The 142348-nt window shown below is 46.9% G+C and overlaps 4 protein-coding genes across 5 annotated transcripts; 2 read left to right on the top strand and 2 right to left on the bottom strand.

Moving 5' to 3' along the window:
• Window positions 1-28071: 28071 nt before the first annotated feature.
• Window positions 28072-40016, bottom strand: HIF1AN (hypoxia inducible factor 1 subunit alpha inhibitor). The gene is made up of 8 exons (XM_006259647.4): window positions 39769-40016; window positions 38138-38388; window positions 36213-36361; window positions 34358-34503; window positions 33073-33179; window positions 32542-32605; window positions 32120-32230; window positions 28072-30537 (listed from the first exon to the last, which is right to left on the bottom strand). Exons 1-8 carry the CDS (start codon window positions 39964-39966, stop codon window positions 30493-30495), a joined length of 1071 nt encoding a protein of 356 aa, XP_006259709.2. The 5' UTR covers window positions 39967-40016; the 3' UTR covers window positions 28072-30492.
• Window positions 40017-45630: 5614 nt separating this feature from the next.
• Window positions 45631-52220, top strand: NDUFB8 (NADH:ubiquinone oxidoreductase subunit B8). Its single transcript, XM_006259646.3, has 5 exons — window positions 45631-45744; window positions 45846-45972; window positions 46660-46759; window positions 49647-49802; window positions 52001-52220. Exons 1-5 carry the CDS (start codon window positions 45666-45668, stop codon window positions 52091-52093), a joined length of 555 nt encoding a protein of 184 aa, XP_006259708.1. The 5' UTR covers window positions 45631-45665; the 3' UTR covers window positions 52094-52220.
• A 3038-nt stretch (window positions 52221-55258) lies between these two features.
• SEC31B (SEC31 homolog B, COPII coat complex component) lies at window positions 55259-113592 on the top strand. 2 transcript variants are annotated; one of them, XM_014605094.3, is made up of 26 exons: window positions 55259-55364; window positions 61347-61435; window positions 70741-70864; window positions 71902-72097; window positions 73246-73341; window positions 74418-74558; window positions 75693-75835; window positions 76052-76151; window positions 79006-79167; window positions 82664-82816; window positions 83184-83414; window positions 85482-85556; window positions 86822-86908; window positions 96916-97024; window positions 97413-97591; window positions 98328-98454; window positions 99608-99753; window positions 101079-101249; window positions 101872-102054; window positions 102387-102606; window positions 102866-103201; window positions 107298-107353; window positions 108313-108459; window positions 108842-108958; window positions 110758-110829; window positions 111647-113592. In XM_014605094.3, exons 2-26 carry the CDS (start codon window positions 61357-61359, stop codon window positions 111824-111826), a joined length of 3630 nt encoding a protein of 1209 aa, XP_014460580.2. In that variant the 5' UTR covers window positions 55259-55364; window positions 61347-61356; the 3' UTR covers window positions 111827-113592. The 2 variants fall into 2 exon arrangements, with proteins under 2 accessions (XP_014460580.2, XP_059585666.1); XM_059729683.1 differs by lacking the exon at window positions 55259-55364 and adding an exon at window positions 55569-55659.
• Window positions 113593-119053: 5461 nt separating this feature from the next.
• Window positions 119054-134413, bottom strand: WNT8B (Wnt family member 8B). Its single transcript, XM_019499435.2, has 5 exons — window positions 133952-134413; window positions 131659-131797; window positions 130022-130147; window positions 125673-125815; window positions 119054-120643 (listed from the first exon to the last, which is right to left on the bottom strand). The coding sequence occupies exons 1-5, from the start codon at window positions 134006-134008 to the stop codon at window positions 120086-120088; spliced, it is 1023 nt and encodes a 340-aa protein (XP_019354980.1). The 5' UTR covers window positions 134009-134413; the 3' UTR covers window positions 119054-120085.
• Between the last annotated feature and the right edge of the window lie 7935 nt (window positions 134414-142348).

The following is a 142348-nucleotide window of genomic DNA, read 5'->3' on the forward strand; positions in this document are numbered from 1 at the left end:
GAAGGTCCCAGGCTTTTTCTCTTTGGCTGAGCTGAAGTCAAGAAGCTTGGACTCATTAGGATGTTCTCTCTGTTGTCTTTCACAGTGTTGCAAACTCTCATGATTTTTGGCATTATTCTTTAAGTCTGTGCTTTGGGAATGTGAAAAACTTAGCTCTTTCATATACATATATATAAGAAAGACCTTTTATAGTTATCTATCTATCCATCTATAAAAGAAAGGGCTAAGTTTTTCACATTCCCAAAGCAAAGACTGTAAGAACAATGCCAAAAATCATGAGATTTGGCAATCCTGCTCATTTCTTCATTAGTCTCTTCTCCCACTTGCTGGGTCCTCAAGTCCACAGGAAGCAGACAGCAATGTGGCAGGGAAAAGATCAAGGCTTGGATCAACTCTAGCAGGTGTTTAGATACTGCCAGGGCATGGGTACCCTGTCAGGCAGTTTTCATTATTCCCATCAGTGGAAGAAGAGCGAGAGGAAGGGGACAAAACTAGAGTCCTCAGAGAACGTCTATGTGACTGCATAGTGGTCTCAGGCATGCTTATTGGCACCTGCTCAACCCCACTCTGCATTCCTCATATCCAGGATTGGGCACATGCAAGCAGGAGTGAGTGGGGGAGTGGTGGGGAGAGATTCAAAGCAGTGATCTGGGGAACTGGCATAGAGGAAGTGTAAACATGCCCACTCCATCAGGGGAACCGAGTTAGATAGCAACTTCTTAAGGAAGTCAGGAAGTAAGATGAGGGTCTTGAAAGCAGAATGATTGCAATGGAACCCAGAGCCACTCATCCCTAGCCCAGGAAAGCATGGGCAAGTAGAGTTACCATACAGTGACTTCTCCAGGGCCCCATAAAACATGGGCAGGTCACTGTCCTAGTTCCTGGTGCACAAGGTAAACCAACAGAACCACATTGGCTACCCTGCAAGAGGCCAAGTGAAGTGGGTCAGGGAGGTGAAAGGAAGCTTGTTCTGTTCTCCTGGCTCCCTAAGAGCTGCTTATATGAACATGCACATCCTCTACATACTCACAGCAGTGTCCAGGAAATTGGGCTCAAGTTGCCCACAGCAGACATACTGGAAGATCCCTCTGCAACTAACCCCCAAAAAGCTAGAAGGAATGCCCATACACTGTCCAGCTACCTATGGGGCACAGCATGTCTCCAGCAGCTACAGTACCATAACAGCAATACTTGGGGACAGGCACGGAGCATACTGGGAGTCCCCTCACAGCCATGCAGAGTCCATCCAGGGATCTTTGTGGTACTTACATATCAGGACAGAGGAAGGGACCTCCTAATGCCTCATAGGAAATCCATCTTCAAGCTATGGGAACTAGCCTCTCCTTGGTAATCCCTAGAAAAACACACCCTTACCACTTAACATATAAAAGTCCTGCCACAGCAGTCCACAGGAACCCAAATGCACATGGAAACTCCTAAAGTGATCCTGGAAATCTCATATACACATGCCTCTTTACCTCACCCTGCACAAACTGCTCAGAGAGACCACACTCATTTACCCCTGGGAACGTGCAGCTGGAGGATGCCTCTGACCATCTGAGAATCCCATGCAGACACATGTGGAGCCCTCCTACTTACGAACCCTAGCAGTACCGTGTATATGGCCCTTGCATCTCCTCCTAATGTTTCCATGTGCACAGGCCATGCCACTACACACATGATCCACACAAACAGATGCCTCAGGGAAAAAATCCTCAATATTTGCTCATGTAGATAATAACTACATTTATATAATCTGTGTTTGCATCACAGCTCTCTCCTTATGTTGCCTCTCCACCAGTGTTTAGACCAGCATGGGGACAACTCCAGTAGCATATTTTACACTCCAATGCACAACTGAAAATTTCCCCTATTGTTGGTTTGTCAACAGGAGCAGAAATAATCCCATGTGACTCTCATGCAACTAACTGGCATAGTCCAAATTCTGAATATTCATAAATGAGCTAGTCACAGGAGAAAGCTACTGGCTGCCCTGAATGAGGAAGGAATATAGAAATTTCACCATCTATGGCCAGATGATTTGTAGACAAGCAAAAACCACCCAAGTAAGTTATTCATTACTGAATATTCATCCAGGTCTCACAGGATGCAAAAGACTCTTTCTACAGTGCCCCTCCCTGAGAATCCACAACAGTAGGCTCATGGAAAAAGATGCCCCTTTATATCACACACAAACACATGCCTAGCACCCACAGGGGACACCTCCAGAGCCCCAGGGAGAGGGGGCAGTACTAAAAGGCAGTGCTGATAACAGCAATGTCATGGCAACAGCCAATCAGAACTGACCTAGGATGTGATTCCAGAGCTTTGGAAATGGTGCTGTCATTCTCAAAACAGTGAAATGGGGGTGGAATACCCCAGAATTTTGTACTCAATCAATTATAGATGAGTAATGTAGCTACATTAATGTATTTATATTGTAAATAGCGATTATATGGATTTGGAAGGATTTCTGAGGTGACTTTGCTGGACTCTTTGAAAGGCTCTTGGTTGGACTTTTTGAAGGGCTCTTGGTTGGACTTTTTGAAGGGGTCTTGGCTGGAGTTTTCTCAGGACTCTTGGCTGCAGGTTTTTCTGGAGTCTTGGCTGCTTTCTTAAAGAAAGTGTCCAAGGAAGTTTGGACAAATGTTCTCCAGGGAGATGGGTGACACAGCAAACTTGCTTGCTGGCACGGTGTCACATCGGATCAAGCGTTGTAAAGTCGAAACTGACGTCATCAAGTTGAAAAAGGGTGTCAATTTATAAACGTTGTAAGTGTGAAACATTGTGACTTGAAACGTTGTAAGTCAAGGACTGTCTGTACATAAGTGTGAATGCAGGAACATGTACCAAAGTTTCATGTGTTTTCAGATCCCTTTGTAGTTGAGACTACCTGTCCCCTGCCTATGAGTGTTGGCAGGGATGGGGCACTAAAAAATGGACAAAAGATATGTCTGCACTGCAGCAGTGACATGCTCTGGCTAGGATGGCCCTGGACACCCCCTCCCAGGCCTCACGTATACTCCAAACTCAGAAACCCTGTAAGTACTCTCAAGACCTTTGTTTCTGGTGTACGGGACAGCACCAGAACAACATTGCTGGTTTATCTCCCAGTTTAGAGGGTGTGAGTGGAAGTGAGATGTGAGCATGGCTCTCCCAGCTAGGATATCCTGCTGCCATGGTGTAGATATACCCTAAAATTCTGACAGAGAAAGGTAAGAAGCAGCATGACCTAGTACAAAGCTGTCTAGCTCACTATGGGCTGCATGTGGCCTTTAACAGGTTAAATTGCAGACCCTGGAGCTTGTCAGTCATGCTGCCAGAGCCACTGCATTGGCAATTTGGCAGGGCTCTGGAATCCAGGGGCTTAATACCGATATTTCCTCCCCCCCCCCCCCCTTCCCTGCCATGAAATTCAGGTTATCTGATTTTCATTGGTGATTAAAATCAGCAGCAAGGAAAAAGGGGAAGGGGGAGCAGTGTCAGCATTCACACCCTGGATTCTGGAGCTGCACTAACAAGCCTCTGCCTCACCACCAAAACTGGGCTGTTTGGTCTAAAAGAAGTCCCATGGTCCATGTCCAGCTCATGAGGCAAAATGAGTTGGATACCCCTGACCTAGTGGGCTGAGTACTCCTGGCCTTGCTTTCAGGCTCCATCCTGAACTACTGTGTGACCTCGGGCAAGTCACTTCATCTCTCTGGTCAACTTTGGGCTATGCTGAGTGTGCACTCTTTGGAGCAGAATCATCTCTTATTGCATGTACATGCAGCACATAGCACAATGAAATCCTGGTCTCAGAGAGGGTTTCAGTGTAGTAATGGTGTGTTATTACACATGCGTGATTCAGCCAGTGACCACAAGTAATAATCTTCCTAATTTAATGTGATTCAAAGTTAAAAGCACTTAGGATATTTATTAAGTAAATTGAAAATAGAAAAAGTTATTAAAAGCTTCCATTAGTATTATTACCATTTATGGCATGCACTGGTGAGAATAAATGCTTGATACAATCCAAATCTAGAGGAAGACAGGCAAAATACTTATCCCAAGAGTTTCAGGGTTGATCTATATGGTTCTAGGGAGCACCAAGCAGAGACACTTTGCACTATCTCTGCAAACAGCTCCAGAACTAGAGGCAATATGGGTGCATTAGCATGGCATTGCACCAGAGTTAATGAACATTTAGTAAGGGTATCTCCACACAACACTGCCTTGCATAGTGTAGACCAGCAGTGACAAACTTCCCTCAGGGTCCAGGCTGGGCCTGGACTGTGAGGCCCCACGCAGGCCAAATCCAGCCTCAGGCACTGGGGTGGTCACTCATGGCTGTAGCAGCAGTGGTGGCAGGTCTGACAGTGGTGAGGAATCCAGAGGTGGCAAGAGGTCTGACAGACGCATTGGGTCTGGGGGAAGGGTCCAGGGGTGGTAGCACTGAGCCAAGGTTGCCACCAATGGCCATGGCCAGCAGGCCCAAAGGGCCCTGAATTCTACAGCATGCATGCCCCACAATTTCCAGTGGCCAGCCAGTATCCTGGTGGGTTGGACAGAGGCCAGTCAGTATCCCGAAGGCTCCACAGGTTGGATCCAGCCCATGGGCCATATGTTTGATACCCTGGTGTAGACCTGCCTGTAAGGGCTAAAGCCCTAATCCTGCAAAGTATTTAGTGCAGGCTGGCAGGCAGTCCTATTGAAATTACATGGTTTTAATGGTCCAGTCACGTGGATATGTGTGTCTAAGTCCTGGATCAGAGGCTACCAGAAAAGACACATTTTACAGAGGAGTACATTCTCCTTCATGTAAACTAAGGCTCTGCAACCAAGAGGTGCTGTACACCTACATGCATCAGAAACAAGAACCATATCTATGGCCTTCAGCTCCTGGCAAGCAGCCATGCATGTGGCCCTGAGCATTGCAAAGCTTTTGCAATATTACAGCTTTGGGTTAGTATGTGTCCTGTCTGAAGAATTTAGTTTACTGCACAGGACAAAGCTTGTTCCCAAGGAGGATCAGAACCAACTATGACTCAAATCAGCTACATGGAGCCTTCAAGCTGCCAGCTCCAGGACACCAGAATGTCCTATTCTTCATTTTTTGGTGTATGCATGTGAGAGTCATTCTTCATCAACAACAGAGTCTTCACCCAAAAATGATCCAGGAATTAGGGTTCAGCACTAGCAGAACCTCCAAGAAAAGCTCCACATCTCCCTGTCTCTTTTGAGTTATAGAAGAGGTACAGCCCAGGCAGCAGCAACACCAGGGTGTACTTCCCCACATAAGCCTGACAACCTGCTTCAGTCCAGACCTAGGGAAGGTACCAGTAGATATAAGAGGAGAGATGCACCTTTATGGTAGAATCCGACCCTGACTTCTATCAGCCTAGATCCTTGTCACATACTGGCCCAATATGTATTTGTTCCCCTAGAAGCAGGTGGATTGCAGGAAAAGACTCATAAACCTGAAACTATCTTCAAAATATTAGACACAGCCCTTTAGTCAAGGTCTAGGATTTAGAGATAGAAGAGCTTTGATCCCTACAGATAACCTAGTTTGGTGTAGTGTTACAAGATACAGCCATAGTGAGTATCAGCTGCTGTGGTCCTCCTCCTGGCTGAGCTGCATTTACCGAACAATGAAAGCTGAAGGTGCTCTGAGGGATAGAAACTGAGCTAGAACTACCGTGCTAAATCATCCATTAACATGCAGTTACTCAGATGCTACCTAGCAGAGGCAGGCCTAATCCAGGGAACCCATTCTTCCATTTAGGTTGGCTTTTGAGCCAGTGATGACATGCATCCTTTTACAATGCGTAAGTAAATGGCTGGGCTCCTTGAAATGAGGATGGAGCAGCAGTGTGCAGGCCACTTCTGGCTCTCTCCTCCCCAAACACAGACACCTTGTCATGTGACTGGAACCTTTGGCAGCTGTCTAGTGCTGGAAGACAAGGCTTGTTGAGCGTGGCTGAGTAATCCCAGCCGCTCCTGTCATCACAGCTGCATGAATCCTCGTTCTCCCAAAGCAAGGATCGCTGCCTCTCTGAATCACCCCATTAAATTGCTAATATCTTATTGTTCTTTAAGATTTTGAAACTTGCTGGGAAATGTTTACAGATAATTTTTTTTTGCCTGCAGTCACTGTGCCTAATGCCCAGTCATTGAGTGCCATATGTGTTTATATGCACTGCAATTTTCCACTTGATTACATTTTACCACAAACACTTTCATCCACTCCGCAAAGACAGCAGCAACACATCCATAACACTGAGAGCAGCCCACAGAGCTGGAGCATCCCAGACAGACAGAGCCCAGACAGAGACACTGCCAATGGCTAGAGAATCTCAGACAGATTTAGCCCAAACAGCCAGATTAACCTGATGCCCAGAGGTCTCCAACATCAGAATCTCTGATGTCATGACACATATCTGGAGCATGGAAAATTAACCTGAGATCCCTGGCTTTCACACCGAATGCCTGATGCTGCTCAGACATCTAGAACAGCTGCAGTACCCAGGAAGCTCAAATCATCCATGAGACAGACTCTGCATATAGTTAAGGACCTGAGACCTTGACAGTTCTTGGAGAAGGTAACTGTACTGCATGTTAAAAGGATTTTGTTCATTCTGCTTTGTCTGTGTCATGGAAAGGTGCTGGTGGAAGGAATGTCAAGAAGCCATCTAGTCCAACTATCAGCACTGAGTCAGCATCTAGAACTTCTCCATGTGCTCTGCATGCCTGGGTCCTGGAGACAGCTGTTCTTTATCCTCTATGTAATCTGTATAGACGGTACATTTTCCCCAAGCATGTACATTCTAGACCAGGGATATCATACTGTTCCACAGTATGAATCACATCTCTCAGACCTACTTTCTCTCCATTTGCAATTGGGCCAGCCATTCCACTCAGGAGCACACAATACCCTAGCAGCAGCAAGTCCAACAATTGCTTATCTGTAAAAAAACCCATACTGAATGTGATGGACTTTGAATCAGGTCCATTATGATACTTAATTATACCAGACCGTGCCAGTGCATGGTGAACTGTGTCAACAGCTGAGGGAAGGTGGTATACAGCTGCCCCTCAAATACTAGGAACTTCCCATCTAATATAAGACTGTACCATGGCTCCACAACCAGAGACCTCTTTAGGGAAATAATTGGGCTGTTCTCTTCCCTTCAGTGTGTCCTCTGCCCTGTGGGAAATAGAGGATGTAACACAGGACTTCCATCTACAAACACATCTCTATAAACATGTAAATTAATTCATATAGGCATTATTCCAAATAATCCATTTCCATCCATATATCGTGGGTTACCTAGAATCCAGGGAAATGATTAGGCCAACAAGTGCTTAGAGGTCTGAATTTACTAGTTCTAACCTGTTTTGTCCTTCCTAAACTGGGGGAGAACCCAAGAAATTCTACCCCTAGCACTAGAGAACTTGTATCACAACAGCTTCTGGGCTGGTTCTTCCTATGCTTCTATCCCTATATCAGAGCTAGGCAGGATCCAGTCTGAGCAAAAACTGCAGCATCGGGTGACCCTGGATTCATGGCCAAGGTTCATTATGCTATTACATTAATAGGTTTCTAGATCTAATTCATTTCAACACAGACTGGTCTACATAGGGCTGGTTTTACTCTCCCACTGGCAACTGTGGTCGACTATAGAAATGAATGGTGGGAGTCCAGCACAAAAGGAGAACACGGTCATGTCCAACTGAGTTCTAGCTACCTTTGGAAACTCTTTCTTGTAACAAAGCATAATCTTCAAAAGTGGCTCATGATTTTGATCATCTCAGTTTTGGTTTATCATAAGTACCTGCCCCCTCAAAGTCAAGACCTTTAAGACAACTTCTTGAGAGCTGATGGGTAAGGGGGAATGGGATGATGTTAAGGCATCTTGCTATGGCTGCAGTAGCATGCTACTCTAAACTCTTGTCAAAAACAGCCATAGTCAACCCACCCTGTCATTCAGACTGCAAAGTTAAAGTCAGCTGGATATAATGCTGGTCACAAAACTTCCTGTGAGTTGTTGGCTATAACAACTAGCTTGCCTTAACCAGGCTAGTCCAATGGACTTCTAGGCTCAGGCTGGCCTTCATCTTTTTAAGGACACTTCTGCTTGGGCTCTCAAAATCACTAGTCCCTTTAAAAAGCTTGGGTTCTGGGTGATTAGGGAGCTAAATTTACTATTTCCTTTTTCCAGCTGGTTTTCACGTTGCTGTTTCATGATGTTGTAACTTTCCATTAGTAGGCGGTAAAGAGAACAATGCCAGTTTTTAAAAAACATAATAATAAAAACAAAGCCTGAATCTGCAGATAAAATGAACAGCGAAATCCAAATGCACTGTTGGATATATTCAGCCTATTCCTTCCTATGTTAACAAACTTCTTTGGCATCTGAAGGAGAGAGGAATAACACTGCAATGAACAGTTTAATGTGCGTGTCACCACTGTCCTCTACTGGGTGCAGCAAGAACTATTCAACTGCACATCATAGGTGCTATGCTGCAAACAGCTCAAGAGAATCTCCCTTCAACTCAGGTGGCAGTGGCCTTGGAGAAGGAGAATTTTATTCTCACATAGCCAGAACGTTCTTAGTTGTGAGAATGTGCGATTTTGTAACAAGATATCATTTGTTACAAAATGTATTAGCAAACAAAGTTTACCAGTGCCCCTTCACTAAAAACATCTTAAACTGAATTTTCTCATCAATCCTGCATATTCTCTATGTCACTTGGAAGATGGCATAGAGTGCACCCTCAGCAAGTCTGCAGATAACAACAAGCTGGCGGGGAGTAGTAGATAAGCTGGAGGGTAGAGCTAGCACTCAGGGTGACCTAGACAAATTGGAGGATTGGGCCAAAAGAAATCTCATGAGGTTCAACAAGGACAAGTTGAACCTAAAAAACTAGGGAACTGTGGTGTCAACACCTACAGTCAAATGGGTCACTAATTGGCTGGAGGGCTGCACCCAGAGAGTGGTGGTGGACAGGTCATTTTCAACCTGGAGGGATGTGGGCAGTGGGGTCTCCCAGGGCTCAGTCCTCGGGCCTGCACTGTTCAACATCTTCATCAACGACTTGGACGAGGGGGTAAAAAGCACCCTGTTCAAATTTGCAGACAACACTAAGATGGGGGAAGAAGTGGGCAAGCTAGAAGTGAGGAATAGGCTGCAATCGGACATAGACAGGTTACAGGGGTACGTGGATAAGAACACGATGGGTTTCAACACTGACAAGTGCAAGGTACTACACCTGGGGGGGGGAAGAACCAGCAGCAGACCTACAGGCTGGGGAATTCCCTTCTCATCAGAGCAGAGGCAGAAAAGGATCTTGGAGTCATTATTGATGCCAAAATGAACATGGGCCGACAGTGTGGGGATGCGGTCAGGAAGGCCAACCACACCTTGTCATGCATCCACAGATGTATCTCGAGCAGGTCCAAGGAGGTGATCCTCCCACTCTATGCAACACTGGTTAGGCTGCAGTTGGAGTACTGCGTCCAGTTCTGGGCGCTGCACTTTAGGAGGGATGTCGACAACATGGAGAGGGTCCAGAGGAGGGCCACTCGCAGGATCAGGGGGCAGCAGGGCAGGCCCTACAAGGAGAGGTTAAGGGACCTGAACCTGTTCAGCTTCCACAAGAGAAAACTGAGGGGGGATCTAGTGGCCATTTACAAACTAGTCAGAGGGGACCAGCAGGCATTGGGGGAGTCCCTGTTCCCCCGAGCACTACCAGGAGTGACAAGAAATAACGGTCACAAGCTGGCAGGGGGTAGATTCAGACTAGACATCAGGAGGCGCTACTTCATGATCAGGGCAGCTAGGATCTGGAACCAACTTCCAAGAGAAGTGGTGCTGGCTCTGACCCTGGGGGTCTTTAAGAGGAGGCTAGAGGAACACCTTGCTGGGGTCATTTGACCCCAGTACACTTTTCTGCCATGGCAGGGGGTCAGACTTGATGATCTGCTCGGGTCCCTTCCGACCCTACCAACTATGAAACTATGAAATGCAAAGTCCTGCACTTAGGACAGAACAATCCCATGCAGTAGTACGGGCTGGGGACCAAATGGCTGGGCAGCAGCTCTGCAGAAAAGGACGTTGGGGTTACAGTGGACATTAACCTGAATATAAGCCAGTAGTGTGCCACTGTTCCAAAGAAGGCTAATGGTATCCGCATGGGCGACTGGTGCCACCTTAGTCAGGGGGGGCACATGCCCCCTCAATGACAAGTCAGCAATTGGGGGGGGGGGGGCGTCCCCCGCAGCCAATCTCTCTGACGGATGTCCCACTCCCCAGCCGTGCTCACAGGGGGGCAATGGCGCTCCTGCCTGCCCCCGTCCCCCATCACTTAAGTGGCAAGTGCAGCAGGTGTACTGGCGCCCTCAGGGGGTGCATGTGCACCCCTGTGCACCCCCTACATGTCACCACTGGACATCCTGGGCTGCATTGGTAGGTGTGTTGCCAGCAGGTCAAGAGATGTGCATGTTCCCCTCTATTCACCACTGGTGAGACTACATCTGGAGTACTGAGTTCAGTTTTGGGTCCCCCACTACAGAAAGGATGTGAACAAATTGGAGAGAGTCCAGCAGAGAGCAACAAAAATGGTGAGAGGACTGGGGGACATGACTTCTGAGGAGAGGCTGAGGGAACTGAGCTTATTTAGTTTGGAGAAGAGAATACTGAGAGAGTATTTAATAGCATCCTTCAACCACCTGATGGGAGGTTCGAAGGAGGATGGAGCTAAGCTATTCTCAGTGGTGGCAGATAGCAAAACAAGGAGCAACGGTCTTAAGTTGCAGCAAGGGAAGTTTAGGTTAGATATTAGGAAAGAATTTTTTCACTAGGAGGCTAGTAAAACAATGGAAAATGTTACCCAGAGAGGTGGTGGAATCTCCATCCTTGGAGGTTTTTAAGACCTGGCTAGACAAAGCCTTGGCTGTGATGGTTTAGTTTGGGATGGTCCTCCTTTGAGCAGGGGACTAGATGACCTCCTGAGGTCCCTTCCAACCCTAATTTTCTATGATTTTATGATTCTTCATGAAGGTTATCAATATTATGATAAACTGCCAAAGGGACTTAGAACCTTTCACTTCCTATGCATTTTTATAAAGGACATTTGAAAACCAGATCCCTGGTGATGAGAACAGATACCAAAGTCATTGGTCACAACATCACATGCTGAGCCAGTTACAGAGTTAAGAGGAGAACTCAGGCTTCCTACTGGCTAGTCCTATGCCAGAGAGCTGCAAGACCAACCTTCCTTCCCATTGCAGCCTGTGATAGTGAGAAGTACACATGGGATGACATGATGCCACAGAAAAGGCCTTCTTGGAAACGAGCAAGATGAGCCGTTTCAAAATGAGCTGTTTGGGCCCCAAAAGGGAACCACTGCTGCTCTATGAAGCATCTACAACCTTCTCTTTAAACTCTGCTGTTTAGTGTCTCAGGCACAAAATCAATATTCCCTTTAAAGAAACATCAGTGTGGAACAATGTAATGATGACCTCAGTACCACGCTCTTTCACCACTGCCTGCCACTGTGGAAGTCAGCTGTATGCTTTGGACTGACTGGGAGGCCCACACAACCATTTGTCAACAAGGATGCCATGGAGTCTCTGTGCCTTTCGCTAGAGTATTACTGCTGAGTAGCAATACCTGCCTGCTTTGTACCATCATAGTTCTGGAGACACAATTCACATCTGACATCAACAGATAAGGGAGACAACTTGGGGGTCCTGGATCAGCCTCTCTAATAGCCAGTGGCCAAGGCGCTTTGAACTGTGACCATTTCAGCTCTCACAAGCCAAGTGGCTTTGCAACTGACCTGTGTTTAGATGGGGAACATGCTTGGAAAATCCCAGGGTACTGCAGAAAGAAAGTTTGGTGTAGATGCCACTATATTCCAGAATGCTGCTAGGGAGCCCTTATGCCACTACAGATTCTGCCTCTCAGGTAGGATCTTGTGTGTACACCAGAGCAGAGGTGTGAGCTTCTGCTTGAATCTGGGTAATTATAATCTACCTGTCTAAATTCTTCTTAAAGTTGCATCTAACTATAGATCTTCCTACCCAGAAGTTTGCCATAGCTTTGACTTGCTACATTCCAACTCAAAGTGGAAGTATTCATTCCCTTCCACCTACTCTTGCCATTGTCATTGCTGAAGAAGTGGCACATTTCACATTTGTATTTCTACACTGTACATTCTTCAGCTAGAAGAATTCTGTTGCCATTCTTTGGCTCAGCAAGAGGTTTTTTCTACTTATGTCAAAGAACACTGGACTGGAAGGACCCTTTGGGGTCTGCAAGTCCAGTCCCTTGTTATTACAGATCACATCATAATCACTTTCATAATCAAGCTGCAACCCATCTTTGATCACTTGGAATTCCCTTTTGTCTTTTACCATCTTTTCTTCTTCCTTTTTATTTCATCATTTATATTTACCAGTATGCTGTCTCTTCTGACTCCCCAGAGAAAAGGGTAAGTCCTGAAATGGTGGAGTGCATGGAGGTAGAGTAGATTTCTCTTAAAGCATATAAAGACACTAGCGTAGAAAGCACAGCCCGGTTACAAAGTCCATCTCAAATCACAGCAGCCCTCATGCTATGCTGAAGTTTTTGGATTTGGAACATTCATGTTATAAAGAAAGAGCACTTTTTGCAGCATGGCACCCCCTGGGCCCCCGAGTGAGGTGGTAGAAGATGCTGCGTGGAGAGAGTTAGACTAGACCTCTTGAGGTTTCTTCCAGTTATATATTTCTGTGATTCTATGAAATCACTTCTAGAAGTATGGCATATCTTGCTACCCATAGAGATTCTAATTAGGAAGGACACGACCCAGGGCAGCACACTGTACCCTAACAACCTCTGTTTGTGAGAGGATGTGGTCAATTCACATTACAACACAGGGTTGTCCATATCAGCTGAATGAAATCAGCTGAATAGGAAATTTGGACCAATACTTTCCCAGAACAGCCTCCACCCAGGTACTGTAATCACAGCTGCATGCATTATTCCATAATAGTTTGGGTTTGACGGGACAGAGCTGGAAAGGGCAGAAGAGAAGAATAAGCAATTAATTGATTTTAAAGTTAGAAAGGACAATGATGATCTCCAAAGACACCCACATTCCTCTCCCCTCTGTGATTCCAGCCTGCTTTCTCCATTCTACTTGTTCCTCAGGACTTCCCCTCCCCTCCCAATCCTTTCCCTCCAGTGGCCTTTATTTTTTCCAAGCAGCCTGTTTTCTTCCCATCTGACTTTGCAGTGAAACTGTGATTAGAAAAAAATGACACATTCAAGTTGCAGTGAAACGACAGATTCATCACAGCTAATGGCGGCCCACATGGTGCCTGTACTGGACACTGTTCCTGCTGCCCATTCCCCAGCTGGCAGTGACAAGGGTCCACCATTTGTGATGGTGTCACTCCAACAGAACCGCCTGGGCTGATTGGCGAGAGAACACAAGGGTGTCAGAAAGGTGCTCTCAGACATTTCTTGGCTGCCTTGAGGAAATAAAGGCCATCGCTGAGCCTGTCAAAATGATTAATAGCTTACAGGGTATGAGGGGGAGGAGGGAAAGTGAATGGGAGGAAGGAGGAGAGAAAGACAGATGGGATAGGGAGATCTATAAACAAACAGCAAAAGCAGAAGATTTAAATAAACGCAGCGTTACCTCTGTGCTGAGAGCCAGCAAGCAGCCTTCAGGGCTCTTATTTGGGTGCCCAGAGAGACAGCAGATGGGGAGAAAAGGTGGCATATGAGTGTGGGCAGAAAATGGGACCATAACACACCAGAATGGCATGCATCAGCACCATGAGCTCCAGGCCTGGGCCTAGGCCTATGAAGCAGTCACCTAAGCAGCCTCTGAATGCCAGTGCCTGCCAAGCTCTACACCTGCCACCCTCAAAATGAAGGCTTGCCAATGCTCCTAGCTGCCCTGAGAGAGTGGTTCCAGGATTGACAGGCCTGTGAATGCTGCCCTATAACCCATGTCCGTGGTCCATAAAAAAGGCAGGTTGACAAATATAGCCCCACTCAATGACAGGATCACCTGAATGAGCCTGTGAATATTAGCCTGTATGCCCATCCCCACAACCAGAGGTTCATTAACTCCATGTCCTCTACCTCCATCTGCAACTTGTTGCCAGCATTTATTTACAAATCCCATCATCCACAGGTGGCAGTCTTGCCAGTAAACATTACATGTGTTGTGCTGACTGGCTGTTGCAAGTGGCTTTCTTTCCCACTGGCACAGGGAAAATGAATGCAGCTCAAGAGAAGACTTAGGACATGGACTGGGCAGTCCTCAGGAAGGAATTCAAAGCAGCCAAGGTTCAAGAGAATTCAGTTCATAACTCGGGAGTGTTCCTGGATTCTGCATTGCTGCTAAGCTGTTGTATAGCAGCATTAACAATAATCCTTTCCATTGTCTCCATGTAGTTAGGAGACTTGATCCCATATGCATGAGTCATGACCAGGCCTCAGTTGCTCCCTCCACCTTCGTCACCTCTTGCCTGAAGTATAGCAATAAAAAATGTACTGGTCTTCAGTGCTGGAGGTACAGATTGTGGCCACAGTTTCCCCCACCAACAATGAGGAGTGCTGTGACTCTTAACCAGGGTTCAGCAAGCTCCTTTAAAGGGTGACACAGGAAGTGTGAGGGGATAAACAAATTGTGTGATGAGATACAGATAAGGAGAGACTCAGGCTCTCTCTGTCTGACCTCTCTCCCACCCCCACTGTCTGGCCCTTCTGCAAGGAAGGAAGCACTACACAATACAGATCTTGTACTGGGGGTTGCTCAGTTCACAAAAATTATGAAGGGGCATCTTGAATCTAACAAGGGGTATGTTGCATGTAAAAAGGTTGAGAACCACTGGACTACTGCAAGCAAATCACACCTGTTCTCCCCTCCCTATACTAGTTTCCCTTACAATTTAAAATCAGGTTTCAGATGTTAACTTCAAGGCCTGGATGTTGGGTATCTAAAAAAGAAAAAAACAAAACCAAAAAAATCCCCTTAAAGCTCTGCATTGAAGACCATGGTCAACATCTTTCTTCTGGATCAATGCAAAAGGTAATGCTTATCTGTTTATAGATTCATAGATGTTTGGGTCAGAAGGGACCTTAATAGATCGAGTCCGACCCCCTGCATAGGCAGGAAAGAGTGCTGGGTCTAGATGACCCCAGCTAGATGGTTATCTAACCTCCTCTTGAAGACCCCCCGGGTAGGGGAGAGCACCACCTCCCTTGGGAGCCCGTTCCAGACCTTGGCCACTCGAACTGTGAAGAAGTTCTTCCTAATGTCCAGTCTAAATCTGCTCTCTGCTAGCTTGTGGCCATTATTTCTTGTAACCCCCGGGGGCGCCCTGGTGAATAAATACTCACCAATTCCCTTCTGTGCCCCTGTGATGAACTTATAGGCAGCCACAAGGTCGCCTCTCAACCTTCTCTTGTGGAGGCTGAAAAGGTCCAGGTTCTCTAGTCTCTTGTCGTAGGGCTTGGTCTGTAGGCCCTTAACCATACGAGTGGCCCTTCTCTGGACTCTCTCCAGGTTATCCGCATCCCTCTTGAAGTGCGGCACCCAGAATTGCACGCAGTACTCCAACTGCGGTCTGACCAGCGCCCGATAGAGGGTCACCTCCTTGGACCTATTCGTCATGCATCTGCTGATGCACGATAAAGTGCCATTGGCTTTTCTGATGGCTTCGTCACACTGCCGACTCATGTTCATCTTAAAGTCCACTAGGACTCCAAGATCCCTTTCCACTTCTGTGCCACCCAGCAGGTCATTCCCTAGGCTGTAGGTATGCTGGATATTTTTCCTCCCTAGGTGCAGCGGTATGCTGGACATTTTTCCTCCCTAGGTGCAGGTGTTCTTAGGGGCCAGTCTGTGACTATGGAATGAACTCCCTAAAAAACTAAAGGGGCATTGCAAAATCACCAGCTTACAAGCACATTTCTTTGACCTGTCTTCATTAATAGATAGATAGCAACATTATATATTTAAAAAACTTCAAATCAAATTGCATATACTTCTTGCCAGGGAAAAAGATAAAGAAAAAAACCAAAAACCATGAGAGATGTTAGTCATGCTGTTTAATAAATGACCAGAAGTCACTCAGCAGCTAGGACGATGAGCACAATGTACAGTGAAGATCCTGTCTAGCAATGAACAGATGGTTCAGGGTGACTTGGTTTCATTTTGAGTTCCTCTGGTGAATGAGGCCATACTTCAGAAGTGACTTAAGTTCTAACCCACTATAACTTGTCTGGTCTGTTTTGGAACCAGAATAGGGACTGAACATGCTTTTTCCTCTGGAAGTGTCCAGCTCAGTGTCTAGTCACAAACAAAATAATGACCATCATACTAACCTGACAAATGAGCCATCTAACTTTTGAAGGCTGTTGTCCCCATTAGGTATGATAGACAGTCAAGGTGCTGAGGGAAGTAGCCCCTCACACCCACTCACATTCTACAACTATCAAACCCAGAAATGAGGTGATGTTGACACCCTGGGGATACCCCAAGCCACTAGTCTTGACTATGTTATAAACCCATATCTGAATGCTGCTAGGGGCATCCCCACCACCTTATTTCCAAGGGGGAGTGAATGTGATTATGAAGTAATGATAGGGAACCCCATTTAAATCCATCTGTAGCAGCAGACTGAAGGTCAACCAACAGCTCTGCCTGAAGGTCTGCAGTGAGCAGGCCTGTCCAGACTGTTGCTGGGAGGGGTGAGAGAGGATCCCCAAGTGACTGCAGTGAGGAGTGATGCAGGAGTGATAGTAGCAAATTCATTGTCTGGATTTGCACCTGCCTTGGGGATGAACAGATCCAGTGGTTTTACATGTGGAAGTGGCTTCAATCCCGGCAGACAGAGGACAAGAAATAGTAGTAGAAAACCCTGAAATGGTGAATGAGTGTGAAAGTCTTATTTTCTTAGTGACATAACTGGGCACTCTGGCACCACAGTGTACACATATCCAATGAAACCAAATACATCCAGTTAGCATGGATTCTGCATCAAGTCCAGAAGAGTCTTTAAATAAAATATATCATTCGTGAAAACTGCCAGCATACTACACTTGATTTCACTTGAACTTTCTGCACAAAAACATTTCCTGATGAACAAGAGATTTCAAACAGAAGGAACTTGTTTGTGTTAAGCAGCCAAACTTGTGATTTTTCTGGAGAACTGGTTCAAGATTGAGTGCTAGCAATTGTAGCTCTATAATGTGTTTTGTCTGTTCATGGATTCTAAAGCCATTAGGCTGCAGGGTGACCTTGGACAAGTCAATTCAGTTCTCTGTCCCTCCCTTTCCCCATCTGTAGAATAGGGATAGTGATCTCTGTAGAGCGCTTTGAGATATATAATAGCTCTTATTTATAAACTTAACCTGATATCAGAAGACCAGAGTTATGACTCACATGGCCACCCTCAAACATCTGGATTGGTAATGAACTCCACTCTGCAAGGAGTCATGTAACAGAGTTTAGATTCTGGTTCTGTGGGTTTAGGATCCTTCATCACAATGAGGGGTATAGCTGAATCTATCTTGAGCTCCACAGACTTTACCACAGGCCTTTGTGGCTGTTGGAACTGCTAGGGAATTGTTGTCTGAGAGACTTCATTGGGTTGTAGCTGTCTCAATAGTTTCTGTGATAAAGAAAATGTGACCAGCAAGTGCTAGTTTATACTATTTTAGGATCCTCATCATCAAGGGAAAGCCCAGAGGCACAGGATCCTCTTGCCAGTTGGATATCAGTAGGACTGAGCTCTGGCTAGGTCGTTAAAATTGTCTGTCTGGATGTACAATCCATTTTGGAAACAGACTGGATTAGGTCTCTAACAGTAACCACCACCAAACTTTAAGAAAGTGCTGAAGTCTCTGCAGTTGGTGGTTGTGGGAATAATTTGCCTCTAAGGAAAATTTAATCTTGACCTGTCAACAGGTTGTCTTATACCCTGAGGCAAAAGGGTTTATATCAAAGGTGATCAGAACTATTTTTAAGTAGCACTGGAATTTGCATTTTCAATGAAGAATGGGTGAAATAATGAGATTTACCTAATCCCCACCCTATTTTTTTAATTAGTTCCAATTGTTATTGCTTTCAAGATGTGGGAGGGAAGCAGACTTGGAAGGCGCGGCTACTATTGCTGGGGGATTTTTTTTTAAAGAAGTACCAGACATCGGTACAATTCAAATAATTTTGAATTGGGGGGGGAGGGGGGGGCGGCTGAAGGAAGCATTTGCAGGTGTGCAAAAATGGAAACACATTGCTTTTCTGAAGTGAAGAGTAAAAATTATCAAGAATAGTTAAGCAGGAAGCAAGAAAGGATTCCTGCTTGCATTCAACAGAGCAGAAATAATTTTTTGATTCTTCAAGAGCACTTGAATTAAACTTTGAAGTGAACATGCACTGTTTTGTGCCTAAGCTGCTGTAAACATCCATCACAAGATTCAGGAAAAAATATGGCAAGGAAGTTCTAAGAGACCAGCTAAATTATTTTTACTGTTTACCTAGTAAACCTCCTAGGTGCAGCTATTCTATCAGTTTGATACACTGGCATTGACACTATTTAAAACTTGCTGGGAAAGAAGGAAATCCTAATACAGTCAAAACACAGTTTCATGGTAGATAGGGTCAGGAGGGACCTGAACAGATCATCTAGCCTGACCCCCTGCCACAGGCAGGAATGAATTTACAAGGCCCCAGACAGGTGATCATCCAACCTCCTCTTGAATTTGCCCAAGGTAGGGGCGAGGACCACTTCCTTGGGAAGTTAGTTCCAGATTTTGGCCAACCTAACTGTAAAATATTGCGTTCTGATCGCTAACCTAAACCTATAGTAGCAGTCAAAAAGGTCTAAAGCTGCCATTATATGTATAACTGTCATGTTTATGAAGTCTAGTCATGTACCAGAACTCTGTTGTGCCAGGTGCTGGGCAAACGCACAATAAGAGACCACACCTATCTTGAATAATTTGCAATGGGAATAAATACGATAAAGGATGATGGAAAGGGATGTAAGGTGCAGTCATAATGATCAGCAAGGCATTCTGCAAATATCTTCAGAATGGCAGAATTTCTCTTTTTAATGAGGAATTTAATTCAACAGAAACATCAAGAAAGGGAGAACAGTATAGGGGAAATAAAAAGAAGGGAATTGTAGAATACAGGTAGTGAAAATGGAATGAAGACACAGAGGAAGGGGATTGGATCCAACCACCAGAGGAGGAAGTGTCCAGTGTATCCAGGCTTTATAAAACCCTGGGTTCTCCACTGCAACTGCTAGCCTTTGGTTCTCCTACCAGGGTTTTGGAGTGGCCCCTCTCAACAGTTCCTTTCCTCACAGAGATCACCTGGGCCTCAAATGATTAATCAGTTTGAAAAGGGATAATGGGAGACCCAGGTTCCCAATGACATTAGGGAATTCTGGAAGATTAGAAAAAAGGTGCAATTTCCAATGATAAGCCTAATTAACCACCTGGAACAACATACTAGGAAATATTGTAGATTTAAAATCAAGATGGGATGTCCCTTTCTAGCAAATGAGCTCTAGCTCAACCTCAAGGTTGAGGAATGAAGGAATACCTGGCAGAAGTCCTCTGGCCTGTGTTATGAATATGTCACTAAAGGTGTGCCTCGCTATCATAAGTTAAAATTTACATTCATCACTCAGAGGACTTCAATCAAAACATAACACTTCCCCCAACAAGGGACTCTCCCTAAAGAAACTAAATTTACTAAAGCAATTGCACAAGGCTTCAGAGGGGCTTGACAGATTACAGATTGATGAGGATGCTACTATTGTAGTCTCAGTGGAAATCTGGCTTGATCTAATTAACAAAACTAGAACCACACAAAGACAAAAATCAAAGCACTAGTCAAAGAACCTGAAAACCATTCCGTTACATGGCCAATATACCCAAGATCAGAGATGATGCTCAGGTTCAAGTAAGGGTGACACCCCCTGTTTTGCTAGCACATCTTTGAAGTAAGCAACCTGAATTTAAAAAAAAAACAACAATTTATCAAGGATTATGATGGATCCTCCATCACTGGGATCTTTAAAATCAAAATCAGATTGTTTTCCTTTAAAAAAAATCTACTCCATTCCAAGCAGGAATTAATTCAGGGAAGTTTGCCCTCTGTAAGACACTACCATGAAGCTAGATGATCACAATGGTCCAGTCTAGCCTTATGATGTATGGAGCAAGGAACTGAGCCTTCAGCCTTGGAATGGGTGTCAAAAGCAGATTTAGAAAGACATGACCCCTTTCCTTTTCTTCATGGCTAGAAAGGCAGGCCAGTCCTCTTTTATAACATGGAGTCATGATATGGAAAAGGCTGGGAACCCCTGGATTAGAGGAAGAGGCTGAGCCAGAAAGTTTGTCTTATTCCTAGCCTTTCTATAGAGTTGCTGTGTGACTTAGTAACTTGCTTACACCCTCTGTACCCCATTTCTTGCACATATAAAAAAGCAAGTACTATTTATGAATGTTGAAGGCTTACTAAGTGGCTCCAATATCTAGAGATCATCTGCTGGTGGTTTCTATGGAAGTAGATGTTATGCCCAGCCACACAGCTAGGAATCAGATAACTAGAAACGGGCAGAGGTGGTCCTTGGAACCTACCTAATCTGATGCATAGAAAAAGACCAGTTCCCATTGTTCCACACAAAGGACAAGCTGATTATTGCACTGCTACTCTTTCCCATGGTGGAAGCTAGAGAGTGAGTAGGGGAATGGCAGTCACACACATTGAGGCAATTCCAGGGCCCATGGTAAACTGGATGATACAAACAGACAGGCAGTTCCAGGGAGAACTTTTTTATAGCCATCCCAATTAATATTTATATGACAATAGCACTGGCATGCTTCAGTGTGCTAGGGGCTGTTCATATACATCATAGTAAGACAATCCAGAGCCCAAGCGGTTTACAACCTAAGTACACAAGACAGACAAACCATAAGAGAAAATGACCCATGACTTCCATTGTATAGATGGGAATCTGCAGCACAGGGAGACCAAGTGACTCGCTGAAGGTCACACAGGAAGTACATGGAAGAGCTAGGAAACAATTCCAGATCGCTTGGATAAGCCTGTGAAATACCAGGTATGTCCTTCCTTCCTCCAGACTGACATTTAAGTAGGGTGCTTGTACTGTAAATCTAGGAAGAAGGGGAGCCATATTTTACTACAGCAGTGTGGAGGACACGGTCAAGAGTAGTTCAAGTTGTGTTTGCTGGGGATTAAACTGGTTTTGATGGCCTACATGTAAGCATCTTACTCTACGGACTCTTTTTATCACCACATAAGATTAGAAAAGCATGTTCAGAGGATGTCCCCAGATTTAAAACAAGGTCCTAATAGCCCTTCACACATTGTCTTCTTTTCAATGTCTGTCTAGCACCCAGCAGAATACGATCATAATCCTGACTGGGGTCTTTGGAAGCAACACACACACGCACACACTCTTTGCTATACTTTTTCAAAATATATTTTACCAGTCACAGTTTAGATTCCTAGGATTAAAAAAACCCTAGCATCTTCAGCTTGTGAGTTGTTTATTTTTCCCCACAGTCAATCAGGAGGGTCCAGAAGAGGGCCACTTGTATGGTCAGGGGCTTACAGGACAAGCCCTATGAGCAGAGACTGAGGGACCTGAACCTCTTCAGCCTCTGCAAGAGAAGGCTGAGAAGTGATCTTGTGGCCGCCTACAAATTCATTCGGGGGACGCAGCAAGGGATCGGAGATGCTCTGTTCACCAGGGTGCCTCTTGGGGTAACAAGAAACAATGGTCACAAACTGGCAGAGAGTAGATTTAGGCTAGATACCAGGAAAAACTTCATGGTGAGGGTGGCCAAAATTTGGAATGGGCTTCCAAGGGAGGTGGTGCTCTCCCCTACCTTGGGGGTCTTTAAGAGAAAGCTGGATAGGCACCTGGCTGGGGTCATCTGACCCCAGCGCTCTTTCCTGCCTAGGCAGGGGGTCAGACTCCATGATCTGTTGAGGTCCCTTCCAACCCTAGCATCTATGAATTACACATCTTTGAGAGTCTATTCTACAATAAGGGAGAGGAAAGTGAGTCTACAGATCTCCCCCCTCACCCCTGGTCTCAACCAAAAAAAAAAAAAAGAAAAAGAAAAAGATTGACCAGGGAACTGGAGGCCAAATATGAAACATGAAACTCAGTTCTGGAGACTGACTAGATCAGAAGCAGATAATCCCCACATGTATATTTAAGGAGACACTTGTTTCCAGACATCCTATGAACACTCAAAGGAGATCATCTAGACCATATTGCCAGCAGCTTTAAATATACTAGTTCACTACATTCTAGTTCAATCTACTGGAGTTATATCACAGCATTGACCTATCAAGGCAGTCCAGTACCCTGCTCTTGCCAGTAGCAAGGAAGGTACCCATCCCTGACCTGGCTCAGCTGTGTACTAATGGAGAGACTTTCCATCTGCTGACAAAGCATGAGTAGAATTGATTGGGAATTCCTTTTTATGACAACTTTGTCAAAATGCTGATTCATCAAAAGCTTGGGGTGGAAAGGAGGATTCATAACACTTTTGATAAAATTTGTGTGATAAATGACCTTTCAGCTTAGGGGTTGAGTTTTTGGTGAAAGACAGGGTAAAAGTGACCTCAGAATAGCAATAGTAAATAATCTGAGTATCAGGCTACTGGCACCTCCATTTCCATAAAGAACTTTAAGGGATTTTGGTTTTCCTCTGATGAAAAAATGAAGATTTTTTAATTGTCCAAGTTTCAATGGGAAACTGGCTTCTCACCCAGTTCCAATCACGAGCTTCAGGAGCCTTTAATTTCTCAGGACACATAACATGTACATACGTATTGGTAGTACAGACACTCTGACAAACTTGGTCTCTAAAGAAGGGGAAGATGATGAAAATCCAAGGGCAGCAGCAGCATACAAAGGAGAAAATACAACCTTTTTTATAATAGGTACACATTAACTGTATCTAAATATCATTCAATCTATTAGTGAATGATAGCTAGGGAGCTTTTTCTGGGAACTGCTGAAGAAATGAGTGCAAAGAGAGATGAAGTAGTATTACAGCCTTATGGATCCAATTCAGTAAGAAAGTTGCACCTGAAGCAGATGAATGGGCAGTTCAGTCACTATTGCTCATTTGATCCAATACAAAAAACCCCCCCAAAACTCAGTGATGCTCTGCGCCTGGAAAATGATTGGTGCTAGTGACTGACAGAGGCAGGCTACAGGCAGTCAAAGAAACTACCACAGCTGCTTTTATTGACCCTGTCATGTACTCCATCAGTTGCATCCTTACTCTCAAGGGATGTGACATAACTAGAAGAGTCTGGACAGCTTTTCTTTGCCCATCCACCTTTTTACATATGCCACTCAAGGTCCTTCTAACCCTTCTCTGCTTGGGAACTGCAGGTGTCTTTGTAAAAGGATCTAGGAAAATTCTCTGCAAGGCTTAGCAAAGTGGTGGTGCTGGTGGTCATCTTTAACAGGACACTGAAGGGATGGGTCAGAATGGGGTAAGGAGAGGGATCTGAGAGATGATCTCACCCCTTACGAAGCAGTTGGCTGAAAAGCACTAATTACAGGGGAAAATTTGGCATAGGAAAGTTTCCCTGAAAGCTTATTTTGGCTAAGCAGAGCCAGGACCATAGCTCACCTTGGAGATCCTTATGTTGCGTCTCACTTAGGCAGAGAGGACGCTGTAGAGCAATGCTGGCACTACCAATTGTGTGGCTGAAGGCCACCTTGCTGTGGAACATGTGGGGTTGTGATAGCCAGGGTGGCTGCTTCTATTGTTTGTGGGGCCTTCCCCCCCTTCTCTCATTCTAACAAAGATTCTGATTAATGATTGCTCATTCCTAATTGTCAAATTTCTTTTCCTTCATCCTGTGTCTAATCACCAGTGACAGAAGCCATTACGCAAATGAGAGCAGACGACTTCCCACAACTGTTCTCGTTGGTAAAAGCCTTGTAATTTAAAGCTCTGATTTGTAGAGGAAAGCTGCGTTTCCCCAAGGCGTCCGGGCATCTGTTCCACTTACACTCTGAGAGCCTTCACTTCCGCTCCCTCCCCCGCCAATTAATCTTCCGCTCACACAAATATTTGACTTTGCAAGGCAGTAATTAGAACTTACTTTGCATGTGCTCATCCTGGCGAAAGCCTCTTCTCCTCTTTCCTTGTCTGAAGACCTGCTCAATGTAAAACAATGCGTGATGGAGGTGGCGACCCTTAACCTGCTTGAAGATGTGATGCTGAACTCAAACCTCCCAACAGAGGTGGGCCCACCCAGATCCACAGTCTCTGACTGGAACAGAGATGAGCTGAGGTCCAATAGCAACTAGATATTGCTAGAATTGAATTGGGAATTGAAAAGGGAATTGAAGATACAAGGAAATGGAGTTTAAGGGAAGTATTGTGAAAGATAACTATTTACAATAGATTTTTGCCACTGGGAGTAACAGACTAATCTGTGAAACAGAAGGCAGCAACATTAGGGCCTGGGAAAAAAAATTGCATGATCATGGACCAAACACCAAAGCATCTTTTGGTGCCATCAGACCTCCCAGCTAGATGCTGGTCACAAAGGGAGGTCATTTGTACAAATCCAGCAGCCTGCCAATCTTCTGTTTTTACAGGTCTCCATTCAGCCATAAAAACAGACATAGCCTGGAAGCCCATGGCCACAGACTTTCCTTCTCCTTCAGAGAATCACCTCTTCAAGAAATCAAGGGACAGAAGACAAAAGGCAAATGGGAGCTAGCAAAGGAGGCAAAAGGCAAAGAAGAGAAAATAAAATGCAAAGTAGGCATATAAAGGGAAGAAAAAAACATGAGTCAGATATGGGTTATCTTCTGCAGAGTTCACCTGAATCTGCCTGAATGATGGTGAGTAGTGTTGGAGTGATGTTATAGTCATGATGGTGCAGGAATTACATTTTTTTGTGGGTGTTACTTTTCATTGGAACAACTGCATGGTTAAGATACAGTCAAGGTAAGTTTTCAAATGCAAGGCATTCTTTATCAGGTACAAAAGCATACTCCCTGTATGAATCACTTCACTGCGGTGCCTCAGTTTTCCCACCTAGAAAAACAAATGGGCTAATCCCGTTGTCACTCACAGGCCTATTGCAAGGCTTGTTGTAAAGGGTCTTGTGTTCAGGGATGATTGCTGCAAAAGGGCAAAGGTTAGACATGTCTACCCTATGTACTACCATCAAGGTAAGTTACTCATACACAAGGCATGCAACAGCATAGGTATCATAGAAAGCTGAGGCAGCCACTCTCACAAATGATGTGTCACATTGTGCAGATCTAGAAGTAAATGCATATTTCAAAGGGACATGATACCATGAAGATACAGGTCATAACCTGTGCAGGAACAAAGATAAGAACAGGAAACAGAGACCAGCAGTGTTGGATCATGACATCGCCTCTACCCAAATCCTAACTGCCTAATGCTGGAGTTCCTAGACACTATGCAATCACTGATACCCCATCCTCCTCTGCTTATCTGCCATTCACTGTTCACCGAGCAATTCACCTCTTCCCTTGTCCATTTTCCCTCCTCCACTCCCAAACCATGAATGTGCCTTTAATCCAATGAATCAAATGGAGACACCGTTAATCATAGAGCAGTCACATGCTCCCCAGCCCAATCACTAGCTGCATTTGACAAATTAAGAAAAAAAAAATCCAACCAGTGCACTGTTTCGGAACTACCCAAGGATGCCTCTATGAAACGCCCAGATCTTGTCCAACCGAGTGCTCCCCACCTTGCTACACAAACACAAAAGTATTCTAAATAATTTCCACCCAGCTGAAATGAATGTGTAGATTACACAAAATGGTTCCCACTGAGCTATCAGGCACATATAAATTAACTCCCTTAAAGTTTAATAGACATGAGGCATCATAATCAACACACATTGTAATGCATACCAGAGCTGTGTGTATGTAGAATCTCACAAGAATACACTGGCCTTTATGCTTAGGGGCAGATCTGCTTACAAAAAAGTGAGATGTTTGATCATAGGAAAATAGGGCTGACAGGGACCTTATGAGACCATCTAGTCTAGCTCCCTGCTTAAGGCAGGATCATCTCTGACTTAAACCATCCCACTCAAGTGTCTGTCTAATCTGTTCTTGAAAATTTTCAGGGGTGGAGATTCCACAGCTTTTCAAAGTAGCCTGTTCCAACCTCAGTAAGATCCTCCTAATCTCCAAACTGAATTTCCTCTGCTGTAGTTTGAAGCCATTGTTTTAGTCCTGTTCCCTAAAGCCATAAAGAATTGTCTATCTCCATCCTTTCCATAATCACCCTTCAGGTATTTGAAGACTATTACCAAATCCCCCTGTCATCCCTTCTCCAGAATAAGTTCACCTAGTTCTTTTTTCCCCATAAATCATGCTTTCTAGGCCTATAATCATTTTGGTTGCTCTCCACTGTTCTCTTTCCAATCTGTCCATATCTTTCTTGAAGTGTGGTGCCCAAAACTGGACACAATACAGCAGATAAAGCCTCACCAGCACTGAAGCATGGAAGAATCACTTCCTTTCATTTGCAAGAGAGACTCTTAACAAATGCACAGAGGACACAGGATGGCTCTGGGGACTGGTTTTGACAAAGGTTTTTCAGCTCTCACTCATGGCCTCACATCTAACCCATGCTCATACCAGCTGACAGTGGCTGGGTGGGCTGGCATGCGTGAAGTTTTATCAGTCCTATGGTTGGTGTGCAAGTGTCCCTATAGGCAATTCCTTATTGCTCCAAGAAGCCCAGAATACACTGATAACACCATGTAGACAGGACTCTTCTTTTACCCCAAGGAATGTTGTCATCTCAGAGGAATAGGGGTAAGACATTGCCAAGAAGCTGCATGTAACAGGGAACATAAACCCTGTTACTAGGAAGCACAATGGCTCCTTCAAGAACAGTACTTTCAGGGCTGGTCGGGTGACCGGAAGATAGCTCAGACTAGAGCTATATAAACTCTGGTCTGAGCTAGCCAGGCGGGACCAGGCTGAGGGTAGACTCCGGAGAACTCCCAGAGAAGCTGCAGCAGCTCTTGGAGAGAGAGCAGCAGACACTGGGATGCAGAGACGAGCCACGGCACTGCAAGCAGGCAAACTGCCTTTTTACCTTTATTTTTGCTATAGCCCAGGGGCTTACTGCTTATGCTGCATTTTGTAAACTGGTGGTTTGTGGCTGAGGCTGTAGGGGTGGAGACCTCATTAGCGCTCACAGGGTGCAGCTACAGAGGGGCTAGAGAGCCCAGCACCAGAGGGTACAGCAGACAAGGGCCAGAGGCCCAGTGGGGGGCTAGGGCCTTAAAGCCAGGCCTGAGATAATAGGTATGGGCAAAAGGGCTTAGCCATATACAAGGGGATGAGGCCGGATAGGCTGGAGTCCCAAAACAGTTGGAGAACAGCGTATAGGACCATGTACCCACAGCATACTAAGGAGCTAGAGCCTATCTAGTGCATCTAGGCTGGTGGGCCTAGCTAGAAAGGTGCAGAAGCCAAGTAGGCTGAAGTCCCAAGACACGCATACAACTAACCTCTGCGGGGTATGACGCATGCTAAGGGAAAGTTGGAACATGCACTTAGCCTCTAAGGCAAAAGGCCCTCACCTTTGGTGAGTGGCAGCGTAGATATTGCTTTGGAAGCCCTGGGGCAGCTTCATCAAGAACCAAGGAACATCAAGCCATGGCAGGTGAGTGGAGTTTGTTCCCAGAGGAAAACTGAGCTATCAAACGACTTTGGGTACCTTCGTAGGCTTAAAAATGCCACTGAAGGTGTTACCCTGTTACACTGCACCACTGGCACTATCCATATTTGTTAAAAGATTAAAGGGCCAGCAATAGGGCACCCTTGACCTGTAGTGACTTCTTTAAAGAATTTAAAAGCTGAAGAATTCCAAGCACTGGATTATGGATGCTTTGCTGATGTCCTCTTTCCCACAAAAATGAATGCCTTAACTTGGTATATTCTGCTTTAGGAACCAGCACTCACAGAGAATAAAAGCCACACACTTCTGTTGTTCAACATTGGTTGTATTTAAGAACTACACTTCAGAAGGTACCATGTGTTTCTCTCTCACACCCCTATTGTAAAACACACACAGCTTCCCGATACCATTGCAGGGGCATTGAAAGCACAAATGGAAAGGGGGGTGGAGGGATGGAAAACGTCAGTCCATCAGTGCATTGTAAATGAGCTTTCATGACAGTCAAGTGCAGCAAGAACTGCTCAGACACTTAAAAAGTTAGACCTTTGGCAATAAAAAAAAATCCCATAGTTTCCATATGTACCATCCTCTCTGTGAGGCACTTGGACCTCACATCGTGGGATTCAAAAATGGAGGCGCCAGCTAGCAGCTCATATGACTGCTGTGCTCTGAACAATGTCATGTAGATAAGGTCCACATCGGCCATCCGCTAAGTAAGGCAAGAGGACTTGCCCACACTCCAACAACTTTTGGGAAGACTTCAGTTTTAGCCAGAGACAGAAGACGTTGATTGTTTCTCCTTTTCTCCATCTCCAAGGTGGAGGGTTGAAAAATACTTGCCGAGTGACCTTGGTTCTGATCTAGACAGAGCTCTGGAGAGGAAGTTTGTCTCCTGCTGCCCCCTCACCTGGGGTTTCATTTTACTAAATCAGTGGCATGGGGATCTTCTGTAACGAGATGTCTGTTGTTGCCCACTGTGCCACTCTTGACACCAGACCTGTAACCAGCCTTTGAGAACAATTCAAAAAACTGAAAGAACCCACTAGATATTGTCAGACAATTCAGTTAAGTATTTCTTCTGTTTCTATGTGAGGAAAGTTCACTGTAAATGTTATAAGAACTGTCCCAGCACAAGGTAGCACAGAACTAGATAAAGATACAATGGGATTTCCCTAGTGTTGTCTCCTGCCTGGACTGTAAACTTCACAGAAACCTGCATGTCAAGATAGGCCCCAAAGAGAAAAGGAGATAAAGCACTAGGAAATAAAGTTAAAGGAACTAGCTCTCACTGGTCACTGGGGTGCATTAAATGGGACCCAGTACAGCTTATACCACCTCTAATTTCTATGATCACTTACAGCCATATTCAATAGACCGCCTAGGAATAGCATAGCAATGCATGATGAGAAACTAGAGCATGTCCCCATGTGAATTGGAAGCCTCTGCAAGGAAAAACAACTAGGAAGAGGTTGATGGCTCTTCTGGTAGGTTGCTGGGACTCTAAAAAGGAAGCTCTGCTGCTTCCAAGTCCTTGCCTTTCCATTTCTGAGGCTACCGTGCTAAGTCCAAAGGATTCAAACAAATTTAACACACTTAAACAAAAACCTTCCCCCCACTTCTCCCACACGGTTGTACAAGAAAAAGTGCAACACAACAGCACAAGCCAAACTGGTACACTGAGCACCTGACAGCTTCACACACACACACTACTTGCTGAGCTTACCAGTAAAGGGCACTTTCTGTTTTGTCCAAGGAACTGGCACCCCCTGGTGGAGAAAAGGGAAGCTGTGTGCGTCTCATTCTGAACTGGTCATTCAACAGTCTCTCAGTTCAGGACCCCTGAAAATCAGTTTTCATGCGGCTTAATCATAGGAGACTTGGTCAGTGTCCTGGCGTGTCTATGGCCCTTTACCATACTACACCCACTTTTAATCATACTGTGACTTTAGAAAGAGAGGAATGAAACCTTCACTCCTGAAAGAAATCTGTCAACAGGAGAAAAAAGGTTCCCCACCAGCTTCATACAAGAAGCAAGACTCAGAAAGGGTGGGATTTTGCGTGCACATACTATATGGATTCAATCATTCTACTCCGTACCCAGCTCCAATGCCCTGAGCATAAATGTCTTGGGGGTAGGGGGATCCAAATCATCTGCCCAGTTGCTCCTCATACCAAAGTCATCACATGCTTATTCCCACCATCTACAAGTGCCAGGATTCAGCAGGGACAAGACCTAACACAAGAGGGTCACGAAAAGCTAAGGCTTTCCATACCAGTTTTCAGATACCATGCGTCACTGCAAGCACCACAGAAACCCAGCTAATGGGCTTGAACTCCAAGAGGCTGAGGGAACAAGATCACAACTGGCTCCCTCCCAAACTGTCCTTTATACACTTTAAACCCCAGAAGGAACACATCTGAGTGCCTGAAGCCACACTTCTCGTCTTAGCACACAGGGAAAACACAGTTACTGGAAGATGGATTCTTGCCCATTAAGTGCAGATTCGTTCTTGGGAGGTGGAAGGTTCAGTTGGATGACAGTGGGGAAAGAAGAGGGGGGCTAATGGTTTTGCAGTTCCAGTAGTCCCCTTAAATTGTTGTGAGGCGGGACAGGGATGGGCCAAGAACCCATCAATCTGTTAAGTGCTGCGTGCAATACTAGCGCTCAGTATCTTCCATTGCTTGTGAACAAAGCAGCTCCAACAGTCGCCCAGGTAGCTAGGGCTTAGTCATACCGACCCTTAATCATCATGTTCAACAAGGGACCCACCTGTTCAAGACAAAGAGAGATTGTTAGCCACAGAACATGCACCACAACAGAGGTTGCAAAAGTCCATTCCCTTACTATCTCTGGCTGTAATATTATCAGCTCCTACAAACTAAGTAAGGTGAAGAAAACAGAAGATTGGCAACACTGGAGTTTGTTATTTATACTCCAGAAAACACATTTGGCCCAATTCATAGTGAACCACGACAATGCCATGAGAGGACTGTACCATCTTTCAGATGAAATACAAGACCAATCTCAAAGATACTTCATATCTTTCCACAAAAGAAAGGCTTGGTGTCCTGGTCAAATCCCAGCTCAGGTATACTAAATACAACTTCTGTATGCAAAAAAAATCCCACCTGTAATTTCAGTTGTAACCCATTTAATTCACTTCTTGTCCTAAACTTGTTCTATATTGCTGGACACTACGTATTAAATGAACTACCAAATTCAGAGGCTATTTCGGAGCAAAGCAATGTTCTCCTTGTATAATCTGCGTGATATTTTGAGATCATTTGAAATGAAAAACTTGACAGAGATGTTTACCATGGCTTGACCTATCAGTAAACATTGCCTTGGAATAGCCAGGAAATGCCTTTTACATCTTGGTTAAAAAAAAAAGAAAAAGAAAAAAGGCACCTCCCTTGGGGGATCACCTAGATACCAGATGCTTGTGCTAGAAAACACCACTAAATATTTTCAGACACCAACATGTTCTTGAACTGATCGACAGTTCAGGATCAGTGCTTGGAAAAATGTGTTTGTCATGAAGATGTTTGTATTTAGCACCCAGTACTTCCACTTCAGCAGAAGAGTGGATTTTCAGAGAGAAACTACATTCCAAATATTAGTTTCATCCTTCAGTTTATGAGGTACTAGCTCAGGGGTGGGCAATTATTTCAGGTGGAGGGACACTTACTGAGTTTTGGCAAGCCATCGTGGGCCGCATGACAAGCAGCCAGGGGTAGATAAATAGTAATTTTCTAAATTTTTTTATGGGGTCCGCAGGCCGGATAGAATGGCCTGGCGGGCCACATCTGGCCCGTAGGCCGTATTTTGCCCACCTCTGTACTAGTTGTTAAAAGTCATATCAGAAACCAGGCTTGGGGAGAGGGGGCAGAGAAGGAAGCAAGAGTGTTATCAGAATGAGGTGGCTCTCAGCCTGGGACAGCTAGACAAAACAATACTGTATTCCAGTGAGAAGCTAGTTACGGACCTTGCCCTAACTGCCCTGAAACATTACCCCCTTGATACTGTCATTCATCCTCTGTTTATCTTCTGACCAGCAATGTTTGTCCGGCAATATCCAGAATACAGCATAACAAGTCTTGGTGAAGAGTCTGGTTTCCAATGATACAACATACTGTGGTATGCACAAATGATCCCAAGCTTTATAATTTGAGGGATTCATCATTTTGTAATCCCAAGGCACTGTGAGGTCAGAGTGTTAAGACTTGCCACTAACAATACTGCTGCACTGCCCCTTCTCCCTCAAGGCCACACAATTTGCTGGAGGCTGAAGTTCTGCAGACCATACTCATCTATTTCAATGGCAATGGCAGCATTTCTTTTTAAACTGTACCTCTTGTGGGTTTCCCAGGGCCTCTCCCAGCATCTTCTCAATGTTCCTCATTATCGCCACTTTCTGATGAGCCTTTAATGGATATTCAATTCTCTTTGGAGTAGGGGCACCCTGAAAATAAAGAATAGCTCATTGTGTTCTTACTGAAATGTCTGCCTTCTCCCAGCATCACCTGTGTTGATAGGAAATACTCAACCAAGCATCACAGATAATTAGCAACAATGTTCTCTCATGCCAAACCATGGACAGAACAAAATTCAGGTCTTTTCTAGTGACAAATCCTACATGCAAAATTATTGCTGTAATGTTAAGCCACACTTGACAAAGACTGTTTTGTCTTCATGCTGCAGCACCAGAGAAGTTGGGAAAAGTCCTATGAAATAACGAACCACCACAAAGAAGTTTGAAGGAGATGTTCTTACCTTGTACCAGAAATTCACAGTGATAGTAATTCCCCCATTCAGCAGAGACTCGATGTGATGCCACCTGCATAGAAACGGCACAAGATGGAGAGAGAAACTCCTGCAAAGTGAGACATCCCTAGATACTGCAGAGGGCCATATTACTGAAGAGTGACCTTGTCTTGTCCCTCTGCCATCAACAAAACCCCCCATCTGACCTTTGTACAACTCCCCTTAGTTACTGAAATCTAACCATTTTTGTGGCACATATGACTATAGCATCTGAAAACCCCACACACCTCAAAACTCCAGGGTAGGAAGTAGTTTTTCTCTCATTTACAGACAAGGACTGGAAGCAAAGAGTGGTAAAGATCTGCTTAAGACCTCACAGCAAGTATGCAGTTCAGCCTGAAATAACACCAAGATCTCCTGAAGCCCAGCACTGTTCCAACAAAAAGATTATCTTTTCCCTTTAAACTTCCATGTGCTCCACATCCCTTTTAACCTCTCATCCCAGCCCTGTCATGTGCCAGCTCATTGCATGCTCCTTACCAGTACATAGGGATGTAGAGAACATCACCCGGGCCCACCACTGTCTCATAGCCAACCACGTTTTGGAAATTAGGGAATTTCTCATAATCAGGATTGTCAAAGTCCACCTGGAGGATCAGAAAAGATAAGAACATAGAACTGATGAACAAAACATATGGAACTAAGCAGAGTATCTTTTTCATAGACAGTCTCTATTTCAGGCTCTCCCAGTCCTGCATCCTTCTGTTGATCTGTCCTTTGCAGGTCACTTCTGTACAACAAATACCTGCAAAAATGCTTCCAACTACTGTGGTGTTAAGTCTGAATGACAGCTACATCAAAAAGATTTCTTGGACTCTGTCTCTCTCAAGTTGGGGATAGATAAAAGAATCTTACCCCTTTTAAAAGGAAGGGGCTTAACAGCTGAATCCACCTTAACTGTTTTGTCTGCTGTTAGCCCACAGCAAATGGAAGCTAAACTGCAATAATTTCCCACTAGGTTAATTAATTCAGGAGTAAATTACTGCGATTCAATTTCACTTACTGCTGAATAGGAGTGGAGAGATAAAACAGTTGCAGTGGATTCAGCTGATGTGCATGCATGAGCATGAATTCCCTCCTCAACTCACCCTCCCTCCCTAATGCAGTATAGTTGCCTGCCCCAACTCTCCATGAATAATTAATGAAACAGGAAGAAGAAGAGTAAAGAGAAAGGATATAGTCCCCCAGCTATTTTATTGCAAAACAAGATGTTTATATTCCTAGAATGTATGATTCAAGACTGAAAGAAAACTTATTTGGATCAAAGCAAACAAGAGGAAGACAAGAAACATTTCCAAAAAAGTTATGCTCTTCAGCTAACAAATTAGCACTCAAGAGCCCAGAAGACAATGCTTTGCACATCTATCACTTCTCAAAGTATCTGCAACATGAAGTTTTACATCATTACTATAGTAGACAGCAGATGGGGAAACTGAACACCTGAGGAATTAAATGACTTGTTCAGCTCACGGCTAGTAGCCAAACTCAAGAATTCTGTCCACTCTATTACAAGAACACATTTGCCTCGAAGTGATGCTGATGTGTAACCTACTGCATAACCGAGGCACAGCAGAGTCCAATTTTACAATACAGAGACCAAATATAACTGATCTGATGCAGACATTCTAGTGGCTCAGCTGCAAGGTAGGAATCAGTTCACAATACAGATCCAGCATATCTTCCACATAGCTACAACTTTCCCAAATGTACTCCTTTCTGTGTGTAATAGAGAACAGATCCAATTCACCACAGTCATTATTCTCACCTGGCTCTGCCTGTCACATGGATGGTGCACAGGGTAGGGGTAGAGGCACTCAAACTGATCTGGAGGGAACAGGATACACCGCTTGTAGCCCTTGATCTGAGCAAAGAAGTTCTGCTGCTCATCATAGTGAGCTGGTGTCACGTTCCCTGCACAAAGAAAGAGGCTGATAGTCACCAGACAGAAACACTCTCATCTCTATTTTAAAGGCTGGGGCAAAGTAGCAGAGATAAGGAAAGCTAGGATTGGCTGTTTGAGTAAAAAAGGGGAGGAGCTTTTAAAAAACATAAAAGCTCTTAGCATGGGGGGGAGGAGATAAATATACTCTATAGGGCTTTAAGGGGCTGATTAGAAAGTGGCAGTATTTTTGCAAGCTTTGTTTAAAAAAAAAAAAGTGACATCCACTTCCTTGAGATGCCAGACCACCCCTCAGAGTAGGTCTCTATAACATGATCATTAGAGAAAGGACCGGAATACTGTCCAGTGAAGAAGCAGTTAACGATCAACACTTATCAGACTTCAATGGTAAGAAAAACCTTAGAAAAGGAACTGGGATTCTGAGCCACTGTCAGGCAATCTGCAAACTCAACAGCACTGCACTGGTTCAGACTTCATCTATGTGTTAAGGTATCTCAGAAACTACAATGGTCAAATGCTAAATGTGGTTAAGAGAATAAGACTGCAAGACAGCAAACTCCAGAAAGATGTTCCTTTTCACCTCTGCAAACTGGCCCCAAAGACATACCTCAATGATTTTGAGTGACTCTTAATAACTGGATGTTGTTTGACCAAGTTACAAGCCTTTGGCAAGAGTCTATGTAGTGCATTTATATGGAGTTTTTCCTTTAAATTAGTAAAGCATACAGTGAAGGTAGGAGCTTTACTACGTGTGTTTGATTAGCTTACTTAGCTGCACAGTGAAAGTAACAGCCAGAGCTCAGACAGCCATCAATTTCTAAGGAGCTTAAGACTGGTAATTCAAGTGTGACAGGCAGTTTGATTAAATCTCATCCCCATGTCCCTAAGAACTGCTTAAATTCACAAACCAGATGAGAGATTAAAGAAATATTCGCCTTCCACCAAAATGTCCTGCATGAAGATGATGAAGTAAAGCACATGTTTTCTGAAACTTCAGCCTACATTTCAGTTCCCAAATTGATTTCCAATTCTACACTTATCAGGTGCCTACCTTCAAAATCCTAAGGGCACTATATGATGTTGCAATATCAAACTGAAGTAATTTGAAAGACAGTTCTTTCCTCCAATATGCTGCTCACTAACACCATGTTATGGCATTGGCTTGATATTGATTCAGAAAGATTAATTCCAACATCTCCTGACATTCTGAACAGGCTTACTCCTGCTTAGCTCACAACAGGTTGCATTCTGACCTTAACCAACATATTGCATGCTTGTTCTTGCAGTATTCAGAGACTGGAAAAAGAATGTAACATTCTGTGCACTTAAAAACCAGAAACCAATACAGGAATGTATAGGATCAGTTCACCCATCACTGATAAAGACCAGGGGCAGCTACATTAACATGACTATTGTTAATTCAAAATGCACTCCACAACTCTGATACGATGGCAGAGAGCTGAAACTACAGTGAGCAATTAAACCATGGAAACTTCTCCAAACAACTACAGCATTCTTTGGTCGCTATCAACAACTTGGATTACAGAAAAAGTGTACGCACAAATGAAACTCCCTGTAAGTTATCAGTGCTGCTTCTGAGACGACGAGAGGTCAGTTAATTCTGGAGAGAAGTGGTCAGAACAGCTGAAAATGACCCCCAGAATTCAAGTTCACCAATGACCCTCCTGGAGAGCAGTGTTATAATCAGTCAGTTGCTTACCTTCCATGCCAATAAGCAGTAAATTGGAGGTCAACTGCCCCCACCCACGCTTCCCCTGCTGCTTGTTAATCCAGTTCCAATTAAAGCCTAAGAAATCCATCACAATCTTCCTTCCAACTGTATCATTCAGTGTCTGCTGCAAATACAACCTGCATTTTCCAGAGAGAAAAGTTAAAGAGTGAGCATTAAGTATCTGTTCATACAAAAAGGCATCTTCTCATTACCGTCAAAAATATTTCCCTTTCACTCCACATGCACACATATATACTGCCCCCCTTTTACTATTACAAACAGGTAGATTTGAAGATAAGTCTCACATAAACACTGAAAAATCACCTTCTCTCAAAAAGAGGGAGACACCTACTATTTTTAGAAATTCTACCATCACCATCCAGCCCCAGGGGCAGGAAAGTCAGCTGGGGTCATAGGATCCTAGCAAGATAAAACATCCAAATTTCTCTTGAAGGTGTTCAAAGTAGGCGCCTGAACCACCTCTGATGGCAGGCTATTCCAGACTTTGGGGACTCGGACAGTAAAGAAGTTCTTCCTTATGTCCAGCCTGAAACAGTCTTGGAGGAGTTTATAACCGTTCAACCTTGTCATTCCTTGGGGTGCAAGAAATTCATGTCTATGGAAGGGAAGAGTTCTGAAAACCTGAGTCAAACTTCACCCTACAGAAATTCTGACAAAGGAAATTGATTCAAATTTGGTTCAAATAATAATATATTGAAAGAAGGACTTTTAGTGTTAGGCTTTGGAGCAAGGAGAAATTAACCAGCAAGTTCATTAAAAGGGAGGTTTAAAAAGCCCAATGTATCAGACAGCCATTGTCTATAGCCAAGTCAAATTAATCTGTACCCTTAAACTTAGCCCTTCTTCTTAAATTAAGACACTAAAATCCTTGAGGAACCTTTCCAATAAAGAGCTTGTTTGGGCAGGATGAGGTTGAAAGAGCCTTAACATAACTATTAGATCTCAGCTCGCCAAGCTCAATGGCACATCCGAACATTGGTTCTTGCTCTGTAGCCACACAAGAGACAGAGAGAACCTCATTCACTGCACATGAGTAGTGCATATTAATACTCCAATACCCAGGTTCAGCAGTCAAATACAAGTAAAGCTGCTCCTGAGCAGTGTGCTGAATCTTGACATGCCATCTGAAAGGGAAAAGCCACAGAAGCAACAAAGGCTCAGGGGCCCAATATGGGGACACACAACTACTCTGTTCTCTATAGCCGATTCAAATCCAGCCAATGTTCATAGTATCCAGGAGTTGGTCCTATCTGATGGCTGCATGGTGAATTAGGTGAAATGAGTAGGTGGTTTAACTTAGCTGCTAACAGATGAACATCACAATCAAATCACGGACACAGCATTAATTTACACCTTTGCTAGTAGCATGGGAAGATACACCAACCAGCCTACACCAGAGACTAACCCCCCTTCCTGTCTACCCCATCACCCACCTGAGGAAAAGGTAACATGCATACGTGGAGCACTGACAGGGGGAAGGCTGACTGTTAGTGCTTGGGCCTCTCCTAGGGATTGGGGCCTTTATTCTCCAAGGCTGCCAAGTTAAGCTCTTTCCACCAGAAGCGGGAAATAAGGTAAAGAATCAGATAAGAAAGTGAAGGAGTATGGAGCCTTTCCTGCCTATTCCTGCCAACCACTGAAAGAAAGCCAGGTCATAACTGAAGACATACAACTTTGAAACTTATTAAGGCTTGGACATAGCAAAGATAAACCTGAAAAACACCCTTTTCAAACACCAAGCTTGAGGAACAAAACACCTCAGGAAAAGGAAAAAAAGGCTACATGCTCCTTCCATACTCATAATCCCTAAACCTCAACTTATCATACAACGGATGGATGGATAACCATCCAAGAAGCATGGATAACCAGAGACCTCTCCAAGGCTCACTTACCTCTCACCACTCCCTTTCTGCTGAACTTCCTTGAGTCTTTCAACAAACTCAGTGAACTTCATCTCTTCCCTGCTTGACTTGGGCTTGAAGTTCTTGAAATTGGCCATTTTCTTCTCATCATAATACAAAAACTTGTGTGTGCTGGCACTATACACTGAGAAGTCTCCATTGCCAATGTTCTCCTGGAGGTAATCCAGGTCCCACTTCAGGGCGGGATATACCAGGTTCGTGTCAGTCAGCACCACTGGCTCCTAGATAAAGAAAAAAAAAACCAAGAAGTGCATTGGTTCAAGAAACTCTGGAGAAACCAGATGAGTAACTGATTACCACTATCAAGTTTCCTTTTTGAAGCAAGAGGAGGACAATCAGCTGACATGGTCTGAGAAGGAGGGGAGGAAAGTCCCAAATATATAACCATAAGATGAGAAGTTTTAAGACAAGCTCATGGAGGAGTGTCAGGTTCTATCAACCAACCCTGTAAACCAGTCAAAGAAGCATCTCAAGGAACAATATAGGAATTGCCCAACTGGGTTATACAACGTGGTCCTTCTATCCTAACAGCAACCTGTATCCAGGTGCCTTAGAAGATAGTACAAAATACCCATAACTCTACAATACGGAATATGTAATACTACTCTGTGTAGCCTTGTGATAGAGCCCAGGTTTGATTCCTGGATTAGCAGGTAAAAAAAACCATACTACAGCAAAGTGCTCTGTTATGAAGGCAGTCAATACAAATACTTGCATTGATCTTTAGTGGTCCCTTTGACAAGAGCTCAGCACTGTTTCACACTCCCCACCCACTGGAAAATGAGGCCAAGCAACAGGCCACACATGCCCCACAACCCTCCCTAGGGAAGGATCTAGCCATGTGCTCTGCCCCATAAATGGATTACAGACACACAGTCTCGGCACTAATACTTTCCCTGTACTCAGCAGAAGAGACCACATATGTTTCTGAAACCTACATGTCCACCTTCTTTTTAATAGCTTTGCAGTTACAGGTAGTACATTCATTTCACTGAGCTAAAGGTACAAAAGACTTTAGTTTGACCCATGAAATCCACTGCATGACCAGCCGCTGCGGTGTATCCCCCAAATTTCTCACCCAGTTCAAATCTGACAGCACATTTAAGCTTTGTAAAAGGCATGTTTCCACATAAGGAAGTATCCCCGATTCCCTGCAAGTTTCACAACCCAAACATTGCAGCAGGAAAGAGACATCCCCTGCAAGCAAGAGGAAACTGACATCACTGAGCCTCACTGTACAAACAGAGAGAAAAGGGAAACAGGCACCCAAAAACAAATGGCAGTCTAACTGCTTGCAGGACTAACGACCCAGTGGGCTGCTCCCTGGGCCAGAGAAGAAGCCTGCTTTTGCTCTTCCGTGAATTGGGTCTGGGCTGCCCAACTGGTGGCCCACGGGCCACCTGCCTCCCACGAGGGGTTCACATGCACCCAGCCCAGAGCTCCCACCTGCTGACCCTACTGCTCCAGCAGCAGCAGCAGCAGCAGCAGCAGCAGCAGGGTCTCGCCCCCCGCTTCCCTCCCTCCCCCCCGAGCCGGGCCTGCAGCTGAGAGGCGCGGGGACGAGGCAGGCGGCGCCCCGGGCGCTCCCCCGCGGGAGGCACCTCGTTCTCGATGAGCTCCTCGGCGCGTGGGTCGCCGTGACTGAGGCGCGGGATGGGCCGCGTCCCGAACGTGTAGGGCCGGAACTGCGCCTCGCTCCAGCCGGGGCCCGCGGGCAGCGCCGCCACGTCCTCCGGCTCCGCCCGGCACCCGGAGCCCCCCGCCGCCGCCGAGGAGGAAGAAGAGGAGGCCGCCGCCATCACCGCCCGAACTGGGGAACCCGGAACCGGAAGCGCCCTCCGTCCCCGCCCAGAGCGATGCCGGAAACGGGGCAGACCATAGAGACGGGGAGCCAGAGAGGCCTCTTCCGGGGAACAAGGGGCATCAGCGGCGCTGCGGGCGCTAAGGCGGGGAAGTGCCGGGGGGGCATGGAGGGCCCCTAGTGGCGGCTCAGCGGAGCGAGTCTTTGGTCTCCCTGCGCCAAGGCAGCACCCGGGGCTGGGGCGGGAGGGCTGGGAGAACACGCGGGCATCGGCTCACGGAGAAGTGGGGGTGGACGTGACAGCACGGGGCCAGCCCTGCTCCGCTGCAGCTGCGACGTACCTGAGGGCCAGAAGCAGGCCTCAGCTCGGAGTATCTTTCTTCCAGTTTCATCCTTGATGGACCTTCCCGGGATGAGGGGGTCTCGACCTGATGGAGCCCAAGATGCAGGGTGCAGGCAGGACCCTCAGTGGCTGCTGTGGTGTCGAGCACAAGGCAGGACAGCTCACGTCACTTGTAGAGTCTTGCCCATCCCTGGGATTCAGATATTGAGTCTGAGTAGGGAGTCACGGACATTTAAACACGTTCCACTTTGGGTTCGTTTGATTTGTCTTTTGTTCTGAGCACCTAGACTTCCTCCAGTCAACTCTTCCACAGCCCACAGGCTGGAAACTTGCTTTAAAAGAAACAAGATTGAAAGCTGAGATACCCACGTAATCACAGATCTTCAGGAACAGAGGAGATGAAACACCAGCATCACAAAGCTTATGATAAAATCCCCTGATCTGGTACACACCATGGGGAATTGTCAGAGACGACCGTCGCAAGGTGCAGGGCCTGAGGCAAATCAGCCTGTGGGGTGCCCGGACGTGGTGAGGAGGGGATGGCGAGCAGCTGGACGCAAAGCCAACCGGGCTCCATGGGCCCCCCCAAAGTGCAGGCCTGGGGCAGTTGCCCTGATTTGCACCCCCTGCCCCTCCAGGGACAGACCTGGGAACTATACGCTCAGCTGCACTTCCCATCAAGACAGCACTGAGACTACTTAAAGTATCAGGCACAGATGGGTTTCCTACCAAAACAGAGACATTTTCACCAGGCCTTTTTTTGTTTTTTGCCCATGTTTTAATTTCTCAACAAAATCATTTATGCTAATGTCACTAATAGTGGCATTCCAAAGTTATTGTGTTAAGGTTCATCCCTTCCCTTGTGTTTGGGTGGTCTTTCCAGAGGACACTAGGATTCAAAACCATTTACTATAAATTAATATTTTAGTTGATAGCTTCTCGCCACTGATTTTAAGTAACAGTAACGCAAGGCACAAACAGCACAATGTCTCTTAATTAATGGAAATACTTTGGGATTGTGTCAGTTTTGATGCCAGTAATGGCTTGGGAAATGTTGCCAGTTACAAATTGGCCAAGATGCCCCCCCCATATTAAAAGTATATTTTTACTTATTTGCTTGATGCAAGAATAATGACTGTATTTCCATTCAGAATCACCTGTAGCTTCAGATCACAAATGAAATGAAAACTGAAAACCTGGGTGCATGCGGGGCCTGTAGCCTTGGCTAGGATAATATCAGTTAGGGATAGTCCTGCTTTGAGCAGCAGGTTGAACTTGAATAGATGACCTCTTGAGGTCCCTTCCAACCCTACTTTTCTATGATTCTATGACTCCTCTTGAAGCTAAGCCACTATACCTTGTATTTAACACTCATTGGATAAAAGAGACAGAAAGTACAGTGGGGAAGTCCCTGCATAATTGGGAGCAAAATTCCAAGCTAAAAACCAGGACCAGTTTCTTTGCAGAGTAGCAGCCATCTTAGAGCACACAGCATATGTACACACAACCTGTGGCCTCTTCTATTTTCCTGCTCCCACCTCTCACCTTCTCTTAGCTGCCCAAGAGAACATCTTCAAAATGAGGGCTGGAGAAACATCTGAATAATGCCTAACCTGTAGCCTGTGGTTGGCACACTAGAGTGAGAAGTCAGAGAGATGATAAAATCAAATTGCCTGTGGGTGAGGGGGCCTAGCACCTATGTCTACTGCTTCCCAGGTAAGTATCCCAGCTATTGGGACTAAAATATGGGAGGGCCTTCCTAGTCGTGGTAGCCTGACCCATTTCTGTGGAAGACTTGGAAAATCAAGTGAGAACATAGCTCAGCAGCAAGCAAGCAAAGGTTTAGGATCCAACCAGCTAGGAAGTTTGAATCCAGATACAAGGAAGTAAGTGAAGGTTCTGTTTTGCAAATATGTGGACCTAGCAACAGAAAGCACTACACTTCATAGCATTTTCAGGACTGGGATTGATGCTGCTCCACTTGGAGTCAAAGGTAAAACCTGAGGTGTCTCTTATGATGCAGGGTTGGGCCCTAAGTCAGTAGCTTTATTTAATAACTGAGATAGTAACTTCACCAAATATTTGTTTCTTTAAATAAACATTATCTAAAAATAAGACATTTTTTAAAAGTTCAAATCCCAACGCTTCACCCCATGACACACATTATACTTCAGGTACACCTTTGTGGTTCATCACTGTATTCATTAAATTAGTAGGTTCATAATTAATGTTGTTATTAGAACAAATGAGTTTAATGACACATTATCCAGGGCAGTTTTTGATCTGCAAAGGTTTATAATGTAGATCGTTATAGAGACATTACCCATTATGGCTGATGTGAATAACTGAAGGAAAATGAGTTCAACTACCACAGAGTTTACATAATGAAGTAAACTGTAGAATCCGTAATGTTAATATCGATCTTATCTACGATAACATATTGCCTACATTTGAAAAATAACATCACTAAATTAACATGCCATTTCAGCTGTTCATATTTTCCTAGCTCCACCAAGATAAGACAATTACATTCCAGTATTAACTTTAATAATATTGATACCAAATACAAAAAAGGCAATTTGCATAATGGAACTAGCTACAGAATTGATCTTATTTAGTATTGATCCTACTTTTCCATAAGATGCTGCCCTGTATTTGAAAGATAATATCCGTAATAAATTCTTATTACCCTGTTTCAGATGATGACATCTAGAGTGAAATATCACATCAATGCCCTTTTCATGTATTAGCTTTTAAGTCAATATTATAATAACAATGTCTGATTAAATCATATTTTTAGATGGAAGATTTTGCTTCTTGAATGTAGGGTTTTGACTGGTAGGCATAAACTGAAAATGAAAATCTCTCATGTTGCTTTAGTGCAGTGGTTCTCAACCTTTTTTGTACCAGGATTCATTTATAAACATTGACAGCCAGTCCCGACCTGCTGCCCCTGCCCAGCCCCTCAGTGTGTGGGGCAGGGTTTGGGTGTGTGGGGCAGGCAGGGCCCCAAGCAGTTTCTCGCAGGCTGGGCCTCTGCTAGCCTGCAAGGGAAAAGCCATGGCTTCCCACGTTTTTCCCCTTTAAAGGAGAATCCATTTTTAAAGTTTGCTTGCAACCCTTTCATATATTCTTGCAACACACTTCTGGGTTGCGACCCATGGGTTGAGAAACACTTCTTTAATGTATAAGCTACCCTTGAACAACAGAGTAAGAAGGCTTCACCTTAGAAATAAAGGAATTGACACCTCGTTTTCTCTTTGTCATATGTGTTGAAGGAGACTTTAAGGCAGTGGTCTCCAACCTTTTTAAGTAGGAGATCACCTTTGGCTTTTAAAAGCACCCAAATTTACCATGTGTGCCTCCTGCCCCCCCTCCCCGCAGGTAAGTCTGTGGGGAGCAATTATTTGGGGGTAAGCCTTCCCAGCAGTAAGTCCCACCCAGTCGGGCCCCACTCAATTTACCCCCAGTCCTGCCTCTGTGGCACTGTCCCTCACTGTGGGAGCCTCAATCTAGCCCCTGCCCCTTCCCTCCCCCACGGACTGACCTGCTGGGCTGGAGCGTGTGCATGCATGTACGCGGGCACTCAGCCCCCAATCCCAGCCTCAGATCAACTCCAAGAGGCTTTGAGATCTACTGGTGGATCGAGATCCACTGGTTGGTGACCACTGCTTTAAGGTTAAGTCTATGTAGCAACTTTTGCTAGCATTGCAATGCCACAGGCAGCTGTGATATTTTTTTGGGGAACATTTCCTGCCAGCAAAAGCCCTAATGAAGGTGTGGTTTCACCAACACAAAAGTGCTTTTGCCACTATGGCCTATTTCACTCAGCAAACTATAAACTATATCATAAAAAGATAATATATCCTCCAATATAAGTGGAATGTTTTTTGTTACTGTCTCTTTTGTGGTGTAAATTTTTAATGTAAACCAACAGCATTTCTGCCTATGAGAAAATAGCACATAAAACAATTATTGGTGTAAATTGATGCCATTGATATAGGAAAATACAAACTTGAATTTGGGAGGAAACTTTGTTAATAACTTAAAACAAAAGGAACATTGGCAGTCACTTAAACTGCAGACCAAGGCTCTGACTCCATCTACAGTCAGAGAAAAAGGTGGAGAATTCTTGTTATGCCGTGACTTGGGACTGAGCATTGAGGATGAAAAATGAAGAAGAGAAAGTGGGGGAAGTCATGCAAAGTATGCGTGTAAGCAAAATCATGGTAAAGATGGGAAAACAGCAAAGTTGCTGTAATATTGTAGTGCTGGCAGGGCAGGCTTGCAAGATTAGAGGAAGGGGAAAGGGAAATAGATTTTTGTAAAGTTGCAGTGTGGATGAGAGACAAGAAGTACATCTCCACTAGTGACTACAATTCCTGTAGACATAACTGACTTGGCTTTAAACTAATATATATATCTGTATCAGTCCAAAGCCATTCCCAATTAAATTCCAAATATCCAAGCTCAGTATCCACACCTATCATTACCCTTATCCATCTCTCATCTCAACATCCATATTGATCATTACCCATATCTAATCAAAATGAATATCCATGTCTCAGATTTTCTACTCGGCCAGCAACCTATGTTCAACTTCCAGGCCCACAGGCCTGGGAATCCAGATGCCCCCAAATATGTTTGACCTGATCTGGAGTAGTGGTAGCAGAACAACCACAGCATCACGGAGCCCAGTAGCCTAAGTACTTGGCCAGTGTCGTCCCAGGTAGATTTTGCAGACACGCTGAGCTCCACGCGGCAGTGGCCGTGCTGCTGGTAGCACCCAGGCTCAGCAGGTGAAAGCTAAGTTGGCTGCGTCCATGCACAATGTGGCGTAGGCGTAAGGAGCGGAGCGGGAAAGCAGGGGTGCTCCCATAACGTTGGAGTGACCTGGGGAGCAAAACGGGGATATGGAAACGTAGGGGAGCTTCCGCAGCGAAGAGTGTTTCCCAAATGGGTACTAATGATCTGAGCAATGACACCGGATTGTGCGGGTTAGAGCTGGCCTGTCTGGAAAGCGCGCTGCAAGGAGTCTGGTTCTGCAGAGCTGCCAGGAGCACCCCGCGCAGGGTGGCAGGAGATCGGGGCCCGAAGGGACCTCGAGGTCAGCTTGCCCCAGGAAGGACCATCCCTACCCCAGCCATCCCGCACAAACCCACGGTCTACTCTCTTAGCACCCCTGTGCAGCCGCCCCGACCCAGCCACACGTAAAGCAAGGGCCGGGAGCGAGCTGGAGGTCCCGACCCTTCCCGAGCGCGGCTGGTCCCCGCCGCGCTCCGCCCTCCGCCCTCGAGCTCTTCTGCCCCCGCGCGGCTGCCGTCCTTTACGCCTGCGCAGTAGTTCGGGGAGCCATGGCGGTGCTGGGCGTCCGCGGTGCCCTCTGGCTGCGGGCGGTGGCTCGGCTGCGGGCCCCGACGGGGGTCCGGGCAGGTCAGCGCGGGGGGTGCTCGGGGCGGCGGGGACACGGGGGCGGGATGGGGTGGGGTGGGGTGCGGAGCCCGGTGCGCCCTAATCGGCGTCTTCGCCCGCAGCCTCGGGCCTGCCCAAGGAGCTGCTGCCCGGCCCCTACCCGCGCACGCCGGAGGAGCGGCTCGCGGCCGCCAAGAAGTACAACATGCACCCGGCGGACTACGAGCCCTACCCGGACGACGGGCTGGGGTGAGCGGGGGGCTGTCATGTGACGGGCTGGGGTGAGGGGGCTGTCACGTGACACGCGGGGGAGCGGCCCGGGACGGGGAGGGGAGGGGCTGTTCCCCGAAGCTGCTTGACCGGGAGCCTGTGCAGGGAGGAAATCCCCCCCATGACTGCCACTGCTTCAGGTGAGCTGAGCCCCTGCACCGCTGGGAAGTGGCTCTGAAATGTGGCAAGGGAGGTGCAGGGGGCAGGAGGGGATTCTCACCTGTTTTGGGGGTTTAAAGAAGTCCCCTGAGACTCCCTCAGCACAATCCGGTGGGAGAGGAGGGGTGCGGCAGCCACAGCTCTGCACCCATCCTGGGCTCTGTACACAGGGATGTTTCAGCTGCCACAGGTGCGCCCACATCAGGGAGCTTGGCTTTCCTTCTGCTGTTGCTATAGGCCAAGTGATCACAATCCTGTGTAGCGCAGGATTAGCTTCAGTTTGTAAAGGCGAAAAAAACCCCAACCTGGAGATGCAGCCTGGTACAGCGATGGCCATGGGGGCAGACAACATGCCTAAAATCTACAAGTAGCATAGGTCTGAGCTGTGGTAGCTAAAGATGTCTCATTCTGCTCTTGCATTTTAATAGATTTTGGTACAGTTTTGCTGCCATATATGCTGTGCAGTATCAACTCTTTTTCCTTTTTTGTCTTTTGTGTTTTGAACAGCTGTGGTGATTATCCCAAACTCCCTAACCGATCTCAAGAAGAGAGAGACCCCTGGTATCCCTGGGACGATCCATTTCATAGACGAAACTGGGGAGAACCGGTAGGGAGTCTGGATCTCGTTCTTGTCCTCAGCTTACTAAATTAGAGCTACTTCTGCTGAGCCTTAATGATGAATGAATGAGAACTTAATAATTTGTTTAATGTTTTCACTGTCCAGTTGCATGCCAACATTTTGAGAGGTGCTGTCTGTGAGAACAGAGGGTAATCTCCTGTGGTGTGCAGCCACAGAGGTGGAGGAAAACAGGTCAAGAACATCAGAGCAGTACCCTTTTGTACAAATGTCAAGTAATTTAATACCTGCTATAGTAAGAAGAAGGCTAAACCAGCCATACTGGGATTTGAACATGCATCAGAACCAAGTTGCTACAAACGTGTTAGGTAATAAGCAGTCACATCGGTGCAAGTCCTTTCAGTTAGGCCAGTACATTCATTACTGCCTCTTTATTCTATATTGCTTTAAATGGAATGAATGCTGGGTGGCTGTCAGAAGCTGTGAGAAACTTTTGATGCTGAAAAAAAGATTTTTAGAACTCCTGTTCGGATATACTATGTTCCTCATTCTTGAGCATCGCATCCCAATAACTAATAGCTCTTACTGATGAGAATATATGGTTTTCCCATAGAGGACTGAAACCTAAACCAAGTTGCTTAAATCAGTCAGTGACAGGAGCTGTCCCTTAGCAAGAGAACTAGAGAAAACATTAGCTTTTGTGTGTCTGTGCAGGGTATCAAAAGGTGTCCATCAAAATAAGATAATAATAGTTGGAGAGGGGTGATTAAAACAGATCAAGGAAATGTTTTTCACATAGCAACATCACAGCCATGGTGTTTGTTTTCTTTTTTCCTGTATGTTTTTAAATAGCCATGAAATCTTGATGAAGCTTTTTGGCAGCTTCTCTGTTCCTTCTACAAGGAAGATTTAGGGCAAATGTGGGCAAAAAATGGCCTGCAGGCTGGATCTGGCCCGTTAAGGGATTTGCACCAGGTCCCTTGCCCCTTTCTGGCCCAGGTTTGTGCAGCAGCCTGGTCTGTGGCACATGTGGCTGGTCCTGCTGCCCCCAGGTGTGCAGTGGGGTTGGGGCAGTGGCTAGACTTGCTTCTGGGCAGTGCCCACAGCAGCGGCTCCTTCCTGCTGCTGCTACCAGTTTCTGTTGCTGGACCTGGCCCAGCTTCCTGGGCAGCCTGGCCCATTCACCCCACAACTACTGCTGGGGAAGCCAGACAGAGTAGGTGGGTGGGGTTTCCATGGAGACCTGCCTGGGACCCACGTAGGCTGGGTGTTCTTGGCTGGGTGGATGGGATGGGGCTGCAGGTAGCCAGGGAGCAGCAACTGGGATGGGTGCACAGCCGGAGCCAGGGCTGGGATCAGGATTATGGGGCAGTGACAGTGTGGGGCTGGGGCCAGGAGCAGAGCTATAGTCTGTTCCTTGCACATCCTTATGACTGGCACATTCCATGGGCAAGGGCATGTGGGCAGCGGATTATGGCTCTGCCCCAGGCCCCATCCCCACACTGTCACCACCCTGCGATCTGGATCCCAAACCTGGCCCTGTCTCTGCCCACCTGTCTCACTCCTGGATGCTGCTCCTTGACTGCCTGCATCCCTATCCCATCTGCCCAGTTGTGTGCGCTCTGCCTGCTTGGGTCCTGGGCCAGTCTCCATGAAGACCCCAAGATTGCCAGGCTCTATCGCTGTGAAGCTGGGCCCTGGGATAGAGCCACAAGAGTTTTGGTGATATATTTGGCGGGGGGAGGCAGTTCTCCAGCCCAGACAGCTCACCAACACTCCCTAAGTGGCCCTTCAGCCCAAATAATTGTCCACCCCTGGTTTAGGGAATCATCTTTTTGTTGAGCGTTTGGATACAACTTCACAAATTGCTGCAGTCATTATGGATACCCATGTATGGTGGGCTGTATTGCCTGAGAAAAAGGATTGAACTGCTATTTACTGTCCCTTAGAATGCAGAGGACTGGATTTGATGGCCAGGGAGGCCTCTTCCAATCTAATGTTCCTGTGAGATGAGACATGCCTGTTGCTCATACCCCCTCCTTACCCTGCCAGTCAGTGGAAAACAAGTGCTTTCAATGAGATGAGTGTGAAACAGTAAAGCTACTTCTGTTGCTGTGTCCTTGCTCATAAGAGTTGGCCTTGTAATGGTGGGAGTCTGTTCTCTCGTCACATCAGACAACTGTGCTGTCAGGTCTAGCTTCTGTGAAGTAGAACTTGGGGTAAGTAAAGGCAGTACATGGTCGGATATACTCAGTTGTCCTTATTCTGGATACATATTCAATCTAGTGACTCCTTATACTTAGGTTGTTTGATATAATTTTGGGGTGAAAGTCTCCTTTAGGTGGAGTTTTAAATGTATATTTATTCAGCCTGCAGAGGCCATAATCCCAACTCCCGAACCATTGCTAATCAGACAGTACAAAATAATAGTGACTGTGGCTGTGCAGGCATGTATGTGGATGTAGAACCTGCTCCGAAGTGGCAAGAAGTCATTTGCCCTGGTAATTCCGCTCAATCCAAATATGTCTTGGTGCTTGAACACCCTTGTAAATCACTGAGCTTTCTTTCCAAGCCTTTTCAGGAACACCATGAGAATAAATGGGACAGTCTCTGAGACCCACTGGAAGTGGTTGAGTAGACAAAGATGGGATCAGGGGATTTTTCAAATTGATGTAGCATCACCTAATAGGAGCGGGGTAGTAGAATGCAACCTGATATAATCTGATGCTTCCAACTGGCTGTGTCCTTGGACAAATCGCTTAAGTCTCTCTCTGTCTGTATCTTCACCTGTAAAATGGGAATGATACTTTTAGCTTTCAGGTGTGTTTAATATATATTAAAGTGCTTTACATTTTTCTGAGAAATGCATAGTGATGTTGACATAATGCATAAATGATCTTCTTTCTTTGCCATTTAGATGCACTGGGACTTTGATATGTTTATCCGGCCCCGTATTGACACAACCGCCACTATGATACCTTGGAAAACCATGTGCATCTGGTTTTTTGGTGCTCTGGGCTTCATGGCATTCATGCTCTGGGTTGGAGCGAAGTATCCATCCTACATGCCTGCGGTGAGAAATGAGATGGGGCAAGGGGAAAATTATTTCTAGTAATTGCTTTGCCTATCCCTTCTAGATGTTCAGAGAGGAGTCCTCTCTGGACTCCTGAATTCAGACGGAGAGGCAAGAATTTGATAATGTGTACATGTGAAGTTCTTCTAGCTAGCTTGGCTCACAGGTGATTGTTCCAAATACGGCTAGCATGATGAACTGAGCAGAAACAGATTTTTTTAATAAAAAGTCACAATGTTGCCTGAACTAATATTACAATTTGTCTAGACTTTGTGTATCAGACTATTCATTCACCTTTGTAATGGATGTCTGAGATCTTTCTGGTTTGTTCAGTCCAAAAGGTCTACCTATGTTAAACCACATTTCCCTCTCCTCTATGTGGAGTTAGTGCTTCTCTTGTTAAGGATGCATGCTAGATATCCTCTAACAATATGAGACATAGAAATTACCCTGAACATGCTGCTAGAGGATGAATAATGCTACTGAAATAGATTGAAAAATGACAGTATGTTTGTTTGCATTGTTTTAAAGGCATTATTAACCCTACACTTAAAACCAAGTGTTCTTTTTGGAAGATTTTGATTCTTTCTAGAACTTGCTGTACTTCGATGCACAGCGCTTTTAACACGAGTGTTATCAGCCTTTAGACCAATGTGTATAAAAAGGAGGGAGGGGAAAGAAAGGAGAAAAGAACCAGACAACTAGCATACAGCCCTATACCAGCATTACTTGCTTGAATTTGATATAGAATGACCCTGGCAAAAACTAGAGTGGAACTGCACTGTTGTAGGTCTTGTGTTTCTGCAGTTATCTGGAAGGAAGTTTGCTGTAGGTAAAGGGCTTATTACTTGCTCATCTGCCACCTAGTGGTGGGGTGCTGTACTAGCACCTGCTGTGAACTTACTTCCCCAAGTAGGTGATGGTTTGTCCACTCGAAATCTTGGTTTAACTTGCAGAAGTGTACAAAAACCACAAATTGTACAGGTGGAAATAAGGCCTGGCAACATGACACTTCTTTGACTTCAGTACCAATGTTACTGTCTTCCCCTCTCTTAGAATTAAGCAGAATAGGTAGAATAAAAAGCTAGGACAATGTGAAAGTAAATTCATGATGTGTATTGTTTCCTTCATGCCCAAAGAGCAACAGCTGCAGAATGATCTGTTACTCCTTCTTAGGCTACTAGCCCTTTTAGCTAGTGTGCTGTGTAAATGTGTCTTACCTCTCTTTTCAGGTCAGACTGCACTTCATTGTGCTCTAGACTTCAGTTTCTGCCTGTGACGGATCCACACTTTAAACTTTAGGGAGCAGAATAGAGTAGATTTACCTTTTGAATAGAACTTTCTGAAAACAATGTTTTACTCTGCTTTTTGACTTTGGACGAGCCTCTTAATGTTCTTCTGTCCCAGATTTCCCATCCAGAAGAGCAAAGTGATGCTTGTTTCAGAATAGTGCCATAAGGCTTGCTTAAGGTGGGCATGTCTGCACATGCATTTACTATGCAGTAAGTGATTTTTAGACTGTCATCTACATATGCAGCTGTTAATGCCTTAAGGCGCTGTAATGTGGCTCACCATCAACCTGCCCTGGTCAGCACCCTGGACAGCCCCAGCCCTGACTCTAACCTCCTCCTCGTGTTCCTGCCTTATGAGACCCATCGGAAGTGGTTGAGTAGACAACCAGCCCTGGCCCCGGCTGTGCACCCGTCCCAGATGCTGCTCCCTGGCTGGAGCTGCGGTTCTGGCAGCAGGGAAAGGCCCTCCCACAACTCCCTGCAGGGGAAGGGGGCAGCACCACGCGTGCAGGGCTGGGGTTGCGTTATATGTCTGCAGTGACTGGTGCTGCTTTTCTTGCCCCATGGAGTGAACTGCTCTTGTTGGCTCAGCCTGGGCAGGGTTGAAGCTGTGTCTGCTCCCAGTGTTGGTTTCTCTGCAACACCTACCTCTGTCCCAGGCACACCCTGGGCTTCCCTGCCACCAGGACACTGTCTGTGAGAGCAAATTTACTCTTGAGTCGGCATAAATCACTGTGCAGTAATGGTGCACATGTAGATGCACCCAGTGTGTTGAAAATACAAAACACTTTGAGGGAGTATTAAGTAGTGGGTGGTAGACCTTTTTTTTTTTCTCAACGTAAGTTAAATATAAATAGGTATCAAATAGCAGAATCAAATAAACAACTTTATCTGTTTCCTTTCTAGGGGCCAAAACAATATCCCTACAATAACCTGTACCTGGAACGAGGTGGTGATCCTAACAAAGAGTGCCCTGTAGTGAAGAACTATGAAATCTAAGCCTTGTGAAAATGCAGCTTTTCTCCTGGGTCAGCTGCTCTGGAGTTTTCCACAGTGTTCAACACAGGATATGCTAATGCTTGTTCTAAAAGGTTTAACTTCAGATAAATGCATTTATGAAATCTTTTTTGATGGCTTTCCTCTGATTTGGGAAGGCCAGTGACAGCCCTGTAATTTCATTGCTTTGAAGCAGGCTAGAATCCTTTGTACATTATGCTGCTTTTGGGAGTGAAGGGGGAAGTATCTGATAATTATGGTCCTATGTGTAATATGGAAACGGGGCATTAAAAGTAAGCCCATTGTTATTTAGGTAGGCAACACTGCCCACTACCTGAAGGGGAGGGTGTTTAGTTTTTTAGGTGTTGCCAGAAAAAGACAAACTAGAACACTGAATTCTGCTCTGTGCTCATGGATGGGTACAACTTTTGGCCTAGCCAGGGCTCTGGGGTTGCCAATTTTAAGAATAACAACTTTCCCTAGGATTTTTGGTCTAACTTCTTCCTTTGGCTTAAGCCCTCCTTGACATTCCAAAGACACTTATCCTTAAGTACACCTTGATTAGGACTACATGAAGCTTTGAAGCTATAACCATCACTTGAGATAGAAGGTGCATCTCAGAAACCTGAGCTCATTTCAGTACCACTTTGCGCAATGGAATCTTCTACCTATAACCACTTGGACACATTACAAGCAGTTCCTTGAAAATCTCAGCTGAGGTGGGTGGGGGGAACGTTGCAGATACATGATACAACCTTGAAGTGAGGTAAACCTTGAGACAGTACCATTCGTGTAGTTGTGGTCTTAGTTTCCCACTTTAGTGCAGGAGTAACTCAGCTTTGTATTACTGCCATTTATACTACAGGACATGATTACACTTCTGAACTGACTGATCAAATGCTTCTTGGAAGTAGAGGGAGGATGTGTTTGATACAAGGGGGAGACAGTTATTTGTGTAAACTGCAGTTACAACTTTCTCCATATCCTGTTGTCTGCCTTTTTCTTGATGGAGCAGCTACTGTTCAACTTGGTTGTAATAGTTTGCAAACTTACATAGGACTTTGAGATACTTCATTGTCCAAGCGATGAGTAGTGAAGTATCCATAAGAAGTTATTTTTAAATGCATTCAGTGGTTAACATGTTTAGGTTGCAGTATTTAAATTTGGGTACATCCCATGGCTTTGGTTGTTGTTATTATTATTATTTTTTTTTTTTTAGGCACTCAAACTAGCCTAAATCCTTATGGCTGTTATATTTTAATGTATAAATAAGGCATATATAACAGCCTTGTTTATTACTTTTCTTTCCCTTGCAATGGTGGTCCTCAGTCTCTGGCCTGTGGGCAGCAGTAACAAGAAAGTAACATGCTACAGGCTCTCCCTCTTAGCCTTAGGTTCAAACTGTCCAAATTCCTTGTAGCTGTGAGTGGTGTCAGCAGCAACATACTGCCCTTCAACTGTGGAGAGAGGACCACTGTACCAGTGCTCTAAAAGCACTTTCTAAGCTATGGGTACCTAGAAGCCTGGCTTTTCCTTGGTGTTTTGAATTTCTGTGAAAATTCAGGATGTTTAACTAAGGAAGAATGTGTTTCACTAGAAGTGAAATAAGCTATTTCTGATAGACCATAATATTGGTGCAGAATAGGCGTTCCCCAAGGGTTGGAGAGGAAGTGGCAAATGTATTCACGTAAAGTAGTAGGGAATGTGAGTGGGAGACATGTCTGAGTCAGATTGTCTTGCTCTGTCTTGTTTGATGCTGTACTTGCATGTACCTGCATTTCAGTTATCTGCAGTGACCTAAAAAGGGGTTTGATTTGTTCAAAAACAGTGTCAGCAATACCCCATCCGACACTCTTCTTATAAGCCCATCCCATGGGACAGTGTTTTTTCTACAATGAAGCAAGCGTGACAGGTGCCTGGAGCTTTTAAGCATGTAGCTAAATAGGGACCTGGGCTCTGAATAATGGGATCCTATGTTGAGGGAAGGTGAACATACGAAAAAAGGATTTGCTGGAAGGACTACCCAGTTTCAAGAACTGACAAACCTTGGACTCCCAGAATGGGGGGGGATAGATCTTAGCTCTGAGCTTTTGTTTGCAAAGGTCTCTAACCTTGAATCCTTAAATGCAAAGATTCTTCGGTTAAGAGAGACCTTTTCTAAACCTGTCTTGAAGGCAAGGGACATGTGTTGTCTCCAGAAGGGGTTAAGCCTTCACTGGAAGTCTGCAGTGCCTACAATCTAGGTGAGAGGCAGAGGGTCAGGAGGACACACCACCACTGACTCAACGGGTCTAATTGGTGGAAAGTGCCAACATGTGGACTCTAATTGGACCTGGTGGACTTGGAAGCAAAAAAAACTCACTGAGTATTCATTTACAACAGACTAGTGACCATACAGAGGTACATGGCTTGAAGTTGTAATAGGTACTAGTTAGATGAAATAATAACTGAAAGGGAAATGGGCAAGAAAAGTGGTAAGTGACATTCCTACCCTTTGGCAAGTACTATAAGGTTTCAGATGAACATGAGTGCATGTGATCTTAGCTTTTCGTGAGTCAAAAGTCCTCTTTTAGCCTATGGGTTATATACTGGCTCTGAGACTCCAACCACATCACTGCAATCCCTTTTCCCTTGTGGGATTCTTATGGGAATTTTCTTATTCAGGGCTAGCTCCATGGAGCCAGGCTCTTTTCTATGATCCAGCTGCAATATCGCAAGACACTCTGTTTTAACAGGCTAAGAAAACAGTGCAAACCAGGGATTTTTGCGGGCGGTGACCAAGCTGGAAGGGAGTGCTGCAATCTGCGTGCTGCATGCACCGCAGCCGAAGCCTGTTCACAGAGGCGCTGGCCCTGACCATAAGGGCAAGGGGGCCACTACCATCATGTACAGTTTGGCCCAAGGGCATTGCTGGGCTGAGAGGGCCTAATGCCGCACGTGTCGCGCCTCCGCTGGAATGAGGCACTGTAAAATGGGACCAAGGGGCAGAGTGCATTGGGCAAATTAGACTCTTCAGGTTGAGGGGCTCTCTTGGTCCTGCCCAGGGGCAGAGGAGCCGCTCTCCGCACGTGGTGCAGCTGCTGCCCGCCCTCCCCGAGACGGCGGGGGCGCTGCCCGCCCGGGCGTGGAGCTGCGGCGCTTTGACGAGGGCGGAGCCGCAGCCTACGCAGCGCTTCGCGGGCGGAGCAATTCGGGCGCCTGGCGGCCACCGTCCCCAGGACGAGCGGTGCGGGCCGCGGAGGAGGCGCTGCTGCCGGGGCCGGAGCTGGAGCCGGTAAGGGCCGTGCCCCTCCCCCGGGCCCCGGAGTCACGCCCCGGCTCCGCTGCTGCCGGAGCCTCCCTGCCGCTCGTTCCCACGCGAGGCCCCGGGGCTGGGCGGGGCGGATGTTGGCGGCGGGAGGATGCTGAGCGGCAGCTTGGGAGGCCTCGGCTAAATCCGTGGCTTAGACGCTGTCCTGGGGGGTGACCTTGGGTGAGGCCTTCCCCTCCCTCTGCCTCAGTTTCCCCCTGCGAGAGCAGGCGCGGCCGTGGCTGAAGCAGCTCCAGGGCGAGGGCGTCGGGACCTGCAGGTGAAACGTGCGGTGGAAGAGGGCGTCGCCAGTAGGGGGGCACCCCACCCGAGGGGCGGGGCGGGGCGGGGGGGCGCCGAGGCCTGCGACAGGGGCCGTCGGGATGGTCGCGATTGCAAGTGCTACGGTCGGGGCAGTGGCGGGGTCCGGTTGTCATTACAAGAGCAGCCGCCTGCGCATTTAACAGACCCCTCGCAGTCGTGTCCTGGCAGCTGCGATTGCGAGCGTGTGAGGAGGACAGGTTGCTGCCTGGCTCAGCACTGTCTGCAAGCTGCGTTGCACAGTGAGGGAATACATTTCTAGGCCTGGCTCGAGGGATCAATACCTCCTGTTCTCTCCGCTCCCAGCGGTGCTCTGACTAGCTTCTCCCTTTGCACGAGCAGTTTCCTTTTAAAGACACTCTGCAGCAGCTTGCAGCTAGCTGAGCAGCGCTCGTCCTGCTCTCTGGCTGTCAGTAGCAGTTGGAAATACCTGAGATTTCTAATCTGCTCCCAGCCAGATAGATAGAGTAGGAATTGCTGTGATTTATTAATTAGAGCTCTGGAGATAAGGCATGAACTTTGTCAACAACTTGCTGTGTGACTTTTAGGGAGAACACTAGGTGGCACAATTGCTCTGTGAATCCTGTTAAAAAATCAGCTCTTCCTAGGACAGCCAGAGGAGGTTGCTGCAGAACCGTTTCTGTGCTTTGGGGATGATGAATCATCTCGGGTACTGAGAAGTACAATGAACAGAAGTGCCAAGGCATTTGGAAGGGTCTTGTGTCACTGACTGTCCTTGGTCCAGGTGAGCGTCAGGAGAGCCCCTTCTCAGTACAGGAGATGCCATTCTCCTTAAAGCCATGCTGGGCTTTGAATGGAATTGTTTTTTCAGCAAAGATAGATGATAAGTGCTCAGAGAGTCTCTAAACTATTGGTTTCTTGCCTGGATCACTCTTGGGTACCTTATTTGGGTTTTAATTGTTTCACTCAAGTGAGATGTGCTTTCACAGCTGCTTCCTTATGCTGCTATGCACTGGCTGCCTATTCAGTGAGTGTGATTCATGACATCTCTATTAGTAGTGCCAGTTTAGGCCCCAGCCTAATTGATACCCTCTTTGTTTTATGCACATGTTGTGGCAGCTGAAATCAGAGGGATCACCGACCACTGTCTGTCTCTAGGTATTGGGTGTGATCTGCAGGGGACTGGATGCAGAGGCACATTTATATAGATTTCTCTGACGTGTTCCAGGCTGCATCCTTGACTTCTTCCAGACTCGTTTCCTGGTATCCTCTGAGCTGTGAGGCTTAACAGATGGAGCATCGAACTGGAACACTGGGAGATACTGGCCTGCTGAGTGACTGGACAAGTTACTTTGCTCTCTGGTGCCTCAGTTTCCTTGTTTATAAGATGGGGATAATGATACTGACCTCATTTGGCAAATGTATTGTTACCTGTTCATGTCAAGCCCTATATGAGAGCTGTGTATTTAGTATTGTTATCTGGGTGTGATAGCAGTGGTTAAGGTCTCTTTGCCACACCTCCTGAGATGTAGTTGATGCCAAAGGCTACCACCCTCAGTTGATGTGGCTTTAAATGGGTACCTGGCCATTGGGCTGATGAGTCAAAGGTGACTGGAAGTCATCCTAGCCATATCACTCCATTGTGCGTTTCAGACATATAAACTGGCTAGTGCTATAGGTCATTGGGTTAAGGCACACTTCTGGCTTCATTTGATTTAATGTTGTTAAAGAACGTTTCTGCTTTGCTCTGATTTTTACAGTTAGCTCCTTGTGGCAGGAACCCTTCTTTGCATTTGTCTTTTTATTAAATGTAGGTAGACGCCACTGACGCTGACAGTCAGTGGTAGAGGGGAAGATGTGGTAAAACTTTATTAATATGTAGTTCAGCACATTTGGTTCCTGGAGGTACCCCTCTACCCCTTTCAGTTTTCTGCTAGTAGCTGCTGTTCCCTTTCCTATTTTCCCAGTGACGTAGCTGGGGCATCAAGAGGCCTCTTGGCTACTAGTTGGCAGTAGTGATCAATAGATGGCAACTGTCTAACAGGGCCAGGTATATAATCACCCCCTGTGATTGATTGTACTAGGGGAAGTAGGAGCCAGCAGAGAGCCAGGATGACTTTAAGCAAGGTATCAGTGACTGGCCCATTCCCCAGCATCAGTAGGGCCAGAGGGAGTATGGTCAATGCGGGCAATAGGGGTGCACCAATAGAGATTTTTTTAGTTCATATTGGTAGCCAATTTTTAAGAAGGCATATCGGCTGATACCAACCTGATTTCTGATACGTGGCCCTGCAGCTTGAAGGGCAGTGTCTGGCTGGTAAGTCTGTTGTGGTAGAAGGGGTAGGGAGAGAGAAGGGGCATGTTGGGGACAGATTGAGTCCCCTGCAGTGAGGGAGGAAGTGGGGCTAGGACTGGGGCAGGGGCTGGGGCAGGTGCTGCCCAGCCGGGGTGGGGCGTGGGATGGAGCTGTGGCTTGTCTGGGGGGGCAACTTCTACCACTGCGCACACCCCAAGAGGGCATGGGGTACATGTGCCCCAGATCTGTGCGAGATGGGGTGGGCTGCCGCTGTGGGTTGGGGCTGGGGCTGTGCCTTGCTTTCTTGGTGGGGGGGCTGGGCTGGGATGCGCTCTGGGCAGGCAGTGGTGGTGCTGGGAAGGAGGTTATGGGGGGGCTGCAGCCACCTCAAAATTTGCCGTAGCCCCCCAACCACCCCTTCCCAGCACCACTGCCTGCCAAGCCCACAGCAGCAGCCTACCCCACCCCACGCAGATCCTAGGGACACATCCCCCCCCCCCATGCCCTCCTGGGGTGTGCACAGCAGTGGGAGCCCCCCCCTTCCCTGCAACCCTTGGACAAGCTGTGGCTCTGTCCTGTGCCCTGTCCTGGCTGGGCAGTGCCTGCCCCAGCCACATTCCCTCCCTTCCTCCCCATAGGGGCCTCAATCTGCCCCCTCACCCCTTCTCCTTCCTCTACACCAGACTTACCAGCTGGACGCAGCTCTCTGAGCTGTGCTCCTTGCTGCCTATGTGCTGTGCTGCAGCTGCAGGCATGCATGGGGCATTTATTGGCCAAATTATTGGCCACATCAGGCAAAAAAAAAGCCAATTTCTGATACCGTCAATTTTCTTTATATCGGTGGTGATCCATTATCAGACCTATGTATTGATGCACCTCTATTGGGCAACTTTTCTTGCCTCCTGCTGCAGCCTTTTGCTGCCCTGCTGGTTTTTCTTCCTCATGTGTTGGAAGCAGGGAAACTGATACTACTAACCCCAGTAGAAGTGTGGGGAGCTGATGACCAGAGGTCCTGGTTTTCCATGGTGTTTCATTTTAATCATGGAAAAATGTGGATTTTAGGTTACTTTTTTTAAACTGGAAATTGGGGATTTTTTTTTTTTTTATCACAGAAAACGAGGATCCCTTCTGATGACCGACTTTTCTACTTTTCTCACGCCAGAAATTGGAATGAGAGCGCGTAGTCTGGAACCCTTTGGCCATGAAAATCTGATAGAGCCACAAGGGCAGGGGGTAGAGCAAGCATTTAAGAACAAACGTAGAAGTCTCCCATCTTCTATTTACCACTTTGCATGATGGTGTTGGGGGGGAGACTAGCCTTACATCAGATGATTAGGGTGCAGTGGAAACTGGTCACACTTTATTCTGTACAGACTGCTGAAATATTCCATGGCCTCTGGTAAACTGGGGTGAGTTTAGCATGAGAATGGTAGCAGGTAACGAGCTTCAATGGATTCCACAGCAGATTAAGCTAACAGCATTAAAGAAAGTCTGATGAAGCAGCCTGCCCTATAGTTAAATGATACGGGAAGAGATGCCTTTATCTTCTGATCTGTGGTGTGGGAGAGGCACCAGAAGGGTGTAGACTGATTGGTCAGTGACTTCAGTACCAGCAGAAATGCATGTCAGACCCTCCTTTTGCACAGGCTTTAGATAAGCAGTATCTTTGGTTTCACATAAGCCAAACTAAGATGCAGACAGTTACATATTTAATGCAGTTTGATGGGCAGGGAGGCTGGGTCACTGAAATCAGGGAAGCAATCCTTGTTAGTGAACTCTGCCAGGAATAAACATTCTGAATGAATCTAATCTGGCTAATCCCATGTTGTCAGGCACAGACAGTTGCTAGGCTTGGTCTGTGCCGGGGTGACCAAGCTGTATATGGGTGCCATATGTGGCAGAGCTTCTGGGTATGGCATGCAGCAGATCAGGAAGGGAACAAGCAACACAGTAGCAAGTAGGGTAAAAAGCAAAGCAGCAAAGTGGGAATGAAGCAGAATGCAGAGCAGCAGTTCAGGCAGGGAGCACAGGGCTGAGTGCAGAAATAGCAGTAGATTGAGCAGGGGAACAGGATCAGAGGTGCACTTGGGGAGGATGCAGGGCTAATTTGTGACACCTGCCAAAAAGGTTGTCCCCCACTGGTCAACACTATAAAATGTTCTTGTGTTTGAATAGAGTTGCCAACTGTTGCGGTAGCCCACATTGTGCTGAATATGAACTAGCATTTTATAGGAACCAGAGCAAATGGCATCATTCACCAAGGGAAATTAAGTATTCAGTCACAGCTGCCCTGCAGCTGAGTACTTTGCCCTGGTCTCCCTTGCCTAGTTCATTTTATTCAGTGTCTTGTCAGTTAGCATAATTGTTGGCAATTGTATCTAGCTAGGGAAGATAAAATTTATAGAAACAGGTCAGGTGCTAGAGGCTAACAGATCAGTCATTTCTGTGTCTCCACTGGTGTGTGGACTACAGACCAATTTGGATGATTATTATTATTGTGGCATCCAGAAACACCAGTCATGGCTAAGGATCCTATGGTGCTAGGTGTTGTGTTTCCTTGCCCGATAAGCCTCCAATCTAAGTGTGTTGATATATTTACTCACTGTTGTTGTCTTCTGATTGCCCACAACTGATAACATTTGGCTTCTACTTAGCACTTTATAATGTCTAACAAATAGCCCCGTGTCCCACAAAACATAGAAGCATCATTTCTGTTACAAATAGGGAAAACTCATATATTAAAATTCTAAGTGAATTGCCTCCAGTCACAGACAGAGTTGTTGGCAACACTGAGTCTGAAACTCAGCGTTTTCTAATTTCCAGCCATTAGACCATGTTTTCTGCTTGAGAATTCTGCTTCAGTTCCTAATAAATTTTCTTTTAGGGACCTTTAATTCACCTTGATTATTTGTTGTTATCTCTTTCTTCAGCTTGGAATTTACCCTGCCCTGACTCTTTCTTCCTGCTCCCATTCTCTGTTTCCAGACTGGCATCTGTCCATTCAGACAGTGCAGTTTCAGCACTGTTACTAGATTAACTTGACAAAGCTTATGCAGCTAAATGAAACCAAACCTTGACTCTGAAGACTTGAGTATGTCCTTCCTTTCATTTGCATAGTAACTGAAAGTCCTCCAAAATGAGGGTATGGGGAAAGCTTTAATTGTATAGTAGAACCACATGCCAGAACCTGGAGTTGAGCTAGGTTTTTTAATGAATTCCCAGGTATCCTGATCAGCTCTAAAAAATTTGCTTCCTCACCAGTTCACTGGCAATGGACTAGTGAATAACTTTTCTCAAGGGGAGAGTAAAATACCAAAATAATTGTAGCTGGGATGGGGAATTTTCACGCAGACTTTGGCTGCCCTAATCCCTGTGTAAATCTCTTCTAGAATCCAGAAAATGAAGCTAAAGGAAATTGAGCGAACAGCTGTTCAAGTGTGGAGTCCAGCAAGCAACCATCCCATCTATCTGGCAACAGGTATGATTCCCCATAAGCACAGGACTTGAGAGTAAAGGCTTGAGCCACACAGGTTTTATTTGGCCATGAGCTGCCCAGGAACAGACATCTGATCTTTTCCCAAGACCACTTTAATCACCTCAGAAAAGAAGCCAGTCACTGGCAAGATAAAAATTACAGCCTCATTGTTTAAACAGTCTTAGTGGTTTTTTGGGTATCCATCTTGGTATTTTGAAAGAGATTGGTTTTCAGAGCATGAATTTACAGCACTTTCAGATTAAACATATAATCAAGCTCCATTCATGTGTTCAAATTTCAACACTGATCACTTTTTAACTCATCAGGGCCATATGTTTTTAAAAGAATCTGCTCTTTACCTGGCAACATTCACCTCATGTTATTGAATCTGTCACCATCTTGTAAAATCAGTAGTCTGATTCTTTTCCTGTTCTTTTGCTTCACTCAGATTAGACATTAGAATGGCTAAAGAACCAATAGGGTTACATTTATTTTATTTTGCCACTTCTAGGTTGACAGCTAGTCAGGGTAAATGTTAAATAGCAACATTTTCTTGCTGAAATTCCCAGCTGTATATTTCCAAATTTTTATTAGATTTTGCAACATTGTTCAGGCCCTGGATATAGGTTTGTCTGCTCAGCAACATCTCCAAACTGTATGATATTGCAAAAATTTACAAGCGCCTTGAGACGACATTACTTTTGTTTTGTAAATGGAAAGCTGATGATCTGGTATCTCTGCCCTGCAAGCGAACAAGCCAGCTGTGGTTCCTGTCTAGGATTGGATTGCATTCCTGTTTTACTTCATACTGTTTTCAGTGCTGCCTGTCAGTCCCTCTCTGGGCTGTAGATCTGACCATTAGGGCTGTGCAAAGCTTGGTAGCTGATTTGATTCAGAGGAGATTTGGCCTGATTTGGGCCTAATCTCAGAATCCGAATTGAATTGGGAGACTCATGAAAAGGTCTGGATTGAATCGGAAGCCTTCGAATTGATTCGGAAATTCGGAAGGCGTGCAGCAAACAGAAACTGAGAAGAGGGAGGAGATTGGGGTGATCCTTGATATATAGAAGAGGCTGAGAGAGGGGAAAGACTGCTTTGATATTGATATCTGTAATTGGCCAGTGACTCTGATCTTTCTCTGAGTTCCCTTCCAATCACAGTGCTCTGGGGGAGCGACGTAGTGTCCCCCTGCACACTCGTGACAGGTGTCCTCTTCCTTAGAACTGGAAATATGGTAACCCTATTGTAATTTAGCAGTTCATAACAAGGAAGAAAAATTAGGATTTATTTAGTTCAGAAAAGAGATGATTGAAGGGAGTATTTGATAATCACCTTCAAGCACAAAAGGGTTGTTGCAAAGAGGACAGCAATTGGTTGTTCTCCATGCCCACAGGGACTGGTAATGAGTTTAAATTACAGCAAGGGAAATTTGGGTTAGATATTTGAAAGAGCTTTCTACCTATAACTGTAATTAATCACTTGGGCAGATTATCTAGGGAGACTATGGAATCTCCATCACTGGAACTATTTAAATGTAGGTTAGACAAACGCATGGTTGGGGTGGTTTAGAAAGGGATGATCTTGCTTTGAGCAGAGGGTTGAACTAGATGGCCTCTTAAGGTCTCTTTCAGCCCTATCTTCTGATGACTGAGCTGCCACCATGTGAACAACTCACTCTTCTTGGATCATTAGTGTTTCAGAAGCTGCTATTAGGACTATCAGCTACAGAATAGCTCTAGGACAGGGGTGGGCAAAATATGGCCATATTCAGCCCACCAATTGGTACTATCTGGTCCACGGGCAGGTGGCATGGGCAGTGGCTCCAGCTGCTGCTGGCACTGTAGGGGACACTGGGCAGAAGCAGCCCTGCCTGCCTGGCTCTGTGTGGCAGGCCCTGGGGAAGGCATGCTCAGACCCTAGCACTTCCACTTGTGGCAATGGCACCCTACCTGTCTGCAGGTCAGAGCTGGCAGGAGCTACCCCAGGGTTAGAACTGGGAGGCAAGTGCTCCGCACCTGAGCTTGGGGGTGGCAGAGCTTCCCTGGTGCATCCTGGCAGGTGAAGCCTTAGCGCTACCTCCCACCTTGCCTCACGTAGTGCTGTAAGCCGACCCAGTCACCTGCAACCTGGCTGCAGCCAGTGTGACTCCTGTCCTGTCTGCCCAGGCGAGGCTGCCTCCAACACCATTGGGCTGGGGCTCCTCCTGGGGGAAGGAGGACACCCAGGCTGCAGGTGTGTGGAGCCTGCATGGCTCTGGCAGGGAGCTTGGGCAGGTGGGCTTGAAGTGCAGGTGGCTCTTGAGATATGTCAGGATGCAGGCTGAAGCAGAAGCTCCCTTGTGATTTGGGGGTGGCTGGGCATTGGCAGGGCTCTCCGGGGGTAGGGGTGTCCAACCTTAGACAAATATCCTGCTGGCTGGTTTTGATTCCCCTGGGAAAGAGACTGTATTTTGAGCTACTATGCAATTGCACTATATACACTACTCAAAAAAACATAAATCAGGACAAAACTTATTTTTGAAATAAAATTAAAAGTGTATTGTAGATGTTTTATTTTGTGCATATGATTTTTGTCTTATCTATAATTTTTTGTGTGTAGCCCTCACCAGCTCACCAAAACTCATTAAGTGGCTCTCCAACAGAAATAATTGCCCACCCCTACTCTAGGAGACCTGACCAAAGCTGCAGCACATATTGGAACCAGTTCCCTGATATGGTTGTATCATTAATGTAGATAGGGCCGTAATGGGAGAAACTGGAATTATTTCTGAAAGGAACAATAGGGATTTCTGTATGTTCAAATGGAAAAGAAATTTATCATATTTTCTCAGATGCAACATGCCCCAGAGTAAGATGCATGCTTTTGAAAGCCAGAATGAAGAAAAGATCTTTCCTTATAGTAAGCAACTGAGTAGCAGTTGTCAGAGAGCCGAGCTGCTCATGTTCTGCTTCTTGTCAGGGTTCCCAACCCAAGAACATGTTTTTACTGGCAATCTGAATTTTTTTTTTACTGATAACCAGACTTTGTCACTGACACAATTTTACTGATATATATTTTACATTATGTAAAATATATCTCTTCTGTGAGGCTCTGCCATGTTGCCATGCCCCAGTTGGAAGGACTGGGTTCAAATGTAGGGGTTTAACACCAACCAGAATAAAAAAAGTAAAAAAGTTGCAGTATTTTTTTTTCTTAGGTTGGCAACCTGGTTTGACTGCAGCAGTGGTTTTACACTATGCTGTGTCCCTCTGTGCTCCTCCCCCAGGTTTTCCTTACCCTGCACCATAACGCCCCCCCCCCCTCCCCCCCCCCGGCCCCAACAGCTTTACCCTGATGGTCCTGCTCCCCCAATCCTGGCACAGAGCCCTAAATAAACTTTTCTGTGACCCAGCAGTATTATAGGCAGCCAATGAGACTCAGCAGCACATAGCTGGAGCAGGGGGAGTATCTACAAAGCCCTGAGAAAAGGTTTACCATGTTCTTTTTGTCCATCAACAGTGAACCCAGCTTCTTTCCAACCAGAAATCTTCAGTCAGCTCCAATTAGTTTTTTAGCGATGGCTCAATTTTTTATGGACTTTAGGGACCGTCATTTTTTACCTGAATTTTTACTGACTGTCTTTAAATTTATGGACAGCTGGCAACCCTGCTCCCTGTTGATTGTGTTCAGGCTTTACTTTTGCTTTCACTTGGACAAAGCTTAAGCAACAGAAACTGCTGTTACCATATTTCCTTGCATGTAATATGCATTCAGATTTCCAGCAGGTTTTATGGAAAAATGGTGCAAGCACTGCAAAAGCCTTAGGACTTTAGGACTGGAAAGGATATCCTATGCCATTAAGTCCTGTCCTTTGCATTTGTAAGCTACAGTTTGTCCAAAGATTCTTAAACATTATCCATTCAACACCAGAACTACAAGGCACTAAAGCAGAAACACCAAAAATACCCTACAAAATGGCACAGGTAAAAGCGGGAGAGACAGGGATACTGCAAATGCTTGGCACTGCAGTGACAGGGAAGTAGTTGGTTAGTATGTGCTCAGAGGACATTAGGAAGAGGACATGATTTATGCTATAGAGGAAGGCAAAAATCTCCCAAGTCCTTATCAGTCTGACCTGAGGGAAAAATTCCTTCCTGAAACCAAATTTGGCAGCTGTTTTAACCCTGAGCTGAAGAGCAAGACCCTCTTCATTAGGATTCCCTGAGGTTTCTGTTTGCCAGCAGAAGCACCCGTAGGCCCTAACTAAAATCCTCAGCCAATGGCCAATGCTTCAGATGAAGGCAGAAAAACTCAGAAGCCAATAAAGTATTCATAAGGGGGAAAGCCATCCTTCCTGATCCCTACAGGCAACCAGCAAAAACTCTGGAGCATTGCCAGGCACCTTCCACACTGAGCATTACCTCTATGCCCTAACAAAAGGATTACAAACACATGAATTCACTTATCATACATGCTGATTGTTGAACCAGCAATTCCCAATTGCTGCCATCCTGTCCCTTCTGTAAATGTATTGAGTTCAGTCTTAAAGTAACTTAGGTACTTTGCCCTGACTACTTTGTTTGAAAGGCCATTCTGAAACTTCACTTTTCTGATGGTTAAATTGGAAATTAGAAGATTTCTAAATTAGTTCATAACCAGTTTGCAGTCATCTGATCACATGTTAGTATTGTTTTCTAACCTGAAAAGCTCTTCTCCTTCCCTAACAGTCACCCTATGGACAAGTTTATAAAAAGTATTCACATCTCCCTTGCTTTGGTTTGTTATTTAAATGTTGTCTCATTGGTACAGAATTGATAAATCTACCAGTTGACTTTGAAAAATGTTTGTTCCCTACTTTTATTGAAAGCATTTGTTATCCAACCTATATCAGGGAAATTGAAGTCACCCATAATTACACAATTTCCACTACTATTACCTTCTCCTGAAAACTTACTGTCTTTCGAGTCTAAACCTGGCAGTCTGTAACAAATCCCCAACACCAATCCCTTTACACTTTGCGTTATGCCTTCCTAGAGTATTTAACCCAAATAGACCCTGTTTCATCTATGCTATTGCTTTGTATTTCCTTCCAGTTTACCACTTCATTAATTGACAGTGCTATCTCTCTGCCTTTACATTTTATTTTAATCTTTCCTAAAGAGTTTATACCCTTCAGTATCTGTATTCCAGTTGTATCTGCTATTGCGCTGTGCTTCTGGTATTCCTATTATGTCCAGTTTCATGTTCCACTGAAGGAGTTCTGAATCTTCAATTTTGTTACCCAGACTCCTTGCACTGGTATGCAGACATTTTAGTTGTTTCCTTCTAACATTACCAAGTTTCCAGGCGGAATATGTTTGACCATCCAGTCTCAGTGATGTTGCCACCTCCTCATTTACCTGATTGCTTTTCTGTTGGATGTTTGTTTATGGTAGGGAGATTATATGGTTTTCTCCCAATATTTTCTCCTGAGTCAGTCACACTTGTGTTATTATCAAAGTTAATTTCCTCCCTTGGCCAAATGGAGAAATGTCTTATGTCTGTAAATATCTCCCAGAGGTTGTCTGTCCCAAAACTTTTCGGATGGCACCAGTCCTTGAGCTGTCCCTCAGTTTTTCTTGTCTTGTCTCATCTTCTCCTAGGACAAGAAGAATCCTATAGAGGATAACCTGAGCTTCTACATCTTTAAACATCTTCATCTTAGCATAATTGTCTTTTATCCTTGTTAATAAGCATATGGTCATACTATTCGTTCCCACATGAAGAACAATTAATAGATTCTTGCCTGCTCCCATCAAAATCCTGTTCGGCCTTGGGTCTTTGTGACAAATCTTTGTTTTTGCTAGACAGTGCACCTTTCTGGTTTCTGGGTTAGCCTTTGTAACTGTTCTGTCTTTTTTTTTTTTTTTTTTTAATTAATCCCAAGTTACATAAATGTCTTTTCCCTTCAGCTCGTTCTGTCTGTAGATCTTGTCTTTTGCTTTCGTTTGGTCCTTCCTCTCATCTTCCTGAGCTAAGAATACCTGTTAACTTCATTTACTTTTCCCTTCTTTTTTGGATTAGTGGCTCTTCTCTTCCATCCCTGTGTCAGATCTTGCCTTTTTTTTCTTTTCATTTATCTACATGGTAAATTAATTCTTTGATTCTATTTCACTCCTAGTTGGTTAGTTCCTTTGCCTTGTTCTCGTACTTCTGACTCCATGGATTCTCCTACTTTCCTGAAGGTCTGCGATTAGCTCATCTTTTTCAGTGTGTGTCACAGACTACTCATTTGTTTTCATGGCCTCACCTGTCCTTGTTTCCATTACACGTTCAATATCCGGCGTGAATTCCATCATTGTCTTTTGGCTGCATTTTCAAACCTTCAATCTTCTCTTCCGTGAACACCATCAAACAGTACTCATTGTATATCATAGAATCATAGGAAGTTAGGACTGGAAGGGACCTCAGGAGGTCATCCAGTCCACCCCCCTGCTCAAAACAGGACCATCCCCAACTAGATCATCCCAGCCAAAGCTTTGTCTAGCCAGGTCTTAAAAACCTTCAAGGATGGAGAGTCTACCACCTCTCTGGGTAACCTGTTCTAGTGTTTTACTACTCTCCTAGTGAGAAAATTCTTCCTAATATCTAACCTAAACTTCCCTTGCTGCAACTTGAGACCATTGCTCCTTGTTTTCTCATCTGCCACCACTGAGAACAGTCCAGCTCCATCTTCTTTCTAACCCCCCTTCAGGTGGTTAAAGACTGCTATTAAGTCCCATCTCAGTCTCCTCTTCTCTAGACTAAATAAGCCCAGTTTCCTCAGCCTCTCCTCGTAAGTCATGTGCCCCAGCCCCCTCACCATTTTTGTTGGAGAGAGTCCAGCGGAGGGCAATTTGTCCATACCCTTTCTGTAGTGGGGGTCCCAAAACTGAACATAGTACTCCAGATGTGGCCTCACCAGTGCTGAATAGAGGGGAATAATCACTGCCCTTGTCCTACTAGCAACACACCTACCAATGCAGCCCTGTATGCCATTAGCTTTCTTGGCAACAAGGGCACACTGCTGGCTCATATTCAGCTTATTGTCCACTGTAACCTCCAGGTCCTTTTCTTCAGAGCTGCTGTCCAGCTAATCAGCCCCCAGCCTATACTGGTGCGTGGGATTGTTCTATCTTAAGTGCAGGACTTTGCACTTCCCCTTGTTGAACCTCATGAGATTTCTTTTGGCCCAATCCTCCAATTTGTCTAAGTTACTCCAAACCCTAGCCCTATCCTTCAGCGTGTCTACTACTTCCCCCAGCTTAGTGTCATCTGCAGACTTGCTGAGGGTGCACTCTGCCATCTTCTAGGTTGTTGATGAAGACATTGAATAAAACTGGCCCCAGGACCGACCCTTGGGGCACTCCCATTTGATACCAGCTGCCAACTAGACATCGAGCCATTGATTACTACTTTCTGAGCCCAATGCTCCAGCCAGTTTTCTATCCACCTTATAGTCCATTCATCCAGCCCATAGTTTCTTAGCGTGTTTGCAAGAATGCTGTGGGAGACTGTATCAGAAGCCTTTCTGAAGTCAAGGTACACCACGTCCACCAATCTCCCCACATCCACAAAGCCAGTCACCTCGTCATAGAAGGCAGTCAGGTTGCTCAGGCATGACTTGCCTCTGTTGAATCCATACTGACTGTTCCTAATCACCTATTTACCCTTCAAGTGCTTAGAAATTGATTCCTTGAGGATCTGCTCCATGATTTTTCCAGGGACTGAGGTGAGGCTGACAAGTCTGTAGTTCCCTGGATCCTCCTTCTTCCCTTTCTTAAATATGGGCACTATATTTGCCCTTTTCCAGTCATCCAGGACCTCTCCTGATGGCCATGAGTTTTCAAAGATGATGGCCAGTGACTCTGCAATCACATCAGCCAACTCCTTTAGCACCCTCGGATGCATTGCATCTGGCCCCATGGAGCTGTACAAGTCAAGCTTTTTGTAAACAGTGCCTAACCTGTTCTTTCACCACTGTTGGCTGCTCACCTCCTCCCCAAATTGTGCTGCCCACTGCAGTAGTCTGGGAGCTGTTCTTGTGTGTGAAGACTGAGGCAAAAAAGGCATTGAGCACTTTAGCCTTTTCTGCATACTCTGTCACAAGGTTGCAGTAAGGGACTCACACTTTCCCTGATCCTCCTCTTGCTACCAACATACTTGTAGAAACCCTTCTTGTTACCCTTCATATTGCTTGCTGGCTGCAACTCTAATTGCGCTTTGGCCTTCCTGACTTCATCGCTGCATGCCTAAGGAATGCTCTCATACTCTTCCCTAGTTATTTGTCCAAGTTTCCACTTCTTATAAGCTTCCTTTTTGTGATTCAGTTTACTGAAGACTTCCCTGCTAAGCCAAGCTGGTCTTCTGCCATACTTGCTAGTCTTTCTGCACATCAGGATGTTTTGTTCCTGCACTCTTAGTAAGGCTTCTTTGAAGTACAGTCAACTCTCCTGGACTCCTTTCCCCCTCATACTGGCTTCCCAAGGGGATCCTGCCCATGAGTTCCCTGAGTGCGTCCAGGCCAGGTTTCTGAAGTCCAGGATCCTCATTCTGCTGCTCTTCATCCTATCTTTCCTCAGGATCCTGAACTCTGTCATTTCATGGTCACTGCTGCCCAAGTTGCCATCCGCTACTACATTCCCCACCAATTCTTCCCTGTTAGCATCAGGTCAAGAAGTGCAAGGTTCCTAGTTGGCTGCTTCAGCAATTGCAGCAGGAAGTTGTCCACAGTACTCTCTAAAAACTTCCTGGATTGCCTGATACGTAGCTGATGTTAGGAACCCATCCATAGATGATGCATACAATCCAGTTTCCATGTCTCGTCATCCTCGTTTTCCCTGTCAAGTTTTAAAATGTTTCTGTGGATGTTGCATTTTCCATCTTTTGTACTTTGCATTTGCATTTTTAAGAAAAAACCTGGGTAGAGCGAGGAGAAGGCACTGTCACAGAAAAAAACAAAACGCCCACTAAAATACCATGCCAAATTCCTCCTCAAAATGTCCTATCAGCTGCCACTCACTGGCCATTGGCTTTTTTAGGCTTCTGTAGCTGGGTGCAGCCCCTCCATCTAATTAGGCATAGCTTGGGGAAGAGGCAGCCCCCTTCCCCCAAACAAACAAACAAAAATGCCTTCAAATCCCTGCATAGTGTAAGCATGTAGCAGCTGATCAAACTTGGTATCTTCTACACAAACAGTTCCATAACGTACATATACTACCAGACCCAACACCAATTCACCCTGGATGGTTCTTATATTTTGGGCCCAAGGAAAGATCTCTCATCTGTATCACTTCTTGTACTTTTGCTAGGAACATCTGCCCAGCAGCTGGATGCTTCTTTTAGTACAAATGCCACTCTGGAGATCTTTGAGGTTGATTTCAGGGATCCTTCCCTTGACATGAAATGCAGAGGAGTCCTTACTACTTCTAACAGGTATTAGTGCTTTCTGCTGATATGCCAATACAGAAACTGGATTTGAGAAGGGGCTGGGTAATTCTATGCATGGTGAGAGAGGGGCAATCAAATTTACAGTGTGTAAGCTCATTGCATGTCAGGGCCTGGAAGGAATCCAGTACCCCTCCTCTAATATCTGAGCAATACACTGTGGCTGAGTGGGTAGAGTTTGGCAGCTGTGCTCTGATGGGGAACTGGTCCATCCAGATTAACTGCTGGGAAAGTCTGAGGGGACTCCAAGGGGTTCATATTGGAGGAGCATTGGTTTGTATCACATGGAGTAGTTTGAGGATATGAAATAAAGAAAGCTATGGGATGAAGTGAAATTGTGTGTGAAGGTGCTATGGGTAAACTAACCCATCAGACACATTTTTAATAGGAAGCAAGGTCCTAAGGTTTGTCCATACTGGGGATATTTGAAAACATGTAGCCACATCCATGCAATATAGATGGCATACACCAGTATAAAGAGGGGCTTACCTTGGTGCAATTTATCCTGGTTTGAAACTAGGATATATCCCACTGGTACAAGTTCCCCTTCATTCATTTCAAGGCCAAAGGGAATGGAGTGTGTGTGTGTCTAATGTGACTGCTTATACATAACTGGCTGGAGGATATTATCCACTGATTTCTATCCCATCCCCCCCAGCAAATCAGCAGAGCATATCTACGCTGCTACAATGTCATATTTCCATCAGTGGAAAACACCTGCATAAAACAGCGCTGCCTTGGCTGACTTATGAATTTCTTTACCTGTAAAGCTTTTGGAAGGCTTGTTTCTTTTTTTGCATGGAGGAGGAACCATTGCCTCCTGAAAAAGAAAGAGTGGCCCTTTAAAATGCAGAGGTGTAGATGACTTCTCGGTACATTTGAAGCCATGAGATACAAAAGCTATTTTCTAGTGCTGGGATTCTTAGGAAAGGCCTCTGCTTGCAAGGTAGGGTGAGCTGACTGACTAGGTGTTCTGGCGTTGCCCTGAGTTTACTCTAACCCATTTTCTTTCCCTCTCATTTTAGGTTTCATAAGCTGATCTGGGGCAGCTTTGGAAATGGGACCTCCAGTTCCTCCGGTGTGATTATAGGTGGAGGAGACAATGGAGTATTAACAATGTACAGTGCTTCACAGATCCTGACTTCAGGGAAAGAGCCTGTGATTGGACAAACAGAGAAGCATACGGGGCCTGTTCGAGCTCTTGACTTCAACCCTTTCCAGGTATATTGCTAACAGCACTATCTTCTAAACATCTAATCCCTCTGAATCCCTCTAAACATAGAAGGGTTCTTGAATGGACAAGCTATAGACTGCATAGAGGAGGAATAGGTTAAGCTATTGGACTAGAACTCTGGAGATTTGGAGTAGTTTATGGCTCTGCCACTGATTCCTGCTGTGATCTTCAGCAAGTCTTTTCATCTGTCTGCTCCTGATATATAAAACAGGATTAGTAACACTCCCTTTGTCTTGCTTACTTAGACTGTTAGTTCTTTCAGGCAGATGGATCTCTTCTTATATATTGGTACAGAGCCTGGCACAGTAGACCTGGGCTGATGTCTCTAATTGCTATTGCAATGAAGTGTTGTAAGAAGACTCTAGCACTCAGATTATTAGGTCTCACAAAGCCACAGCCAGGGCTACTGCAGCCTTATGAAGACTCTGTACCTTCCTAAGAAGACCAGTAATGAGCTTGGAATATTTCTGGCTCTTGGAGGCAGAGCTGTGGTTCTCTCTAGGCAGGGTCTGTAGGCTTGTAGCCCTGGGCAGGTTTGCCAGTCAGATTAGGTTGTGTATATGTTGTTAATGCACAGTTTATTAGGCAGAATACAGACATAATGCCTTACTATCATCCTAGATGAAGAAAGAAGGATTAGGTAGGGACATGAGTTTGGACTCCATTATAACCAGGTTAATCCTTTTCTGCTTACACTGTTCCCCCACAGAGTCAGTGGAATACAGATTTCATTTTTAACTGTCACTTGTGGTCACAATGCACAATTAAATGATTGTCCTTTCCTACCCAAAAGGTGACTGTATCTCGGAGGTCCCTGCTTCTGGACTCTTTGTTTGCCTGCCTGTCTGTCTGTTTAAACTGGCTAAGCATTTGTGAGAGGGGCAGTAGAGAGATGTAAAATTATTGTAATCTGCCCTAAATCCAGTTTCTGGGATGTGCTTTGGGTGTTTTCCCCCTCCTTCAGCATGAATTCATTCCTTGCACTGATGCATTTACAGTAGATAATTTCTTGCAGCACACATCTCTTAAAGTTGTTTTGGTTTTTTTGGTAGCAGCTAGTTTTAATAAAGTTAAACCTCTTTCTCTGCGGATGCTGTGAGAAGAGCAGATGATGATAATTTTGATTTTCCTACAGAGTAACCTCCTGGCCTCTGGAGCCAATGATTCTGAAATTTACATCTGGGACTTGAATAACTTCAATGTGCCTATGACTCCAGGGACTAAGTCACAGGTAAAGGGCTTCTCTAGGGGCAGTGTCCCTGCAGCACTACAAACTTCAGGGCCGTGGATGGACACAAGACTAGTGATAGGGAGGGAGGTGGTTTTGTTCTGTTAACTTACTGGGATTTGTCCAATGGGCTCGACCATAGTGAGTTCAGAAATGGATCTGAACCAAATGGTTAGTCTTTCTTATGACTGAATCTGTTGCATGTGGGGAGCTGGTAGGGGGTAAACTGTAAGAGTATACTCTGCAGGATTGAGAGAAACTTTTTATGGAGACTTTGGACCATGTGGATTTGAAGTAGTTCAAATGACCACTATATCACATGGTCTGGTGGTGGTACAAGGGCTTTAACATAATAGCCACACAACACAGCTGATGAGCCATTATTAGGATTTGTGTCTTCCTCCTGGCTGGTATCTCTTTCCTTTAAAAGGGAAGCACACCTTTCTGAGGCAGATTTATATGAGAGTCCCTCTTTGAGAGTAGCACAAGCAGTTCTTACTGGAAGAGTGGTTACCGTTAGCTCACTAAAAAGATGGCTAAATATCTCTTGGGCTAGATTTCCTGTCTGTCTCCTGTGTGATAGTTTGGAATGGGGAACTTGTCTTAAATTCATCAACGTCTTCCATCTGACTGAACTCCTGAAATGCTGCACGTGGTTATCTTTCCATTTGTGTTCTCTCCCAGAGGTCAGGGGCTTCTCTGTAGTCTGCAGCCTAATCTTGGTATATCCCAGGCTGCTGATCCATTCACCCCTTCCAGTTCTGTCACTTCACAGTGGAGTTAATGGTTAATGACACATGTAGCCAGTACAGGCTCTGGGGTGGGCTTGCCCAGATTGCAAGGGATCTTTCTAGGGAATGGTCTCATCTGGAATTGTATTTTTCTACAGCATTCCCTACCCAAAATGGTAATTCTTGCCCTATCTGATTAGCAAATCAGTGTTTGAGGAGGAGAAGCTATAGATTCTTTGGGAACACAATGGAATAATGGCATGCTGTTGACTAAGCCCTTGATGGGGTCTAGATATTAATGTTTGCTACATGAATATAATGAACTTTTGGCCTTTCCTGTCTTGGCAGCCTCAAGAAGACATTAGTGTGGTGGCTTGGAATCGGCAAGTACAGCACATCCTGTCCTCTGCTTATCCCAGTGGAAAGGCTGTCGTGTGGGACCTCAGAAAGAATGAGCCCATCATCAAAATCAGTGACCACAGCAACAGAGTGAGTGGAGGAAGGACTGCAAGCTGGACACCGTGGCCCAGACCACAAGTGTCTTGCAGCTTACCAGGGCCCAGGGATATAACCTGTATGTTTTGGCCCTCAGGCCCTGTAGGGATGGCTGTGTAACATCTACCCTTCAGTAAGAGTAATCTTTACAGGAGAGCATTGTAATGAGGCGAGACTCTGGATAGGGCATTTTTGCATCTGGGCAATTCTGTGCCATGTTGGAGAGGTCTAGCAGGTCCCCAAAGTAGTTGTCCTTGTTAGGACAACTGGTGCGAGGAGAGAAATTGATGAGCAAATAGGCTATATCAATAAACTACCTACTCATCTCTAGGCCAGACGAGAGAAATGCTGGTATGTGCTGGGTGAGTAACTGATGCTGTTTCTGTTTTGTTTTTTGTTTGTTTTTGCCTGTGTATAAGCAGAAGGCAGCATTCTCCAGGGTAGCTATAGCAGCCCAAGACTGACTTTTTCTCCCTCGCTGCTTTAAAGTAAAGCATCAAGCTGTTCAAGTGAAGGGGCAGTAGTTGATGTGAATGTCTGGCAAAAGGTCTTTTATGTGTTGCAAAGTATTCTCTAGAGACTGGAGACTCAGATTCTTGTGTGTCTGGGCTTATGGTCAGGTGAACAGGTGACCTTGCAGGGGTGAGCTGTATGTCACAGAGGCAAGTCTAGGATCTCATTATCAAAGGCATATTGGGGGAGAGTCTTATGCAGGCAGGGATTGAGTTACAAGCGCTGCGGTAGGCAAATAAAGGGGAAAAATTCTCTTCTGCTCATTAACTGAGTGAAAAATCAGACCCTTTGCTCTCCCTCTAATTGCTGTTTCCCAGGCACAGGTTGTACTTACCCAGGAGTTATGGCCTTTTAGATCATTCTTGAAAAGATTGTACTCTAGTAAACTGAAGAGGCTAGCCCAGAGGTTTAATTCTGGCTCTTCTACTGACTTTTTGCCTGGCCACACCACAGGTAAATTCCATTTCTATACAGACAGAGATAAGGACATTGACCCACAGGGATGCTAAGGTTAACAAGTATGCTAGAAGACAAAGAGTGCCAGGGTTCTGGGCCAGTGTGGTCTGCTGCTAGCCAACTTTGCTGCATTTTCAGTCTGTGCTGTTGTGTCCCTAGATGCACTGCTCAGGAATGGCATGGCACCCAGAAGTTTCTACCCAGCTGGTCCTTTCATCTGAGGATGACCGTATGCCAGTGATCCAGATATGGGACCTGCGATTTGCTACCTCTCCTTTGAACCAGCTGGAGGGTCACATGAGGTAAGAGCCTGCTTATAGCTCTGCCTCTGAGAGGATTCCCACCTTTAAAGAACAGGTTGCTGGAAGAAGTGTTAATTTAGCTTTTGGGTTAAAGCATAGGACAGTTTTCACTATCTTTGTTGGTTCCACTGTAGTCTGATCCAGCAAGAAAAGTGCATTAGCAGTGTTCCTGTTGTGCTAAGATGCCTAAATGTGACTTTTTCTGGTCTGTTTCAGAGGAGTCCTATCTATCTCTTGGTGCCAGGCAGACCCCGAACTGCTGCTGAGCAGTGCCAAAGACAACCGGATCTTGTGCTGGAATCCTTGCATTGCTGAGGTGTGTGTTACAAGTTTGACTCTTTGATAGTTAGTGCACACTTCTTGCTGGGTGGGTATGTACTTGTATTCAGTATTGTCATTCCATGCTGTTCCAATTTATATCATTTCTGCTTGCTAAAAGAGAGAACTCTATCTGTAAAAAGAAGAAAACTTCAATGAATACAGGTGAAATCTCATTACAGTGAAGCCCATTTCAGTAAAAAAATTGACTACAGTGAAAGCATTTTCAAGCTCTGGCTGCCAGCCCACAGAAAGTAGTGCCAAGTAGATCTCATTAGAATCAAATTCATTACAATGAAAAATTCATTACAGTAAAAGCCTGTTCTGGTACTTTGTTCTTTGAAATAAGAGTCTATTATACATAACCATACCTATAGGTGCCTTTAAAACTGAAATGCAATGAGAGAGTCCCTATAGCTGAATCATGGCAAAAGCCTTTTCACTGCTTGTTTCCTGTTCCTTTGTCAACCATGATTATGGGATTTGGAAAACCACAGGAAGTCCAGAGAAACTTGTTAGTCAAAAAGGGGAACAAAAATATCTATATAGGCAGAAAAGCAACTTCTTGTGGAGTAAAAGAGGGTGGGAACTTACTATGTGATATCTCAGGGATGGGTAGAATACAGCCTGTGGGCTGGATTTGGCCTGCTAACTGGCTGGATCCGGTATGGGGTGTGCAAGGAGTGGATCAGCTTCTCCTGCCTATCCTGTTCTCGGGCCTAAATAATTTCCTATCCCTGTGTTAGCTGCTTTGTGGTGATTGTCCATCTGCTTGCTCTTATGCTGTGGTGAATGAGGGCTAACCTGGGATAGCCTAACCCTTTTTTATCATGTCTGAGAGATGAAACAGAAAAACACATCATTTTCTTTAGAAGATAAGAAGAAAGTGATGGAAACCGTGGACTCCATCTGGGAGGAAAAAGATGTAGCAAAAGAATTCATTACTTTCTCAGAATTCATTGTTACCTTCAGTCCGCATTTTGAGGGATTGTTCCAAAACTGAAGTGAGTGAAGTAAGCAGCTTTGGGTCCAAAATGAAAGTGACATGCTATGACAGCACCAATAGGGCCTGTTTGCCTGCTTCAAGGTGTTTTTACAAGGATTATGCCCTTAAATGGTCTGCTCATTTTGCAAAAGGCATTGCATTTTACAAACCTGCTTGGAAATGGAAAATTTCAAGCAAGTGTGGTCTTGTTTAATGGCGTGTTTGGAAGTTATAGAATTGTATTAAAAGTAATCTGTGGAGAAAAAAATAATGTTCTAATAGATAAGGCATATTGAGTGGCATACAGAAGAGGATTCCTGACTGGTGCATCTGGGCAGCTGTGCAAAATGTGCTTTAGACTAACACAATTGTAGAAATACAGTGCTATCAGCAAAGATGTTAGTCTTGGTCTTGTATTTCATTTCTTTTTACCTTCTTAAATAGTCATATTAAATGCAAAAGCTTTTTCACTGGAATTGTGAAGTTGCAGTGTAAAGGTTCAAAAGTTTAAAAATGTAAAAAGTATGGGTTCTTTTAATAAAGATAAAAAGTATGAAATATGGGCTATCTGTAGATATAGATTTAATAGTTAATGTAAGGATGCTCAGGGATAAGCTTTGAGTATTTAAAATTATAACTTTAATGCAATTAATAATTATCATGTAAATGTTAGATAGGTGTAATATATTCTTTTGAAGAGAAGCACTTCTAATGTTTCTAAGGGTTTAAAAAATCCCAGTGGCTTAGTGGTCCCCCTTACCATGGTATCTGAACCTCTTATAATCAAACCTGGCACTACCTAATGTTCTGATTTAAAGTTGCTGGTACTGTACAGAATTTATATAACATAACTGACAGCTCTCAAAATGTAGTTAATGTATAATCACGGAACAGTGGTGTCTGTTGGGATGCTTCAAGGCTGTCCTCGACCCAGCAGCATTCAGGGTCTTTATCAATTATGTGAAAGAAAATATAAAAAGTTTGAAGGTAATACCAGAACTGAAGCACTGAATACAAAGACAGGTCAGTTATATAGAATGATCTGGGTCTTTTGGTAAATTGGGCTGACTTTAAACAATCTACACAGCAAAATATAGGGTTGTACACCTCTGAACAGAAAATATAGGTCATGCTTACAGGGGAGGAGTCTATGTCCTGATAGACCACACTGTTCTGAAGTAGGGAAGAATCCTCTGAGTTTTACAAATGGGACACAAGACTGTGAAACACATGACCTGATTAGAAGTTTTGCCCAGCATCACGTGGGAAGCCTAGAGCTGAGCCTAGAGTTGAACCTGCCTCTCCCAAGTGTCAGTCTAATGCCCCATTAAACAGGCAGTTTTTCCTGCCCTTTCTACAGTTCTTTTGATTCCATTTTTGGAGCCACGTTTTTCCTTTTTTCTATTGCCTTCTTTGTTTTCTCTGTCCTCCCTTCTATTTAATTTTTTTCTTATCTTTTTCTTATACTGTTCAGTCTTTATTACTTAATATTTTTTTGTAATTCTACTTTCCTTGCTACTGTTTTCCAGGATGTGTCCTTCCAGGTTCCACAATACTGCAGTACTCAGGTGCAGAAGGTCTTTCAAAGCTGAGTCAAACTTACTAGGGTTGTGCATTCCTGAAATCATTCTCTCCTCTTCTATGTTGTGCATCTCTTGCTGTGGCCTCTAGCTGTTGCTTGTGCTAGATACTGGGTAGTAGTCCAGCCAGAGTACATCTTCTTAAAAAATGACAAGGTTTGGAGGGGCATCATGCATAGGGAGATGTTAATAATATGGGATGGACCTGCCATGCATAAGTGGCTTTCAGAAAACAAGTGAGTGTATTTCTGTATAATGTTCTTCTACCTCCTATATGTCCGTGTTAGGTGGTTTATGAACTGCCCATTCGAAACCAGTGGTGTTTTGATGTCCAGTGGTGCCCTCGGAATCCATCAGTCTTTTCAGCTGCCACTTTTGATGGATGGATCAACATTTATTCTGTTATGGGTGGGAGCCTAGAAGCTCAACAGAAGACTCAGGCTGACAAGGTAAAGTCCAAAAGAACAAAGAAACAGACTACTATTTGGACTGGATACAGTGATGACTGGGTACTTGAGATCAAGGAGCACTCTAAGCACAGGAATGAGGTCTTGTTATTTTGTAATGACAGCACTGAACTTACCCCTAGAGGGTGGGTGTGTGTGTTGGGGGGGAGGGGAGCATAGATATACGTGTCATATGCGACAGCCACAGACCAGTTAGTTGGGAAGGTAATATCTTCCTGGATTCTTCAGGCTCTGTATTGCTTTCTGCAAGAGATGTGATTCAGTATCGTGTATGTGTGTGTGTAAACGTGTGTCTATATTTATATATATATGCTAAAACTATTCCATAAAATAAATCAATGATCAAAGCTAAACTGCTCTTTATAATACTAAACAATATAAGACCACGGTCAAAACAAGGTGATAGTTGTTTAAGTGGTAACTCCCCTGCACTTGAGGAGATCAGTTTTGGGGGTCCAGAATGTGCGTCTTCCCTCAGCTAGCCCATTGGCTTGGAAGGTGAAACTTTTCAGTCTTACCCTTGATTCTTAAGGCTTGCAATCTCTGCTCACTCCACATTGAAACAGTTCCAAGTTTTAGGTTGTGTCAGATGTGAGATCTCCCTTGGAGCATCTTGGCCCAATTAAATTTGAGTGGAGGTCATCCTTAGGAAATATTAGTTCTAAAGAATTCCTTCAGTTGTTAAATTTGTGGGAGCTTTGTATTTTGATGGTGACTAATTTGCCACCACTCTTCTTCACTCTCAGTCACCTCCCTTAATGCTTGCCTGCCATGCTTTGATGTTAAACTGAAGGAGGAGAATAAGGAGAGGTGAGATGTTTGCTAACAGTAATGAAGAGGGTGACTCAGGCCCTTCTTTCACAGAGCTCCTCCTCCCCTACACCCTGTCTTTATGAGACCCAAATAGGTATTGATCTGTGACTCGCTCAGGGTCTTGTCCTCCTACGGATGGGTTGTGGAGACCTGGTAACCAATTGGCAGTCCCTTTTAGCAGTTACCCAGTTTACTTCTCACTGCAGCTGGGCAGTGGTTCAAGCCTGTGATTTGAGTCCTTTGTCTTGGCATCAGTTTTCCTCTTCTCCCTTAATGAATGTCCCCTTTCCAGCTCAGTCAAATTTTATTGCCTCACATTAGGGCTACCAATGTCCTTTTATTAGATTCAAGCCATGGATGCTAAGCTACAATGCCTGTCTGTATTCCACTTATCAGTTTTCTGTCAGTCTAATCAGCTACTCAGTTTACCAGCCAGGATTAATTCATTTCACTCCTCAAATTTAGCAGACCCCGTAAAGGCTGGATTTTAGTTTAAGCCTGTCAGGCAGGGGCCTGCCACTTCCTGGCCTGAGCCTCTGTGCGAAGTTCAATATCCCAGCGATACACCCTTTAAATTTCCCACCTTGCCAGTCCTGGAAGTCTGTCCTTGCCCTGGGCTTCAAGAGTTATCTCCAGGGATGTTTCATAGATTTAACAGATTTCATAGCCATTAGGGCTGGAAGGGACCTTGGAAGATCATTGAGTCCAGCCCCAGGGGCAGGAAGTCAGCTGGGGTCATAGGATCCCAGCAAGATAAGCATCCAAATTTCTCTTGAAGGCGTTCAAAGTAGGTGCTTGAACCACCTCCAGTGGCAAGCTATCCCAGACCTTGAGGGCTCGGACAGTAAACAAATTCTTCCTTATGTCCAGCCTGAAACGGTCTTGTAGTAGTTTATAACCGTTCAACCTCATCATCCCTTGGGGCACTCTAGTGAACGGACATTCCCCAAGTACTGATGGTCACCTGGATAAACTTATAGGTGGTCACCAGATCACCCCTGAGCCTGCGCTTTTCCAGGCTAAAGAGCCCCATAGCTCTCAGCCTGTCATAGTAAGGTCTGTTTTCCTGACCACTGATCATGTGCGTGGCTCTTCTCTGGACTCTCTCAAGCTTCTCCACATCCTTTTTAAATGGTGGGGCCCAAAACTGGATGCATTGCTCCAGCTGTGGCCTCACCAAGGCCGAGTACAAGGGGAGAATGACGTCCTGGGATTTGCTTGAGAAGCATCTATGGATGCAAGCCAGCGTTTTGGTCACTTTACTAGCCACAACATCACACTGAAGGCTCATGTTCATCTTGTGGTCAGTGATGACCCCCAAGTCTCTCTTCTATAGTGCTAGCCAGTGTAACACTGCCGAGCCTATAAGGATGATGCAGGTTTTTCCTCCCATGGTGGAGAACCTTGCATTTTTCAGTGTTAAACACCATCAGGTTCTCGTCCAGCCATTTACTGAGCCTGTCCAGGTCAGCCTGGATCGCCCTCCTGTCTTCAGGTGTGGATGCTTTGCCCCAGAGTTTGGTGTCATTGGCAAACTTGGACAGTTCGCTTCTGACTCCAATGTCCACATCATTAATGAAGATGTTGAACAGTATGGGTCCAAGGACAGAGCCTTGGGGGACCCCACTGGTCACAGGGCACCATGACAATTGACTTCCGTCTATTACCACCCTCTGGGTCTGACCATGGAGCCAATTTCCCAGCCAACAGATTGTTTGCAGGCCGTCAGCATCCTCCTTTAGCTCCTCTCCATCTCTGGTCTGCTAGTCTGTCTCCATTCATCAATCCCACACCTCCACACAGTTTGCGCAAACTCTCCCTGGCTTGTTCTTTCCCCTCTCTGGGGAAACTCCCTCTGAGCCAGCACCGCATTATCTTCTGGTCCGACTTCTCCAGGCCAGTAGGAGATGGCTCCGAGGTCTCATGACCTGCCCCTCTGTGCGCCAGGCACAGAGGCTTCCACATCTGCCTCAACATCAGCATTTCCACTTGCACTGCTGTGCCACCAGTCCTCCCTCACCTGATAAGTCTTGCAGTGAGGTTCTCCAGACTGTAACAGGGCTCCAGACTGTTGCCCTGTTACGGTGTTTGCCAGAGCAACTGCACATCTAGTACCCACAACACTCTAAGAAATGCAGATCAGAAACCACTTTTGAGGAACCTAAACTGTGTCCTCATCTAGGTGAAAATCTTGAGACAATTTTGTGTTACCAGTTTATCGAAAGTTTGACTCCAGGCCCTCTAAAAATAACTGTTTTGAAAGAGCCTAGCAATTAACAGCTGCTTGGCATTCAGCCATCAGCTAAATTAAAATATGCTAGATATTTTATGAGCAGGTGCCACCATTGTCTTCCATAAATGAGGTAGTTCAGTATCTAGGAGTGGGACACTTGATCAGACAGCTTCTTGTGAGAAATTTTTATCTCAGTAGGGAAAATCTACTTGAAAATCTGCCAGGGCATAAATAATTATTTCCTATAAAGTCTGTTTCCATATATACTCTTCTGTCTTGAGGGGATATGGTATGGCAGTTGTGGAGACCTTAGCATCTTGTTTCGTCACCGTTAAGAATAACTAGCAGGTTACCTAATTACTAGGCTGTAGATTAATGGTCTTACTCCCTGCAGAGTGAAAGTTGATTATTTTTTCCCACTTCTGATTTCAGATCTCCTCTTCCTTTAACAACCTGGACCCCTTCGGCACAGGACAGACCCTTCCTCCTCTGCAGGTGCCAGAGCAGGTGGCTCATACTACCTTGATCCCTCCATTGAAGAAACCCCCCAAGTGGATTCGCAGGCCTGTTGGGGCCTCGTTTGCAGTAAGTACATGGAGTGTCCTGAGAACAGAAATATCCCAGGATTGGTGTGTATACATACCACCCTTCTAATTAGGGTTTGGTGAGCAGCTGAATGTACTGCATATTTTCTGCCATTGATTCAGTGATGCAGTCCTGCAATAACCATCCAGATTCACTTTGTAGTGTCCTGGGATAAGCTGTTAGTACTTCTTATTCCATAACCTTTTTTGGAATTTATCCCAGGACAGATGTGACATCTGTTTGTAGCCTTGGACTCCTTGCTATTGCCCTGGGCAAGGCAGTTGGAACCAGCACGTGAGGACGCAGAAAGTGTGGTTTCAGTTGCATATGTACAGACATTTATTCTCTCTACTATTTTCCTTTTCAGTTTGGGGGGAAATTGATCACCTTTGGCCTTGCCAAGACCTCTGCACAACAAATGCCACAGATCTCCCCATGGCAGGTGTTCATCAGCCAAGTCACTACAGAAACTGAGTTCTTGGCTCGATCCAGAGAACTACAGGGGGCTCTACAGAAGGGAAATCTCCTTGACTATTGCCAGCACAAGATCCAGATGGCTAAGATGCAGTTTGAGGAGAACATCTGGAAGTTTTTGAAGGTAGCACAGCTCTGGTGAAGGCCAGAGAAGTGTGCTTTTCTGGTTTTTTTTGTTTTGTTTTTGTTTTTTTAATGATTGGCCAAACTCTGCTTCCCTTAGTCAGAACTCCCACTAATATTAGTGGCAGCTTTAATTTAATGGGGCCGTACGACTAGAACAGATACTTTTGGGTGGGTCATCAAGTCCAGGCAACCATATCATGTAATCCCTTTCATAAGGGGTTAAAATGGGCAGAGGGCTGGATTTCAGCACCTGTCATTTAAAGCCAGTGGGATTAGTTGTGGGACATAGATTGCCTGACTCCTGTCCATTGTTCTGTCCACTGGATCACACCATCTTATGAGCGATATAGAGCATTCTTACTGTATAACTGAAATATTCTACAATAATGGTTCAGGCCATTACAGCTTGCAAGAGTGGTCGTATAACATAGACGATTTTCTATTATGTCGTTTTAAAGGGGACAGGCATTAAAAGCAAGTAGTAGTGCTGTTAATTTGGTTTTGTTAGGTGAGGGTTATTTTGATACTCTCCTGAATGGAAAAGTTGTACTGCATTGATGGAGGAGTCAGGGTTAGCAAAGTCTCGTATACAATGTTCAGCAGAGGAGCTTGTTACAGCCTGGTCCAGGGGCAGGCAAAATATGGCCTGCAGGCTGAATTCAGCCTGCCATCTGATTGGATCCGGCCTGCAGGCAGGTACCCACCAGTTAATTGTATCTGTCCCTGCTGGTGGCTGCCCCTGCTGCACTCTGCGTGGGGCCGAGTCCCGCCTGGGGCAGTGTGTGCAGTGTGGCAGCCTTCCCCACTGGAGGGCACCAGCTCTGCCAGGAGGCACAGCTTCTGGGCAGGGCTGCTGCTGTCGCTGCCCAGGGAACTGCTGGACTCCCCCAACCTCCAGTGACTCCTGTCCCTGCTGCAGCTTTCCAGGCAGCAGGTAGGGAGGGGAAGCTGTAGCATTGAGTGGAGTAGGGTGGGCTCTGCCTGCAGCTCACTTCAGTCCTGCTCATGCATGGCTGGGTGGGAGAGCATGTGGATGGAGGAGGGTGTGTTTAGGAGCTTTGCTGCTCACAAAGACAGTAGGCATGGGACAGGCAGGTGAGGTGGGAACAGCAACAGGAGCCAGCGTGCACTTGGTTCCCCCCCGGGGCATCTCTTGGTGCCTGCTGGCTGTAGCTGCTTTCCTGCCTTTTGCAGTGCAGTGTGAGCCAGGCAGGCAGCCCTGCTTCCCCTCCCCACACCTGTAGAGGGGCTGGGCTCAGCCACGTCACAAAGAGTGGGCAGGGGGGAAGCTCCACACAGGGGCACACCCAACCGACCCACACCCCCTCATGCCTCCCACCATACCCCCACACACAGCCAATGCTGTCCCACAGACCCCACACCCCAACCACACATCCAAACATAGAGTCCACACACCTCCCACATACTCCCCACCATACCCACACACCCCACATCCCCCACACACCCCCCTCCACACACATCCCATACCCACACATATACCCATACCCCACACAGACAAACTTATACCTCCTCACACAAGCATCCACACCCCACCACCCCAACATACCCCCACACACACATCCAACAATCCCACGCCCCCAATATACATCCACTCCTACACACCCTACCCGCACCATAACCACATCCCACACATGCCCTAACCACACCCCCCCATCCCTCCACACAATGTACAAGCAACCCCCCCCCCCCCCCCCCCCAAAAAAAAGAGTGCTTCCTGGGCAAGGGGAGACACTTCCGGTGGCAAAGGTCAGGGATTAGGGGGCAGGACTTCTGATCACAAGATGGTGACCAGGGGGTGGGGCACCTCTCAAGGGGTGGGTCTACCCTTGCGACCCTCAACACCTCACCAAAACTCATTAAGTGGCCTTCCAGCTGAAATAATTGCCCACCCCTGGGCTAGACCCTATGAAGCACACAACAGCCCCAGTCCTACCCTGACAACTAGTAGCTAAACTTTACCCCTACCAGAAGACAACTGGTGTAATCTTCATTTGGAAGACTGAGTTCATGTAATGTTTCTTTTCCAAAATCCTTTGGTGTTCAGGTGAATCTGGAGCAGGAGTCCAGGATCAAACTCCTGAAGCTGCTGGGCTATAATAAAGAGGAACTTCAGAAGAAGGTGAGTGGTATTTTTGATAAGCAGAGTCTTTAGGGGGCAGAGTGCAGGACAGTCACTGACTGTATGAAGAAACAGGTTCCACTAAAGGGCAGTCTGAGAACAAGGACTCTGCTGACCTGCGTGTTTCCTCTTTGGGGGTGGGCTGGAGCACTTCTGCCCCTGGCCATTCTTAGGATGGTGCTGTTGTGTGTTTTCATCTGTGCCAGAGTGACTGGCCTGACTTTGTCGCACGCAGCAGGTTTCAGCTTCTCCTCGCCAGCAGTCCTAGTGTTCTTTGTCCCTGACAGCTGGCAGGGCAGCATCTCCAGCACATCTCAATCCTGACCTGCAGTGTGCCCTGGCAGTCTCTCTTCTTAGGCCTGAAATAGAAATGCTGATCTAGTTTCATGCCAGGTCTGTAATGAGTTCCTGGGCACTACCATGAGAAGCAGTGTAGCTTCAGCTGAGATTGGCACCCTGGTCCCTGAAAGTGAAAGGTTAATACACTTAACCCATTGAACTGCAGAGTGAGGCTGATGGGGAAAAATAAAGTCAGGGGCACCTGAAATCAGTGGCGTAAGGTGCTCCAGCAGGAGTTCAACTTTCACTATCTTTGTGGATCCAGGCTTCAGTCCCCCTCCTAATTAAACATTGGAACTGTATCTGCTTTGCTCATCTGAGGACAAAGTACTAGGCTTTCATTCAGCCCTTCACTCACTGCATTAGCAAGACCCAAAGCAGATGACTCCACAACAGCATAAGCAAGGTGTTGAAGTTGTACAAATTTAGTGCAAAGAAAGGCTCCATTGGATAAATTCTGCAGCAGATCTAGCTGGGGCACTGACACAATGCAGCTTTGTCCATACTGTAATCCTGAGCACTGTGTATTTTTTGGTTCCTCTCCTGGTATTCCATAGACAACAGGTAAGAGATCCAGCTGGGTACCTAAGTGGAGTATGGAAAGATTTGGAAGCTAGTTCCAACTAGCACTGATGGTGTTGCAGAAAAGGTGCTTGCAACAGTGTGGATGATGTTATGGCAAAGGACAAGAGACCTGCTCTATGTAACCGGCAAAGGGAGTGGAGAGATGGGGCCTGTGAAGTAATCAAGGGCATGTCCATCGGGGAAGGGAGTATATGGTACTAATGCAGAGATTTTGAAAGAGCTCCTGAGATGTATGGGAAGCTAATGCCAATGGAATTGCTTGTGGTTGCAAGAGACCTGATTGCCCTTATGTTTGGCTTTCTGAAAGAGGCTTGACTCTACAAATATCCATTTCTTTGTAGATAGCCTCATGTTTGGGTAATGGTATCCCAGACACATGTCAGCTGCCCGAGGCAGACAACTCTTCTCAAGCCATGGAGCCTGCTCAGGTATGTCCTCATCTCTTTGCTGGTCACTGAGAGGGGTGGGGAGCAAGGAGTGGAATGAATGAGAAGGTTAAATTCCAACCACGAGTTCTTGGATTCAGTGCAGGCATTCCTTGGGCAGTTCTCGGTCTTTTGCTGGTCTGATCGGATCATCACAAGGGTCCCTTCCAGCCTTATTGTGTTCTACCTCAATGTTCGGGTGCATAGATGTCTTAAAACCCCCACCCTCCACAAACCAGGCTCCTTTAAAGCATCTCAAGTCAGACATCTAAAATTTATTGGCCTTTTGTAAACCCTTGTGCTTGATAATAGATTTTTAGATTCCTTAGGGCAGGCATTGTCTTGTTTTATTGGTAGAACAGGAAGCATCAGTATGATCCTGTGTAAGCTGCTGCTGATCACAGTGATCGCTTAATGTCTCTGTTCCATCAGGATCACTTGTGGGGCTTGCCTATGTTCTGTCAGCAGCTCTTTTATTGCTGCATGCTTAATACCAACGATCCATTGCTTCTTGTCGACAGTATAGTTCCTCAGTTCCTGTTACCACATAGGAGTTCAGCACACAGGAAAGGTCCTATTAAAGAAAATTCTGCTACGTAATTAACTTGTGGACCAACACAGTACAACTTTATTGAAACTCTCAGCAAACATCTTATGCAACTGTATCTTGCTGCAATGGTGATAGTGCATTGGCAAGGAGACAAGTGGGTGTCTGCTGGGATGGATATAATAATTCACAGATTGGTTCTAGAATAGCACCCCCATAATCCTTGCCCCAGTTCTGTAATCCTTGATGCTGAATTGGGCAGGCTTGTTCTATGTTATGCCTGTAAATTTAGATCTGGACGACACTACAAATTCCTGCCTACAGAAACTGGTACAGAGTGAAAAGACTGCACTGATATAGCTGTACCAGCAAACTTCCCTGTCTGAGTAAGCACAGTCTTGCTGGCAAAAGGGGTCTTCCATTACCAGAGATTGCTATTTGGGGAGGTGCTGTGGCTAAACCAGTGGTGTTCAACCCCCAGCCCATGGTGCTATGTCTTGCCTGCAGACCTCCACACAGGTATGGAAATTTGGCAGTGGCTCCACTCCACCACTGCCAAATTTTGGGACCTATGGGGAAACCCAGGCTCTGTCCTGGATGGGCACCCTCTTTCATTACACAGGGGTGGGCAGGGGCAGCACTGGGCCCAAACCCAGCATGTGGGGGGTGGGAGGGAGTGGTGCTGGGTCCTCAGGACCCAGGCAGGAGGTAGGCAATGCAGGACTCCTGAGGCCAGTGCCTGTGAGTGGGAGAAGATAATGGTGGGTCCCTGGGACCCAATCCTGGCAGGAGGGAGGTGGGAAGGGGTGGCATCAGGTGCCTGGGACCCAACCCTGGTGTGTGGGGCAGGGAGGGGGCAGTGTCAGGCCCCATTGGAACAGTGCCAGATCAGGAACTCACCTGGCTCTCAGGGCCAAAAAGTTGAGCACCACTGAACTGAATGAACAGTAAAAAAATCCCTTCTGCTGCTATATAGAGCATCTCCACTAGGGGGATCTGCTGCTTTAGTTTTGCCTGTGCTGCTATTGCGATAGCAGCCTCAGAATTTAGATAAGCCTTTAAACACAGGGTAATGTACTAATTATGCCCATGTTTGGCAGGCCACTGTTTCATTTGTTTACCTGGGATGTGAAACATTTGCCAAATCCCTTTGATCCCCATATGAAACTATGGGGCAAGCCAATTTGAGGGTGTCTGATAACTCATGTGGGAACAGCTTGTCCTTGACAGTTTACACTGCATTAATGCTCATTATATATTGCTTGGGATTTGTCTGTGCTGAGCACACTGCACCCACACCCACTTGCACCCATGCTCCATACCCAGAAATGCTACTGGGTGATGCTACTCAGGTGGCTTCCCTTTCAGGCTGCTTTCAAGTCCTCAATCTTGGTGGGTCTGAGAGTGGCCCCTGGGGGCCAGCCCAGGGCTGTTTTACTAGTGTATTTCCAGGTTTTGTGTGTGGCTGAAGGGATAGCAGGGGCCTATGCTGGCCAGGACACACTCATGTGTAGACAAGTCAGAATTCTTCTGCAGTTCCTCGCAGTCGAGGATAATTGTCTTCCATGAATGTCTTATCTGTGGGTCAACAAGGTTCTTTGGGTGAATCTGATATCTTTCATTAGACCAACTTAAATAGTTGGAAAAACAATTATTAAGCAATCTTTCGGGTTCAAAAACCCTTTGTCAGGCTAAGGAAGTTTCAGCGGTTGGTGTGTGCTGTTCCTGGATGGAATGAAAAGTAAAGAAGCCAGAGGCTGGGCTGGTATGCATACAAGACAGGTAGTCAGTGAAAATGCAGATTAAGGAGTTGAGGGGGGGGATGAATAGTGGAGAGATACCTGGGGAGTCAGATGTCAGGCAAGTTATAATGTGTCATAAATCCAATGTCTATATTTAGTCCATGATTTTTAGTATCCAGGAGGTTGATGAAGTGGAGCTCATAGGCTCGTCTCTGGGAAGTGTTTTGTAAGTATCCTTTGAGGATCAGGACTGAGAGGTTGGAGAGCGAGTGGTTTTTTTGTGAGAAATGTGCCCCCTCTGGTAATTAGGTGTTCCTGTCTTTGATAGATTTCTGGTGTGCGTTTATTCTGGTGCACAGTTGTTGTTTGGTCTGTCCTACATACTTTCCATCAGGGTATTTGGTGCATTGGATGAGATATATTACATTTCTGAAGGTGCAGCTGTAAGATCCAGGAATGTTGATGGCTCTGTCTGTGGGTCTGAAGATTGCAAACGAGGCCAATCTGGGATCAACATACTATTTTGCAACTCCAGCACATGTTTTTGTGAACAGTGGGTGGCTCCAAATTCTCCATTCAGTCCACTACAACATGCTGTTTTTGCTGCTCTTACTTTTCTATCTCCTGTTGTTGTAAGGTTTCAAAGTACTAAGATCCTCACAGGAGACTCTTCCTCCATTTGGGGCAATTCTGGTCTCCCACAACTTGATGTCAGTGTTTAATTTTTTTTTCAAGTTGGCCTTGAGGATGTCCTTGAAGCGCTTTCTCTGCCCTCCTTTAGCATATGCCTTGACTGAGCCTGAAGAAGAAAATTTGCTTTGGGAGTCTGGAGTCGGACATCTGGATGACCTAGCTGGCCCAGCAAAGTTGATGTTTGCGAAAGAGCACTAATATTAGTGAGTCTATTTTCCTGCCTGATTTGAAGGATCTTCCACAGGTAGCATTGATAGTTCTTCTCCAGTGACTTGAGGTGTCTCGTGTACATTGTCTGCATCTCAGCTTTGTACAGTAAGGTGGGGATCACAACTGCTTGATAAACCATGAACTTTGTTTCGTATTTAATGTCACAATCTTTGAATGCCCATTTCCTCAGGCGTCCAAAGGGTGTACTTGAAAATTTGAGGCTAATGTTGGATTTCTTCATCTATGTCAATCTTCTTTGAGAGATGGCTTTCAAAGTATAGGAAATACTCAGCATTCTCCAGAGTCTTACTGTGAATCTGAATTACTGGGGCTAGGGACTGCACATTAAGAGCTTATTGATGGAGGATCTTCATCTTCTGAATGTTAAACGTCAGCCCCATTTTCTTGTAAGCCTCAGTAAAGACATCGACGATTGCCTGAAGGTCTGCTTCTGAGTGATCACAGACTATGGTGTCATCAGCATATACTGGAGCTCAATGGTTGAGGTCAGGGTGGTCTTGGCTTTGGCTTGGAGTTGGCTCTGGGGGGGCAGGGCAGCAGGGTGGGAGTCCAAGCCCACAGTGGGCAGCCTGTACCCACCCCACACACAGATCTGGGGGGCATGTTTCTCCCGTACCCCCCCTCGGAAGCATGCACAGTGGTGGGGTGCCAGCCCCTCTGGCCCCAGGATTTGCCGCACATGGCTCTATCCCGCTCCCCTCCTGGGCCCTGCAGCTGAATGACCCCAAGCCCTGCACACCGCCTGGGCTGGGCAGCAGCCCCAGCCCTGTCCAACTCACTCTCTCACTTTGGGGGCCTCAGTTCCCCCCTTCTCCCCAACTTACCTATGGGAGCTGCACGCCAGGTTGTCTGCTGGCCATGTGCATGTGTACATGCACGTGGTGCCCTCTGCCTCACTGCCCTCCCACTGCCCCCAGCCCATTGTAGGCTGGAACTCTGCTAGCCTGCAAGCAGAAGCCTGCCTTAACCTGCATTTTTCTCCTTTAAAGAAGAAAATCTGGGTTTTTCTCCTTAAAATGAGAAAAATCTGCATTTTACTGAATTTTTCTATCATGAATGGAAAACCTGGATCTCTGGTGATGAATTTTGGTGGGCATCCGTACTTCAGAAGGATCCTCCACATTGCATCTAGGTTAACAGATTTAAAGACTTTCATGAGATCAAAGAAGGCCATGTAAAGAAGTTTAACTGTTTCCAACACTTTTCCTGCAGCTGGTGAACTGTGCAGATTGTCAGTGGTGCCTCTTGATGCCTTAAACCCACACTGAGATCTGGGAGAAGCTCTTCAGCAAGTGGAAGGAGACCATTGCAGGAGGATTCTTGCGATGATCTTTCCTGTGATGGACATCAAGGCAAGATCCCCCTGTAATTTCCAGTCAGGCTTGTCTCCTTGAAGATTGTCACAATTATGGCATCCCTGAGATTTCCATGTTATTCCAAGCCCTTAAAATGAGGGCATGGAGCTGTAATTTTGGTGGGGATTCCATCCGCTCCAAATGCCTTGTTCTTCATCTGCTTGTTGGCTTTCTCACCTCATCAAGGGTTGGAGGGATTCTCAGATCATCTCTGACTAGGTGTTGCAGGTGGAGTTGAGAACACTTTAGTCAACAACAGAGTCTCATTTGAGAAGGTCCTCAAAATGCTTCTTATGGGTGTTGATGGCTCCTCCTTCTGTGATCATGTCTCCTCCATTTTTGTCTCAAGGGGATTGATCCCTGAGTGTTTGCACCATAGATAGCTTTGGTAGCATTGAAAAAAATGCACATATCCTGAATGTCAGCAAGATATTAAATTTCCTTTGCCTTCCTTGTCTTCCCACCATCTGTTTTTCATATCATTGGTTTTCCTTTGGACCTTGGCTTTGGTTTGTTGGATATTCAGTTTCTTTTTCTTGGAGTTGATGTCCTTCTGCCAAGCATAAAAGGCCTTGCGCTTGTGGTCAATCAGCTATTGGATCTCCTGGTTATTCTCATCAAACCAGTCTTGATGTTTGCTTGTAGAGAATCCTAGCGTCTCTTTGCAGGTGCTGATGATGGTGGACTTGAAGGCACCCCAAGCACTGCTGACATTCTCCCATTTTTGTTGATTGGAATTTGTCAGTGTTTTATTGAGGTACTGGTGGAAGAGGCTGCGGTTGATTGGGTCCTTGGGTCTTTCAACCTTGATCTTCCATCAGCATTGCTTCTGCTGCACCTGTCATTTGAGTGACAGCTGAACGGATGAGTCAGTGATCAGTTCATCAATTGTCAGTTCCTAGCATAGCTTGTGTGATGCGGACATCTTTGCCATCCCGGCAATGAACAGTGATATAGTCAACCAGATGCCAGTGCTTAGATTGTGGGTGTTGTCTGGTTTTTCTGGCAGAACAGGGTGTTGGTGATGGTGAGTCCATGTTCCAAGCATTTGGTCAAGAAGAGGATGCTGTTGGAATTGACCTTTCCCACTCCTTCTTTGCCAATGCTTCCGTTCCAGAGGTTCGAGTCTCTTCTGACTCTGGTGTTGAAATCGCCAAGAATAATAAGTCTGTTTCCCTCTGGAGTATCAGAAAGGACCTGGTCAAGGTTGGTGTAGAATTCCTCCTTGGTTTCATCAGCGACATCAAGAGTCGGGGGCATACGTGTGGCATATTGACTACCCGGCAGTTTAAGATGGAGAGTAATAGATTCATAGATGCTAGGGTTGCAAGGGACCTCAACAGATCATCGAATCTGACCCCCTGCCTAGGCAGATAAGAGTTCTGGGGTCAGATGACCCCAGCCAGATGCCTATCCAGCCTTCTCTTAAAGACCCCCAAGGTAGGGGAGAGCACCACCTCCCTTGGAAGCCCATTCCAAATTTTGGCCACCCTTACCATTAAGTTTTTCCTGATATCTAGCTTAAATCTGCTCTCTGTCAGTTTGTGACCATGTTTTTCTTGTTACCCCAAGAGGCACGCTGGTGAACAGAGCATCTCCGATCCCTTGCTGTGTTCCCCTAATGAATTCGTAGGCAGCCACAAGATCACCTCTCAGCTTTCTCTTGCGGAGGCTGAAGAGGTTCAGGTCCCTCAGTCTCTCCTCATAAGGCTTGTCCTGTAAGCCCCTAACCATACCAGTGGCCCTCCTCTGGACCCTCTCAAGTCTATCAATGTCCTTCTTGAAGTATGGCGCCCAAAACTGGATGCAGTTTTCTAACTGCGGTCTGACCTATGCCTCATAGAGGAGAAATATCACCTCTTTGGTTCTATTTGTCATGCATCTGCTGATGCATGATAAAGCGCGGTTAGCTTTGCTGATGATTTCGTCACATTGACAACTTGTGTTCGACTATGACCCCGAGATCCCGTTCAGCTTCTGTGCTGCTGAAAGGGTCACTTCCTAGCCAGTAGGTGTGCTGGATATTTTTGCGCCCTAGGTGCAGCACTCTACACTTGTCCTTGTCCTTGTTGTACTGCATCCTATTGTGTACTGCCCACTTTTCTAACCTGTCCAGGTCTGTCTGCAATTGTTCCCTACCCTCCGGAATATACTCTTCACCCCACAATTTAGTATCATCCACAAACTTGGACATAGTATGCTTCACACCCACATCCAAGTCACCAATGAAGATATTGAAGAGTACGGGTCCAAGGACCGAACCCTGCGGGACCCCACTACCCACATCGTTCCAGGTCGATACCGACCCGTCTACTACCACCCTCTGGGTGTGATCACTAAGCCAGTTTGTCACCCACTGGACTGTGTAAACATCTGTCACAGCCTCTTTATTTATGAGAATAGGATGAGATACCATATCAAAAGCCTTGCTAAAAGCCAGGAAAACGACATCCACCTCTACTCCTGCATCTAAGTGTTTTGTGACCCTGTCATAAAATGAAACCAGTTTGGTCAGGCATGATCTACCTGCTATAAATCCATGCTGGTTGCCCTGCTGCATTATTTTTCCTGCTCAACTCTCACAAATATGATCCTTCATAATCTTTTTAGAGACCTTTCCAAGGATAGAGGTGAGACTGACTGGCCTATAATTACTTAGATCCTCCTTCCTCCCCTTCTTGAAAATAGGGACCCCATTGGCCCTTTTCCAGTCCAACAGGACCTGGCCCAAGTGCCATGAGCCCTCAAACAACTGTGTCAGTGGTTCTGCTATGACACTGGCCGATTCTTTCAGTACTCTTGGATGCAGCTCGCCTGGGCCTGCTGACTTAAACACATCTAGTCCATTGAAGTGACTGCACCAAGTCAGCGTCAACAGTTGGTGGGCTGGTGTCCCTCTGATACCCATATAAGAACCCATTAGGAGACTTATCTTGACCCCTGTTCAAGAACACTGAGGCAAAATCATTGAATAGCTCAGCCTTATCCCCCTTGTCTGTCACTAATTGCTCCTTGTTCAGTAGGGGTCCTGTGCTGCCTGCCCTGTGCTTTCCGTTTACTCCCTACATACCTAAAAAAAAGTCATAAGGCACTCATTAATTCCTATAGGGAACTTGTTGAGTTGGTTTATGAGTTCATTCTTGATGGCAAAACTGACTTCCTGAAGCTGGTGTTTTCCTTTCTGTTTACCCTTCCAGAAGGTGTAGCTGCCTCCATGTTCTTTTAGCTGCCCATCTCCCTTTTGCCAGGTCTTGTTCAGTGTGAGACCTGTTAGTGTTGTATTGCTTGAATTCTCGAGCCACGATTGTGGTGCAGTACTCTGGGCATTCACTATTAAGATTGTCATAGAATCGTAGAAAATGAGAGTTGGAAGGGACTCAGGAGGTCATCTAGTCCAACCCCCTGCTCAAAGCAGGACCATCCCCAACTAGATCATTCCATCCATGGCTTTGTTGAGTTGGTCTTTAAAAGCCTCCAAGGATGGAGAGTCTACCACCTCTCTAGGTCATTGGCACTCCGTTCCAGTTCTTCGCCACCCTCCTAATGAGAGAGTTTTTTTCCTAATATCCAACCTAAACGCCCTTGCTGCAACTTGAAACCATTGCTCCTTCTTCTGTCATCTGCCACCACTGAGAACAGTCCAGCTCCATCCTCTTTGGAACCCCGTTCAGGTAGTTAAAGGCTGCTATCAAGTCCCCACTCAGTCTTCTCTTCTCCCCCCAGTTCCTTCAGCTTCTCCTCAAAAGTCATGTGCCCCAGCCCCTAACCATTTTCATTGACCTCCACTGGACTCGCTCCAATTTTCCAACTTGTCCTCATCCTTTCTGTAGTGCGGGGCCCCAAATTGGACATATTACTCCATATGCGCCCTCACCAGTGCAGAAGAGGGGAATAATTACTTCCCTTGTCCGCTGGCAATGCTCCTACTAATGCAGCCCAGTATGCTGCTAGCCTTCTTGGCATTGAAGGCACACTGTTAACTCATGTCCAGTGTAACCCCAAGTCCTTTTTTGTAGAGCTACTGCTTAGCCAGTTAGTCCCAGGCCTGTAGCAGTGTATGGGATTCTTTCACCTTAAGTGCAGGACTTTGCACTTGTCCTTGTTGAACATCATGAGATTTCTTTTGGCCCAATCCCCCAATTTGTTGAGGCCACTCTGCATCCTAGCACTATGCTTCAGTCTATATATTGCTCCCCCCAGCTTGGCGACATCCGTCAACTTGCTGACGGTGTACTTCATCCCATCTTCCAGATCGTTAATGAAGATATTGAACAAAACCAGCCCAGAACCAACCCCAGAACACTCAACTTGATTCCAGCTGCCAACTAGACATCGAGCTATTGAGTACTACCCATTGAGCCCAATGATCCAGCCAGCTTTCTGTCCCCTTTCAATCCATTCATCCAACCCATACTTTCTTACTTGTTTGCAAGAATGCTGTGGGAGACTATACCTTGACTTTAGCAAGGCTTTTGATACAATGTTCCTGAGGATCCTGATGTTCCAGGTCTCAAAATTGATCATGTGTCTTTGTTGATTTTGACTGTGGTAAGGTGATCCCCTTACTATAGGCTATGTTTATTGCACCTTTTCTAGCCCCCTCTCCATGTGAGGTGAGCAGAGTGGATCCTCTGCTCAGTTGCAGTTACAGCTGCCAAATCGCACTCTTGCCTTATCCAAGTGCTAAATGACCTGGTAACTGCTGCCTTTGTGCTAGTTCATGACTGTGAAGTTCCAGACCCCACAATCTTGCTCCCAGTGTCGCTAGCTGGTTGCCAAAGGCCTTGAAAAATGTGCCAGGAAAGCCATTTTCATGGAAGACACCTGTGCATGATTTCTTTTATTATGGAGAAGCTGCTGCGCGTCAGCTTCCACATGGTTTCTTGACCGGGTGGGATCCAATGGCTAGGAGGCCAAGACAATTGGTGATCTCATTCCACTACAGCCTTTGTCCACCGTTGCGGCTGTTTTTAGATTCTGAATCTTTTTCTGCCAGCTCCCCTGTTGAGGACTTGTAGCCCTGTGGCTGGGGGCTGGGCAAGCTGATTATAGTAGCAACTGTACTTGCCATGTCACAGCACCGTCAAAAGATATATGTGGCTTTTCAAGAGAGAAAGCATTGCCATTTGCTATCTCCACCACATCCTGGTGGTACTGCCACTGGTTGGTCTGTGACGCTTATTTGTCAGAGTTACCCCTGCTTATTTCACAGCTAACTTTCCCTGAAGGTCATCCTATTATCCACAACCTGTGAACGCACTGGGTAGCAGTACAGCTCCTTTGCCAGGCCTCCAATACCAGCCTTGAAATTGACAGGACCATATTGGTTTCAGTGCCAGAAGGATTAACCGTTCAACCCATGTATAATGTTGGGCAATTTTCTGATTGCCAGATGAGCCTACTGCTTGTTGCTTAACTGCCTATCCTGCTCGCTTTCCACAGTGCTCAAGAAGCTCCCCTGATGACACAGCTGCTGCTTCGTCCTCTTCAGGATTCTTTGACAACATCATCCCACAGGACACAAGTGCCTTGGAGATCTCTGTCACAACAGGTACCATATGGTCCACATGATCTCTAGCAAGCCACTGCCCTAGAAAGTGATACACAGATCATGTGTAGACCAGGCTTGTTTTATCATATCCCCAAGTATGTCCTTGGTGCCTGTGGTATTGGGCAGTACATGGCAATGGAGTGCCTTGCCTATTTTGGCAAGAGATCCACAGAGAGTATGACCCTCCCATGGAAGGTTGACTTTTAGTGTGTGCTGGAGCCCTGCAGTTTTTGAGGTGTTAGGTCCAGAGTCTGATCACTGTTATCACAGAACTATGCCTGTGGAGCTTATTGTTCTCAGCCTCTCATTCATTGCAACAGTTGCGACTGATGAGCCATAGATGCTTACCCATAGCCTGCTGCCATGCATTGCTTTCTCACCTCTCCAGATACAGATGGATTGATCAGCCAGGCACTCCTGGTGGGGAATTTTGACGGTGCTGTGGAGCTGTGCATGAGAGCTGAACGCTTTGCTGATGCAATTATCCTGGCTATTGCTGGAGGGGAGAAACTGCTCAGGGAGACCCAGAAGCACTATTTTGCCAAACGGAAATCCAAGGTTTCTCTGGTAAGTACCTGGCACGATATATCTGATGAGTAGTTGAATGGGAGAGGGACTAGGTGTGCGTAGGGCAGGCTAAGTCATATTGTGTCTGGGTAGGTTTGCCTGTTCCATTATGCACATGTTTACATTTGCAGGGGGTAGAAAGCTGACATGGTAAACAAGGGCTTTGTGCATCAAACCTCCTTTTTATCTAGATCTTTACTCTGTGCTCAGGATACCTTTGCAAACCTTGCTGTCAGCCAGACACATTCTGCTTACAGTTGTGGGGTTTGTTCCCTGCTCTGTCTTGTGTACATCTGCTGATATTACTTACATCAGGAAGTTGCAGTAAAAAATTACCCAGCCCTTTTCAAAATCCATTTACAGTAAAGGACCCATAGTGATTCCTAACTCATAACTTCAGAGGTTATCGGACTGTATGCTGCAAGGCATAAGCTGATTGCTGCAAGACTAGTTTTCCTCCTGCTTCAGTGACTGTGTTGTATATAACAACTTAGGTGCATTGATAGTGTTTTCACCTTCTGAAGCACTGAGTATTGATTACTGCTGGAGGTAGGCTACTGTGGGTGACCAAGAGAATTATATTTTGATATGAATGCTGCAGGCAAAGATACACGCCTCCATTTACCCAGGTGCAGGCTTGGTCTTTGTGTTTTTTCAGGTCTCTGTATAGGCAAGCAGTATATCTGTACCTGCTGGTCTTAACTGGTGACTGGTGGGCTTTTTGTTTCCTTTACAGCTTCTTGCCTCCATTGTGCAGCAGAATTGGCATGATGTAGTTTGCACATGTGACCTGAAGAGCTGGAAGGAGGCACTGGCCATCTTGCTAACATACTCCAAGTGTGAGGACTACACCCAGCTCTGTGGTATGGAGTATAATTCATTTTGATATGATGTCTATCAATTAGAGCTTCTCCAGATCCTGTACAGAGAAAAGCAAATGAAGCTTAGGGAGAGGAGGCACATCTTAGAACCAGGGGAATACCAGGCAGGATGGCACATCACAAATGAGCATGTGACCAATCATTGGGGTAAATGGAAGTGTACAAAAGAATAAGGCTGGAAGGGTAGAAGGAGGGAGAGTGAGTTCTAGGTACTCTGTGGTGGAGAAGAATCCTAGCATGGAATGAGGATAGGCCAACATCTCCTGATCCCTACAGCAGTGGATTAGAAAGACCTAAGAGCAACAGAGGAGGTGGCTTGTGGGAGGGAATTAGAGCTCCATGTGGGGTGGGGGGAGGAGGTCAGAAGAGTTCACCCCACCTAAGTGATTCTTCCCACTTGCCATAGTCCTCACGTATTTTTTAAATCCAGAAGCTGTGTGGGGCAAGGAGTCAGTCATTCTCCTTTTATAGCCCTTAAAAACTAAATTTACCCAGAAATTAACCATTCTGGAGAATGTAAATAGCCAGGCCTGATCTAATGGAGTATGTGTAAAGCGATTCAGACTGTTTGCTAGCAACTGGCTAATGACCAGTACTCAAATGCCTGAGCATTGTTGCGTAGTTGAAGTGCTATCACTTGAGATGCGTAAAACACTGCTGGGCAGAACCCTAAAGGATGTGGTACCTTGTAGAGAGGTGCTGTGTTGTTATTATTGCACTGGAGGATGTTCTCTGTATTTCTAGCCTATCACTTGTTCTTCAGGTATGTTAGTTGTTGAGAGCTTTCAGGCAGGCAGCTCTTATGGTATACACTTTTGCAATTGCTGGAGGATGTCTGGACCTCTCAAAAGGAGATGGGGCTGGGATTTTTTGTTCTCTCTCAGTTCCTTTCAAGTGGTTTTCTTTCTCTGATCAATCCTGGCTGTTTAATTTTAGCCAGGTGCTTGGCTCTGGAAATCCTTCATGACAACAGCACTCTGCAGCAAATCCGGAGTTAGCTCTATATGCAAGCTCCTGAGCTGAGACTATAGCAGTTTGCAAAGCTGTAGTAAGATTACTGAGTGAAGGACGGGGAGAGAATGAGCTGGCCAGATAGGAGTAAGTGGAAATTTATGCCTGTTCCTATTCCCTTTAGACATGTTGGGTGCCCGTCTGGAGTCAGAAGGCAATGGGACACTGTCCAATGAAGCCTGCCTCTGCTACATCTCATCAGGCAATGTGGAGAGGTTGGTGGACTGCTGGGTAAAATACCATGAGACTTCGTCACCCCTTGCTCTGCAGGTACTGGTTCTACAGTATGGACATGAGGCCACCATAAGCTAGTCCGCCATCCAGAATCTTTTTGCATGACCCCATTAAAGAGAGAGTGCACCTTTTAACTCTAGTTTCAGCAGCTGTGCTGCTTCCAGCTGCAGAAGCTAGTGTCTCCTAGACTAGTTTGTAGGTTTGCAGCTGAAGGAGATTTGTGCTGTTAAGCTCCAACGACTTGTTTTGTTTAGATGACTTGGATCCTTCTGTGTCTCCTTGCTCAGGACAGGGTCTAGTCCTGTAGAATTTGCGTGGCTGTGTTTTGGTGGCGATAAGTTTATCTAGTACTCCTCACCCTCTTCTCTGAGTGACTCTGCATTTCATCTTCTCAACGTACCTTGTGCAGTAGAGAGGACCTTACCCCTATCTACCCACGATGTCCTGAAGGACAGGAAGTCAGTGCCTGAGCTTCTTTAACCTCAGTCTTCCAAGTCCTAGCCCATTGTCCTAGTGCATTAAGCCATCCTTCCTACCTTGGCTAAGATGGTTACCTTCAACGTGTCTTTGGGCCTTCACAGCAAGTGAGGCACCTCCTCTGGTTAGGCACTAGTAGACTAACACTTGATCTGAGCCTTCAAGAGGCCGAGAAGCGATAATACATAATACTCCTTACCTAAAAGGCCCCCAAACCTTCTCCCCTATCTTATTTCTCCACTGATAGTAAACAGCAGCTAAAAAGTGTCTTGAATGCCTCTTCTGGTTATGTTTTCAACTGGAAAAAAGCAACTTTCAATGAAAACCAGAACTATACTTGTGCTTCCATGGACTGAGTCTTTATTTCCAGTGAACTGACTGAATATTTTAATAGCTGAAGCAGGCCAGTCTCCTGTTTGCTTTTGTGGTAGTGGCCTCCATCAGGAAGCCTTCTTAGAACAGATTTTAACCTGTTTCCTCACGTAATTGTATCTTGGAAGCTGCCTACGGAATGTCTGTTGGAGATGCTATTATCATGTTACAATGTCCTTGTTGCTATGTTATGCTGTTTTCTTACCATGAAACTTAACTTCTTGGTTTTGTTTTTTGGTTCTTGTCCTCTCCCGCCCGCCCCCCTGCCCCACCAACCAAGATGTTTTTGTTTCCAGCTCTGTGGGGAAGGCTTCTCAGTAATAGTCTTTGTTGTTGAATGAAGTAATTTCTGTTCATATTTGGCTTAGAGAAACTTTCCTCTTCTCCCTCATGCTGACTTCTGGACAAAAGCTGCTAGGCTGATTGTGTCTCTGACTAGGGAGGTTAACATAGCAAATCTTGTTCTCAGTGGTGAATTTGACATGCGTTTTCTTTTCATCCTGCCCCTTCAGGACCTGGTTGAGAAGGTGATGGTGCTCAGCAGGTCCATTGAGACTCTCCGTGGAATTGCAGGGCCTGCACCAGGACCTGTCGTAGCGGAGCAGCTAACCCAATATGCCAACCTCTTGGCATCACAGGGTTGCTTGGCAGCTGCAACGAGCTATCTTCCTAACAGCTCTGAGGTATGTGAAAAATGGATAGGATTTGAGGCGGGGGGTAGGAACTTGACATTTGGGATCTGGTACTTCACTATAAATCAGGAATCTAGATATCCCAAATGGTAATGGAATCTGTCATTTCAGGGTGAAGTTTTTAGCTTTTCTAGAACACATAGCTTGCCTCGGTCCCTTGTGGCGTGTAGAGGAAGGGTCTGGAACTTTGTGCTGCTGACCAGTAGATCACAGGACAGTAGTGTTATCAGCAGCTTCTCAGGGGAAGATCCATTCATTTCTTGTCTAACTAAAAGCTAGTCGCTATGTTGAGACAAGCATAGAGATGTGAGGATGAAGGGCTGATCCGTCTTGTTGGAAAGGGAAATGTTAATAGTGGCCAACTTGTGTGGGGAAAGGCTTGTTGAGGTATCAGAGAGCTCTGCCAGTGGAAATCATAGTGGTGTCCAGGATCCTGAGGCTTGTAGTTACTCATAAGCCCTCTGGAGCCTTCATTTAGATGCTGCATATTGATTATGAAGGCTTTCTGTCACTACCAGTGAATTCTACCTGGTGGGCCATGGCATTTCTGAATCTTCTTCTGAGTCTCCTTTCTGAGGGTCTCAAATCATTCCTCTTGGCTTTATTGTTTCAGCTCCTGATCCAGCAGCTCCGAGACAGACTCTTCCATGCCCAGGGGGAGAGTGTGGGTGACCAGCAGCCTCCTCCTTTCCCCTATACGCGTGTCCACATAGGGGCAGTTCCATCTCCAGCAGCCAAGAGCAGCTCTGTTCCTCAAGGCCCAGTTCACAAACCAGGTCCCAGACATCCAGAAAAGGTAAGCCCCAGACTCAAGTGACCATTACCTAGGCAGTAAAAGATCTGGGAAAAGGGGGAGACACATCTAAAGAAGGCTGGAGTGGACAGTAGATGCTTCTGAACATCATAAGGTTACTGGCTGTAGTAGCAGCGAGCTTGCAGTATAGCGTGCATTAGTCAAAGGCCAATTCCCATGATGAATCAAGGGCTGATTGGCAGGTGAGTAAGAGGACAGTAGCACCTGAGCTCTTATCCAGTATCATTGCAGAAATACCCAGATCAACATCTTTTCTGGGACAGGGAAGGTGGGGCTGATAGGCCTTACAGCATGTTGTGTTCATTTTATTGCAGCTTATCTACCAGCCATCATTCACCCCTCCAGCATCAGCTTCATCAATGCCTCCGCTCTTCACACCTCAGCCAGTCCCAGCAATGCCTGTGACTACTCTCCCAGCTGGGCTGCCTCCTGCCAGCAACAGTCCCTCCACCAATGTTTACTCCAGGCCAGGAGTCCGACCTACATACCCGCCATACACCTCAGGCTTGGCCCCAGCAACAGTTTCAGGACCTGGTGAGTAGTCTAAGGACGCAACCTATAAAAGCATCCTCATATGAGGAACTCTGGCAGAGGCCCCCATTAAGTTTATGGGAGGAGTTGCTCATCAAGCATGTTTATGATGGAGGGAAATCCCAGGCGTAATTAGCCTGGCATTGTCTGGTGATGGGCAGGCTCCCCAGGGGAAGGCAAGAAGGGAGGGGAGTGTGCTCACACAGTGAGGAAGGGTGGGATGCACACAGTCTACAGCTGATGTTCTTTGTCTTGGTTTCAGCACTGTCTCAACCTCAGCCGTTTAGCTTGCCAGGGCCCAGGCTTGCTGGACCACCTGCTCTTCCCAGTCAGCCTCCTATTTCAAGACAGTCTGTGCCCATGGCATCCCCTGGTCTCCCACCCATTGGATCTGCCATCTTCACCCCAGCCTCAGTTCCTTCTCAGCATCCTGTGCAGCTTCCTGCAAGTTGTCCTCTGCCCACACCAGGCCACCCTCCTGCAGCTTTCTCTCCAACCCCTTTCAACTGTCCTACAGGGATGGGTTATCCTCAAGGAGGCCCAGGGGCTCCATCCACCAAGCCTCTTGCAGCTGCAAGCATCCCTCCACCTCCCACAGGTGAGTATTTTCCAGCACAATCACTCAAGGGCTGCCTATAACATCCCTATTTTGGCTGCTTCCCCTTCACCATTTCTGGGGCCCTTTAGCATTCAGGTAACTGGAGTCCAGTTGCAGAGAAAGGAGGCATTGGGTGTAAAGGATGATGTGGACGTAACAGTTTATGCAGTTCAGCAATGTACAGATGACTGAAGTTAGCTGCAGTGTGAGCAACAGGCAGTGAAATGGAACCTGTATTGTATTTGTTCTGTTATGCAAATCATGCGCTTATCTAGGATGTGCATACATGGAGGGTACTGTCCTTAATTAGAATGAGTCTTCTGAGGGTCGGTCTGTTCCCGTGAATCCCTCAATCAGTGCTGCCCATGTTAGGTTAATGAACTGGTTTCCTTAGGCCCAGTGTTCCTGAGATGCTGCTTATTCATACCTGAGGCCTGATGTTCTGGAAATGCTAGGAGTGTAATGGGTTTGTCTCCCTAAGGAAGACGGCCCCTGTCACTGAGGGTTCATGATTAAAAATGGCTTTCTACTGTGCTCCAGCTCTTGCTTCCCATTGCCAACAGGCTCTTGAGCTAGAAATCTATTTCAGAACTTCCCAGACCCTGTGGATATGATTCAGAAGTAACTGAGCCCTTCGTGACTGAAATATTGGTCTGAATCCAGCCTAACTTGCTAGTGATGTGAGGTCATTTGTCACCTCTTGGCCTACAAGGATGAGTTGGTGGCCTTGGTCTAAAACCCTGGCAGACAAGTATCCCCATTTCACAGTATGCCATCACAGGTAGTGCTTGTTAGTCCTTAGCTTACAAAAATGATCCAGCTTATGGAGATTCCTTTGCAAATGTAGTCCTGGTAGATCATGGCTGACTGCTATATTGTAGAGAAGATGGACACACCTATAGTTCAGCACTTCTTAAACCAAATTTACTCTGAAAACAGAGGAATCACTTTCAGTGTTGACTGAAACAGACAAATATAGCCACGTGCAACTATATGAAGGCTGGGCTCATACCCTTGACTGCCTAGGTCAGGCTAGACTGAGCCATCTGAAATCATCCATGTGTGCCATTGGGATGTTACTGGTAAAGTCAAAGAAGCTGGTGATGGTGACTGACTACAACCTGCCTTGATTTTCAGGTTTCTTCCCCTGGCTAGATCCCTACTCGGATCATGCAGGTAGTACAAAGAGCAGCTGCTATACTGGTGCTGCTTTGAGTGAGACATGATATATCTAGATATGTGTGTGGTGTGTGTATATGTGTGCACGCACGCGCTTGTTGCTGTTTGTTGTGTTCCTTGCACGTCCAGGAACTTGTAAATGTGCTTTTCCAGGAGCTGAGGTATAGCAATGCAAATACTTGCCCCCCTGGAGACTGGTAAACTAAGCGTGTTCTTTGGGACGACTATGAGGTTTCAATCCTAATGCAGTTGCTGATGAGCCCTGGAGGGTTTGGAACTTTCTGGCTGTATCTCATTTCACCATCTTGGTATCTGTTTGGCCAGTATGATTGGGAAGCAGCTGCTTCTCCTTCAAAGCTGATGTCAGCATCCTTCTTTGGGTCAGGAACCCTGGAACGAACCTAGTGGATTGATATTCCCAGCTTGTTCTCCCTTCATCTGACCTATGGCTTTTTGCAGGCCTACTCTTGTCTTGGCTGGGGTACATCAGTGTTGCCGCTGAGGTGGGGATGGGTACTGGAAATCCCTTGTGGTTGTAGCTTCTAGTTGCTGGCAAGCTCCCCAACTGCCAGCCAATGGATGGGTATTACGGGGAATGGCACAGAGGGGTGTAAGTTCCTCCACCCACTTTGAGAGCAGGGCCTGGATTTTGATCCCAGACAGTCTGCTGTGGAGAAGTCAGACAGTGCCAGAGTTACCGCTTTGTGATGGTCTCTATATTTGAAGGTTCGTAAGGGGCAGAATGCAGCTCTTCTACCTTCACTCATGGGAGGGAAAAGATCTGTGTTGTTGAGGGTCTTTAATACACAGTGGCTTCTGCTTGTACTAAATCCCTTCTGCCAGTCTCCGAAGCTCAACAGCATAGACGCTGACTATTATTTTTGCCGGGGGGTGCCTAAGATAATGGACATATGGAAAGTTTTATGCATTTCAGGGGACAGCCCGCTTCCTGAGGGGAGCCACCCCCCCCCCCCAATACTTGACAACTCTGCTGAGCAGTGTGAGTTTTGGCTTGTCTAGGAACCCCAACATTTGTGTGGAATGAAGGCTGAGTAGTGTGGGGCAGTACTGCGTGTGCAAAGGCTTTTTATTCTGTCCCTTTGGCAAAAGCACAGAGAGCTCCAGCGACTTCCTGTGAAAAACAGCTTGATTCCAGCAGGGAGTCTGTGATCTGTTTCCTTTGAGATGCTCCCTCTGCCTGGCAACTCTGGTATTTGGGCTGAAGGGGGCGTGCATCAGGTCCAGAATTATACTTGCTTCCCTGGGCAGACAGTTAACTCCTGTTAACATGAATGGGAATAGGACACGTACAGATCAACCCAGGCTTTCTTAAGAGTCTTTTCCTGATTTCTATGGTTGAGATTCCTTCTTGCTGCCTTCCTTTTTTCATAGATTTATTTTTAAGGTATTTTTTAAGGTGAGAAGGAATCATCGGGCATGCCAGGGAGAGAGATCCCCAACAATTCTGTATCCTGCCCAGTGGCTTGTACTTGAGAGACCCAGCCAGTCGCTTGGAGGTATCTTAGTTGCTGTCAGAGCAGCTCAGCAGTAGGCAGGGGGGGGCCTTGTACATATCAGTGTGTCTGCCTCACAAATTAGAGGGTCCGCATCCTGGGCACTTTTAGTTTTTCCAGAACAGCTAGAGCAAGACTAAGGCAACCAGGGTGTCATCCTGTCATCATCCTCCCCCTCCTCCACACATGCACAGTTGCCAGATGGAGGGGTATTCAGGTGGGGACTGAGTTACATGGGCCTAAACCCCTGGAGCAATGCCAGAGCCTGCTAGACTACTGAAATAGCACAGTTCTAGGACACAGCCTCTTGAGGGCTATGCATAATTACTAACTTAATTAAGCCCTTCAGAGAGTGATCATTGCAGACACATGGGAGAGAAGGCTGCAGAAGTATTTAGCTGGTATAATAATAAAAATCATTAAAATAATAATCACCTTTGTGTCCTTCTCCCATGGCTTGTGTGAATAAATACTAGCCTATGACAGTTCAGGTTCAGTCACTCAGTCCTCAGTTCTTTTAAGACTCCAGCAGGCCTTAGACTATCACAGTGTAAAATGATGCTGCACTTGCACTATCTTTTCCATCTGGCAGGGCTAAGTTTAGGGGTGGTGCTACTGTCACCTATGTTATAATAGTGCCAGGGGGCTCCAGTCAGGCACTGTGTGATTGTGTCCAAGAACAGCCTTAGCCTCCAAAAAATTATAGAGTAAGTGAAAACTACCTTCTGGTTGTAATCCAGGAAACCTTTTACCCAAGGGGTGATTGGGAACCTGTTATCAGTAGGAGAAAAGTTTCATTCCCTGGTATCTGCCTCCCACCCAGCTTTCTGTATTCCTCAGTGCTATGGACTGCCTGTGTGAGGCACTCCTTTCAGGGATGGGGAGAACCCCTGTCTCCTGGAGCCATGTAGCTTTGGCTCAGAAAGCAGAACACTCCTTTCTCTAATTGTGGGAAGCCTGAGCCCCCGAGTTCTTGGAAGCCCTACACAATATGTGGCTTGGGTTCAGCCATAGAATTCATCACCCAGTGCAGAACTTGGGACGCTTCAGACAATTGCAGAAGTGCTTTGCTTGCACCAGTAGCATCAAACCTAGTATCCCTTAAATAGAGGCAACCCACAGCTCGTGCATGTGCTTCTAGTGCCAGATAGTGTAATTCCAGAAGGAAGAGAATACACCTTGGGGAGGTGGGTTCTCAGACCATGACCCATGGAATGAAAGCTAGTCAAGAAGCCTTTCCATGAAATGCTGAGAAACAAGCAGTGGAAGTTGGGAGGGGAAGGTGGTTCAGCACTGGGGACTTTCCAGCTTCCTGAATGGTCTGTATAATGAAAGCGGTTGAGAACCACCACATTGGACTTCTTTTATGAATTTCATGCCTGTGTCTTATTCTTTGTCTCCAGCTCAGGAATCTTGGAATGATCCTTCTTCACTAAGAGGAGGCCTTCAGAAGAAAAAGGTAACGGCTTAGTCAAGGTATCTGCTAGAGTGGTGATTCTTAACCAGGATACTGCTGTTGTGGTCTCCCCACAGTCAGTACCCTAGCAAACCCCCATAGTCTCCCTTCTGCTGGACAAAGCTGCAACTGGAGTAGCTTTGAGGTTTTTTTTCTTCAGCCAGTTAGTCCTCCTACGTGATTCTTTGCTATGGCTCCTCCAAAAGGACCAGCCAGGTGAGGTCTGCTGCAGCAAACATGCCTCCACTATTTCCATTGTTGCCTCCTACTGGCAGATGTAGTAAAGAGCTCCCTCCACCCACCCCCCTGTCTCTTCCCCCTCCTCCTTTCCCTTTTAGCTTGGAGTAGACTCCTGGCAGGGTTGCTGGGAACCTGCTCCAGGCTGTTCTCACTACTGCTGGATTAGTTTCTCGTTAAAACTATCTCCTTTTGATCCAGCCTAGTTGGAGAAAATCTGTTTGGAGACTCAGGCTTAGCAGAGGCAGAATGAAGTGTTTTCAGGAGGCTCTTCTCTCCCCCACCCACCCCCCTTGTCAGGAAAAGTCCCACGACACTTGTTCTGTCGGGCACTTTCCTGCTGCTAATCTCTGCATTCATGACTCGTGCCACCGCAGACCCGAGGCGGCTTTCTGAGGAGCGGCACTTTCTGGTGCAGCACAGCTGTTTGATTGAGCAATTTTGGCAAGTCCAAGAGGATTTGTCCCGTGGCCTTGGGTGCTGGGTGTGGGCACTGGGACGTGCCAGGACTACCTTGCACTCTGATCCACTGGGTGGAAGTAAATGAGAGGTGTTGTACAGCCCAACTTGGGGATCATTCTGGAAGCTCTCCAGTTAAAATGAATGCTGGAAAAGGACGTTGATGAGTTTGGCAGGAGGAAATTGCAACCAGCTCCTGGGCCTCTAGGCATGGGGTTTTTACAGCATTGAATTTTCTCTCCCTGTATTTTTCTATTCACTGTTAGTTGCCAGAGAAGTTCACTCCACCAGCTCCCATCACAGCTCCGGTAATGAACCTCCCTGCCGAGCCACGAGTGCTCCTGCCCCAGAACCCCAGATCCCAGGAGTCAGGCCAGGCACCCCCAGGAGCACCCAAAGAAGGCAGCATGCAGGTAACCCAGGGCATTCCTCCCCTACCAGACTCCACACTGGGGTTTGGAGATCCTTATCCTTTGGGGATATCCGAGCCCGTAGCTGCCTCTCCTCTCTTAAAGCTCTCTCTAGAGCTCGGGTAGAATATGGCAGCCTCATGGCAGACTGCTGAGTGGGTAGGAGGCAGTGACCCTGACCAGAATCAAGTTACCCCAGAGGCCAACAGCCTTACTGGGGCTTTGAATCCAAAAAAAGCTCAGAGGTGATGGGCTACTAATGCTTTCAGGTTGTTCCCACACATTGCCAGAGGAACCAGTGCACCCCTTGTTTTTCACTTCCCCCAGCTGGGTGGAGGACTTGTCTGTCCTCAGCTTGTGCACTCCCACTGCTTCTTGCTTCCAGTTTCACCAGATGCCTGTGGAAAGGATCGAGAGAAAAGAGGTGCCCCCAGAACACCAAGGGCTGAAAACCACCTTTGAAGGACTGGTACAGCGCTGCTCTGCAGTTGCCACAGACCCGGTGAGTTGAGTTTACAGCCTCTTCTCTTCCCCCGCCCCCCAGCAGGTGCTGTAGGTAATGAAAGGGTTGGGGTGGTGTGGGATCTCTTTCCAGCTCTGCCATTGTCTTCTCTGTCCCTGTAGATTAGTATCTGGCTCTCTTCTATTGAAAGTTTCAGCATGACTGTCAGCCTTATGCTTTAGAGATTCATTCTCTTAAGTCGTCTCTCCTGCATCCCATTGTCATTCTGAAGGGCACTTGGCCCTGCCCCTTGCTGTCTGTCTTGAAGAAAAGGAAAAAGCCTAGCACTGTCAGCAGGCCTGACAGGGGAAAGCTTCTGCAGAGCAGATATCCCCACCACCTAGGCTGGGGCGGGCAATTATTTCGGGCAGAGGGCCGCTTACTGAGTTTGGACTAGCTGTCAAGGGCTGCATGAGTAGCCCTGCCTGTTAACAGGTGCCCCACCCCCTGGTTGCCATCTTGTGACCAGAAGTCCTGCCTCCTAACCCCTGACCTTTGCCACCAGAAGTCCCTCCCCTTGCCCCCAGAAGTACTCCTTTCAGCAAGGGGCTTTGCCTTCTCGGAACCAGAAAAGTATCAAATTTATATTCTAAAAGAAAACATCTACAGCATTCATTAATTTGATTTCAAAATTGTTTTTGTCCTGAATTACATGTTTTTGTCCTGATTTACATGTGTTTGTGTAGTGTACATAAAGAAGATTGCACAATAGCTTAAAATGAAGTCTTGCTCTTGTATATTGTTGGGGGTGAATATAGGTTTGTGGGGAGCTATGAGTGTGTGGGTATGTGGGGTGGGGGGGCAAGGGAGCATGTGGGTGTGCATGTGGATATGTGGGGTGTGGATGGGTATGGAGTTTGTGGGGGGCTGTGTTGGGGGAGGGTGGCTGGAGTGTGTGAGGAAGTATGGGGATCTGCATGTATGGCAGTGCAAGGTGGGGTATGGTGCATGTGTATGGGTGGGGTGTGCATGTAGGACTCACCCTATGAGAACATATACTTTGCCCCTGCCTACACACACCCCCATCCTGCTTCTGGCCCCAGGGTACCAGCATGGCCTGTTCTCCCCAGTCCTGTGATACAGCCCCGGTACATGTGGTGCTGGAGCAGTGTCAGGGCAGGAAGGCAGGGAAATGACTGGGGGTGGGGTGGGGCTGGGCTCCTTGTTCCTGTTGGCTCCCCCTGGGTCCTACTGCCCTGGGTCCTGTCATTTTTAACAGGCAGCCAGGAACAAATAAATATTAATTTACTAATTTTGGGGGGCCCTGTGGGCCAGATAGAATAGCCTGGTGGGCTGGATTTGGCCCATGGGCCAGATTGTGCCCACCCTGACCTAGGCCATCACCGGAGGCTGTTTTGTTTCCCTGACAGCTTTCCAGAGTGAGAGAAGGGGTTGGAACAGGGTGGGGCTAGAGCCTCTACTCAGGAAGCCCGAAAAGGGTAGTGCTTGGAATAGTAAGGCTGAGATGGCATCTGGGTAGACGCTGTTCCTGGTATAAAAAAACAATGTAAATCTCAGATGTCAACTATTCTAGGATCAGGAATAGGCGTGCAGCTCTCCCAAGGTAGCAGTAGGTGGCTAATACAGTATTTTACCACAAGGCAGCAGAGAAGCAGGAAATGACTTGTTTGTCTTTAGCAAACAGCTCCCCCACAGTGGGCATGGACAGATGGTACTTAAACCAGGTTAATTAGTACTTGTAGAGTTTTCCCCCTAGCATTGGGGTGAGATATGGTACCTTGAATCTAGTGTGGCTTTGAACCCCGCCAAAGCCAATGACGACTATTTCTTTGCTTCAGAAAACCAAAAGGAAGCTGGAAGATGCAGTGCAGCGGTTGGAGTGCTTGTATGAGAAACTCCGGGAGCAGGCGGTAAGCAGTCAAGCCCCGAGCCCTGATGCTGAGCAGGGTCCAGGCCCTTGCCCACACCAAATGTGCTTGTGCTAGCATTGTCCACTGCAGAGAGCTGTGCCCACTGAAGAGCTGGGAGGTGATGACCCTCTTAAGAGCCATGACCCTTAACTCTTTCATCCCATCTCTGAAACCAAATTCATTTGTCCCCTTCCTCCAACACCATACCCACTGGTGTGCAGTCTGGTACATGTGACCTGTGAGTTGGGATCTGTTGGTGGGGCAAGACGGTCACTACTACATGGGGTGAATTTAGTTTTCTATGGTCTCTTTCCCCTACAATATATTAAACCAGAGGTCCCAAGGATGAGGTTGGTGAGGCTGTGGATGTGGTGGGAAGTAAGCAGCTGCCCCCACATGCCTTTATAGAATTTTCTGTTCATTGTGATGGTAAGAGTGAATGGTGGTCCCCAGGATGGTTTGGGGCTGAACTTGGTCTAGTGTGTTGGAGATCTGTAGCATTAACTCCTCAGTTAACAGGCCAGCGTCACTGGTTTTGCCCATCTCATTGGACAGGACCTAGATTTTTTTCCATTAACTCAGCAGGGAGAGTTAACTTAGCTCTCCTTGCTGCTGCCATGTGTATGAAGTTCCCCAGTGTCTGAAGAGGCTGGGGAAGAACCTTCAGGTTCCACCACAGAGCAAAGCCTTTCTCCAACTGGAGGTGCTTGTCAGATGCTTTGGTTACTGTGGGTCAGGGAGGGACCACAAACCAGGAGTGGAGGGAGCTAGTGTTAGTCTGAGCCTGCTGACAGTGTGTCTGTTTCCTCCCCTCTAGCTGTCCCCACACATCCTGATGGGGCTTCATGATATCGCTTGCTGTGTGGAGGCACGAAACTACCAGCAGGGCCTTGCAATCCACACCCAGGTGGTGAGCAGCAGCAGCTTCAGTGAGGTGTCCGGCTTTATGCCCATCCTGAAGGTTCTCATGACCATCGCCAGCAAGCTGAATGTGTAAAACCCAGCCCAGGGGCTATGATGGGCTGTCATCATGGAGGCCACACTAGGTGGAATCTCCCACCTGTCCTGCTGATCTGTGTACAGGGTTGTGGACTCACCCTCAAGCTGCAGTTCGTGAGGAGCTTGTCTGTGACAGTACCAGGGCCATGATAGGCCTGTATAGCTGGTCTCTTTCTCTCTCTCTCTCCTTCCCCCGCGCCCCAACATCTGCTTATCTTGGTGCTCTTCCTGGTCTGTGTCTTGATTTCAAGTCACCAAGGTTACACTGAGAACCTCTTCGAGCAGCTCTGAGCCTCCTGCTTCTCTCCTCACCCCTAGTACAGAGATGAGACTCTTCATAAGGCAGAATCTATTGCTGCAGGTGCTTTTCAATAAGAGACTGCCATATGGGACTGGTATCTGCAAAGGCTAAGGATTCTCCCCTCCTCCTGCTCTGAGTATAGACATCCCTTTGGTGGTAGGGAAGTGACACGCACAACCACACCCTTGCTTCCTGAGCTGAAGACCCAGGGCCTGTATTCTGTCTCATCTCTCATGCTGCCTGTGCTACCACTCCTCAGATTCAACACCCCCCCCCCCCCCCCAGTGCTCTCCGGTCCCAAAAGCTTTCTCTTTCCGTGGTCCTTCACCACTATGAGACGGTTCAACAGGAGATGATGCCAGGCCATTCTGGGTTGGCTCTGCCTTTGCTTTCTCTTCCTGTCTCTCTCCCTGTACAAAACGTGGTTCTTGTTTCCATGGCTGGGGCAACCCAAGCCCTTATGCCTCATGTCCAGGGTTATTCATGGCTCTCCCCTCATCTTGGGATGACTATATCCCTGAGAGTGGGCAGCTACATGTTTGATGCACATACTCCCTTCCAGAGTGTTGTGGCATGATGCATTTGACCCCGAAACTAAACTGTGTTGGCACATGGCACCACGTGCCAGGTAGCACTACTGGCTTGTCAGTAGCCATGGTCTGAAAGCCACTTGACTGGGATTTCAAACCTGATTTGGGGATTTGGACACCATGGCCGGTGTCAATCCCGTAGCCTGATCTGAGCAACTTGTCCCTCATTCTCGGACCCTCTGTTCCAAGCCAAGGGTGAAGGGAGGGTGGGTGGAGCACTGCAGGTCTGTTTCCACGAAGTCCTGGAGATGTTCCTACATAGTATTGCAAGGCCTGTTGGCACAGCAGAGAGTGGGCACCTGCTTCAGGGAATGGTTCCATCTGCTCCAGAGCCCATGACCAGGCTGCTTTGAGGGTACTCAGAGGACAGTGAAGCATTTGGAGCTGGTGTGTGGAGGACACATTGGATTCCAGGGCACGCATCTGCCCATTTCATGCTGACATTTGTGTCTAGGAGCCTCCTCCCACCCACCATCTCCCTGCAGGTGACTCATTATGAGATGTCCTCCCCTACTTGCAGTTTGTCCTTCAGCACTGTGTGAGTTCTCAGCTCAAGTAGTATAACTCCCTAGGCAGGCCCTCCCCAGCAGAGGGAAATCTCCCTTCCTGCCTGCCATTTGGACTCAGAGGGCCTCCTGCCTCCTCAGGTCAGGATGCACATTGTGATGCTGTCTGGGTGCAAAGCTGCTCCTGCTGAATCAGCGTGATCTGCCTTGAGACTTGGAAAGGGGGTCTCCCTGCCCCCTCCCCCACCTCCTCTCTCTCATGTCAGCACAAAGTGCCTCGTTGCTGCCATCTTCTGATGTTTCTATTGCTGCGGTTTGATGCACTGAGATACTAATGAATGGTGAAATAAAGCTGCTTTTTGTGAAACCCGTGTTTTCATTCTCAGGCCAGGCTGCCCTGGCTTGGATTAGCTCACCTGGCCCCTGATACAGAGAAATCCTATTTGTGGCAGCTGCAACTTACCCTGGGATAAGCTGCTGTGCTTACCTTGGGGTATCTTCCCATCTTCAGGGCCAAAGGATAGATACTGATTCCATGTGGGTGCTGATTCTGGTACAGAACACCAGCAATGCAAACAGCCCTCTGCTCCAGATGTTTTGCACTGACACATGGACTTGGCCCCAGTGTGAACTCAGGGTTTTCTCAGTTACAAACTGCTTGGAGCTATAGAAAAGTGAATGGTCCTTCCCCTGAGCACTCCCTTGTGTTAAAGGAGGCATCTGCCCTGGGTGGCTGAGTGTCTGTGACAGTTTTTGGAATGGAGCATGGTCGTAGGGATTTTGCTCTTGAAGTGAACATCCAGAGCTGTAGTAATAGCTGAGTGTGAGTTCTTGGGCACAGTCCTCAGCTGGTGGAGGATCCTCCTACTCTCTCAATATTACCACATTCAAATCAGTGACACCATAAAGACCGGCTTGAGCATCTGGCCCCTTTTTTTTGCTAAAGTAAGCAAGGTTGCTTTGGGCAGGGCAATCCTTTTATGCTTCAGAACAGGGCTGTCTGACTTGTAAGTGTCTGGGTGCTGCAACCCTAACCCAGCCCCCATGCTCAGCTCCCCAGCCACAGGTTCTTGCTGTGTGATATGGCTGTGCTGTGCCAGGCTGCCCACCCTCAGGATGGGGCAGAAAATAGAAGCTGGAGGAGTGAGGGGCAGCCTGGAGACCCATTCATGATCTCTCCCTGTGAGGCCCCACTCACTGGGAGTCTGTCCCCCTGTGGCTGTGTTTTGTGAAGTACCTGATCCATTAGGCCTTGTCTGCAACACTGCAGGATTGGGCTTGGCAGGTGAGATAAGTGGAGATACGAAATTGGTGCCAAGTCACTTAACTCTTATCAAGACTTGGGCCCTCCCAGACCCCTGCAGAAACAATATGAGGAGTAAGGTGAATGTTATTGCAATGGATTTTGACATCTCTAAACCTTCACCTTTCTTATTTCTGTCCTTTGTCTTATCTAGTTGGTTGGAAGACTCTTTGGAGCTGGTGCCCTTTTACTGTAGGTGGGTGCAGCAGCCACCATGATGAGATGCCTATCTCAGGTGATGCTTCGTGCTCTTTTTAATACAAATAGCATTTCCCCTCATTATGTGGATCCCCAAAATGTTCTATCAAAGGTAGTGCTGAGACATGGTTACATATACTGCCCTTCTGGTCCCTTGGCTGTTAAAATCTTGGAGGTCAGAGATGGAAGAGGTTTGTCTAGCCATCCTTACCTGGCACTTTCTAGTCCCCTATATAGGATGGCTCTTGTCACCTTTCCCCAAGTCACAGGCAGTTCGTTCATGTTGAGTCTGATGATCCTAAGTGTTTTTCCAGGAAAGGTCAGAATTGTTACCCCCTGCCCCTTTCACAGGCAGGGTAACTGAGTAGGGTTCCCTGAGCTAGGATTGAACCCACAAACTCAGATCCTTAGTTTGGAGGGCTCTGCCAAGTTGGCTAAACTGCTTCTGGTAAAGTGGTATGGATCTACTTCCTTGCTGATGCTGTTGGCTGACAGTACCCCAGCCTGTCTTGTGGGCACACACTCCACTGGCTGTACCATAGCATTCCCGCACAGCCCAATGGGGAATGTACTTTCCACCTTGGACAGAAGTGCCTCCGGGGCTGACAAAGAGCCAGGGGCGTGTGTGAGCTCGTGAGATCTGTAGAGCTCTAATCCCGGGAGATAACATCATGTCTGCAGGCAAGGCTTGTGTGTGTGTGTGTTTGGTGGAGGTGGAGAGGGAGAGATTGTTAGGCAGTATTTGTTTGTAAAGCCACTTGCTCAGAGTATAATACTTGCACTAACTTCTATTGAGAGAACAGTGTGAGTCCCTGCAAAGTCTTTTCCCAAAGTGTCTTTGAAGCCAAGAACCCATTGAAAGGAAGAAAGGCCTGGAGAGGAGATTAGTTTGTTCAGCAGCTGTGAATTTCAGTGGGAGGCTGATGAACTCCAAAGCCTTTGTTTAAATTTTTTTGTAAGAAGCCCCGCTGGAGCGAGAGACCCGCACGGGGGCCGGGGTCTGAACAAGAAGGAATCTGAGCGGTGGGGAGCTGTAAACGCGCCACAAGGACTTTTCCCAAACACTTTCGGAAAAGGTGTTGTGAAGAGAGCGGAGGGGATTAGCATGTGAAATGGGCTTTCCATTGACTCTGCGGAGGGGAGGGGAAGAGGCCTGGATGTCTGATGTATTAGCATTATGCTCCCTCCTTGTCCCAGCCACCCTCCCCTGCTTGAGCCCTTGAAAGGCCTTGGCTTGGGAGGCAGCTGTGTGTGCGTGTCATCTGGGCGAAGGTGACCACCTGGGAAGCTGAATGTAAATATTTCTCCTCTGAGGAATGCGCCTTCATTAAAACGAAATGAATATGGGGAAGCATCCAATACTGCAGCACAATGGCCCTGCTGCCTTTACCGCTGGGCCTTCTTGTGCCCGCGAGGACCCCGTCTCAGCCCCAGCCTGCTGCTGAGGTCAGCACATTTTGCAGCTGTTGTGCAGGCATTTTGTTCTGCAGAAAGGAGGATGCCCCGGGGGGTGGGCCCCCTGGCTGTAAAGTTCCCAGCATGCCGCCTTGCTCTGCAGCACTGGGAAGGGGGACGGTGCTGCCCTCACCAACAGGTGTCACTGTGCTGAATGGGAACCTCTGGGGAAGTCCAGGACCGGGGAGGGGGACAATTGTCTAGGGAATAATGCTGGCAGTGAAAGAGGGGTGTTGCTGCCCGGGGACGGGGCCTCGTTGCATTCCAAAGGGAGGGAGAGCGCGTAGCAACTTCCCGGGCTCCCCATCTCCCCTCCCCGGTGGAGCAGCAGCCCCATAAAGGGAAAATGAAGAGAGAACACCCACCAAGGAGGTGGAAAAAGCAGCCTTATGTGCCTCGCTGCTCTCCTCGGAGCTGCCATGTGCTAAAGCCTCTGGCCCCGGGGTGTAAACTGGGGGAACAACTCTGCTTTCCCACACAGGAGCAGAGCCCCTGTGGAGAGGTGGGGGAGGTGGAGGCCTGTAATGGGGAACGAAGACACTGGAGGCAAACGGCAGGGGAGGGGTGGGAATGAGAGAGAAGCAGCCTGCCGGTGACAGCAGCTTTCCCCAGGAGGAAGAGCCCAGGTTCTTGAATCAGAGATCTAAGGGGCCAGAGCCACAGCTGGTGTAAGTGGTATTACTCCACCAAAGTCACTGGGACTAGACCTACATACACCAGCTGAGGACTTGGCCCCAAGATGGCTCTGTGCTGAGTAGGGTCTACATGAGAGGAAAGGGGTCTTTCCTGTGGTATGCAGTGTATCGGGATCCTCTTGTCTAGCCTCCCGCTGTGAACTGGGGCATGGAGACACCAACTTGTCACCCAGGGAGGCAATATGGCTTTACATGGCTCTAGTGCAGTGAGTGCCTTACCCTCAGGGCCAGGCTTCCTCAGGCAGGTGTGACACAGGGTATCTCCAAACCAGTGATTTAGTGCTAAAAATCTCCATGACCCAACCAAAAGTCTTCAATCATTTCCAAGCCCCTAAGCCCTCAGCAGCAAGGTAGAAAGTGGCCATCACTGCTCAGACACCACCATGAGACACTATAAACATGCAGGTGAAGTCTACTTGGGAGCCTGACCAGAGCGGAAGAAGCCCTGTGTTGTGGTAGTGGGGGACGTTAGTCTTGAACAGATCTCATTTGCATTGGAGACACTAGGATGTTGTTCTGTCCAGGTTAAAAGGAGTAGTTCAAAACTCCTTCAGCACCTCCAGAGTCTCCATGTGTAACCCGTGCCATCAAGCAGTGGCCCTCCCTTGCATTTTCCTCTCAGGAGCACTGCTGCTCCAGCATTACAGAAGGGGGGTCGAATCCAAGTGATCTTACCCCAAACAGTTTGGAAACCCACAGTGTGGAATACTGGGCTTGGCAGACAAATAGAGACCATCTGCACTGGCCACTATTGGGAAGCGTGGTTTTGACAGCCATATGGTGGATGCTGTATTTTGTGCTTCCTGCTTAGCCATATGCACAAATATAGGTGTCTAAGATATGGCTAGCCCAAGAGTCCCACTTCCAGCCATACCCTAGGTCAGTGGTTCCCAATCTGTGGTACAGGTATCACCAGTAGTACACAGACAACCTGTCAGGGGTATGTGTTAACAGATGTATTATAATTACTTTATATGACAAAAATTTCCTGGTGGTACTTAAGGTTGTATCATTTTCAATAGGTGGTGCGCAATCCGTCAGAGTTTGGGAACCGCTGCCCCAGGTCATCAGTCCACATGTGGCAGGAAAGGATGGCAGAGAATACCTAGGCGCTACCAGATCCTTCAGTCAGTCACTGCACAGTGGTCTTCCCCTACCTGTATTTAGAAGCCCATCACTTGCATAGCCCTGTGAAGGTGGCTGTATAAAACAGGGCATCCTGAGATCCAGTGGGAAATATGTGCCTCAGATTGAGGAGCTGAGGGTGAGTCAATAGAAAATGTAATCTCTAGCCCTCCCATTTCCAACATCAGCCCTCCAACCACCTCCAGCATCTGTTCAACAGGTAGGCACTTGCCAGCTGACCTACATAAATCTCCATGCATCCTAAGATCTGCCATCCAATGGCTCAAAGGTGACCTGTGTAGGATGAGATGCAGGGAGTCAGCCAAATTGTAGATGTCTCTATCAAAACCACCCCATCAGAATTAGACCCCCATGTCCTCATCCTCAGAAGAAGTGTCCACACATGGAGTGTCCAAAAAAGACAACTAAAAGAGGACTGGGTGACACTGGCTGGAAAAGGAGTGTCTCTATTGTCATACAGGTAGCTGCCCAATATGGCAAATTGGTTGCCAGGTTTCAGTTGGGTCCATAGTATGTCCACACTATAAATAACAGCACTGCAGTTGCCCTGCCTTGTTGGCAACCTCAGGAAGAAGTGTCAAGATCTGAGTGACTCAGAGAGACTTATTCCCCTTCTTACCCTTTTAGAGGCAGTCTAACTATAGGCTCAAATATGTAGATGTTTCAAAAGAAAAAAAATCTCAATGACTGAAGAGACACCAGCATTTTGCAAGCACTTGGCTACTGATTTATTGCATTCACTATTGGTTTACAAACACTGGCTACATGACAGGTCAAGTAGCCAGTCATTTTGCTAGACTGGCTTCTGATCAGTCTAAAAGAAACCTCAAACAGCTGAGCAGGTGATAAACACAGATCCCATGGGGAAGCTCCTAGTTACGGTGACAGTGCAGTGAACTCCCCAGATCTCATGGCTGATACAACATATCCTGACCCTTTGCGAGGACCACAGATGAATCAGCTCAAACTTTACAACACTTGCTTAGCCTGAGGAATATATACAATAAATGGCAAAGCAAATGGTTACTCATACATCACAGAAACTGTGCAATAAATTAAACTTCAAAGTGCTTAACTTTCCTATTTACAACACAATTAAATAGTTACCAACATGATTCTCTCAGACTAGGAGAAAGCGTTTAGTAGTTAGCGCAAGGAGTAAGAGTGCTTGGAAAATACACCAGCAGGAACGTGCTCAGCTCCCCCTCACCAGGGACTTGGGAAGAAACAGGTGGGGGTGGTTAGAGCTGTGATCAAGGAGAGCGTGTGAGGGCCTTATTGGGAAAGGACACTGGCCGCTGCAGGGGAACAGAGATACAGAGGCTCTGGAATGGCAGAGGAAGCATTATAGGCAGCAAGTCATGGGATCCCTAGCAAAGGTCTTTCCAACAGAGTTACTTATTAGGCAGGTCAGTGGCACCTTGAAACACTTCTGCCAGAGCTGCTTTGACTACTTAGCACTGCAGTGCGTGGTAGAGACTTGCATATGCTCCAAGGATGAGAGACCAAGCTGGCTTTTTTTACTTCTTTAAAAGCCAGGCTGGGAATGTCTCTGGGAGTGAGGGTTTTCACACCATCTCTTTTCCTTCGATCTCAGGGCCCAATAAAAATGAAGTGATTTCTCAGGGCCCAATAAAGATGAAGAATGCCCTCTGCCTTTGCAGGACTAGATGCCGAGAATATTTAGCAAGCCCCTCAGTTGCAAGGGCCATGGCTCACACATGGGTGGCCTATGCTACTCTGTGGCTTACAGGGCTGCTGTCCAGACCCAGCAAGGGCTTCTTGAGCTCCCTGAAGTTTCCAGTGCTACTACCCAGTTTTGCCAATCTAGACTACTACCATGGTGCAGGCAGCTGGGACAGGCAGGTTCTGTGGCTCACCCACAATGATGATGTGCTTGCTGCTGGGACGCAGGCTAAAACTGCAGTTTGCCTCAAATCCAGTCACCTCTGCAGCAGGCAATGATGTGGCGCTGGATTTTAGGGGCTGGGCTTTTGGACTAGACCAGAGATGGGAGAACCTGCCGCCCACGGGGGAAGGGGCAATGGGGGCATGAAAGGGTGCTAAGGCTTCCTCTTGAGCTTGCGGGTAGCTCTGCCACCCCCACTCCGCTCCCGCTTCTCCTTGCGGACACAGAAGTACTTGGTGACCCTCTTGCGGCACTGCTCACACCGCACAGCACAGCACCAGTGGAACTTGCAGTTGCAGCTGGACACCATCTCAGCCCGACGCTCTTCCACTGCCAACCCACAATCCCCACACAGCCGCCGGCAGCTCCGCTTCTCCCACTTGCTCAGTGCCTTGCCGCGCTTGAGGCACTCCCTGCCCTCAGTTCCCAGCAGCCCCAGAGTTTTGTTCTCCAGGCAGTAGTCAGGAGAGTCTTCCAAGTGGACCAGCTCCTTCTTGGAGATGGAACTGAAGGTCTCAGCGATGGCGCCCCGGTTAGCAGCGCTGTTGCCTGCCCCTTGCAGCAGGTCCACTTTCAGGGCCTTGTGGTACTTCTCCTTGAGATAGGTGCCCACCTCCCGGAACTCGGGCAGCTGCAGCCAGCAGGTCTGGGTGGTGCAGCTGCCCGACACTCCATGGCACTTGCAAGTCCGTTTCATGGTCCCTTTCACTGCCTAGAGATAGAGGGGGAGGCAGAGAGGGTGTCAGAATGAGGCCCATAATCCAGGACATACTGTCTTGTGGTGTGTTGCAATCCACCGCTAGGTGCCAGGAAGGTTCAGCCCTTTTTAGTTAAAGGGACAATGTCAAGGTAAAATCTTGGAGGTAAATCAAATCCAATCTGGTGTCTGAACTAAGAGATCAACACTGAAACGACTCTACAAGGGCTGTGGGCACCACAGCAGCAGCAAGCATTATGGTGATGCTGTTGCACACCCTGCTCTGTGTGGAAGGAAAGATCAAAATGAATCGGCTTCACTTCATACACAGTGGGTTTTGCTGTAGGCAGCAGTGCCAGGCTGTTCTGTTTGGGCTGCAAATACGGCATGGCAGGTAGAGATTTGAAATGAAAGAACCAAACTGTTTGAACTGGAACTAAAGGCAGCTGTGTTTGTCAATCTCCTTCTCTCCTCTGTATTTAAATGCTGGACGAAAATTACATGACAGTCTCTGTCTAACCTCATAGGGCAAGGCATGGCACTTCTGCTTCCAGCAAGGAAACTGCCCCTTATGGCTTGTATTATGATTGGCATCTGGGTTTTGAGCACCTTGTTGAGGCTACCCCAGATGCAAGCATCCCTACAGCAAAACCCTACATGCTTTTTCCCATTTCTGCACTTTCCCATCTCTGCCTGGAGGAACCGACAATGCGAGGTCATGGTCGGCAGGGCTAACCGGACCCTATCGTGCATCCACAGGTGCATCTCAAGTAGGGCAAAGGAGATGATCCTCCTCCTCTATGTGACACTGGTCAGGCCACAGCTGGAGTACTGTGTCCAGTTCTGGGCACCCCACTTCAAGAGGGATGTGGACAACATTGACAGGGTCCAGAGGAGGGCCACCCGCATGACCAGGGGACAGCAGGGCAGACCCTACAATGAGAGGCTATGGGACCTGAACCTGCTCAGCCTTCACAAGAGAAGACTGAGGGGGGACCTGGTGACTGTCTATAAACTCACTAGGGGGGGACCAGAAGGGTTTGGGGGAGACCTTGTTTCCCCTAGCGCCCCCCGGGATAACAAGGAATAACGGCCACAAGTTGTTGGAGAGTAGGTTTAGATTAGACATCCGTAAGAACTACTTCACAGTCAGGGCGGCTAGGATCTGGAACCAACTTCCAAGGGAAGTGGTGCTGGCTCCTACCCCGGGGGTCTTTAAGAAGCGGCTCGATACCTACCTGACTGGGGTTATTTAAGCCTAGTTTTCCTCCTGCCCAGGCAGGGGGTCGGACTTGAAGATCTACAAGGTCCCTTCTGACCCCACTTCTATGACTATGATTCTATGAACCTCCCATGGTTCTTTGGACTAACATGCACTGAGATTTTTGCCAGATAAATCATATCAACTGAGGGAGTACTTCTCTGTGCTCTGTAAGTCTGTGTCCTCACTGCCAAGTGGATGGATTATGGCTCAAGTTAACCTCCTAGTGTGAGGGGAAAAACAGACACTATAGGAAAAATGGAAATATGGTGGAACACCAGCCATGACTGAAATACAGATATTGAAGAATACACACTTTTTAGGAAGGACAGAAATAAAAGTAAAGGCAGTGAGGTAGCACTATATATTAATGAAGTGGTAGACTGGAAGGAAATAAAAAGCAATTACATAGACCAGAGATGCTCAACCTCTGGCCCATGGTCAAATGCAGCCCATGGAGTCATTGCATCTGGCCTGCAGGGTAACCTACAAGTTGGGAAATTTGCTCCCCCCAGCCAAATTCCCAAACTCCAATTGCCACATGGCTGGTTACAGCTGGGCTGTAGTCCCTTCTCCCTGTGGGACTGGGCTATGACCCCTTCCCCTGATATCTGAGCCAAGCCATGCCCCCTATCCCTCCATGGAGTCAAGCTGGGGCCAAGCTACATGCCCTCCCCACAACAGGCTGGGTTGGGGCCAGGCTACATCCCCTTTCTCCCTGTGGGGGCCAAGTGACACTCCCTTCCCTGCAGGGGATCAAGCCTCCCCCCCAGCACATCTGGACAGTGCCTACTGAGCCTGCCTAGAGTGCTGAATCAGGACTACCAGCCAGATCCAGCCCACAGATGGGCTGAACCCTGCCCAACCGGCCCACTGGGGATAAAGGTTTAGCACCACTGGCATAGACAAAACAGGATATGTCTGGGTTAAATTTATGCTAGGAAGGATTAATAACAAAGCTGCTTTAAAAGGATTGTGTTGGGGGTGGGGTTATAGAACCCCAAGTTTAGATTTGGAAATAGCTAAGCTTTGGGGAGAATGTAGTGACACTGGAAACTGTATAATTATGTGAGATGTCAATTTACCCGCTATAGACTTAATAACAAATGCTACCAATAATGGCAGGGTGCAGATATTTTTGGAACAGTTAACTGAGACTTCTCTATCAAGTGGCTATTGTGCCAACAAGAGGCAATGGTACGTTATAGCTAGGTTAGGACCGTCTAGAAGAACTGGTCATGGAAAAAAATCTGGAATCAAGCAAACATAGTTCATTTCAGTTTAAATTGCTGGACAGGACAAACAAGAATAGGTTTACAATAAATATTTTGGGCTTCAGAAAGTCTTTCTTTGAGAAACTAAGTTAAGGAAGTTGACTGGAATTAAGAGCTAAAGGACTTAGATGCAGAAGTGGCATGGAACTACTTTAAGACAAAAGGAGAAATGTTCATGGGAGCTCACATCCCAAGCAGAAGAAGAAAACACGTAGGAAAGGACTACAGACCTACATGGATTCAGAGGAATCTCAAATGGCCGTTAGGAATAGTGAGAGGATCCAGAAACAATGGATAATAGAACTGATCTGTAAGGAGAAATGTCTTTCCACGATGAAAGAATAGAGAGATACAGTGTGAAAGGCCAGTGACTTAACCTTGCAAAGGACATAAAAACAAAGAGCAGAAGCCTATACAGTAGGGGTGTGTGAAACAAGCCGTATTCGATTCAAATTCAGCCCAAATCAGGGACAGTGATTCGATTTGTTGATTCAGATCACTGTCCCTGATTTGATTCGGCCAAATCTGAATCTGAAGATTCGATGCTGATTTGGAGAATCAGCAATTCAGACATAGACACAGCTTTAAAAGTTTTTTCTACATACCTCGAGGTACCAGCATGGCTTGTGATCACTGCGATGCTGGAGCGAATGGAGTGTCCCACAGGAGTGCAGGGGGCCCCTCCACATGCTCGGCAGTGAAGCTGGAAGTGGACTGGAAGTATACTTCCGGTCCACTTCCAGGTCTCCAGGGGAGTGCGCAGGGAGCCCCCCCTGCATCCCCCAGGTGCCCCCCTGACCCAGGAGGCACCAGTCACTGAGCCAGGGAGGCACAGGGGCCCCCCCAGTGCACTCCCCGGCAGACCCAGAAGTGGACCGGAAGTGCTTCTGGTCCACTTCTGGGTCTGTTGCTGAGTGTACTGGAAAGCCCTGTGTGCTTCAGTGGGACACTCCATGTGCCCCAGCCTCACAGCACTCTGCTACCTGCTGCCTAGAAGTATGTAGAAAAAAACAGTTAAAGCTGTGTCTGTGTCCAAATCTCCGAATCTCTCTGAATTGATTTGGAGGGTTCCGATTCGATTTGGAGAATTTAAAGGGTCCTCTGATTTGATTCAGATTTGGAGATTCAGCCACCAAATCGAATCAGGGACCGAAGCTTCACACAACCCTATTGGCTACTAAATGGGAATTAAGACACTATTATTGAAATTATCGGTCTAGATGAAAGCCCAACATAGATTGCTTCCTGTGACAAAATTTGAGAGCTGCAGATAATCTTGATCTCAGAATAGTGAAAGAACTAGCACATGAAACAGTAATTGCTTTAGTATAAATATTCAGTGAATCCACTTGGAAACAGTACTGTTGAGGACTAACACTCCCATATATATTGAAAGTATTCAATATATTCAAAAGAGAATGAAAGAGTGACCCAGGAATGAGAAGCCCCTTGTATGATACTGAAAGCCAGAGCTGCTAAATAGAGGTTGAACATAAAAACATAAGAATTGCCACTTTCTGGGTCAGAGCATAAGGCCATCTTGCCCAGTATGCTGTGTCACATGGTGGCAGAGACTGGATGCTGAAAGGGAGAGAGAGCTGGGTATGATCAGGTTTTTTTCCACTGTTTCTCTTCCACTTGCAGCCTCCAGCATTTAAGGTCTAGGTCTAGGAAATTCTAATTCAGAGGCTGTACCCCTAATTCTTATGCTCAATAGCTACTGGCGCCCCTTTCCTCCAGGAATTCATCCAATCCCTTTTTGAATCTGGCTAAACTGTCAGTTTCCACAACATCTCGTGGCAATGAGTTCCACACTTTAAGCACATGCTGTGTGAAAAAGAACTTCTTTGTCTTAGTCTTAAGCTTACTACCTACTAGTTCCATTTTGTGACCCCTAGTTCAGGTAGGAGTAGCCTAAGGAAGACCTGTGTTACATTGGCTCCAGGAACTAAAAATAGAAGAGTATGGTGTAACATGTAACATGGCTGGATGAGAGCAGCTCACAGGCTAGCAGGGGCGTAATTATAATGATCCTGGTGAGTTTGGTACCTTAGGACTGAAGAATAATTACCCAGACTTTGTCATTCTTTAGGGTCCAGGGCTGGCCAGCAGTCAGTAGAGCTGCACCTGAATTATGCACTAGAATAAGCTACTTGATGCAAACCCCTGCATGACCATGAGTACGCTAGGGCTCAACAGCTTCACCGGTTGTCAGTGAACAATGAATGAAGTGAGGCTTTTCTGGCTGCAGACAGGGCCACCAATGAGGAGGAGCAGGACCGAGATCCACCTCTACTTGACAGCTTCTGCCCCGTACCCACCATAATGTCCTCCTGGCTCTCTTCTCTCCCCATGCCTAGCTCTGCAATCACGTCTTTTGACTTTCTCTTGAGTATCTGATATTAGCCATAGTTTGTATCAGAATACCAGAGCAACTAATCAACTGGCACAGGAAAACCTGTCTTTCTTACTGACTTATTCATTTCCTGATAGAGAGAAAGGGCCTCACCTTTCTGCCAGCCTCATTGTTGTGCAAGTTCATCGCTGCTCTGGCATCTTGTCCTGTCTCAAGTGCATCCACAAACTGCTTGGAAATGGCTTCCCCAAAGCCCACGTTATCACTGCAGCCTCCCCAGAGCCAGCCTTGTCCGCCTGTGGAAAGAGACAAGATGAGCAGGTCAAGGCAATTCACCTTCCTGGACTCTGCAAGTACAGCATGGCACTGCTCCAGGGCTAGGATGCAGCATGGTTGCCATTTATATGGCAAATGCCTTTTGATGTTTTCAGCTCCTCTCATCTCAGCCTCACTCAGGGTTGGATAGTGGCTCCTGAGTGAACCAGACCAGAGTGAACCAGGGAGCAGAAGCTAGATCTTCCCAGGGAAAACATCTCATGAATCCAGAGACTTTCTAAGAGCTGAAAGCTATTTCCTGACATTATCTGTTCACTGTAATGAAGGTAGTGTGCCTTTAGCAGGTGTTAAATTGTTACGCCTCTCAACTTTAACTGGATCAGATTTATATATGTTAAAGACTCATTGGGTGCATCTATACATTGCCATATGGTGACATAGTGATGTGCTACATCACTATATGGTGTGTTATGGTGATGTAGCAATCACGCAGGTCTACATATGATCTGCTTATAGTGTGCCGCTACAGTGCTGTAGCAGGGAAATCTAAGTGTGTGCTGCTCGTATGGTGTAGTACCTGCCCGTACTCTGCCATGCTCTAGTACTTCCGAAAGTACCTTTACTGGTACCTTAAACATCCTGGTCTGGACCCACCACAGAGGCAAAAGCATTCATTTACTTTAAACCTGAGGGGTCTTAAACCCTCCAGTGGTGAGCATCTGATGAAGTAGGTTGTTGCCTACAAAAGCTCATGCCTCTCTGAGTTTCTAAGTGCCACCCTTATCTGCCTTCTGCTAGTGGTAAGGGTAATCCATGTGCCCAGATCAGTGATTAGAGTAGAGCGAAGGGGTCAGACTGATTCAGGGTAGGGCTTTCCCTTCCAGTTGTCCTCCAGTTCTGTGGTATAAGTTCCACAGACTCCATGTACCCCTTAGGATGCAAAGATCAAGAGCTCAATGTGGTTTTTAAGTCAGAGCTAAACTTACTACGGGCAAAAACTAAGAGCATTTATAGATGCACACTTGGAGGTGGGGGGAGGGAAGGCACTTTAAATAGTGTAGCTCCAAAAGCCTTACTAAATAAGCACCTGGAGTGTCACATGTATCAGCGTTCCTCTGTTGAAAAATGGTGGCAGGGTACTTTGAACTAAAGCTTGTCAAACAAGCTTCAGTTTAAAATGCGCTGCCACCATTTTTCAGTACAGGGATGCTGATACATGTGATGCTGGAGTCTACTGTAATAATTACAGCGCGTCGGAGCAGCTTCCCTGCACATGTTCAGTCCCAGCCAACTCACTCCAAAACTGCGGGATCATTCACAGATAAGGCAGTATGAAGTGTGCAAGTGGGGCTGGACCAAGTGTTAAAGGCAAATGGCACAGAGTCTGGGGAAACCCTTTCTAGGCAAACAGTAAAGATAAATTTAGGGAGACTGAATATGGGGCCCTATTTGGTGCTTTTAAAAATAAAAAACATTTTAACCACCTAACAGCACCATACCTAGACTCCTGGCATCCCTGGGCAAACTTTTAATATTAAGCCCCCCTTCACCAGAGATAATGACAATAATAATCGGATAATGGAAAACAAATTACCATGTTCGGACCTCCTTTCTGTCCAGGCCCTGGGCGGCTGTCTGGTTCACCCATGCCTACGTCCAGCCCTGCTACTTAAGCAGCAAAAAATCCTTTTGAGCAGCCATTCTGCTGTGTGAAAATGCTACCCATCTCAGGGGACCTGTGCATTTGGGTTTCACAGCTGCTGGTTTTGGTGAATAAAATGATTGCTTTTCACTCCAGCTATTCTAGCAAAGCTCACTCCAGTGACAGGGGCCTGATGTCTGTTTTGTTTTTTTGTTTTGTTTTGTTTTGTTTTGTTTTTGCGGGGGGGGGGGGGGAGGTGGGGACTGATTACTAAGCTCCACTCAGCTACAGAAACCCAAGAGAGACAAGGGACAGGCATAGGTATCACTGAGCCCACAGCTGGGTTTTCTAAGCCTGGCAAAAAACCCAGCTTGAAAAAAGGTAACTCGTGTGCTTATATAATGAGCATGTCAGACCAGGAGTCACTTGGCAGATAATTAATGTGAGGTGACACCTTGGTATTTTTTGTGATCACACTTCAAGGTGGAACTGAATTTCCAAAGCCTCTGTGTGATAGTTTGGTTTTGGTAGAAGTGAGGGGTGGCTCCGCTGAGAGGGGTCTGGGAGGGGAGGGCAGTGGAGGGGTGCCTACCACAGGTTGACTGTGGCCTGAAAGGGCACACTGCCGCAGGATGTAAGAATCTGTTTTTTGGTGGCCCCAAGCAAATGGCAGCCATGGGGCCATCAACCCCTCTTGCTTCCTCCCCTCCTTATATCTATACACCTGCCTAGCCTCCCAGGCACAGATGCTGAGAGTCCCAAAGCCGTGTGGAAGGAAAGAGGATGATTGGAAGGGTTTCTGAAAAGGGGGCCAGATCCCCAGCTGGTGTAAATCAGCAACAGGACTTGTCATTGTCTGAACAGGCTGTGGCTTATCAAACATTTGGGGACTGGGGACTGTTTTGGATAGAAAGTTCTGACTGAATGGAAGTAATTTGTCATGATTCCCATCATGCAGCTGGTGGTGCTCTCCCCTATCTTGGGGGTCTTTGACAGAAGTCTGGATAGGCATCTGGCTGGGGTCATCTGGCCCCAGCACTCTTCCCTGCCTAGGGAGGGGGTCAGACTCAATGATCTGTTCAGGTCCCTTCCGACCCTAGTGTCTATGAATCTATGAATCGATGTCATTTCCTCTTAGTTCGGTGTAAAAGGGCTCTATGCTCCTCATTCAAGTCATTAACTTCCCCTGCACTCCCATGTCTTTAACCCGCCATGATTTCCTAAAGTATCCACACATCAGCCGGCATCTTCTGAAAGGTTAATATGATGCACAGGCCCTCTCCAAAATGGCTTGGATTTTCACATGCTGTTCTCTCTGGCAGGTTATCAGTGTGCTTTCTCAATAATGCTGCAAATAGAAAATACACACTGACATTCACAATAATGCAAATATTCACAAATAACTTGTGAATCAAGGGGTTTGTGCTACAAGTAGGTGCATTGAACTGAACTGAGTTTCAAAGTATTCGATACACAAAGGACTGAATGAATGCCAGAACGGGAAAATCCAGATTAAACTGGGGGCAATGCTGAAATGTTGCTGTGGTGTGTCATGGCACTTGTCTTTCAGGGATCTTATATTCCACGACAGGTTGGACTCCCCAGCTACCCTGTATGCCTCCTGATGCACCACGGTCTTCACTTATAATGGGAGTGAAGCACTGAATTTGGTTGCCTTGTCATCCAACTGTCCCACAGATTAGCTGAGCAAAAATGTGGGCATCTAAAAAACTGGCTTCTTTTAAACTTAATAAAGCCAAATTGGTTAGATAGTCATGTTCAGTCTGTCCCAGACTGCTTAATAATGCTGAGTGGAGAACATTAACTATTCACTCAGGGTTTTGTTTCAGTGCATTTGGTGTTAAAGGAAAAGGGAATGGAGCCTCAAAGTAGGGGAGTTTGGAAGTGTCGGGGACCCTGTTTAGAAGTGGTTCAGATAGCTTTCTTCCTTAGATCTCCAGACCCCAGAAGCTATGAGGTCTCTGACCTACAAGTAGGCCGATAGACAGACTTCTGAGCAGCCTAGTGGGTGAGTTAGCAGGAATCCAGCCAGGTTTGTGATGGGACTTCTGGTTTCTATCAGAACTTTGTTGAAATTGCACCCTGCTCACAGAAGAGGGGGATTTTGATGGACAGGCAAACACTGCTGAAAAAATGTTTGTTAGAGCTTGTCTAGCAGCCGTCATGTTTAGGCTCTTGGTTCAGATTCTCTCCACACCTAGGCTGGATTTACAGTGATGCCATGTTTACTGCCATCGGTGGAGTTGCTCCTGATTTACACCAATAGAAACGAGGGAAAAATCAGGCCCTACATTACATGAGCTATGCTATTTAGACAAGAAATTCAGACCCGGATCCCCAACTGGTGGACACTGGTGTGGCACCACCAACTTCCATGGAGCTACGCTGACTTACAGGAGCTGTGGGTCTGGCCCTGGAACATTTCCTGACCCCACAGGAAGGAGCTATTTTCTCCTTAGGAAAGTTAAGAGGAGTTAAGAAATGTCTTTCTGCCCCCTTCTTTGCTCAAGACCTCTATAACCATGGGGCGTGATGCAGAGATTACAGCAGATCTGTTTCTTACCCAACTGTCCATTACGAGAGTCATCACAGCCGCAGTTGTCAAAATCTCCTAGGCTGCAGTTCCGAGTCAGCGTGTACATGACACCTGCTGAGCTGATGGCATGGACAAAAGCTGTTTCTCGGTTTGCTGTCAGGGAAGAACACAAAGCAGAGGCTAAAGACTTCATTGCAGGGTCAGGGATAAAAACAGCTCCCACCATGGGGGAGGTTGGACAGGAAGCAAAGATGCGAATAGCTGGTCCCGGTGGGTCAGAGATGAGAGACTATGGAGTGGATTAGCCTTGTACTTCCTCCCTTTTGCCTGGGCTACATGGAGAGCAGAGGACCTAGGGTGAGCAGGACAGATTTATCCTGTTGTGGAGAATGTGGAAGTGAATTTAGCACTGGTGAAATATGCTGGCTGGAAAGCCCTGGAATCGGTCAGGGCTGATGGCCATTCCCCGTGCAAACCTCACACATGGAAGGCTGCCAACATACATCAGCTTAGAGCTGCTGGCACTTGCTCTAGGCATCAGATCAGTCCCCATGGTCTGCTCAAATCTTGGCCTCTGCTGAGCCCACCAGCCAAAGGGGGCCATTCAGGACCTGCAGTGAGACTGAACCTGCCCACTAGTAACCGGGTTGAAACTATTCACTTATCTCAGTGAGGTCACCAGATGGTAGCAATCTTTGGTTAATAGAAAATATCAGCCAGGGCTGGATGTGTGGTGGTAAACCTTGGTATAAAGGTCTCTGCATCCCACCGCAACCCCCTCAGCCCCAGCCTTCCAGGCTGGTGACAACACCCTTGGAAGCACTTCTCTAGTCCATTGCCCCAGGGGCCAGCAGTCCCCTGCTTCCAGAAGGTGTGAACTCAGCCTCAGTAACATGTGTGTAACTAAGGGGCTTGGGTCTAGGAAGTGGCATCTTCCCTCTGGTTGCCAGGGAGTAAGAAAAGGGCTGACGAAGCTGACGCATTTCCATACCCCACCATATATGTCTGTGGCAGCTATCAGCTACTTCACTTCCCCTTCAGTGGCTCAGGTGACCAATGCAGAAGTCCGGAGGCTGGGCAGGGATTGTAACTCAGCCTCTGAGAAGCATTGGTGGACCAAGAAATGTGACTGAGTTTCTCTCTTTAACCAACTCCCCCTGCTTGCCTTTTCTTTCTACTTAGGCCTGCTCATAGCCTCCCACATCCTTCTCACAGCACATCAGTGGCAGTTCCTAGGGACTGGCCTGTTTCCCAAGAGCAGAATGCCTGGTAGGATATAGCCATCTCCTCCTCAGGGAGCTTTGGACTAGTTTTCATGGCTCCTCGTCACAGGGTTGGCAGACATTTCAGTGGAAAACCTCAACCAGCCAGGTCTGAGTCTATTGTAAACAGCCTGGTCCTGAGCCAGCTAGAGCCCTGTCGTGATGTTTGCATTGTAATGTCCCCATGCTGCCTGGGCTAGAATCCTATTCCCAAAACATGGCTGGCTGAAAGGTCCCCAGAAAAGATGTTTCCAGAGAGACGATGCCTTGGAGAGGGAGGTTCTAAAATAATGCATGGAAGTGGAACCCAGGAGAGGGAGACCACAGTGAAGCAAGGAGGGCCCTGTGGGCTCTAACCTGTGGTGAAAGGGTCCCAGTAGCTGTATCCAATTCTTTCCTTACCACTACGCAGTCCACCATGGCTGGAGAGCTGCAGTGCTCTCTCAGGGCAGTTCCAGCGGTCCCAAGCAAACTGGAATTTGCACTCCTCGATGCCGCTTTGTGCTCCAGCAGCCACGCTACTCGAGTAAATGAGGTATGCCTACAAGGGAAGGCAGTTGTCAGAAAGGAAGGCAATTTTTCAAGGAGGGTAGCAGTGGGATGGGACTCCACGCAGTGCCCCACCAATCTGCCTCACTGCTGGGCACAGTGAAACAAGTCAGTGGGGGCCACTGCTGGACCACTGCCAAGTCACTGCTGAGCACCCAGTTAAGCATGGCAGTGGTCACTGTTATGTTTCAAAACAGAATTTCACAGCTTCAGTTTGCACTGGGGTTTGAAGAAGGAACTAGCAGCCAGGACCTCTATATGCATTAGTGGACCGTTGTGCATTGTAACTGCCTGGTGCCTCAGTATCCCCAAGTGCCATGTGAGGATAGCAATCCTAACCTCCTATGGTTCCCTAGAGCTTGGGCAGTCACAGGGGCTAAAGTGGTATTATTTGGGCAGCTTTGGAATTTACATGATAAAACCAGGAGAAAGAGGGAACAGTCAATGCTCTTGCTCCCTTCGTCAAAGTCCTGGGCAGCTAGCAGAGGATCAGACTGTCCCCAGTGGACATTTCCACTGAGTTATTCAAATAAAGCTGAACAGGATTGATGGGGAATGGATTTAGTCTTCTCAGGGATCAGGAATCTTCTGAAGCAGAGGGAGTAGCACAATAGAGCTCCTGGCTCCTACTCCCTCCCTCTGCTCTGGTGTGGACAGCCAGGTCCTTGGCTGGTGTCCAGCCAAAGGAGTTACACTGATTTATGCTTGCAGAGCAGTAAAGACCAGCCCACATCATGTACAGTCCTGAATTCTATGTGGTTGCTATGTGGTCGCTGCATTGGGACTCAGAAAGACATGGGTTCTCTTTGGGGATCTGTGATCGAGTAGCTGATCACCCTATAGTTCTATGCCTCAGTTTCCCCATCTTGTATAATGGAGATATGATACTGACCTTCTTTGCAAAGTACTTTGGGGTCCTCTTATGAGAAGAATGAGGGAGGTGTTATAATTTGTAGTGACAGAATGATGTTGTAGTCATGACAGTCCAGAAAATATGCAAGAGGCAAGGATTTCTTAGGGTGATATCTTTTACTGGATCGATTGTATAGTTGGGATAGAGTTAGGCAAGCTTTCAAATGCAAGGCTTTCTTTTTCAGGTCTATATCATAATCATGTCAAATGTAATCGGGCATAGGGAATAAAAGGTATAAATAGCTGCACTGATTTATGTGTCACATGGGATCAGCCCTACAGGATCTACATCTTCTCCCAAACTGGATCCAAACAGATGTAAAAAGGCCCAATTCTTTCAGTCTTGAAGACAATCTCAGCTGAAGAGACTGTCATCCTAGTTGTCCCTGATGTGTGGGAACCTTTTGTCAGGCCACTGGTCTCTGGGGTAAAGCCATTGCATCATAATGTTGCAATGCTTTGAGTAAAGCAGGACATTTTTTTTCTGTGAACAGTGAGGTCATCAAAAACCAGAGTTCTTGGGCAGCAAGAATAGTGCCCCGACTTGGGGTGAATTTGGCAAATAGGTTGGGCTGGGTAAAAAAGCAGGGAAAGATTTAAAAAACACTGAAATATGTCATGTTGGCATTTTCAAAACAAAACTTTCTGACCTTTTGTTTTACAGTGATGTTTTGAAGAGCTTCACCTTCCACAAACACACCTCACAAAGTCAAGGAAATAAAGAGCTGCTCAACCTGAAGGAGGCATCCCAGTCTCCCAGTGCATGAAGGGCCATGAAGGGCAAAGTGGTGTCTCTGAGGATATGTATGATGTACTTTTCCATCCCAGCGATGCCTCAGGGGAGTGAACAATGCCAGGCTCCCTTTGCAATGGTGGATGCAACTTACATTGCAGGTGCCTTGGGATGGGAGGCAGGAGTAATCTTTCCAACTAATGTATTTGGGAACAGCCAGATATGATTACAGGAAGATAGGTGTTGGGCCAGATCCTAAGATGGTGCCAGTGAGCACAATTCTTACTCCTGGTCCCAAGGGTCTAAAAACTGTTCTGCTCTCTGTAAGCAGAACCTGTTGTCTCCCAGAGAGCAGCATGGAAATGCCTCCTATTCCAGAGTGTTTCTGGTTCCTCTGTGACTGGGAAAACTGGAGTGGCCTCACCAGGGCTGGAGAAAGAAGAAAGGAACTAGGTCCCCATCAGGGTTTAGTGGAATCAGGATCAAAGAGATTTGTCTTACCTTCGGACCGGTCATCAGAAAATTATTCACTGACCTGGAAGAGAGAGAACAGCACATCAGTGAAGGGGAGTCAATGGCAGCTCTGCCTGTTGGAATGCCTGGAATTCCAGTGCCCTGCTCACCATCCCAGAGCTGCTCGCACCTCTGAGCAGCAGCCTCTTGGCAGCTCCACCCCAAGCCAGAGCTCTACTTCACCCTCCTTGCCTGTCCACACCCTGAAGACTGACCCCTTCTCCTCACCTTGCAGTTCCCCCTGCCTTGTGACAGTGCTTTCTCCTCTCCTTCTCACAGCCCCCCAACCTGTCAGACAATACCTTCCCTTCCTTTTCTCACAGCTCACTAACCCAAGGCAGCACACCCAATTCTATATTTGGTCTTGCCAACCCACAGCAACATCCTTGCTCCTTTCCTCACAGCCCTCCATCCTTAGGCAGCTCTGTCCCCTCTTCATAAATACTGTTAACCCCCACCCCACCCCTTTGCCCCATGCACACACTTAAGGACAGCAATCTCCTTTTCTTGCCCTAAGAGCTGCCCCATCTCCAGGGGAAGTGGGCCCTCTCTGCACAGCTGCCTTCATCACAACCAAAGTGATTCCCTCTTCTTTCCTCACAGCTATCCCTCCCATCCTCTCTCCTTGTTTCATTATCAGACTCATTCCAGCATGGTTTTCTATTTCAAAATGACTGCATCCAGACCCAGGAGGGCTGACCTGTTTGTACAATATATGCCCTAAATGTTGTGCTGGGAAGTGCCACTGAATTCACTGTACAGCCCCAAAGTGGTGGAACAGGGCCCTAGTGTCCATGGAAACCACATCTTGGGTGTGCTATCTCCATTTAGCCTACTCTTAAGGTGACTCTTGTATATGTGAGGGGCCACACAGACAGAAAGAAGGAGACCACATCTTTGCTTCTCCCTTGTTTTGTTTGTCTGTTTCCTGGACTGTCCTTCCCTGTGTTATTCATCTTGCAGAGTAAAGCAGAAAGAGACACACATCTTCAAATCTTTAACCACAACTCCCTGTCTAGCCAGGCTATGTATATGACCATTGTTACTGTGGTATCTGGACATCTCATAAGGATGTATTTGTTCTCACAACCCCTGGATAAGGCAAGGCAATGCTATTATCCCCCTCACTTTGGGCACATCTACACATTGCTGTATGGCAACGTTGCTACGGTGGCTTTAGTACTTCCTTTTGGAAATACTAAAGAGCAGTGCAGTATAGGCAGTTACAGTGCTGTGTGCATGGCACACAGTTAGATATTATGGGCAGCAGTGCAGCAGAGCGGCTGTCCTTCAGGGAGAGGCAGGAAGCAGGGTCTGGATCCACAGTAGCAGGTGTTCCCAGGTGCCTGACCTGTTCCATCCTGGGAATGGGGTGGGGGAGGCAGACTGCCTGCAGCCAGCACCCAGTAGCCTGCCTGCCCCTGGAGACCAAGTAGAGACAGGAGGCTTGACCAGCAGCTGTCTGGGCCTGTCCCTGACCAGCTGACTTACCATGGTCCCTGGGCACCCATGCACACCCAGCCCCTGATCTGAGGTCGGACAGTTCATGGCCCTTGGTACAGAGCATCTTATCTTAGAAATGTTGCAGACTCTCACAAACAGTTTCTCTCTAATGGTTCTGCAGGTTCTGCAGCTGCATGTGGGGGAGAGGCCATACTTGGCAGCCAGGATGCAGGCTCAAGGTTACCACCACTCACAGCTGGGGCCCTGGGAATGTGCCAGCTCCATCAGAGGCAGATCCAGATCCACACCATCCTCCTAGACTGGCTGGTGATGGCACTGGAGTACTGGCTGGCAGATGCAAGGACCTGGTGGGCAGAGGACATCACCAGCAAGGACACATGAGACTGGGTGGACTGGGAGTTCTGGGAATAACTCCTTGCCCTGGAGTATGAGTGGGTAGAAGCACTGCGGGCACAGAATGTGATCTTGGCCTGGGCAGCGAAGGCCACAGATGGCAACTGCTGGGTGCTGGACACTGTTCTGGCCCTGGTGGTCACCTTCATGATGCCCACTGCCCAATCCCCGATCCAGCCCTACCTGCCCCCTGGTAGGTACTCGCTGCCCAGCAGCAGCTCCCCCCATGGGTTTGGGAGGAGGTCCTGCACTGCCTCCAGCAGCCAAGAGCCCATAGTCTGGCCCCCACCTTGGGTCCCCCACCACCTAGCCCCCTAACCTGGGCTCAGGCCTGCTGGTTACCCTGGCTCCACACAGGTGCAGAGCTGGAGCTGCCTTCAGCAGGGCCAGGACTGCACGCTGGCCCTGCTGGCCCTGGCCACCAGCTGCTGGAGGGGGAGCCACCTGCACTGGGCTCACCATGATGTATGCACCTGAGGAGAGGCCAGGGTGCTGGCTGCCCATCCCCAGGCTCTGCCCCCTAGGCAGTTCCACCCCACATCCCCCACACTGGGACAGCACACAAAGCACATTGGTGTAAATAGTTTGCACAGAGAAGAGGGTGTTTTATTGTTGGTTAGTGGAGTGAGTGGTGGAGGGGCTCTGTTGTTGCAGGGTGAGTGCAGGGTGAGGGCCAGCTGGGTGTCTGCGGGGAGGGACAGCTGCATGGTGGTGTCTTGCTGATCCAGGTGTGGCCAGAGCTGCTTGAGGAGGTCCCAGAAGGTGGCTCGGATCATGCAAAAGGCCTCCAGCCACTGCTCATTATCTCAAGTCTGCTGGGCAATGTGCAGCCACCAATCCTGGTTGGTCTGATGAGCCCAAAGGTGGCGGGACTGGAGGCCCAGAAGGTTGAGGATGGTCCTGGTAGTGGTGTCCAGCAGCATGTCATCAGTATCCCTGCCAATGTCCAGCTAGCCAGATGGGACCTAGATAGCAGCTGTGTGATGGCAGTGGCCCTGGTACAATGCGGTGGGGCCAGACAGCTGTGGGCCAGCTGGCGGTCAGCATTGTGGGCCAGAAGGCCCAGGGTGGCAGCCAGTAGGAGTGCAGGGCATTGGTCATTGCTGCCAGGGCCAGCTGGAGCAGCCATGGCATGGAGGGAGCAGCCAAGGGAAGTGGGGGAAGACTTGATGAGGAGAGAGCTTCTGCATGCTGCCCCAGCACTTTGCATGCTGCTCCTGGTCAGGGAAGTGGCTGGCCAGGGAGCAGAGAGAGGAACTGGCTTTTCAAGAGGGCTGCTGACTGCTGGCAGTTGCAGCCAGAGCCTGGAGCTCCCCCTGCTGGCAGCAGGGACCTATTGCAGGGCTGCAGGATGTGGCAGCAGATAGGTGCTAAGAGCAGCAAATATGCTTGGCAGTCCCTGCATCTCTAGACACCTGCCCAGGAGCATTTACTTGCAAGTAAACTGATCCTGGATCAAATGCACATGTAGATGCACCCACTATACAGTAGCACATGTAGATGTTAACCAGGAACAAATTTGCTCCTGGTCAGCCCCAACACTAGGGGGCCACAGGGGATGAGGAACTGCCCCAGTCCTGGCGCTACTCAGCATGTTGGGACGGTGTAGCTATCTGCCCCCCTGCTGCCTTGGCGCAGCTCACTCCTGGCTCCCCACAGGAGCTGGAAGCTGAACAGTGCCAGGACTTGGGAGTTCTCTGCTTTCCTGTCCAGCCTGGGGCTGGCTGGGAAATGTCCTGCTTCTGGGGAAGGTCCCAGCCAGCTCTGGGATACACAAGGATTTCCCTGAGCAGCCCAGAGCTGGCTGTGAACTGTCCCTTCTGGGCCAATCCTAGCCAGCTCCCTCCAAACAGCGTGAGGATTTCTCTGCAAAGGCCAGCCCCCAGTTGTACAGGGAAGCCCTGCTGGGCACAGGGCTTGTCCCCATGTTCATCAGGCCAGGAGAGCTCTGCAATAGCAGCAGTCTCCTCTCCTGGCCCCTGCAGATCTGGACCCCTCCTGATGTGCACAGGGCAAGGAGACAGCTGCTGCTGCAGCTGGCAGAGCTATCCTAGGCCCATGCACATGGACCCCATGCTCCCTGCCAGCCCCTGGGCTAGCATCCAGGGGGATCCTGGAGCTCTCCCTTGCTGCTGCAGTGGGCCAGAGCAGGGTTGGAGTAGCCTTGTACTCGGCTGCTCCTGTTGGGAGCAGATTTGTTCCCAACGGGGAACGTGTTGACGTGCTAGCCCTCCTACTCTCTAGCAGGCATTATGATCTAGTAGAGATTACAGAGACTTGGTGGGACTCCTCACAAGACTGGAGAGTAGCTACAGAGGGCTGCACCCTTCATAGAAGGGACTGGGTAGGGAAGAAAGATGGTGGCATTGCTCTCTGTGTGAAAGAGTAGTACACCTCCTTGGAGGACAACATCGGCTCCAAAAATGAACAGCTTGAAACCCTCTGGGTAAAGTTGCAGGGGCGGTGTGGGGGCAACAAGAGAGACCTAACTGTAGGTGTATAATACAGACTACTAAAGCAGGGGGAGGAACTCGATCTGGAGTTCACCTGAGAATTGACTGAGACCGCACATGCACGTGACATGGTTGTCATGGGCAATTTGAATTATCCAGACATCTCATGGGAGGAACACTTGGATAAGTTGAATCAGTTGCGAGCCTTCCTGACCTGTGTCAAGGAGCTCTTCCTGACTCAGGAGGTGCATGGGTCAACCAGAGGTGATGCTCTGGTCCTGGCCAAAGGAGACAACCTGATGACCAACTTAAATATAGAGGGAAGTTTGGGCGACAGCAACCGTGAAATCATCGTGTTCATTGTCTGACATAAGGCAGACAAACCTGATAGCAGGATTGAAGTCTTGGACTTCAAAAATGCAAATTTCAACAGCTTAGGTCACTAATAGGGGAAGTGCTGTGGGACCAGGGACTGAAGGTGAAAGGTGTGCACAAAGAGTGGTTGTTTCTGAAAAACACAATCCTTGAAGCACAAAGGAAGTCCATTCCCTTGTAGAGGAAAGATACCAGAAGGGCTGGGAAGCCCTTTTGGATAAACAGGGAAATCATGGTCCTCTTAAGAAAGAAGAAAGAGGTTTATAAACAATGGAAGCTTGGGGCGGGCCCCAAGGAGGGCTATTCCATGACAGCTCGCTTTTGCAGGGAACGGATAAGAAAGGCTAAAGCAGCGAACAAACTTAGATTCGCAACGGGAATCAAGGACAACTAGAAGTCCTTCTTTAGGTACATAGGGAACAGGAGGAAAACAAATCATAGTGTGGGGCCATTACTCAACAACTCAGGAGAGCTGGTTACTGGCAGTCAGGAGAATGCTGAACTCCTGAATGACTACTTCGCCTCAGTCTTTCACTGGACCAAGGGAAAAACAACACCAGGTAGAGTACAGAATGAGCACAGTAGGAATAATTGCCTCCCTACTATTGCCATAGAATTGATGTATGACCAATTACAAAAATTAGACATATACAAGTCAGCGGGACTGGATGATCTTCATCCGAGAGTGCTGAAGGAGCTGGCTGAAGTCGTTGCGGAACCCCTGGCGAAACTGTTCCACAACTTGTGGCACTCTGGAGAAGTCCCTGAGGACTGGAAGAGGGCCAATGTTGTGCCCATTCACAAGAAGGGCAGGAGGGAGGACCCGGGTAACTATAGGCCAATCAGCCTAACTTCCATCCTAGGGAAAATCCTAGAAAAGTTCAAGTAGTCTATCTGTGATAAGTTTGCAGAAGGTAAGATTCTGAATGACAGCCAGCATGGCTTCATTGCAGGCAGGTCTTGCCTTACCAACCTCATCTCTTTCTATGACCAGGTAACTCACCACCTGGACAAGAGAAAGCAGGTTGACATTGTATACCTTGACTTCCAAAAGGCCTTTGATCTAGTATCCCACAATGTCCTCATGAGAAAATTGGAGGATTGTGGGCTTAACTCTGAGAGAATCAGGTGGGTGAGAAATGGGCTGCAGGACAGGACCCAGAGAGTTGTAGCGAACAGATCTGTGCCATCCTGGTGAGAAGTGGGCAGCAGTGTCCCACAAGGGTCAGTGCTTGGTCCAGTACTTTTCAACATCTTTATTAACAATTTGGATGTGGGGGTGAAGAGCTCACTGACCAACTTCTTGGATGACACCAAGTTATGGGGAAGCGTAGTTGTGCTTGAAGATAGGCTACAGATACAGGTGGACCTACAAAGGCTAGCAAGTTGGATGGATCGGAACCTGATGAAGTTCCATGTTGAGAAATATAAAGTGCTCTACCTCAGGACGAGCAACCCCCACCACACCTACAGGCTTATAGTTTCATAGTTTCATAGTGCTTAGGGTTGGAAGGGATGTAAACAGATCATCAGGTGCAACCCCCTACCGTGGGCAGGAACGAGTGCTGGTGTCATAACACCCCAGCCAAATATCTACTCCTCTTGAAGACCCACAAGGTAAGAGAGAGCACCACCTCCCTTGGGAGTCCATTCCAGAGCCTGGGAGCCCTAACCATGAAGTAATACCTCCTGATATCCAGCCTGAACCTTCTCTCTAACAATTTGTGGCCATTATTCCTAGCAACCCCAGGTAGTGTCTGGGGGAACAGAGCCTCACCCAATTTCCACTGGTCCCCCCGGTGAGTTTGTAAACGGCCACTAGATCCCTTCTCAGCCTTCTCTTGTGGAGGCTGAATAGATTCAGGGCCTTTAGCCTCTCTTAGTAGGGCCTGACCCGCTGCCCCTTGACCATGCAAGTGGCCCTCCTCTGGACCCTCTCAATGCTATCCACATCCCTCTTGAAGTGCAGCGCCCAGAACTGGATGCAGTACTCCAACTGCAGCCTGACCAATGATGCATAGAGGGGGAGGATCACCTCCCTGGACCTGCTTGTGATGCATCTGTAGATGCACGACAAGGTGCGGTTAGCCTTACTAACTGCTTCCTTGCATTGGCGGCTCATGTTCATCTTGGAGTCAACAATGACTCCAAGATGCCTTTCTCCCACTGTGTTGACAAGGGTATTCCCCAGCCTATAGGTGTGTTGCTGGTTCCTTCTCCCTAGATGCAGTACCCTGCACTTGTCTACGTTGAATTGGCAGCACCAAACTGACTAGCACCACAAATGAAAGGGACCTGGGGCTAATAATAGACCACAGCATGAATATGAGCTGGCAATGCAATGCTGTAGCCGGTAGGGCAAATAATACTGTGGCATGCATCAACCAATGCATCTCCAGCAAAACCAAGGAGGTGATTCTTCCACTCTATTCAGCACTGATGAGACAGCAGCTGGAGTATTGCATCCAGTTCTGGGCACCACACTTTAACAAGGACATGGACAAGCTTGAGAGTCCAAAGAAGAGCCGACCATATGATCAGAGTCTTATACAGCAAGCCATATAAGGTAAGACTGAGGGCTCTTCAGCCTGAATAAAAGAAGGCGGAGAGGGGACCTGGTAGCAGCTTACCACTAGGAGAGTACATCAAGGGCCCAGTGAGCAACCATTCACCAGGGCACCCTTGGGGAAAACTAGGGGTAATAGCTACAAACTCCTGGAAGACCGATTCAGCCTCAACATTAGGAAAAAATTCTTCACAGTCAGGGTGTCCAGACTATGGCATAAGCTCCTTCCAGAGGTGATACAATCACCTACCCTGGAAATCTTAAAGAGGAGACTGGACGGTCACCACATTGGGGGTTACCTGACCCCCAGTTTTCTTTCCTGCTTGGTGCAGGGGGCTGGACCCGATGATCGTCCGAAGTCCCTTCTGGGCCTACAATCTATGAATCTACGCTCCCCATGAAGGCTTACTGTGCAGCATTATTTGCATGTGTAGACATGCCCATTAGGAAGAAAATCAACCTTTTTCTCCTCCACCATGAAAACATCTTTCTGCCATTGTTCATACCCATAGTGCACCCACATCTTAAATAGCCCTGGCTACCCGATGGCAAAAGGGATTTAGTGGAGCTAGAAAAGGTGCAGAGAGCAATAAAGATGATTAGAACTATGGAATGGCTTCCATATGGGGAGAGATTGGAAAGATTGGGACAGGTTTATAAAATCTTAAATGGTCTTGAAAAATGAGTAAGGACTGTTTATCCACTGCCCTATACACGGACTTGCGACCACCTGATAAAATTGTCAGGTGGTGGGTTTAAAACTAACAAAAGTAAGCCCTTTTCTTACATAACATGTAATTAGCTGGTAGAACTCATTGCTGCAGGATGTTGCAAAAGCCAAAAGCATAGTCAGGTTCAAAAAGGAACTAGACAAATTTATGGAAAATTAGTTCATGTGGGGTTATTAAACACAACACTCAGGCTGCATCTACATGAGTGGAAGATTGCGCAGTTGTTACTGCGCACTCATTTAGTACTCGCTTTACTGCTTGCTTAAGCAAGTACTAAATGATTTTGCAGTAACTGGCATTACTGAGCAGTCCTGTTGTCATAGTTATTTTTAGCTGCTCTTGCACAGTAGCAATGAGCTATTAAGCAGTAGCTCATTGCTATTGCACAGCAGTGTTGCCTTTG

The sequence above is a fragment of the Alligator mississippiensis genome, chromosome 6 (assembly GCF_030867095.1).
Source record: "Alligator mississippiensis isolate rAllMis1 chromosome 6, rAllMis1, whole genome shotgun sequence".
In the NCBI taxonomy this organism is placed as follows: Eukaryota; Metazoa; Chordata; order Crocodylia; family Alligatoridae; genus Alligator; species Alligator mississippiensis.

Bases quoted from the DNA above. Each gene is read 5' to 3' on its own strand.
- HIF1AN (XM_006259647.4), bottom strand. From the start codon at position 39,966: ATGGCGGCGGCCTCCTCTTCTTCCTCCTCGGCGGCGGCGGGGGGCTCC. The intron at 38,389-39,768 runs GTGCCTCCCGCG...TTCTTTATCTAG, and splicing joins AGGAGCTCATCGAGAACGAG to GAGCCAGTGGTGCTGACTGA. The intron at 30,538-32,119 runs GTACAGTTTAAA...TGTCTTGAACAG, and splicing joins CCCTGGGAAACCCACAAGAG to GTGGGTCCCTTGTTGAACAT.
- NDUFB8 (XM_006259646.3), top strand. From the start codon at position 45,666: ATGGCGGTGCTGGGCGTCCGCGGTGCCCTCTGGCTGCGGGCGGTGGCT. The intron at 45,973-46,659 runs GTGAGCGGGGGG...TGTTTTGAACAG, and splicing joins TACCCGGACGACGGGCTGGG to CTGTGGTGATTATCCCAAAC. The intron at 46,760-49,646 runs GTAGGGAGTCTG...TTTGCCATTTAG, and splicing joins GACGAAACTGGGGAGAACCG to ATGCACTGGGACTTTGATAT.
- SEC31B (XM_014605094.3), top strand. From the start codon at position 61,357: ATGAAGCTAAAGGAAATTGAGCGAACAGCTGTTCAAGTGTGGAGTCCA. The intron at 75,836-76,051 runs GTAAGAGCCTGC...GGTCTGTTTCAG, and splicing joins CAGCTGGAGGGTCACATGAG to AGGAGTCCTATCTATCTCTT. The intron at 97,025-97,412 runs GTACCATATGGT...TCACCTCTCCAG, and splicing joins GGAGATCTCTGTCACAACAG to ATACAGATGGATTGATCAGC.
- WNT8B (XM_019499435.2), bottom strand. From the start codon at position 134,008: ATGTGCTGTTCTCTCTCTTCCAGGTCAGTGAATAATTTTCTGATGACC. The intron at 130,148-131,658 runs GTAAGGAAAGAA...CTTCCCTGACAG, and splicing joins CCATGGTGGACTGCGTAGTG to CAAACCGAGAAACAGCTTTT. The intron at 120,644-125,672 runs GTGAGGCCCTTT...CTCTATCTCTAG, and splicing joins ACAATGAGGCTGGCAGAAAG to GCAGTGAAAGGGACCATGAA.